The following is a 115,816-nucleotide window of genomic DNA, read 5'->3' as shown; positions in this document are numbered from 1 at the left end:
CCCCTAAATTCTTACCTAACGCACACTGCTTTAGATCTGTATAGATCATGCATTTTTCAATGCAGGGTGCATAAAGTGAGAAACTTGGTCCTGTTCTTTAATACTTCTATTTTCTTGAGCCCTTATATCTTCTGATCTAATTCCTACAGTAAAAATTTTTGATTAATTGCTCCCTGATCCTGGCTAAAATATAGTAGGAGCAGAAAATAAATAAATGAAGACACACACACACACACACACACACACACACACACACACAAGAAACCATAGAAAGGAAAGGAAAGGAGCACATAGAAGGGAAAGGAATAAAGGTGAGAACGGAAGAGAGAAAACGAAAAGAGGCAAGAAAAGGAGGTCTGCCTTTCTGCCTTTTTCTTATTGTTTTTGCTGGTTCATGTATTTCTTTCTTTATTTTTTAAATGTACTTTAAAATGTTTTATTTATTGATTGATTGTAGAGGGAGAGAGAGATGGATTTGTTGTTCCACTTATGTATGCATTCATTGGTTGATTCTTATATGTGCCCTAACCAGAGATCAAACCCACTTGGTGTATCTACTCAAGCCACAGAGTTACTCCTCCCTTGTTGACACTTGCTAAAAATCTCTATTCTCCTGGAAATCTGACCACTGATAAACTACCATAAAGACCTGCTTTCTGCCCTGACCGGTTTGGCTCAGCGGTTAGAGTGTATCAGGAGGACATTCTAACCCACTGAGCTACCCAGCCAGGGCTACTGGTTTAGTTATTTATTGTGGAGCTTGTTTTAAAAAGGATTTAAGGTGAAAAACATTGCAGGCAAATTCCAGCACACCCTAGGGAAGGGGAGAGGGGAACAACAAATCAACATTTGCTAAACTCCTACTATCAGGCCCTGGGCCCTGTGCTTTGTCCACATTCTCTTATTTTATTAGTACTACTATCCTTGAGGTCAGACTTATTAAACCATTTTTCAGACTAGGAAACACTAGGAAGATTAAGTAAGTTGTCCACACACAAAAATGAAGAGCTGAAACTGACCACCATGTCTTTCAGGCCCCTTCCGCCAAAACACACTGCTTAGGGAGAGTTGTGGTACATCAGAGGGTTTCTGGGCCCTATATTCTACAAGAAGTGCTAGATTTAGCAGTGTGATTTAGTTGCGTTAACAATGTGGAGGAAGAAACTGGAATAGTTGGACAGAACTGTAGGTCTCTCTCTCTCTTTTTTAATCCTCACCCGAGGATATTTTTCCATTTATTTTCAGACAGAGTGGGAGGGAGACAGAGAGGGGCAGGAGGGGAGAGAAACATTGATGTGAGAAAGACACATCTACTGGTTGCCTCCCACACAAACCTGACCAGGACTGGGGACCAGACTGCGACTGAGGTACATGCCCTTGACTGGAATCAAACCCATGACTCCTTGGTCTGTGGGCCAACACTCTAACCGCTGAGCCAAATGGGTCAAGGCAGAAAGCAGATCTTTATGGTAGTTTATCAGTGGTCAGATTTCTAGGAGAATAGAGATTTTTAGCAAGTGTCATCAAGGGAGGAGTAACTCTGTGGCTTGAATAGAAGGTGGCCAACTGGAATAAAGGCAAAAAGTGTGTGTGGCAGGCCTGCAGCACAGAGATCCTATCCTGGTGGAAGGTGGCTGATGCCTGTCTCACCTGTGGTTTGAGTTGACCTAGACTTCATACTCTAATAAACGTTACTCAGGACCAAGTCAGGGGCTCATTAGGTCTTGGCAGGCACCTATGCATGCTCAGGTACAGAGTACATAATGAGTACCTTGAACAACCATTTTTCTTAACAACACTTTACCCATGCATAGACTCTAGTCAGACCATGCAGTAGCATCTCCAGGCTCTTCCTGTAATGGCCAATTCCAATAGTCTATTGGGACAACTATGCTTACTATTAGGGCACCCTGAGCAGGAAGATCCAATCAATTAGACAAATGTACACCAAGAGTGGGCAAGTGTTTCTTCTTCACTTCTGCTCTTCCAGAAGGAATTAACCTCCAGAATTCAGAGGCAAGACATTATGCCTAGGAGAAGAGGTAGAAGTCTCACTCTGGGGGGCTGGGGAGGGGGGGCAACATTGTTCATCAAGGGAAGAAATTATAATTATTAAGCACCTATTATGTAACTGTTCATATACATCATTTTATTTAATCCTCACAACAACCCTGGGAGGTGGCTACTGTGATCCCCATGTGTCAGATCAAAAAAAAAGAGGCTCAAGTATCTTGCTTAAAGGAAAAGGTAATAAAATGCATGCCTAGAATTCCAACCAAAGTCAGTCTAATAGAAACTGTTTCACTCTACCACACTGCCTTTCTCATGAAGTAGATGCTTTCTAAGGGTCCTTCCAATGCCTACTGTCTAGTTCTGTAAATATCAGGGAATAATAACCATTCCTCACATTTATATAGTGTTACATAGTTCACAAAGCACTTTCATAATACTTCACCTTATTTGATCTTCAAAACAACCCTGTGAAATAGGCAAGGTTTATCTTAGCCCTATGATTAGTAGGTGTGTTTGTACTTTAACCCCTGTCTTTTTGTTTGATGTTTTTATCAATTTTTTAGAGAGAGGAAGAAAGAGGGAGAGATAGAAACATTGATGTGAGAGAGAAACATCAATCAGCTGCTTCCTGCATGCCTCCTACTAGTGATGGAGCCCACAACCCAGGTATGTGCCCTAATGGGAAATCGAACCAGGACCTCTCAGTCCATGAGACTGACGCTCAATCCACTGAGCCACACCAGCTGGGCTTAATTTCAGTCTTCTGATCTAAATGCAGAGTTCTTCCCACTAAATGCGTCAGGGAACACTACAACATTGAGGCAAGAAAAAATGACTGGAAAAGCCCAGAAGAGCAGAATCCCACAACCTAACAAGCAGGAAACAAAACTAAACCAACTGGTGCTTTTATTGGCATTGGCAGTAATTTTCATAATGGGTCTTCAAAAGCACTCCCAAACTGCATTCTAATAACCAAAGAAAATTTTACTTTTATTTAATTAATTAATTTATTTAGTTAATTCTCACCGAGGATAGTTTTCCATTTTTACCTCCATATAAAGCAGGAGGGAGAGAGGGAAGGGGAGAGAGAGAGAAAGAGAGAGAGAGATCAATGTGAGAAAGACACATCGATTGGTTGCCTCCCTCTCCCTCATGACCCCAACTGGGGCCAGGGATGAACCCCAACCAAGGTACATGCCCTTGGCCAGAATTGAACCTGGGACTCTTTGGTCCGCAGGCTGACGCTCTAACTGCTGAGCCAAACTGGCCAGGGCTCCATTGATTTTTAAAAAGAGTGGAAAGGGCGGGGGGGGGGGGGCGGGAGGGAGAGAAACAACAATGGTTGCCTCCCACACGTGCCACAATTGGGGCTGGGGATCAAATCTGTGACCCTTCTGTGTGCAGACCAGTGCTCTAACCACTGAGCGGTGCCGGGCAGGGCTATATATTTTTTTAATTAAATTTATTGGGGTGACATTTGTTAATAGGATCATATAGGTTTCAGGTATGGATTTCAATGTTACAAATCTGTATGTTGCACTGTGTGCCCACCACCCAAAGTCAAATCATCTTCTGTCACCATATACTTTTTAGAAACTAATATTATTTGCATCCCAAGTTGAAAATTAGCCATTTGTACCTGGTGCACATAACCCCATTATCCACACATTTCCATCCGCTCCTCCCAGCTCTCCAAATTTTACACCTGCTTTAGTATAGTTCAGCAATTTTCAACCTTTTTCATCTCATGGCACACATAAATTATTAAAATTCTGAGGCACACCAAAAAATATATTCCATTTTTTGCCAACCTGAAAAAAAAATAGGTATAATTTTTATTGATTTACCAAAAAAAAAAAAAAAGGTAATTATGCACCCATTTTGCTCCAGACTGACTTTTTAAAAAATAGGTGCTGCCCTGGCAGGTTTGGCTCAGCGGTTAGAGTGTCAGCCTACAGATCAAAGAGTCACAGGTTCGATTCTGGCCAAGGGCACGTACCTCAGCTGTGCTTTGTCCTCAGGCCTAGTTGGGGTTGTGAGGGAAGCAACCAGTCGATGTGTCTCTCTCACATCGATGTTTCTCTCTCACTCTTTCTCTCTCTCTCTCTTCCTCCTGCTCTCTCCCGCTCTATCTGAAGATAAACAGAAAAATATCCTGGGGTGAGGATTAAAAAAAAAAAAAAAAATAGGTGCTGTCTTGGCCAGGTGGCTCAGTTGGTTGAAGTGTTTCTGGGTTTAATTCCTGGTCAGGACACCTGGGTTTTGAGTTCAATCCCTGGTCGGAGTGCATGAAGAGGCAACTGATTGATGTTTCTCTCTCACATTCATGTTTCTCTCTCTCTCTTCCTCTCTCTAAATATGTCCTTAGGTAAGGATTAAAAAAAAAAAAAAAAATCAGGTGCCTGTACTCGTATGTAAGGATTTCTGGTACCAAAAATTAGCCAATCAGATGTAACCTTATTATACAACATGACCAATCAAATGCAACTCTATTTATTATATGACCTATAAGTTTATGGTTCAAGATGGGGCATTCACACCAGATGGTTATTGTTGCATTGGCTGTTGTCTTTTTTTTTTTTTTATGGCAAAATTTTATGGTTTTATTAACACAAATACAATATGTACACAATCTGTCTATTCATTTTCTTCACTGTGCAGCCTGGCATTGGGATTTGTGACTCTGATGGCCAGCTGGGCTGCTCTTTCCAAAGTGGCTTTGTGGTTCTTTGAGATGTTGTGAGCAATCTCAGTACAGTAGGACGTTGTGGACCAGAAACTTATGAAAGCCACTGGGTAGAATGTGTTTTGTTTTGTTTCCCATCATAACCAATGTTGGGCGTCAAGATCTGGCTCTTGAATCTTCTCCGCACCCTATTGTCAATACTTCTGGGTTTCTGCCAGTTCTGCTTAATTTTGATATATTGGTCTGACTGGTGCCAGATGAACTTCTTGGTCTTCTTTGTGACAATCTTGGGTTTCACAAGGGGTCTGAGGGCAGCCATGGTGCCAAGTAGGAGATTGCTGCCAACTCTGTAGGCAGCACCGAGGAAGAGAGGCTGTTGTCATTTTTTTATTTGACAATATAAGGGAAAAGAAGTCAGTGCCCCTGACTAAATAGTCACACATTGCATGTTCTAAAAGTTCTTGTAGCACACTGGTTGAAAATCACTGGTCTTGTTCTTTCCTCTGTGAAATACATTCCAAGGTTAGTCTACAGTAAGACGTTACTTTATTCAATAAGTTCAGAGTGCACACTGTGTTAGGTACTGAGCAAGGGGTGAGGAAAAGACATGTAAACTAATAATTGTCAATAAGAGATCAAATGAAAATGCTATGTGAATTCAAATACAGAATTCACTCCTTGGACTTCCGGTCAAGATGGCGGGGGTGGTAAACACGGTATCACGTACTCCCACAACCACATCAGAGTTACAACTAAACTACAGAACAACCATCATTCAAAACCTCCTGAAATCACGCTGAATGGAAGTCCTACAACTACGGAATTAAAGAAGCAGCCACATGGAGACTGGTAGGAGGAGCGGAGGCAGACCGGCTGGTCCCACACCCACGTGTGGCAGATAAGAATCAGGAGGGCACCTCAGCTACGAGGGTCCTCCCTGAGGACTGAGGGGTCCCCGTCACACACCAGACGCCCTGCTCAGGGTTCCAGTACCAGGAAGAGAAGTCCCCATAACTTCTGGCTGGAAAAACCAGCAGGAACTGAGGGTCAGGGGGGGCTGACGTGGCTGGAGCCCCAGGCAGCTCCATAAAGGGCCCGCACATGGACTTATCGGACTCTATCCCTCTAAGCTTGGAGGGAAGGCAGCTTGAGGGGCGCCAGAGACATACAGGGAAGAACTGAGCTGTTTGGCACTGGAGCTAGGGCTGGAGAGGGGGCTTTCTCCGGGACAGGGGTGCTGTCAGAGGCCTTTGTTCCTTTGGTGAGCCCTTCCCTGGGGCGGCAGCCGCCATATCTGGGACTCCAGCAACTTGGCTCACACTGGTAGCCCCGCCCTGGTGACTCCCTGAGGTCCCGGCCCACCCAACTTTCAGGCCCACCCAAGCTGTTGGCATTTGCTTAACCATAGGATTGCCTGTCTTGGATCCTGCTTCAGGTTTTCCTAAATTCTTTCAAACAAGCAGCATCTGGTCTCAGATAGCCCCATACCTCTCGTTAAGTAATACACAGAAACAAACACAGGGAGGCAGCCAAAATGAGGAGACAAAGAAGCAGGTCCCAAATGAAAGAACAGAACAAAACCCCAAGAAAAGAACTAGGCGAAATGGAGATAAGCAACCTAACAGATGATGAGTTCAAAATACTGCTTATAAGGATGCTTAATGAACTCAGTGAGGGCCTCAAGAGCATAAAAAAAGACCAGTCAGAAATGATGGATGTACAGTCAGAAATAAAGGAGGCATTAACTGAAATAAAGAATAATTTACAAAGATTCAATAGTAGAGTACATAAATCCAAGAAGCAAACCATTGATTTGGAATATAAGGAAGCAAAAAACACCCAATCAGAACAGCAAAAAGAAAAAAGAATCCAAAAAATGAGGATAGTGTAAGGAGCCTCTGGGACAACTTCAAGCGTGCCAACATTCGCATCTTGGGGGTGCCAGAAGGAGAAGACCGAGAACAAGAAATCGAAAACCTGTTTGAAACAATAATGGCAGAAAACTTTCCTAACTTGGTGAAGGAAACACACATACAAATCCGGGAAGCACAGAGAGTCCCAAACAAGATGAACCCCAAGGGGCCCACACCAAGACACATCATCATCAAAATGCAAAAAGGTTCAAGACAGAGAGAATCTTAAAAGCAGCAAGAGAAAAGCAGTTAGTTACCTACAAGGGAGTTCCCATAAGGCTGTCAGCTGATTTCTCAAAAGAAACTTTGCAGGCCAGAAGGAAGTGGCAAGAAATATTCAGAGTGATGAAAAGCAAGAACCTACAACCAAGATTACTCTATCCTGCAAAGCTGTCAGTTAGAATCAATGGTCATATAAAGAGTTTCCCAGACAAGAAAAAGTTAAAGGAGTTCATCACCACCAAACTGTTATTATATGAAATGAAGGGTCTTTTTGAAGAAAAAGATAAAATATATGAACAAACAAAATGGCAATGAATACATATCTATCGACAATGGAATCTACAAACAAAATGAACAGGCAGAGCAGAAACATTCTCATAGATACAGAGAACATTTTGTTAGTTGCCAGATGGGAGGGGGGTTGGGGAATGGGTGAAAAAGGTGAGGGGATTAAGAAGTACAAATTCATTGCTAGATTGACAAACCTCAAAGGGAAAGGGGTTGGGGGATGGGAAGAAATAAACCAAAGAATTTATATGCATAACCAATGGACACAGACAATAGTGTGGGAAAAGACGGGAGGGGGGCGGGAGTGGGGAGGAGGGGGTCAATGGGGTAAAAATGAGGAAGATCTGTAATACATTCAACAATAAAGATTTTTTAAAATAGTAATTAAATGAGTTTCACCATGAAAAAAAAGGACTTACTCCTTGAAGGAACCAGAAGGCTCCAGAATTACCATATCAATTAGGTCTGGAAGAATAAATACTAAAGGAAAAGAAAAGGGAACATTTTAAGCAAAGAAAACTGGGAAAACATGAAACCAACACGGGGATTCATAAGAGGTTCTGTTGACTAAGTGGTGAGGGTATTGGGACATAATGCAGGAGTGCTGCATTGAGACCATACTTTGGAAACCTCTAAAAGAGATTAAGAAATTTTGGTTATTCAAAAAATAATAGCACATAATAAGAACTTATGATGATGATGATTCAGAGCTGTGCTCTTGGCATACTCACTAGCACATAGGGATGCAGGAAGAAGAATGAATAGGAGGTAGAAGGCAAAGAGTTAAATTTGAGACACAATGACTTGGATATGATAATCAGGACATCTAGAGGAAGAGATTTTGCAGCTAGAAAGTACTGCCAGTACCTAACAGTGACTGACTACATACCTAATGTTATTAGAACAAAAGAATGACTATAACTCTGGAGAGGGCAGAGATCTGCAATTAGAGATCTGGGCATCATCCATCCAGAAACAATAAAGTCAAGTGGGTAAGAGTAAAGGGGTCCTGACCAGTGTGGCTCACTTTTTTGGAGCCTTGTCCTGTACACCAAGGTCGCAGGTCTGATTCCTAGTCAGGGTACATACCTAGATGCAAGTTCAGCCCCCGGTTGGGGCACATATGAGAGACAACCAATCAATGTTTCTCTCTCTCTTTAAAAATCAATAACATATCCTTGGGTGATATGTATGTGTGTGTGTGTGTGTGTGTGTATGTGTATATATATATATATATATATATATATATATATATATATGGAAAAAGACACACATCTTTCATGCAGTATTTACTGTCACTTTTAGGTGTGAAAAGATCTTTAGTTCACAGATCTTTTTCACTTAAAAATTTTTTTTTCTTTATTGATTTTAGAGAGAAAGGAAGGGAGAGGGATAGATAGAAACATCAATGAGAGTGAACATCAATTGGCCGCCTCCTGCATGCCCCCCACTGGAGATCAGGCCCACAACCTGGGCATGTACCCTGACCAGGAATTGAACCAGTGACCTCTTCGTGCATGGGTCGACGCTCAACCACTGCGCCACACCAGATGGGCTTCACTTCTATTTTTAACTCACCTGTTACATACTATTAAATATTGTGCTCATTAGTTCACATTTGTATCATGTTTCACCTAGATTGCACATTCCCTATATGCAGGGATGCTTAACAATTCTTTTGGATACCATAATATAATACAGTACTGCCCTCTTTGTCTGCAGTTTCACTTTCTGTGGTTTCAGTTACCGACATTCAATCACAGTTCAAAAATATTAAATGGAAAATTTCAGAAATAAATAATCCAGAAATTTAAATTGCACACCGTTCTGAGTAGTATGATGAAATCTCGCAGAGACCATATTCACATAACTTTAATTACAATATAGTTATAATTATTTTATTTTTTTGTTGCGAATCTTTCTGTGCCTAATTTATAAATTAAACTTTATCATAGGTTACATGTATATAGGAAAAACATAGTCTATATAGGGTTTAGCACTAGCTGCGGCTTCAGGCATCCACTGGGATCTTGGAATGTATCCCCCTCAGATAAGGGTGACTACTATATAAGACACATAACTGACACTGTTAACAATGAATGATAAACATGAATATACAACCAAAAGCACACTCCATCACCCAAGCTGGATAAATGAGAATGGACCATTTTAAAGTTGGAGAGATTAGCCCTGGCCAGTTTGGCTCAGCAGTTAGAGTGTTGGCCTGCAGTTCAGAGACCCAGGTTCGGTTCCCGCTAAAGTATGTACCTTGGTTGCAGTTTGTCCCCAGCCCTGGTTGGGTTGTGCAGGTGGCAGCCACTTGATGTGTCCCTTTCACGTCAATGTTTCTCTCTCTCTCTCTCTCCCTCCCATTCGATCTGAACAAAAAATGGAAAAATGTCCTCAAGTGAGGATAAAAAAAAAAAGGTGAAGAGATTAAATGTACGGTCCATGAAAGTTCCTGCCAATCAGTTACAGGGTGGCATTATGACTTAAGTTCCTTACACCCAGTCCACTTGTCTATGGCAACTACCAGGTTTTCCACCTATCTCCTATTGTCTAAAGCCACTCAAGCAATGCACCATTCACACTGTTAAATCCCAAACACAAGGCACAGGGTGGACAGGGCAGTTATAACTTTATTGAGGTTCTTTTTCATTAAAACGCTTCAGAGTAGAGACCACAGCCTGCAGGGAAAGCAGCCTCCTAAATGTTTCCTCCCAACAACCCATAGATTGAAGTAGAATTTGGTTATTTCCCATATCCTTCGGTCTCGGTAGCTATGGGATAATGGATGAAAATGGAGAGAATGACCAAGAGGCAAAGATGAGGCTGTCTTTTTAAAAAAAAGTCCTGAAGGGCTTCAACTCAAACTAGCTGAAGTTTTACAGCTTGTTCTTCACCCAGTTCCAGCCAACCAGGAATATGTTAAATACAGTTTTGCCACCTCAGCTGATGACAATAATAGCAGCTTTCCAGAACTTGGGCTTAGTTTGCAATAGCTGCCAACATCACAGCTGCCAAAATTACCAAAGGAAATTTTAGAACAGCTGCTCTACCCTTTCACTCCTCTCAATGGAAGTACTAGTGAGCCAGGCTTCACACCAGAGATCAGTCCACCAGGAAGGCTTCATTTACGCTTCTTTTCCTGTGTGCTGGTGAACCAAGAGTCTAGGAGCTTCTTGCTGTAGTATAACTGCCAGGCATGCACTTGAACCGCCAGCACCAATACCAGGTACATGACGGAGACGGCAGAAAAACCAAAGAGGAAGCGGTAGGCTTTGCCATGACGATAGAGCTGTTGTGCAGCAGGGAACATCTCCATGCTGCCATATATGAGGGGAGCGATGGAAAAGAGCCCCATGCTGATCATGGAGAGCACCAAGTAGCTAATGTTGTTGCGGGGGAAGGAGAGGAGGCCCAAGAGAGAGGGCACAATGCTCAGCAAATACGGGTACTCCCACTGATAGGGCATGGCCACCTGATCATGTGACAAGAGCCTCAGGTGTCCCACACTCATCTTGGCAACCAGCAGCAGCCACATGACCAGATGCACGTAGATCAGCTTCTTGATTTCATACTTGAGCGTCACACTGTGGGGCAGAGCAGAGGGAGAATTTCCTTTCATTCAAAATTTTCTGACCAATCATGTCAGGCAAGTATACTGGACAATGGGATACAAATGTGAATAAAATCTGGTTCCTGTCCAGAGGTTGGGCACAAGAAACAGAAGAAGAAAAATTAATAGAAAACAAACTGGAAGAGCTCTAGTAAATATATGTTGCAAGATACAGGGGATCATAGAAAGCAGTAGTCAATTCTGTTTGGGATGGGATGTCTGAGAAGGCTATTTAGAGAAGGGTGACATCTGAGCTAGGCTCTGAGAGGTGAAAAGAGATGGGCATTCCAAGCAGAGGTAATTGCATGCAGGCAAAAATCAAAACAAAACAAACACAGGCATTTGTGTTCCAGGAAAGCCAGTGATTGGGTATGGCAGGACTACACCATAGAGGGGAAAAGAGTAGCAGGATATGAAGTTGCAATGACTATGAATAGTCCATTTAAAGGCAGAAGGGTAACTCAGAGCTGTGTTTTGAAAGATGACTTTGACTGCACCCTAGGGGTGTAGCACAGAGGAAGGAGGTATTGGCAGTGAGAAAAATGGCTCAGGCTGCTCTTCAGCTACAACAGACTGTTCCATCTAAAGGAAATACATTATTTTTCATTCCTCTAACTCTTTCAGGTACTAAATGTATCCTCTTCACATGCTGGAAGAGAGTTTCCGCTCTGGGAAAGCATGAAAATGCTTAGATTGTAAGGTGTCCATGGGCAGGGAGGGGACTTAAGGATAAGAATTTGATAAAAATGAAGTCAGGGTCCATTCTTTAAAACTCTGGAGAGAGTCTGGCGGGTGTGGCTCAGTGGTTGAGTGTCGACCCATGCACCAAGAGGTCGCCAGTTTGATTCCCAGCCAGGACACATGCCCAGGTGTGGGCCCGATCCCCAGTGGGGGGCATGCAGGAGGCAGCCAATTGATGTTCTCTCTCTTCAATGTTTCTATCTCTCTCTCCCTCTCACTTCCTCTCTCTAAAATCAATAATTTATTTTTAACTCTGGAGAGAAAGATGCAAAAAGTATGCTGGAAGAATTAAATGGATTTAAGGGGGGGAACTCTTTAAATTTTTTATTTAAAAAATATTTATTATAGAAAGTGTGAAAAGGTAGGTAAGTCAGTCATCTCTAGACTTCAACATTCATGAAGACAGGAACCGTTTTTGTTTGTTTGTTTTATTAATAAGTTTTTTTTATTGAGGTTATAACATGCATACAAAGACCAGGTCTACTTTTGCTCACTATTATATCCTCAGTGCCTAGCACAAAATGCCTAGTAGATAGAAACTCAATAAATATTTGTTGAAGGGGTAATGTAAAAATACCCCTTACGTGGGGGTGTTTATAAAATTCATTTTAGGCAGGGAAAGGCTAGCCTTTACTGTCCACATTCCCCAAAGGTCCCTAAAAGTAACAGCTATCATGTATTGGGCAGACTCGTATTTTGTGCTAGATCTTATACTATATCTTTCATACGAATTATTAGCTCATTAATTCTTCACCCAAACCTAAAAGCTCTATTACTATTTTCCTCTTGCAGGTAAGGAAACTGAGGCTCAATTAGAACTAAGGTTCTCGAGGTCACACAGTGGGGCCAGCATCACCAGGACTGGAGCCCGGGCGGGTTGCAGCCCCTCAAGGCACAGGGCGGATCAAGGGGTGGACCCAAGGGTGCGACTGGGCTTTCTAGGATGGGGACAGGCCCTGGGCCGTCACCGGAGGAGGGGGCTTGGCAGGTAAGCGTGGACAGACTGGGGAATAAGAGCCTGCCCCGGCACTACAGGGACGGCCGGGGAGAGGGCCTCGGAGCTCCTCGCCTCACTTCATACCTCATCTGGTAGTGCCTGGCGACGCGTTCCCGGTGCTGAAAGTCGCTGCCGTCTGTGCCGGCAGCTCGCGGGCCTGCTCGAGACGCCATTGGCACTGCCCAGAACGCCGGAGTCCTTCACGCAGAAGCCCAGCCACAGACCCTGTTCGCGCCGCCTCAACTCTTGAACCCCAGCTGTCTCACGGTTCTGTGAGAACAACTTCCGGCCTCTCTGTCGCAGGAGGACCGACTCTGTGGTCGCTCTCCTCTCGCGCCTGCGCACGCTAACGCGCACGCGGTCTCTCCAGGCCCCGCCCTGGCCGCCTCGCCAGCCGAGTGAGCAAGAAATTACTCGCTCTGTTAACCCGCAGCAATGTCATCTTTTTGCCTTCTGTCTGAAGCAGAGTACTTTGAGCACTTTCACTTTCTTAAACTCTCATATGAGTTTAAGAGGTCGCTGCCTCCACTTCACAGATGGGGAAACTGATGCTTGGAAGGGTTCTGTAACTTTCCCAAGAGCATACATCTCAGTCTCGAAATATCTACCCATGGATTACACATAATCGTTGCAAAGAGAAACCGGTCGGTAACTTTGGAGAGAACTTGGGTGTATTCTTTTAACCAAGTAATCAAAGTTAATTTGACAACTAACGACACCTGTACTTTCAGATACACAGCCTCAGTTCTGTGATATTTCTGCCAAAGGTACTTAACCTGTATCTAATCAGGAAGAGACGACAGATAAACTCAAGGCCATAAAAGAAAAAGAAATTATGTAGAGGAAGAAAGTTGAATGGTGGTTGCCAGGGGATAGGGGAGGAGAGAATGAGGAATTGTTTAAAGGGTACAGAAATGAGCCCAGCTGATGTCGCTCAATGGATTGAGTGTCACCCATGGACTGAGAGGTCCCGGTTGGATTCCGATTCCGTGTCAGGGCACATGCCTGGGTTGCCCACTCCATCCCCAGTGGCAGGCGTGCAGGAGGCAGCCGATTGATGTTTCTCTCTCACATGGATGTTTCTATCTCTCTCTCCCTTCCTCTCTTTCTCTCTAAAAAAAATCAATAAAAACATATTTTACAAAAATAAAGGGTACAAAAATGAAAAGGAAGATAAAAGACTTCTGGAGATGAATGTGGTGATGGTTGCACAATAATGTGAAAATACTTAATTTCACTGAACTGTACACTTAAAATGGTTAATTTTATGTTGGGAAAATAAATACATAAAATAAGAAAATTTTAATTATGTTATCTGAAAAAAATATAGACATCTCTTTATATGTTTAAGGGTCATTTGTATTTCATTTCCCTGAACTGTGTTCATATTCTTTGCCCATTTTTCTACTATGTTGTTGGTCTTCCTTTTTTTGGTCTTCCTTTTTTTAATACCCACCCAAGGATATTTTTCCATTTATCTTCAGATAGAGTTGAGAGAGAGAAACACCAATTGGTTGCCAGGGACAAACCACAACCGAGATATGTGCCCTTGACCGTAATCGAACCCGAGACTCCCCGGTCTGTGGGCTGATGCTCTAACAGCTGAGCCAAACTGGCCAGGGCGGTCTTCTTTTCTTTTTTTAATCCTCAGCCGAGATCATTTTTTCATTTTTTTGTTCAGATAGAGTGGGAGGGAGAGAGAGAAAGAGAGAGAGAAACATCGACGTGAAAGGTACACATTGAGTGGCTGCCACCCGCACGACCAACCAGGGCCGGGGACAAACTGCAACCGATGTACATGCCCTCAGCGGGAACCGAACCCGGGTCTCTCTGGACCACAGGCCAATGCTCTAATCGCTGAGCCAAATTGGCCAGGGCTAGTGCCGTCTTCTTAATTTATATATAGATAAAAGAGGGAGGAGAGAGAGAGAGAGACAGAGTAGTCTCTTGTTTGTAATACTAGTTGCAATGTATTTTTTATATTCATTGTACATCTTTAATTTTACTCATGATATTACAAGTTTAACATGCAGAATATTTTAATGTAGTTGAATGTATAACTTTTTAAAAATACGTTTTAATTGATTTTTTAGAAAGAGGGAGAGAGAAACATCCATCGGCTGCCTCCTGCACGCCCCCTACTGGGGATCAAGCTCACAACCTGGGCATGTGCCCTGACTGGGAATCAAACTGGTACCTCTCAGTCCATGGAAGGATGCTCAATCCACTGAGCCACACCTGCTGGGTTGATTTTTTTTATTATTATTTGTTAGAGAGAGAGGAATAGAGAAGGAGAGAAGGAAAGAGAGAGAGAGAAAGAGAGAGAGAGAGAAAGAGAGAGAGAGAGAGAGAGAGAGAGAGAGAGACTCCTGCGCTCCCTCTACCAGGGATTTAGCCCACAACCCAGGTACAGACCCTGACCAGAAATCGAACCATTAACTTTTTGTGCACAGGATGATACCCAACCAACTGAGCCACATTGGCCAGAGCAAATGTATAATTTATTTTATATTCATTTTATATTCATTTATATTAATATAATTTATTTCATATTAATTTATAATTTAATTTATTCTCAATTTTGAGTCATAGCTAGACCTTCTCGACTCCAGGGTGTCTCATATGAGTTTACACACTTCATAATTTGAGAACCATGCTCAGACATTTGCCTCACCCGTTAGAATGTGATCTCTTCAAAAAGAGGAATAGGAGTTGAATCATCTGTGTCCCCAGCAGCCCACTATGCCTAGCACAGTGTAGAAGCTCAAGAAATGCTGTTGAATAAATAAATTCAACTGAACCAAAATCATCCTCTTCTCCTAAGTACTGTGAAGAATTCTCAGGTTCATGGAGCCATTCTCCCATTTCTTCCCTCCACCCCTACCCACAACCTCCCACCCCCACCCTCTGGCAGATATTCTCTATCTTTGGCTTTTCGTTATCTTTGTCTTTATTGTGTACATGGTCCATGATGCACCAGGTGTACCTCAGGGCTAGACTGCTTCTGAGTCATCCATTCATCATGGGACACCAAGCACACGTTGTTCAATAAATGTTTTAGGTGTGACTGTACAAGGGAGGGACCGCAACTCTTACCCCAGAACTTTCTCCCTAAAGTATGTTTATGCTTCTCTTCTGGTGTTTGGTCTGCCTTCTTAAAGTTTAGTAATTTGTGTTCCTGTCTCCTCATCCTGCTCATTCCCTTCTCAAATTCTTCGCGTTGATGTTTCCTTTGCCTCCCCCAGGACTTCAAAAGATGCTTCCAGGCCCAGGCAGAATACCATAGACTGAATGTTTGTGCCTCCCCATCCACCTCTCATTCTTATGTTGAAACCTAATCTCCAATGTGATGGAATTTGGAGGTGGGGTTTTGGGGAGATGGGAGTAGTGTCCTTATAAAAGAGATTCTCTTGCTCCTCCACCATGGGAGGACACAGAGAGAAGAGGGCTGTTTATGAACCAGGAAGCAAGTTCTCACCAGACCCTAAATCTACCGGCGCCTTAATCTTGGACTTGCCAGGCTCCAGAATTATGAGAAATAAATTTCTGTTGTCTATAAGCCACTAGTATATAGTATTCTTTTATAGCAGCCCGAATGGACTAAGACATTCCAGGGCTTCAAAAGACTGGCTTCTCACGAGTCAGGATTTAGCTGAAAGTCACCTCCCCTCAGACTTTCCTAAGCCCAAGGCTAACCCAGCTCTCCAGCCATTTGTTGTCAAATCATCTTGTTTTTGTTTTCTTCCCAGAACATCATTATCTGAAATTACTTTGTTTATTTGCATATTTGTTTATAATCAGAGTTCTCCCCCCTCCTCCAGTAATGTTAGCTCCTTGAAGTGTGGGACAAGGCTGCCTTGTTTCCTGGTATATTCTCATCCCCAAGGAAGGCTGACACATAGTAAGTGACTAATAAATAGTTGTTGAATGAATGAATGATGGTTGCCTATGAGCTCTTCCAGGGAAGGATTTAGATCTAAATAATGATGATGAAAATAATTATAATAGCTATTTATTGAACCTGACAAATGTACTAAACTTTACAGCTAGTACATTTCATAATTATCTCATTTAATCTTCATGACAACCCAGTGGAGTAGGAGTTATTTTTAATCCCCATTTGCCAGAGGAGTTTCATCACACAGCTAGTGCTAGACTGCTGATTTTCAAAGTGTTGTACCTAAGGAGCCATAGCTTCACCATTACCTAGGAATCTGTTTAAAATACACTTTCTTAGGCCCCACCCCAGACATACTGAATCAGAAATTCTGGGGTGGAGCATAGCAATCTGAATTTTAACAAACCCTCTAGGTAACTCTGATGCACTAGTGTGAAACCCTGTGGTAAAAGAAAGATGAAGCTCTGGCCAGTTTGGATCAGCAGTTAGAGCATCGGCCCAAAGATCAAAGGATCACGGGTTTGATTCCATCAAGGGCACATACCTGGGTTGCTGGTTCCATCACCAGTTGGGGTCATATGGGGAGCAACCAATCGATGTGTCTCTCTCCCATCAGTGTTTCTCTCTCTCTACCCCTTCCCTTCCTTCCACTCGCTCTAAAAAAAAAAAAAAAATCAATGGAAAAAATACCCTCAAGTGAGGATTAAAAGAAAAATGAGCTCAGACTTTTTTTTTTTAATTCAAGAAGATTTAATTAACATTAAGCATCTTTACTGACCATAATGGTATGAAATCAATGACAAGAAAACAACTGCAAACTACACAAACACATGGAAGCTAAATAACATGTTACTAAACAATGAATGAATTAACAATGAAATCAAAGAAAAAATCAAAAGATACCTTGAAACAAATGAAAATGAGAACAACTCAAAGTCTATGGGACACAGCAAACACAGTCCATTGTGATGGTTAATTCTGCATGTCAGCCCTGGCCGGTTTGGTTCAGCGGTTAGAGCGTCGGCCTGCGGTCCTGAGAGACCTGGGTTTGGTTCCCGCTAGGGGCACGTACCTCGGTTGCAGTTTGTCCCCGGCCCTGGTCGGTTGTGCGGGTGGCAGCCACTCGATGTGTCCCTTTCACGTCGATGTTTCTCTCTCTCTCTCTCTTCCTCTCTCTCCCTCCCACTCTATCTGTACAAAAAAATGGAAAAACGTCCTCCGGTGAGGATGAAAAAAAAAAAAAAATTCTGCATGTCAATTTGACTGAGCTAATGGATGCTCAGATAGCTGGACATATGCCCACACCTGGGCCTGATCCCCAGTGCAGGGCATGCAGGAGGCAGCCAATCGATGTTCTCACTCATCGATGTTTCTATCTCTCTCTCCCTCTTACTTCCTCTCTCTCTAAAATAAATAAAAGAAAAAAAATTTTTTTTTAAAGTGAGAGTTGAGGCTCTGGTGTTGAATCAACACAGGAACTCACAGTCAGAGACAACTTGAAGAAGTGTAAGCTCCACCCATCCTCACCTCATTATCTTCTGAAATGTTGAGTTGCTATGGCAGAGGTTTCATGGGATATTATTTAAATATTCAGAGGCCCATAGATTCCAGCAAACAAGAAGGCTTAAGAACACCCAAACGGTAACTTCTTCAGTTGAAAGCTTTGTTTGTTTGCTTACTTTGGGAGACAAGTAAAGGCTAAGAAGACAGGCTCTAGATGAGTAATACTGCCTGGGGTTTACTACTGCCTCCACTGGTTACTACCTGTATGACTTTGGGTAAGTTATTTTAAATCTCAAAGCCTCAGTTTCCTCATCTATAAAATGGGAATAATAATAGTACCTATTTAATAAGATTATTGTGAGATAATGAACATGAACAATTAGTACAGTGATTGGCAAATAGTTAGCAATCATTTGCTGAATATAAAACATAAGAAGCTAGCTGGGTAAAGGTGCAAAATTCTTGGAATGACTTGAAGTTCTCCAACCTGCTGCTTCATGCCCTCATGCTTTTATTGCTCTTGCTATTCTCTTGGTTTGGAATATCCCTTCTCTATTTCAAGTTTCTAACCATCAGGCCTTCTGTTCAGCTCAGGTGTCACTATAGCAGACAGAAGTACTCATATCTATCCTTTCTATTACTCTTATGTCTATGATTTCTACAAAAACTGTTCTTGTTTTTACTTGAAACTTGATTGTTGCTTGTTGTTAAATTCCCCCAGTTTACTCCGTTTCTATAGCTGCTTTCATTGCTGGTATGTACAAAACTAGGTTGTCGTGTGTTTACTCTTCACAGCGCATTGAGGTCTTCTGAGGAGTTAGGAGCAATAGAACTCTAAGAACTAAGGAAACTAAAGTAACTAAAGAAAAATCAAATACTATCAGGCTGCTGCTGTCACTGAGATGGCCACAGCCCTCTCCTGCCCTCTTTAAAATTCTTTAAAACTGCCCAAACATATAACCTTTGCTTTTCCATCAATAATCAAGCCGTTTTGTTGTTCTCCTTTTTGGATAAATAAAGCAATCATTTCCCACCTCCTTCTCCAACTTCTACCCCAGGCGCAAGTTCCCAGAAAGTGTGTTCAGGGGTCAGTATATAAACATCATAGCTACACACTCAAAATTTTCTCTTCCAGCTGACATCCATCCAGGAGCTGGTTTTACTAGTGCACCCATGTCTCTGTCCTTTGGGTGAGCTTCCTGCAGCCAACTGCCAAGGAGCTTCCTACTTACCTGAATATACATCGTTCTAGGTGCTCTTCATTCCATACTGAAGATCCCAGCTCCCATTTGGCTTCATTTTTCCTTCAGCCTAAAGAACTTCCTTTAGTATTTCTTCTAGTGCAGATCCGCTGGTCTTGTAGTTCAGGTCTTTGTTTTCTTTTTTCTGAAAATGTTTTTATTTCACCTTCACTCTAGAATATTAGGTTTTTCTGGATACTGAATTCTGGGTTGACAGTGTTGTGTTTTTCTTCTTTCAGCACTTTAAAAATATTGCTCCACTGTTTTCTGGCCTCCATTGTTTCTTGGACTCCAGCAGAGGGAGGGTGGACAGGACTGGAACTGTGTGGGGATACTTGGGATTTGGAGGGTGCTCAGAGCTCTTGCTGAGTTTCAGCCACACAGGATGGTGGTCACCTTACTCCTTCCCAGGGCTCTGGGGAGAGTCAGCGGCCGCTCCCTGGGAGATTCAACCCCATCCAGGTGGGACGGACTCTTTTTAAAAAAAACTGCATTATTGAAATATAATTCACATACCATACAATTTTCTCACTCAAATATACAATTCATTGTTTTTTACTATATTTATAGGGTTGTGCAACCATTGTCAAAATGAATTGTGATTAGATTAATGGACTAGAACATGTTTGTCTCCCCTGAAAGAAACCCCATACCCATTAACAGTCATTCCCATTCCCCTTTCATTCCCCAGCCCAGCCTTAAACAACCACCAATATATTTTCTGCCTTTATAGTTTTGCATATCCTGGATATTTCATTAAAGTGGAATCATAAAAACATATATGTGCCCTAGCCGTTTTGGCTCAGCGGTTAGAGCGTCAGCCTGTGGTCCAGAGAGACCCAGGTTCAGTTCCTGCTAAGGGCATGTACTTCGGTTGCAGTTTGTCCCTGGCCCTGGTTGGGTCATGCGGGTGGCAGCCATTCGATGTGTTCCTTTCACGTCGATGTTTCTCTCTCTCTCTCTTCCTCTCTCTCCCTCCTGCTCTGTCTGAATAAAAAATGGAAAAATGTCCTCGGGTAAGGATAAAAAAAAAATACACACACACACACACATATGATCTGTTGTGAATGGCTTCTTTCACTTTGCATATGTTTTCAAAGTTCATCCATGTAATAGCATCTATTGTTTTTATTGACAAATAATATTTTATATGGATATACCACATTGTTTTATCTATTCATCAATTGATGAACATTTGGGTTGTTTCTAACTTTTGGCTATTATGAATAATGCTATGAATACTCATGTATAAGTTTTTGTATGGGCATACGTTTTTATGTCTCTTGAAGAATATATATATATATACATATTTTTTTTTATCTTCACCGGAAGACATTCTTTCATTTTTTGTTCAGATAGAGTGGGAAGGAGAGAGAGAGAGAGAAACATTGATATGAAAGGGACATATCAAGTGGCTGCCACCCACATGACCCAACCGGGGCCAGGGACAAACTGCAACCGAGGTACATGCCCTCAATGGGAACCGAACCCAGGTCTCTCCAGACCGCAGGTCAACACTCCAACCGCTGAGCCAAACCGGCCAGGGCTATTTATACACACACACACACACACACACATATATATGTATATATATATAAACACACACACACATATATATACACATATATAAATAAATTTTTATATATTTATAAATTTATGTATTTATAATATATGTTTCTTATTAATAACACCAAAATTCTCTTCTATCTATTAAATGTCTTTGTTGCAAAGCCTTTACTCGTATTACCACAAATCCTCACTCAATCCTCTTTCCCAGGAATCATTATTCTCTGCTGTACAGAGAGAGAAATTGGAGCTCATAGACATAAGGCAACTTGTCTACACTCCATCAGTTAACATGGGTGGCACTGGAGCCACAACCCACATAGCATATAGGCTGTTCTCCGTGCCCTCTGTGCCTGCTATCATGTCCTGGGCCTGACTCTGTCCCAGAGCTCTCGTAACATGCCTCCTCCCCTCCTTTGGGGCATTTTTGGGAAGTTAGGCTGGCCTGAAATCCCAAGGGTGAGAGCTGTACACTTGATCCCCATGCTCTTTTCCCCAGCTGGCACTGGAGGCCAGGGGAGGGGCTCCCCCCGGGAGCTGGAAATAAAATGAAGGAAGGGCTGGGCTGAGCAGGGCAGTACTATACGAAGGTTAGGACACTGTGAGGGGGAGGTAAGGAGTTTTTTGCTTTGGGGTGTTTTGTTTTTGGCTCTTGGAGAGCAGGTGAGGTGGAGCTTGGCGGAGCTTTGCTGTGGATAGGGAGTGGGAGTGAGGAGTGAGGCCAGGACAAGCAGACGGGTAGTGCAAAGTGGGGGAGAGGGCTTTCACAGGCACGGCAGGCCTGAGGAGGCCCCTTCCCCAAGTTGTTAGAAGGAAAGAGTGATTTAACCTGACTGGGAAGGGGGCTTTTCTTCCATGACCACTCCTTGAGCCCCCTGCTCTGTTCCAGGCCCTCTCTGTGCTGGGAGTTAGGACTAGGGAGAACATCTCAGGGTCAGGCACCCAGGGCGAAGGCAGAAACAGACACTTGGCTAAAGTGTAGGAAGGGCAGTTTGAAGAAGAAATTTTGTGAGCCGTGTAAGAAGGCTTTCCAAGGAGTGGAAAGCAATGCAACTGGGGCTTCAAAGCTACAAACATTTAGCCCTGGGCCAGAGGAAGGCAATGCAAGTGGAGGGGACTACCTGTGCAAAAGCTGGAGCACAGGGGGCTAGGTGATAAAGTGGGGCAGGTGAGCCCAAGGCTATCAGCTAGAGCTGTGTTGTCCAGCATGGTTGCCAATAGCCATAGACACAGTGGCTATTTAAATTTAAATCAGTTAGCATTAAATAAAATTTTAAAAAAATCCAGCTCCTTACTAGCGTACTAGCAACATATCAAGTGCTCAATAGCCACATGAGGCTAATAGCTCTGGAAACAGAGAATAGATACAGAATGTCTCCATCATCGAAGAAAGGAAAATCCATTTAGTCAGTGGGAAGCCTCAGGAGGGTTTGGATTGCTCAAGGACCTACAGGAGAGCAGGCTTAGACTGGGCTGCCTGGCCTGTGTGGGCCTGACCTGTGATGTCTCTGGACTACAGTTGAGGGAACAGTCCCCAACAGTGTGAGGTGGTGTGACTCACCTCCTGCCAGCATGAAGTGGACTCTGCCCCCAGGGACAGGGATTAACCAGGCTGGGCCTCTAGCTCCAACTTGGGATCCCTGATCAATGTGATCAGAGCCAGAGTCAGAGAAACATGGAGTGAGTGGTACTAGGGAGGGAGGAGCTGCTGCTGAGTGGGGCTGAGCGTGGGAACTGAGGGGGTCTCCAGTTGGTGTGCATGGGGTTGGACAGGAGAAGGGGTGGGGAAGGTGTCTATGAGTTGAGAGGGGAGACCAGAGTGGAAGCTTGCTGGATAGGGGTTGAGTTGTACTTTATTAAATGATGAGAGAGAGGAAGCCCTCCCAGTCCACCGTAATGAGCTGTTTCTGCTTCCTTCCCAGGTCCAATGCAGTCCAGCTGACAAGGATGGAATATGCCATGAAGTCCCTCAGCCTTCTCAACCCCAAGTCCCTATCCAGGTGAGGAGAGCCAAGGGTAGAAGGGAAGGGGAGCTACCTGTGAGCTGTAGGGCAGAGCTTCTCAAATTTCAGTGCCACATAAGTCACTTGGGTATCTTGATAAAATGCAGATTCTGAATCCGGAGGTCTGGAGTAGGACCCAAGATTTTGCACTTCCAACAAGCCCTCAGGTGGCGTTAATGCTTGGTTCACAGCCCCAACCAGCACCACACTGTGCTTGGTGCTTCATTCTGGATCTCATTTAAACCTCACCACAGTTTAGGGAAGTGAGAATTATTATACCGAATTAATAGAGGAGGAAACTGGGACACAGGGTGGATGCTCTCAGTCACCTAGCAAATAGGTTGTGGGGCCAGGATTCCCTGCCTGACTCCAAAACCCAGGTTTCCTCCACAACTTTGATTCTACATTGTGTATGTCAGAGTTCATGCCCTGGCCGGTTTGGTTCAGCGGTTGGAGCATCGGCTCGCGGTCTGGAGAGACCCGGGTTTGGTTCCCGCTAAGGGCACATACCTCATACCTCCCTTGCAGTTTGTCCCCGGCCCCGGTTGGGGTTGTGTGGGTGGCAACCACTCGAGGTGTCTCTCTCGCATTGATCTTTCTCTCTCTCTTCCTCCCTCTCTCCCTCTCACTCTATGAATGCAAAAAGTGTCCTCGGGTGAGGATTAAAAACAAAACAAAAATACCTTACACTGATGTCAGCTTTGCCAATTCATCTCACTTTACAGGTGAGAAGAGTGAGGCCAAGAGAGGAAAGTGGAATTGGGAGAACGTGGGGTGGGTCTGCTCTCACTTTGTTCCTCCTCATGGCCGGAGAACCAGCAGAGTCAGTATCACTTAGGAACTTATTAGACATACAGAATCTCAGAGCCCACCCAGACCTACTGAATCAGAATCTGCATTTCACCAAGATCCCCAGAGGACATATGCCCATTAAAGTCTGCGATGCACTGAGGTAGCTGACTTTTGAGTAAGGCTATCGCAGGGTTGGCAGGTAGTAAGAAAGGAGGAATATGGTGAGCTCAGCCTAGAGGGATTGGGAAGTGAGTTACCCTGCTATGGGGTGAGAGCTGGGAAGAAGCGGACAGCTTATTCTAATGCCCAAAACCACCCCTAGGTATGTGGCAGTGAGCACCTCAGTGGTGACCCAGCAGCTGCTGTCAGAGCCCAGCCCAGAGGCCCTCAGAGTCCGGCCCTGCAAAGTGAGCACCCAGGACCGGAGTGTGCGGAAAGGCATCATGGCGCACAGTCTGGAGGACCTCCTCCGCAAGGTGAGGGGTGGGCCTGACCTCTGCACAGCCCCAGCACTGAGACCTTGGCTCAGAGTTGGCCCTGCCTGCTGCCTCTGTCCTCCAGGTCATGAGCTGGGAGTTCAGCAAGAATGAAGTTCATGGCTCACATGGTAAAAAGATTTTCTTTCTCAGGCCAGGTCAAATGGGTTGGTAGTGCCTGCCTGGAGTGCTGTCCAGTTGATTAGTGATGTCTGTCTGTTGACAGGGGAGGGTTAGAATAGTGTCTTCCTAGTGGTATTTTCAAAGCATATTTTCTTTCTGGAAAGATCCTTAGGTTGCCTTTTCTAATTGTTCTTAAACTTGTAGAAGTGCCTGGAAGTTGGGGAAATGGGCAAGATTTTAGACTTTCCCTTCCCCATCTCCTCCCTTCAGCCAGGGCAGTTCTCAGTCTGCCTCCTACGTTGGCCTTCCATGCAAGCCCTTTTCTCTAGCAGTGGAAGACTTTCTTCAAACTGTTAATCAGGCAAACTTTCAGTGGAGGAAACCAAGGATATACAGTGCTTGTAGATGGAGTCACAGCAGGCAAGAATGACACCCTTCCCCATTTCCAGGCTCCCTCTCCACAGGTTGGGGGAATCTTCTCCTACTGCCCAGCTGACAGCTTCACCTATTCTGGCTCCAGGTTAGTCATGCGCTTCACTGCCCCTGAGCATATCAGCTCCAGTGGGCGGGACCCTGTTTATCCGCAAGTCCAGAGGCCTGACATAGTTCACAGTTCAAATGTTTGAATTAGGCTTCCAATTACTAGTCTGTTTAACATATAGAAATCATAGCCAACCTAACCCTCTATTGTAGGTACTCTCTCCCATTTCTCTGAATTAGGTCCATTCTTCCTGGAAGCCAATTTCCCCTCCCCTGTGAGGCTTCTGGTTGTTCCAGACTACATTTCTTGTGCCTTGAATCAAAAGGGCTCTTTCACACTTGAGTCTAGACTCTGCACTATTTTTCACCCTGAGGTTTGGGGACCACCTTATGCATTAAAATGACCTTGTTAACACATGGCTTCCCAGACTTCTTCCCCTGAGACTGACTAGGTCAAGAGTGAGACATAGGAATTGCAATTTTTAGCAGGTTCTTCGGGAAACTCTTACAACCACTGAGTTTGGGAATTCCTAGTCAGAGCCCTAACTCCAGAGGATATAAGGAACAGCAGTGAGGGTCCAGCTTTCTAAGATGGACCACAGGTCAGAAGTAAAAGTTACCAATAGAGCAGGGAGGACATCCTTCTATCTAGACTGCCTTTCCAAATTTGGCAACAGAAAGAAAGGAGCAGAGAGAGTGAGGGAAGAGAGTAAGGAGATATGGTTGGCAGAGACCAAGGTATGAAGTCCCTTATTGGCGATGGCAGAAAACAGTTGTGTTTCATGTTAAAAGCTAATACTAAGCTATTGGAGGATTAAAAAAACAAAAAAACAAAAAACTAATTTTGAAACAATTTCAAACTAACAAAAGTTGCAAGGACAATATGAGACTTCCTGAAACCCTTGAGAGTAAGTTGTCAACCTGATGCCTATCATTCTTGGATACTTTAATACAACCATTAAAATCAAGGAAAATACAATATTATGTAACTACCATTTGACCTTGAGACTCCATTGAAGTGTTTCCAATTATTCCAATAATGTGCTTTATACCAAAAGGACTCAGGTTGAGGTCAAGTGTTCTATTTAATTATGACCCTCTTTTTAAATGTATTGATTGATTGATTGATTGATTGATTGATTGATTGATTTGACAGAGAGAGAGACAAAGAGAGAGATGAAGGGAGGGAGAGAGAGAAACAGACAGAGAGACATCGATTGGTTGAGGTAATGGGGATAATGCTGTAAATAACTGAGCTGTCTGGCCAGGGAATTGTGCATCTCTTTAGCCTCCTTCAATCTGAAATAGTTCTTTAGTTTCCTTGACTTTCATGGCCTTGACTGTTGTGAAGATTATAAACCAGTTGTTTTGTTTACTCTCCTTTAGTTTAGAATTATTTAATTGCATACAATTTTGTTTTGTCACATTACTGTTTAACTTTGAATATTTGAATGAAAAGGTATAGTCAGGGCCCTGACTGGGTAGCTCAGTTGGTTAGAGCATCGTCTCAATATACTAGGTTTGGGAGTTTGATCCCTAGTCAGGACACATACAAGAATCAACCAATGAATGCATAAATAAGTGGAACAAAATATCTGTTTCTCTCTTTCTCTAAAATATAAGTAAAAGAAAATTTAAAAGGTACAGTCAGGCTTCTCTATATAAAGTTATTACTTTTCCCTTTGTGTTAATTATTTTCTAGGGAAGTACTTTGTACTAAGTAAAAGCTCATTCTGCATCTAAATTTTCAAGTTACTCATTTACTTATATCAAAAAGGACTCAAGTATCCCCATTTAAATGGGATATAACGATGGTAACAGATTATTTATTGATGCTCAAATTGTCCCAGATTTGGCCAGTGGGACTGACTCCCTTTAGCCCCATTTCTCTGTTGTGCTTTCTGACTTTCTGGAGCAACAAGATATTTCAGGCTCATCTTGTACTTTCCCTGACCTAGCCCTTGAGTTCATTATTTTTTTCTAAGGAGGTCTGCTTCATTTCAGTGCAGAATAGTATTCAGAAACCAAGGTCTAGGAGCTAGGTGTATTCATTGCTGTTGGTGTGTTGCTCATCCCAAGCCTATACTAAAGGACTGTAAGCAGAAAAACATGTTTGCGCTCTGGCCGCTTTGGCTCAGCAGTTAGAGCCTCGGCCTGCGGACCAATGAGTTGCGGGTTTGATTCTGGCCAAGGGCACGTACCTCGGTTGCGGTTCATCCCCAACCCTGGTTGGGGTCATGCGGAAGGCAACCAGTCGATGTGTCTCTCTCACATCAATGTTTCTCTCCCTTTCCCTTTCTCCCTCTCTCTCTTTCCACTCTATCTGAACAAAAATGGAAAAAATATCCTCGGGTGAGGATTAAAAGAAAAAAGAGAAAAATATGTTTTCTAGTGAATCCAAGTAAGAAAAATGAAAATTCTGCTATTCTGAGATAACTAATGGTGTGACTGTGAATGTCCTAAATATTCTATCCTTATATATAATTTACTTAAATGGGGTTATGTAGTATGGAGCCTGACTTTTCATCCTATGACATGTCATGGGTCTCTTTCCATTTTAATTAGTATAGTATAAAATTTAGTCAATACACATTATGGAGTATGTACTTTGCCAAATGACTTATATATAGCATTTTTTATCATCATAACCTTGAGGTAGTTATTCCCATTTTCTAGGAGCAGAGGCTAAGTTTATTCACTGGGATTTAAACCCAGACTATCAACTCATACACTTTTGCATTTCATCATTGTGAAGGTTCTAAGACTGTACTTGCCTTAACTCTTTAGATGATGAAACTAGTTTAGAGAAATGAGGTGACTTGACTAAGTTTAGAACAATGAAGTAGGGAAACTAGAATTCAAACCTAGGTCTGTTCATCTCTAGAGTTGCACTATCCAAGGCAGTAGCTACTTCTTACATGTGGTGACTGAATTCTTAAAACATATGTAGCTGAAATTGAGATGTGCTTAATAGAAAGTACACATAAGATTTTGAAGACAATATGAAAAAATGTAAAATCATAAATTTTTATCTTATATATATTTTAGAGTGAATTAAATATATTACAAATAATTTCACCTGTTTTTATTTTTTGTTTTTAATATTTTTTATTGATTTTTAAGAGAGAGAGATAGAAACATTGATGTGAGAAACATCGATTGGCTGCCTCCTGCATGCTCTCCACCAGGGATCAAGCCCAAAACTCGGGCATGTACCCTGACCATGAATTGAACCAGAACCTCTCAGTTCATGGGACAATACTCAATCCACTGAGCCACACCGGCCAGGCACCTGTTTTTATTTTAATGTGGCTATGAGAAATTTTAAAATTACATATGTGAAATAAAGAGCATCAGTGCAAAATTGGCAGTTAACGTTATATTTAGTGGCGGAATTCTGAAAGCTTTCCCCTAAAGTCAGGAATAAGATAAGAATCTACTCTTGCCACTTCTATTCAACATTATACTGGAAGTTCTAGCTAGGGTAATTTGGCTAGATTATTTAAAAAGGCATCTAATTGGAAAAGAAGAAGTGAAACTATCTCTATTTGCAGATGATAATCTTGTATATTGAAAACTCTTAGGAATCCAGACACACATGTGCACACACACATACACTCACACACACACACACACACACACACAATTAGAGCTAATAAATGAGTTCAGCAAGGTTGTAAGATATAAGATCAATATATAAAAATCAGTTGTAATTTCATACACTGGCAATAAACAATCTAAAATAAAATTAAGAAAACAATTTATAATAATATCAATAAAAATAAAATATTTAAGAATAAAATTAATAAAAATATAAGACTTACAGATTGAATATTAACATTGTTGAAATAAATTAAACTGAAGAACTAAAGAAGATCTAAATAATGAAAAGACAGATGTGCTCAGGGATTGGAAGATTAGTGTTAAAATGGCAATATTCCCCAACTTGGTCTGCAGATTCCGTACAATCCCCATCAAAATCCCAGCTTCACCCTGGCCAGTGTTGCTAAATGGTTAGAGCACCAGCCCATGCACCAAAGGGTTGTGGGTTTGATTCCCAGTCAAGGGCACATACCTGGGTTGTAGGTTCAATCCTTGACCCCGGTCAGGACCTATGATAGGAGGCAATCAGTCAATGTGTCTCTTACCTCTCTCTCTCTCATTCTTTCTCCCTCTTCCTCCCTTCCACTCTCTCTAAAAAAATCAATGGAAAAAAATATCTTTGAGTGAGGATTAACAATAACAACAAATTCCAGCTTCTCTTTTTGTAGATATTGACAAACTGATTCTAAAATTCATATAGAAATACAGCCTGGCTGGTGTGGCTCAGTGGATTGAGCGTTGTCCCATGGACTGAGAGGTCCTGTTTCGATTCCTGGTCAGGGCATATGCCCGGCTTGTGGGCTTGATGCCCAGGAGTGTGCAGGGGGCAGTTGATTGATGTTTGTCTCTCACATCGATATTTCTATCTCTCTTCCTTCCTCTCTCTCTAAAAAAAATCAATAAAAACATATTTAAAAAAAATAGAAACTTACATATGTGGCTTCCATTATATTTTTACTGGACAGAACTCTTCTAGAATATTAACCATGATGATGCCAAGTACCAAGAGATACCATCTCACAGAAAGAACCTGAGTTCCAGTCCCAATCCATAGACCCTGGCCCACTTGTTCTTTCCCTGTGAGCTGAGGGGGTGATATGGGCCTTCGCCATACCAGCTCTGTGGTTGCATGGGGATGGCAGAAGCATAACTAACCTTATTCCCCAGGTCCGGGACATTCTGAAACTGGCAGACAAGCCTTTCTTCCTAGTGCTGGAGGAAGATGGCACAGCAGTAGAGACAGAAGATTATTTCCAAACCCTGGCAGACGACACAGTGTTTATGGTCCTCCAGAAGGGGCAGAAATGGCAGCCCCCATCAGAGCAGGTGAGGTACCACCTGTGGAGCGAGGACACTGGGAGTCAGAAGTCCTTGAGAAGTGCCAACCTTGTGCTTGTCTTGATGCAGGGCTCTAGGTACCAACTCTCCCTCTCCCATAAGCCTGCCAAGAAGATCGATGTGGCTCGTGTAACTTTCGACTTGTACAAGATGAACCCACAGGACTTCATTGGCTGCCTGAACATAAAGGCTACTCTCTATGGCACATACTCCCTTTCCTACAATCTTCACTGCTATGGGGCCAAGCGCGTCATGAAGTGAGTGAATTAGAATTAGCTGGGGACAGGGTGGGTTTGCAGCAATGGGAGAACCTCTCTCTGCTCACATGGATCTCAGCTTTTTAGAGCCTGGAACTGGTATTGATGCTGACAAAGCATGACAGTTAGCATTTGCTAGATCTTATGGCTGAACTGATGCTTTAGATTTCACTAGTGTATGCCAAAGGGGTACACATACTCCTCCAAGTAGAGTCAGGATATATTTAGTTTTTATAATTATCTTCCACTATAACAATTATTTTTTTCACTTAAAATAGTAAGTTTTCCTACATAGTCTTCTAATCAGCTGTTAAAAATGAACGCATGTCAGAGATTTTATTGAACTCATTGTGAGAAAACCAGCAAGAAGTTACAATCAGTTCAAATGAGAGTTAAAAACCTCACCTATGTACAGGTCCATCAGGAATACTAAAATAGCCCTGGCCGGTTTGGCTCAGTGGTTAGAGTGTCAGCCTGCAGTCCAGAGAGACTTGGGTTCGGTTTCCACGTACTTTGGTTGCAGTTTGTCCCCGGCCGTGTGGGTGGCAGCCACTTGATGTGTCCCTTCCATGTCGATGTTTCTCTCGCTCTCTCTCTCTCTCCTCCTCTCTCTCCCTCCTACTCTATCTAAACAAAAAATGGAAAAATGTCCTCGGGTGAGGAAAGAAAAAAAAAAAAAAGAATGCTAAACTAAATTTATAAATACAAAATTGGATTTTTCCATGGTGGTGGGAACTGTGAAATAATTTTCCTCCATAGAACAGAATTAATTTGCATATTTATGGGCAATAGCCATTTGTATTATTTAATGAACTTTTAAAACTTTTTATTTTACTTTTGAAAAAAAATTTTTCTTTTTTAATTTATTGATTGATAGAGAAAGAAAGAGAAACATTGATTTGTTGTTCCACTTATTTATGCATGCACTGGTTGCTTCTTATATGTGCCCTGACAAGGGATAGAACACACAACTTTGGCATAGGGGGACAATGCTTTAACCAACTGAGTTATCTGGCTAGAGCTATTTTACTTTTGAAAGTCCTAATCAAGCCCTGGCCAGGTAGGGGGTGGGGGTCAGTTGGTTAGAGCATCATCTTGATATCCTAAGGTTAAGGTTTGATCCCCAGTCAGGGCACATATAAGAATCACCCAATGAATGCATAAAAACAAGTAGAACAACAAACCGATGTCTCTCCCTCCCTCCCTTACACTCTCTCTAAAATCAATTAATAAGATTTTTTTAAATTCTTAAAAAATAAAAAGAAAGCCCTAATGAAATATCACAAGAGACCTACTAAATCATAAGACGAGGAATGTTCAGGTAGTGTGTCCCAAACTCAGCTGCTCCAGCAGTGCTCTCGAGCAATTTTACCCCATTAGGTGGATGTAGCCACTGACCAGAGGCCATCCAGTCAGTCCAGCGTCACAAAGCTAAGGAGTACCAGAAAGTGATATCCTGCCTGTTTCTACTGATAGATTCTACTCTTCTCCAATTGCTTCATTTAGTGTTTACTCAGTACCCACTGTGCACCTGGCCCTATGCTGTAAGCTAAAGAACAAGATGTCAGAACAAACTCCACTAGGGCAAGAATTTCTGTTCCCTCCAGTACCTTGATGAATGCTGGCAGAGAGCAGTAATTCAAATGACTGTAGAATGAATGAAGATGCATATGATCCTTGTTTTCAGGGGGGCTTCTGAGAAATCCTTCTCAGCGTCTCCAGAGTTCTGCCAAAACCTATGTAGCTGGCGCATAACAGACTTTGGCTTTCTGACTTTATTCTCTGCAGACTGAGTATGCAGATGAGGGGGCCTGAGGCTTCGTGGTTCTGCTTGCCAGAGATGACACTCACTGGCAGACTTGAGCCTCATTCTATAACTAGAATTCCATTTTCTTCCTTTACCATATCAGGCCCTCTTTTGTTTTGATCCTGCTGCCAGTAGTTTGCAGATTTCAATATACAGAGCAAGAAGTTTCAGTCCACTTGGGGGAAGTGGGACTCTCAGACCTAAACCTGGGAGACATCTTGGTATCAAAAAACAATTGCACCCAGCTGGTGTGGCTCAGTGGATTGAGAGTCATACCATGAACTGAGAAGTCCCTGTTCAATTCCTGGTCAGGGTACATGCCCGGGTTGCAGGCTCGATCCCCAGTGGCAGGTTTGCAGGGGACAACCGATCGATGTTTCTCTCTCACACTGATGTTTCTATATCTCTCTCTCTTCCTAAAAAATCAATGAAAACATTAAAAAAAAAATTCAGCCCTGAATAGCTCAGTTGGTTAGAGCATCATCCCCATACAACAAGGTTGTGGGTTCAATCCCTGATCAGGGCACATACAAGAATACATAAAATGCCCTGACTGGTTTGGCTCAGCAGTTATTAGAGCATTGGCCCGAGGACCCAAGAGTCTCAGGTTCAATTCCCAGTCAAGGGCACATACCTGAGTTGCAGATTCAAACAACAGACCTGGTCAGGGTCTTTCGGAAGGTAACCAATCAATGTGGGCACATCGATGTTTCTCTCTCTCTCTCTCTCTCTCTCTCTCTCTCGCCCCCCCTCCCTCCCTTCCTTCCACTCTATCTAAAAAAAATCAATGGAAAAATATCCTTGGGTAAGAATTAACAGGAAAAAAAAAAAAGAATGCATACATGAGTGGAACAACAAATCCATGTTTCTCTCCCTTCCTCTCTCTCTGTAAAATCAATCAGTACATTTTTTTTTTTAATTGCAAGCTGCAGTGTAGTGACGTGGTGTTGGCTAGTGGTTAGTTGTTTTCTTTTTAATCCTCACCCAAGGATATTTTCCTATTTAATTTTCAGACAGAGTGTGAGGAAGGGAGGGAAAGAGAGAGAGAGAGAGAAACATTAATTGGTTGCCTCCTGCACAACCCCAACCAGGGCTGGGGACTGAACCACAACCGAAGTACGTGCCCTTGACCAGAATCAAACCCGAGACTCTTTGGTCCACAGGCTGACACGCTAACTGCTGAGCCAAACTGGCCAGGGCTGTTGTTGATTTTGTAATTGTGCTAAAATATACATCACATAAAATTTACCATTTTAACTACTTTTAGGTGTACAATTCAGTGATATTCACAATGTTGTGCAACCATCACCACTATCCATTTCCAGAACATTTTCATCATCCCAAACTGAAACTCTGTACCCATTAAACACTATCTCTCCCCTCCTCCTCCCCCTAGACCCTGGTAACCTCTGTTCTACTTTCTATCTTTGTTAATTTGCCTATTCTAGGGCTCTCATACAAGTGGAATCATATAAGATTGTGCTTTTGTGTCTGGCTTATTTCACTTAGCACAATGTTTTCAAGTTTCATCCATGTTGTAACATATGTTAGAATTTCATTCCTATTTAGCTGGTTTTAAGGCTGGATTCTCTAACTTAAGAAATGATTATACATCTCAAGTATAACCTTTACTTTAAAAATATATGTATATATATATACATACATATATATATATATATTAATCCTCACCCAAGGATATTTTTCCATTTTTGCTCAGATAGAGTGGGAGGGAGAGAGAGGAAGTGAAAGAGAGAGAGAAACATCACCACAAAAGGGACACATCGAGTGGCTGCCTCCCACACAACCCCAAACAGGGCCAGGAACAAACTGCAACCAAGGTACGTGCCTTAGCAGGAACTGAACCCAAGTCTCTGTGGACTGCGGGCTGATGCTCTAACCGCTGAGCCAAACCGGCCAGGGCCATTTTAAAATATTTTTATGTGTAGATGTTTTTGGTTCTAATTGTCTTTCTGCCCCACCCCACCTCCACCAGAATTTATTTTTTACTTTATTTATTTATATTTTTTAGAGAGAGGAACATTGATTTGTTGTTCCACTTATTTATGCATTCATTGGTTGCTTCTTGTATGTGGCCTGACCAGGGATCAAACCAACAATCTTGGCGTATGGGGACAATGCTCTAACCAACTAAGCTACCTGGCCAGGGCCTCCACCAGAATTTATTGAATGAAGGTTAATAGAAGACAAGTTTATGTTTTGTTTTTTTTAAGATCTTACTGATTTTTAGAGAGAGAGGAAGAGAGAGGGAGAGATAGGAGCATCCATGTGAGAGTGAAACATCCACCAGCTGCCTCTCACACCTCCCTGGGCATGGCCTCGACCAGTAATTGAACCGGCAATCCTTCAGTGCATGGGACAGCGCCTAACCAACTGAGCCACACTGGCCAGGGCTAGAAGACAAGTTTTAATATCAGTCAGGAAGTATTTATTTTCCTTTTGTTTTCCCATCTCCGATCCCCCCTAGGACTGACACCCCTAGTGACTCACCTATCTCTTTTAAACAGATCTGGCTAAGAACTTGGTTAAAGTAGTCAGGCATTCAACCAGCTACTCTGCCCTTCTACACATCAGGCCCCATGTAAAGTGATTTATATTATTTCAACCTCCTAACCCTGTGTGGGATCAAAATGGTATTTTCAGCCCAGCTGGTGTGGCTCAGTGGTTGAACATCGTCCCACACACCAAGAGCTCAGTTCAATTCTGGGTCAGGGAACATGCCTGGGTTTCTGGCTTGATCCCCAGTGAGGGGCATGCAGGAGGCAGCCGATTGATGTTTTTCTGTCGTCGATGTTTCTATCCCTCTCTCCCTCTCCCTCTCTCTCTAAAAATAATCAATTTTTAAAAATGGCATTTTCATGCCCAACACTCTGAAAATTAGCTTGACTACAAATGACTTGAAAAGGCCTCAAAGTCTAGAAGAGATGTTGTGAAGGGCAGAGTTATGATCTTCGTGTTATGTAGATCAATATGGCTGTTCCAAGAGATATTAAAAAAAAAAAAAAAGACCTTGTTAAATAAGTTTGAATTTTGGACCTCTCAATTAAGGTACAATGTCAGGTGATGCCTGTAGACCTCCTATTTGCTGGAGGAAAGCAGCATCTGTTCCTGTTTTCTTTGTGTTTTGACTCTATTGCCTTCTCATTCCACCCAGGGAAGCTCTTCGCTGGGCCCTCTTCAGCATGCAGGCCACAGGTCACATGCTGCTTGGCACCTCCTGTTACATGCAGCAGCTTCTGGATGCCACAGAGGAAGGGCAGCCTCCCAAGGTCAAGGCCCCATCTCTCATCCCAACCTGTCTGAAGATACTGCAATGAAGGCCCAAGTCCTTGGGGCCTTCCCCAGCTAAGGACTAGACTGGGAACCCCATGCTCACCTAATAGCACCCACAAGCCTGACAGTTAGAGAGCTTCTTACCTTCCTACATTGCCCTTACCCCCACAGGACTATGGATGTGGAAGCAGGGGGAAGGGCTGGAAATCTGGGATGGGATGGATGGCCAAAGGAAACTGAGGGTTTTTGACCTGGCCCAGCTCCCTCCTGTCCAAGGTAGCTTAGCTGACCAAGACTGGTTACCAGCAGGCTAGGCACGAAGTCTGCCCCTCAGCTGCCTGTCTTCACATGCTGTATTTTCACCACACTCCCTACCTTCTGGCCCACATCCCTAATGCTCTTGAGTGAATAGTCAGGTCCATTAGTGTACAGCATTAGAGAGTTGGCAATAAATGATTTCTGCTGATACATATCTTTGTCTGTATTCTTTGGGGATGAGGGTGGGGTTCTATCTGGAAGGTTGGAAAGGTCAAAGGGAAAAGAGGAATATATTGTCAAATCATTCTCCAAAATGTGGGGTTATAGGAAACAGCACTTTTTCTGCCCCAAACAATTTTTTTTACAGTTGATTCTGGAACTAATGTCTATTTAATCAGAGACTCGAGCTAACCATATAATCCATATACTAAATGACAATTTACAAAATAAATTTGCCTATCAGAAGAGTTTTGCTTGGTAGGGTGGGATTAAGGCATTCTTCTAATTTCTCACTGTTGCATTTTATTATAACCTTCTTTTTAAAAATAATTTTCTTTTAATTTTTTCTTTATTTATAGTAGAAAGAGAAGAAGAGAGAGGTAGAGAGAGATGGAAACATTGACGAGTGAGAACATCAATTGGCTGCCTCCTGCATGCCCCCCCCCACACACACACACAGACACTGGGGGTTGGGCCCACAACCTGGGCATGTGCCCTGACCAGGAATCAAACTGGTGACCTCTTGGTGATTGTCGATGCTCAACTACTGAGCCACACCAGCCGGGCTTATTACAACCTTGTAAGTGTTTAGGTGGTAAAGCATTAACCAAACTATAACAGCTCTCAGTCAGTGCCTTCCCTAGCTTACCAGACAGTTCAGAACTTTCAGCCTTAGGACTTCAAAATGAGCTGTTAGATAACCACAAAGAATATTAATTTCTCATCAGTGTGAGCTGGCATTTTTCAATATAGGGCAACTCAAACAAAACAAGCAAGAAAGGCTAAGTTTGCAGGTGACTGTGGTTTAGTCTGTAACTCTCAGATTACAAAATGTGTCATTTCTGACCTGGCTTGGCTCAGCGGTTACAGCATCAGCCCACGAACCAAAGGATCACGGGTTCAATTATGATCACGAGCATGTACCTCCATTGCAGTTTGTCCCCACCCCTGGTCAGAGTCATGCGGGAGGTAACCCTCACATGTCGATGTATCCCTCACATGTCGATGTTTCTCTCTCTCTTCCTTTCTCTCCCTCTCTCCCCCTCCCTCTCTGTCTGAAGATAAATGGAAAATATCCTTGGGTGAGGATTTAAAAAAACAAGTGTCATTTCTGACCGTTATGTAAAGTCTGTTTGGGTTTATTAAGAACAAAGACTAAGGCCTGGGTTACCAAACCTAGAGTTGGAGAGTTAATACTGGCAGCTGACCCATACCCTGTCGCCATGTATGGGAGGAGCTGGCAGAGCAGAAGAACACTTTCTATTCTAGGCTTTCCTGCTCTTACAGTTATGGCTGGAGGTCTGGCTCAGTGCCATCCTGGCTCCGAGGGGTGGGCCTTCTCACATGGAGGCACAATGTTTATATCAGCACAGAAGCTATTCCTGGTCATCCTTTGCTGAGGCTGTAGCCCACCTGTTCCTCCTGTAAAGTTTGTCATACACTGAGTTGGGATGGGGGTAGCAGAAGCTTGGAATTTGTTCCCACTCCCCTTCTCCTGAGACTCTCCAGAGTTTTCACAAATGAATCTGAGTGATTGCCTCTTGGCACTGACTGAGCCCTCCAGCACAGGAAAACGTAGGTTATTCCTTTTCTTCAAGGAGCGTGGAGACTAATGGAGCCACACCAACAGTGGGCAATGAATAGGAAAGGGCTGGCTTTGACGAGGCTGGGGCGTGTGGAGGGAAAATTTCAGAGTGTGGGAGCTCAAGCCTCAATAGCGCCAGAAGCCAGTCCAAGTAGGGGAATGGCCACTCCTGGGCCGACACAGGGCCAGTGGAGGAGAGGTCTGCTGCGGTTCAGGCAGGCTGTGTCCCAGCCACTCGGCCTTAGTCTTTCCATCTTGCTCAAGCTGGTACTTACAAATGCACAGGAGATTCTAAAACACTGTGGGGCCTACCCAACCGGTGTGGCTCAGTGGTTGAGCGTCGACCCATGCACCAAGAGGTAGCCAGTTCCATTCCCGGTCAGGGCACATGCCCAGGTTGTGGGCCTGATCCCCACTGGGGGACATACAGGAGGTAGCCAATCAATGTTCTCTCTCATCAAAGTTACTATCTCTCTCTCCTTCTTCCTTCCTTTCTCTCTAAAATCAATAAAGAAAAAAATTAATAAAAAATTATGGCCCTGGCCGGTTTGGCTCAGCGGTTAGAGCGTCAGCCTGCAGTCTGGAGAGACCCGGGTTTGGTTCCTGCTAAGGGCATGTACCTCGGTTGCAGTTTGTCCCCGGCCCTGATTGGGTCGTGTGGGTGGCGACCACTCGATGTGTCCCTTCCACGTCGATGTTTCTCTCCCCCCACCCCCAACTCTCTCTGAACAAAAAATGGAAAAATGTCCTCGGGTGAAGATAAAAAAAAAAAAAATTATGTACAGTACATAACTACCATTTCCAGCTTGCCAAAAAGCTCCCTTATGCCCCCGTCTAGTCAATCAATCCTCATCCCTCCTACTCACCCCAAATCCCTGGCATTCACTGGGTTTTCTGCCAATAGTTTGCTTTCTAAAATGTCATGTAAATAGAACTGTATAGTCTTTTTAAAAATTTAGTTATACCTATTTTTTTTTTAATTTAAACTATTTTAGGGCCCTGGCCGGTTTGGCTCAGCGGTTAGAGCATCAGCCTGTGGTCCAGAGAGACCCAGGTTCAGTTCCATTTGAGGGCACGTACCTCAGTTACAGTTTGTCCCGGCCCTGGTTGTGTCGTGCAGGAGGCAGCCACTCAATGTGTCCCTTTAACGTCGATGTTTCTCGCTTGCTCTCTCTTCCTTTCTCTCCCTCCCACTCTGAACAAAAAATGGAAAAATGTCCTCGGGTGAGGATAAAAAAAATAATAATAAAATAAAATATTTTAGGAATCTTAACCTTTTATCCCTGACTTAGCTTTTTAAACTAAGGGTGTGTGTGTGTGTGTGTGTGTGTGTGTGTGTGTGTGTAAAAGAAGTAAGTCAGTAAGATAAACTTAAGCAGTTCCACCCGGCTGGTGTAGCCAGCTCAATTCCCAGTAGGGGGCATGCAGGAAGCAACCAATCAATCTTTCTTTCTTTCTTTCTCTTTCTTTCTTTCTTTCTTTCTTTCTTTCTTTCTTTCTTTCTTTCTTTCTTTCTTTCTTTCTTTCTTTCTCTCTCTCTCTCTCTTTCTTCTTTCTTTCTTTCTTCCTTTCTTCTTTCTTTCTTTCTTTCTTTCTTTCTCTCTCTCTCTTCTTTCTTCTTTCTTTCTTTCTTTCTTTCTTTCTTTCTTCTTTCTTCCTTTCTTTCTTCTTTCTTTCTTTTCTTTCTTTCTTTCTTTCTTTCTCTCTCTCTCTCTCTCTCTCTTCTTTCTTCTTCTTTCTCTCTCTCTCTCTTCTCTTTCTTTCTTTCTTTCTTTCTTTCTTTCTTTCTTTCTTTCTTTCTTTCATCCTCACCAGAGAATATTTTTCCATTTATCTTCAGATAGAGTCGGAGGGTAGGGGAAAGAGAGAGAACTATGTGAGAGGGCCACATCGATTGGTTGCCTCCCGCACAGCCCCAACCAGGGCTAGGGACTGAACCACAACCCAGGTATGTGCTCTTGACCAGAATCAAATCGAGACTCTTTGGTCCTCAGTCCTACACTCTAACTGCCAAGCCAAACCAGCCAGGGCTCTCATCGATGTTTCTATCGCTCTCTCCTTCTCCGTTCCTTTGTCTAAAATCAATAAAAACATATTAAAAAAAACAAAAAAACAAAAAAAAAACCTTGCTTTTCTATCCCTTTCTGGCATCCAAGATGTGGAAACAAGGATATGGTGGAACCTCTGGGGCGAAATTCCGGATTTCCCTTGGTCTTTCAGTAAGAGCTGTGATCAACTGTGCTGACAACACAGGAGCCAAAAATCTGTATATCGTCTCTGTGAAGGGGATCAAGGGACGACTGAACAGACTTCCTGCTGCTGTTGTGGGTGACATGGTAATGGCCACAGTCAAAAAAGGCAAACCAGAGTTCAGAAAGAAGGTACATCCAGCAGTGGTAATTCGACAACAAAAAGATGGCGTGTTTCTTTATTTTGAAGATAATGCAGGGGTCATAGTAAACAATAAAGGCAAGATGAAAGGTTCTGCCATCACAGGACCAGTTGCAAAGGAGTGTGCAGATTTGTGGCCCAGGATTGCATCAAATGCTGGCAGTATTGCATGGGTCTCCAGTGTATTTGTAAAGAAAAAAAAAAACATTAAAAATTATTTCTCTCCCTCCCAAAAAAACAAGCAGTTCCAAAGGATAAAAATATTTATTCATCTTCTCACCTCTGATTCTTTCTCCAGAAGCAACCACCATCTTGTTTTTGTGTGTCCTTTCAGAAATAAAGGAGTATATAAATATAATAAAAATACATAAATGTCACACACATATACAGTCATGCACCCCATAATGACGGGGATAGTTCTGAGAAATGCATCGTTAGACAATTTCATTGTTGTGCAAACATCATAGAGTGCGCTTACACAAACTTAAATGGTATAGCCTACTATAACACCTAGACTATATGGTATAACGTATTGCTCCTAGGCTACAAGCCTGTATAGCATGATACTGTACAAAACAACATGAGATAAAATCAAACACAAGAGAAAATGATGCAGTTAAGAGATGCAGTAAGTACGAGATGTATGTCGCTGGTGCTGGCATAACACAACATACTGTTTTATAGCAAACTTTTTTAATAAGTAGAAAGAATACACTAAGTAATGATAAAAAGTATAGTATAGTGAATATATAAACCAGTCACATAGTTATTTATTATCATTTTCAAGTATTATGTACTGCACAATTATAATTGTATGTGCTACCCTTTTCTACAAAAGGCACTGCAGTAGGTCTGTTTACACCAGCATTACCACAAACATGGGAGTAATGCATCGTACTATGACATTATGACAGCTACGATGTCACTAGGCAATGGTAATATTTTAGCTCCATTATAATCTTAAAAACAATTTTTTAATTAATTTTGTTTAGGGAGAGAGAGAGAAACATCTAAGTGAGAATGGTTTTTTAAAAATATTTTTCTTGCCCTGGCCGGTTTGGCTCAGCGGTTAGAGCATCGACCTGCGGTCCTGAGAGGCCTAGGTTCGGTTCCCGCTAAGGGCGCGTACCTCGGTTGCAGTTTGTCCCCGGCCCTGGTCGGTCGTGCGGGTGGCAGCCACTCGATGTGTTCCTTTCACATCGATGTTTCTCTCTCTCTCTCTGTTCCTCTCTCTCCCTCCCACTCTACCTGAACAAAAAAATGGGAAAATGTCCTTTTTTCTTTATTTAGTTTAGAGAGAGAGGAAGGGAGAGGGAGAGAGAGCTAGAAATATCGATGAGAGAGAACATCAATTGGCTGCCTCCTGCAAGTCCTGCACTGGGTATTGGGCCCACAACTTGGGCATGTGCCCTGACCAGGAATTGAACCAGCAACTTCTTATTGTATGTGTCGATGCTCAACTACTGAGCCACACTGGTTGGGGGAGTGTTTTGTTTTTTTCTTTTTTAATTTTTTAATGCTGTTTAGAGAGAGAGGAAGAGAGAAACATCGATGTGAGAGAAAGACATCGATTGATTGACTGTCTCCTGCACACCCCCTGCCAGTGATCAAGCCCACAACCTGGGCGCATGTCCTGACCGGGAATCAAACCTGCAACCTTTTGGTGAATGAGATGACACTCAACCACTGAGCCACACCGGCCAAGGCTCCATTATAATCTTATGCGACCACCATCACATGTGGTCAGTAATTGACTGAAATGTCCTTATGGGGCACATGACTGTATATACACAGTGTATGTATATTCTAGTCACACTATCTTTCACTTCGCTTTTTTGACTTCATATTTTCTGGAGATTGAATCATACCAGCACATATAGACCTATACATTCCTTAATGGCTGCATGGTCTGGATGTGCTACAATTGATTTAGCCATCCCTCTGTTGATGGACTTGGGTTTATTTGAAGTTTTTTTGCTAATGCAAATGATCAATTAGAAGTTATAGTGCTCTATTTACAATAGCTAAGATCTGGAAACAGCCCAAGTGTCCATCAGTAGAGAAATGGATAAAAAAGTTGTGGTACATATACACAATGGAGTACTATGCAGCTGTAAGAAAGAAAGACTCTCATCCTTTGAGATGACATGGAGGGACCTGGAGAGTATTATCCTAAGCGAAACAAGCCAAGCAGCGATAGACAAATATCACATGATCTCACTTATTTGTGGAATATAATGAACATAACAGTCTGAGGAACAGGGTAGACCCAGATGTGGAAGTAGGGTACAGACTGACAACCCTCAGAAGAGGGGGTGGGGGGAGGGAAGAGATAAACCACAGAACTTATATGCATGTATGCATAACCAATGGACATGGACAACAAAGGTGGAGGGGGGGGGATGGGGAGGAAGGTGTCAATGGGGAAAAAAAGGAGAAACACCTGTAACAAAAATAAATCAATAAATCAAAAACAAGAAGTTATAGTGCTCTTAGTAAATAAATGAAACAATACATAAGTTGCATGCAACTTTTCTATAGTTGTAATTACAGGACAGAATCCACTTTGATCCCCGCCCCCCTTAGCTCATTTCTATTTTTTCCTCCCTCTGCCTCCTGGTGAATTTCTATTAAGTCCTTCACAACCTGTCCATATTGTGCATAACCCATGCTTGCACACCTTTACTGATTTCACCTAGCTCTTCACTCTCTCTCTAAATCTGCACAGGGTTTAGCAAGGTGTGTTACAATGCTGTGATCTGAACTGTGTCCACTTGGTTGAACTTCTTGTGGGTAGTTCCTGGGTCTTGTTGATGTGTTTCCAGTTTACAGATGCCAGGGCCTGGAATAGAGTTAGCATTCCAAAAATGTTGAAAAGGTGATGTATTCGATTTATTTCTCTTATAGAGCTAATCACAGGACAATTTATGTTTTCAGTTTTAAGACTTGTTTTTGCTTTGATAAGTAATGCTTTAGTGAATCTCCTTCTGTCTCTGGACTTTTTCTACTTTTGGATTATGCACCAGGCTGTTCTTCCAAGCAGGTTTACTGGACCAAGCCGTGTGGATTCCCGCTCTCCGCCTCCCCCGCCCGCGCCAATTTGCCTTAAGATATTGTGCATAACAGTGGCTTTTTGAAGTTAGAAGGTTCCTAAGAATTGAATGGTTATCCAAAAACCTTAACCTTTCGGCCCACTTTTGTCCTGAGACAGCTTCTCTGACCCTGATAAATTTCTTCTCCGCCGCTCAGGTTCCCAAGAGCACAGGCGAGAATTGACGCATTTCCTTCAGGAAGGCAAAGTCCCGCCTTCTCACAGCTCTAAAGCTCCTCCTTCCTGCTATTCCGATTGACAGTCAATCTGACCAATCAATGCGCTGTGGGCGAGCGTGGGGGCGTGGGCTGCTCTATAGATACATGCGCATTGATTTCGTACGGGACATGGGTGGCTACCGTATATTGGGCAACGTCTGGGATGGCTGGTGGCGGGGGCCAGCGGTCTGCTCAGTTCACAAGGTCATAGGCTTTGGCACTGAGGCCAGGTGATTGTACCCCCGTATTTCCAGTGAGAGGGAGGGTGGGGCTGGGGGAAGGTGTGTACGGGCTCTGGAGGTAGGAAGATATGGGTTCTAATGCTGGTTTTGCTCTGTGGTGGCACATTAGTCTATAGTCCTCTCTGAGCCTTAGTTTTCTCCTCTGTAAAGTGGGGCCACTCGAACCTGAATTTTCGGAGACCTCAGCTCAGGCATTCTGAGGCATTAATTAGGATTTGGGAAGATGTATGTGGAGTTAAGAATGGGCAGCACCTCGGGAAAGGACTGATTCTCCTGTTGCTTACCCCACCTTTTCTAGGCGTCAGCTGCAACCTCGAGGCTCCAGCAAACGATCAGGGTCCCTGGGAAACCAGCCCTTCCCAGGGCTGCTGCAGCCAGAGAACCTCAGTCGGGAGGAGCTGGTGGATGTGCTGAGGGCATCTGTGGTGGATCAGAAAGGTGAGGATGAGAAAGACAGCTGCACAGAGACTGGGAGAGGAGCCTGCTTCTCTGAGCCTTCTAGGGGACTGACTGGACTCCCTACTAAAAGCCTCTGGGGGTCAAATCCTGGTCTACCTCCTATTAGAGGCATGAGCAGGGCTGAGCCACATAATCTCTCTGAGCCGCAGCATTATGGGAATGGGGTGTGGGTTGGGAGGGTGTAGAGAATCAGACAGTCTTGAACACAGAAGGCACTTCGATATAGGAATTGCTATAATAAATTGCTTATTGATGGACAAAACACAGACTTTGGAGTCAAATCTGAGTTCTGTAATCAGCTTGTGTGGCTTTAGGAAAATAACAATTTGATCCTCAGCCTTCATTCAGCGGTTTAATAATTTTCTCAATTATTTATTGAGCATAGGCTATGTACCAGGCATAACTATATAAGATAAACATGGTTCCTGTTCTCAGGGAGCCAACATTTTAATGGGAGAAATGGATTAAACAGGAAATAAGTGAACAAGGTACTTACTAGTGATCAGTGCTATGAATAAAACAGTGATATTATGGTGAGGAACTGTAGGAGTGGGCAGACATTAGACTGCAGAATTAGGCCTCTCTGGTGATGAGCCAGGATGATATGAAGGAGCCAGACATGTGAAAATCTGGGACAGGAAACAGCAAATGCAAAGGCTCTGAGATGGCAGTGAGCTTTGCATATGTGAGGGACAAGAAGAAGTTCATTTTGGGTGTGGCTGATAACTGATGTCTGAGAGTTATAGTGGGGCCTAATGATAAGATGAATTGAGTCAGGGAAGGAGGGGTGGGAGCTGGATGGAGGAGGGGAAATGTAGACATCTGTAATAGTGTCAACAATAAAAATAAATTAAAAAAAAAAAGATGAATTGAGAAAGTGCTTTGTAAACTCTAACTGCTGCTTTTGCTGTCAATGATGTTCCTGTAATGTATGTTTCAGGACCACTGGTGACGTTGAACAAACCACAGGGTCTTCCAGTGACAGGTATGAGCAGGGGAAGGAGATGCATTGAGACAGGGTTTGATGTCTCTGAGGGAGTGAATAGTGAAGAGAAGAGATGGTGGGATAGAGTTGCCTCTGGGAGCAACTTGTATTTTTTCTTTTTTTTTTCCAGGAAAACCAGGAGAACTGACATTGCTTTCAGTGCTGCCAGAGCTGAGCCAGTCCCTGGGGCTTGGGGAGCAGGAGCTCCAGATTGTCCGAGCAGCTGGAAAGTAAGTGGTGGGGGTGAAAGGAAGGTAGGAGAACAGGCCTCTGTCTAAGATTGGGGAACAGTTGCTTGAAAATAATCCGAGACATTTCCATGGCTGGTTTGGGATCAGAGAGATTAAAAAAATGAGGTACAGCCCTGTCCAGTTTGGCTCAGCGGTTAGAGCATCAGCCTGCGGTCCAGAGAGACCCTGGTTCGGTTCCCGCTAAGGGCGCGTACCTTGGTTGCAGTTTGTCCCCGACCCTGGTTGGTCGTGCGGGTGGCAGCCACTCGATGTGTCCCTTTCGATGTTTCTCTCTCTCTCCCTCCCTCCCACTCTATCTGAACAATAAAATGGAAAAATGTCCTCGGGTGAGGATAAAGAAAAAAAAAAAATTAAAAAAAAAAAAATGAGGTACAGGAGGGAGCAGACAGATCTGGATTCAAATCCTCATGCACAAACTGTGATCTTAGGCAAAGCATGAAACCTCATTGAGCCTCATTTTCCTTAATCATAAGACAGAGCTAATACTGCCAATGCTCAGTATGCAGCCACTTTTCTAAGTCCATACTCATGGCAGGCATTGGGAGTTGATCACTGATATTCTTTCCTCTAACTGCCATCAATAAGAGTACTTGAGAGGAAATATTTTTGCAATTTCACAAACTCCTTGGCTTGTATAGTGCCTGGCACATGGGAGATACTCTGCAATTGGTGGTAATTGTTATGACATTTGACTTTGAGATCCCTGGGGGCCAGGGCAAAATGAGAGACGCATTGATCTACATAGCCTCATCAAACAGGAGGAAGCCTTGTTTCTCAGGAGGTCTGGGTTATAGTCTGTTATTACTGTTTGGCCTTAAGCAAGTCAGTGTTTCTCCCTTTTTTGTTAGTGAGCCCAAGGGACTTTAACTTTCATGATTTGTCCCCTTCCTTCCCAGGGAGACCTCTGGGGTTGTACTCCTCTCCAGTTGTCCCCAGACAGCAAGCCGCCTCCAGAATTTCTTCGCCCACTCACAAAGAGCCCAGAGACCCACAGCCACCTACTGGTAAGAGGTGCTGGGAGGCTCCCATGGCAGTGGGGAGGTCCTGGCAAGCCACTCTGTGACCTCCTCCTGCCTCTGTCTCAGGGCTGTCACTGATGGCATCCCAGCTACTTCTGAGGGGAAGATCCAAGCAGCTCTGAAACTGGAACATGTTGATGGTGTTGGTCTTGTGAGTCAGGGTCTGGGTGGGAACAGGAAGGGACTCTCCAGACATATTACCCTTACAGAGGAGTTAAGGGTATAGATTTGGGGTAGCTGGCTCTCCTATCCTCTAAAACAGGCAAGTGACCACTGCCTATATTGCTTGTCCTGAGTCTGTTGGGAGCAGGGAGGGTCTGGGTATATCCCCCAGGTGTGTGTGAAGCTTGTTCATACTTGGGGGCTGATACCACAGGTAGTTCCAGTGAAGTCTCCATCCCGAAAGGACATCCTAAAAGGTGTCAAGAGGACCCTAAGCCACTTTCGTGTGGTGGCCATGGGCTCCGGTTGTGCCCTGGTCCAGCTGCAACCACTAACAGGTGGGTCTAGAGCCCCAGCCAGACTTTAGAACTGTATTTGGCTGGGAAGGCGAAGGAGTGGGAAGAAGGTGGTGGTGTTAGGAGCAGCCTGGGGAACATCTGATGGGCCCCAAAGATGTAGACCAGGCCCAGCTGGAGGAGGTAGTGCTTCGCTTGTCAGTCTAATGGTCATTCCTTTGTAGTTCATCAACTTTTTCTCTTAGCTATTGATCTCAGGGTCTTCTCTGTCTTTGGTGTTCTGTAGTTTCCCTATGATAAATCTAGGTGTGGGGGTTTAGTACTATTTATCTTGCTTGGGATTCGCTGTGCTTCCTGAATCTAAAGATTAATATATTTCATCAATCCTAGAACATTCTCTTTTCAAACGTTGTGCCTCTTGTAGTCTTTCTATTCTCTTCCTTTTTAATGCCTAATAGACATGCCTGACCTCATTCTACTCACTGTCTATTAACTTTTCTTTCATATTTTTTTCACTTTTTTATCTCTGCTGCATTCTGGGTAATTTCTTTATTTTTAATTGATTTAGAGAGAGAGGGGAAGGAAGGGAGAAAGAAAGAAACACTGATGTGTTGCTCCACTTATTTATGTTTTCATTGGCTGATTCTTGTTATGTGTCTTATGATTAAGCCCACAACCTTGCATATCAGGACAACTCTAACCAGCTGAGCTACCCACCCATGGCCTGGGTAATTTCTTTAGATCTATCTTCCAGTTGAGTAGTTTTCTCTTTAATTAGATCTAATCTGTCCTGCTAGTGTGGCTCAGTGGTTGAGCATCGACCCATGCACCAAGAGGTCGTCGGTTCGATTCCCGGTCATGACTCATGCCCAGGTTGTGGGCCAAATCCCTAGTGGGAGGCATGCAGGGGGCGGCCAGTTGATGTTCTCTCTCATTGATGTTTCTATCTCTCTCTCCCTCTCACTTCCTCTCTCTCTAAAATCAATAAAGGGGGGGAAAAATGCCACCTCATCGTCTCCACTAAGGGCACTTTTGAAAAAAAAAAATTAGATCTAATCTGCTAATTTAACCTATCCATTGACTATATTTTTTACTTTTAGAAGTTCTGTTTGGTTCTTTTATAAGTACAAATGGCCTTTTAAAAAATATGGCATGTTCGCCCTGGCTGGTTTGGTTCAACGGTTAGAGCATCAGCCTACAGACTGAAGGGTCTTGGGTTTGATTCCCAGTCAGTGCTTGGGTTGCAGGTTCCATCCCTGACCCTGGTTAGGGTTATGAGGGAGGCAACCAATCGATATCTCTCTCTCTCTCCCCCTCCCTCCTTTTCAGTCTATCTCTAAAAATCAATGGAAAAATGTTTCTCTCTGTCTCTCCCTCCCTCCCATTCTCTCTCTCTAAAAAAAAAATACACACACACACACACACACACACACACACACACATAGGCATGCTTTTTTTCTTCATATTATATGTTCTTTGTGTGTGTGTGTGTGTGTGTGTGTGTATGTGTCTTCAATCATTTTAAACAATTGTATTTCTAGAATTCCACTGTCTAAAATTCTTAAGGGTCTAATCCTATTGTGTTTCCTGCTCTCACACTTGGTGGGTTGTTTTCTTTCTTTCTTTTAAAAAATTTTTTCCTTTATTGATTTTAGAGAGAGGAAGGGAGAGGGAGAGATAGTAATGTCGATGAGAGAGAACATTGATTGGCCACCTCCTGCATGCCCCCTACTGGGGGTTGGGCCTACAACCTGGGCATGTGTCCTGACCAGGAATTGAACCAGTGACCTCTTGGTGTATGGGTCGACGCTCAACCACTGAGCCACACCAGCCAAGCGGGTTGTTTTCTTGTTGCTCTGTGATTCGAGATTGTGAATTCAGGTTCAGTTGGGTCCTTATCTGTGGAAATCCTTTATTGCCTCAATGGAGGTGGGACCTTTGGGAGAGGTTCCATCTTTGCTTCTGCTGAATGCCTTAGCGATATCACTCCTTCAGAACCTCCCTAAATATTAGTCTCATTTGGAAGTTCACAGATCATTCAAGAAGTATTAGAGCCTTAAACCTGTGTAAGAGCAGGCTCATGGCTGTGAATTCTCAGGAGAAAACTTGTTCATTCCTCTTACCTGGTTCTAAGGTAATCACCTGCCTTCCTTGGTGGCTGGCTCTTTCTCCTGGTCCACCCTTTCACTGAAGATATAGCCCTTCTAGGGTTTCATTTGGGCAGCAAGGCCTCATCCCTGGCCCCTAGGGTAGCTACTTAAACCCAGACTCCATGGATATCAAGATTGGCAGCACTCCTAGAATAGGTGAAATGTTGGCTCTTATGTGTTCTGGATTTGTTTTCCTTTTTGTGTTTTGGTCTTAAGGACCTTACTATCCTGTGTGTCCAGCTGTGTATTTAAAAGGATGATTGTTATGTTTTCCCAGTGTTTCTAGGTGATTTATTATAGCAAGAGGGTTTTTAGATTATTACCAGACATGGAAGCAGAGTACAGCTCCTGGGTTTAAATCCCAGTTTATGGTGGTAGGCAAATCACTTCCTTTTTTTTTGGTACATGCCCCTAACAGGAACCAAAGCCAGGACACTCTGGTCCGCAGGCCGACGCTCCAACTGCTAAGCCAGACCGGCCAGGGTGCAAGTCACTTCTTTTTGAGCTTTGGTTTTCCAAAATGATGGTATGACCTACCTTACAGTGTTGTCATGACGATGAAATAAATTTACATATGTGAAACATTTTGTACCATGTGTAGCACATAGCTCCCCATTTCTGTATTTGTCAAGGTACTTTTGGTTGTAAGTTTCCCAAAAGCCAGTTCAAATTGGTATAAGCGGGGGAAAAAAAAAAAGAATTTATTGGCTCACATAATTTGGCTGGACCAGAGGTTCAGAGAATGTCATCAGGCAGCTATTTCTCCATTTCTTCTTGCCTCCTGTATGTTGGCTTCTTCCTCCCACCGGTGCTCCCCTGGTGAAGGCAGAGATGGCCAGGGGCTCCAGCAGCTCCAGGCTTACATTCCACCAATTTAGCATCCCAGCAGGAAAGAGCATTCTTCATACCCAGTAGCTTCGACAATAAGTTCAGGGTTGCCTCTCTTCCTGGGTGAATCCCACAGGCCAGGTGGATTGACAGCTATGACTATCCTGACCTAGTCATGTGCCCTGCTCTGGAGGCTACGGCAATAGCATCTACCTCGCTAAAACCACCTGGTCTGAGAAAGGGGTGGTGTTTCCCCAGAGCAGTTGGTAATCATCTGTTCTCTCTCCTGTCTCCCAGTGTTCCCCAGTCAGCTACAGGTACACATGGTGCTCCAGCTCTGCCCTGTGCTCGGGGACCACAGGTATTCTGCCCGCGTGGGCACTGTCCTGGGTCAGCGCTTTCTGCTGCCAGCTGAGAACACCAAACCCCAAAAACAGGTACCCAAGCCCACCTATCTTCTGCCTTCTGGGGGTAGTTTGGGGGACAAGGGTGAGCAGCATCTCCAGACATTACCTATGCAGCTTGGGATTGGGAGGCAGTCCTCTTGTCTTCCAGAGCCATCTGTAGCCTGTCTTGCTGTATGGCCCTGAGCCATCTGTTCCTTAAGGGAGTTGAACTACCTGATTTCTGAAGGCCTTTCTAAGGCTGCTGTTCTTTGAATCTCTTTAGTATAAGGGGTAAAAGAGGTTGTGTATATTAGGGTCACTATCAGCTTTAACAGTAGTCTCAAAGTATTAGAGCCTTGCCCTGGCCAGTTTGGCTCAGCGGTTGGAGCATCGGCCTGCGGACCAGAGAGTCCCGGGTTCGGTTCCCACTAGGGGCACATACCAAAAAAAAAAAAAAAAGTATTAGAGCCTTAACACATTAATTTCCCTCCATGTTAAGTCCAATTAATGGGGTTAGGGTAGAGGTGGGCTTTGCTTCAAGCAGTCACTACGGGACCCAGGCCGTTGCTATCTAGCCATCAGATAAGCAGGCACAGTACAGGTTCATGTGGAAGAGTTCCATGGGCCAGGTCTGGAAGCGGCAAACAGCTGTACACCCCCATTCCATTGGCTGGAACTCAATCACATGTCCTCACCAAACTGCAAGAGGGTCTGGGAAATGTTCAGCTGTAAGCCCAGGCAGAAATTGATTTGGTGAACCCCTAGCCAGTGCCTGCCATTGTGAGTGTGTGTGAGTGTGTACACGTATGAGTGTAGAAGGGGAATGAATAACCATGGACATGGAAGGGAGGAAGTACTTGCTTCACTCCCATTTTGGTTCAGGCTGGTTGGAACTGACCTGGCTGAGTGCTCACATGCCTCTCCCACCCCAGGTCTTGGATGAAGCCCTCCTCAGACGCCTTCACCTGACGCCTTCCCAGGCTGGCCAGCTGCCCTTGCACCTCCACCTGCGTTGTCTCCACCTCCCAGGCACCAGGCCCAGGGACACCCCCATAGAGCTTTTGGCACCCTTGCCCCCTTATTTCTCTAGGACGCTACAGTGCCTGGGGCTCCGCCAACAATAGTCCTCCTTCTATTCCTCTTGGAAAGTGGTGGGAGTCGAAGGACTGCAGGCCCAAGGAGAATGAGTTCAGGGTGCAACATGCAGTAAGGTCATGGTTTAAGACCCTGGGCTCTGCAATTGGACTAACCTAAGATCAAATCCTGGCTAGGCACTTGCCATGTGGTGTTGGACAAATAACTTCACCTCTCTGGACTTGAGATAATAAATGTACATAACTCATAGTATTGTTTTTGAGGATTTGCTGACAAAGTAAATGTTTATCATGGATCATGCTTTCTGTTGAGTTCAATGTGTGGCCTTTTATTTGGCCGTTTCTGCCCCAATTCTAGCTGGGAAGAAATGTTAGATTTTTAATAGTGGTGCAGCACACCTTGCAAGATTTACCACCTTAACCATTGTAGGTGTGCAGTTCAGGGACATTAAGCACATTCACAGTGTTTTGCAGCCATCACCATCATCATCTCCAGAACTCTTTTCACTTTGCAGAACCTAACCTCTGTCCCCATTAAACCCGGCGTCTCCATTCCCCTCCCAGCCCCTACTAGCCACCATTCTCTGTCTCTATGAATTTGACTACTCCAGGCAATCTCACATAAGCGAAGATGTGAGATTTTTTTTTTTACTTTAAGAAAATGTGAAACATATTAAACATACAGAGTGCATGAAACATCTCTGTGATTTAAAGAATAATTATAAGGTGACATATAACCATCATTCAGGGCATGAAATAGAAACATTCTCTCTCTCTTTTTTTTTTATTCTCACCCAAGAACATTTTTCCATTTTTTGTTCAGATAGAGTGGGGGGGGGGGGGGACATCAACATGAAAGGGAAGCTGGGGACAAACTGCAACCAAAGTACGTGCCCTTAGTGGAAACCGAACCCGGGACTCTCTGGTCCGTGGGCCGACGCTCTAACTACTGAGCCAAACCAGCCAAGGCGAAGCATCCTCTCTTATAGGGCAGCAGTTCTCAATCCTAACCCACATCAGAACCCCCTACATACCCTCTCAGAAAGCTTTTAAAAATCCCCATGATGCCTGGCTGGTGTGGTTGAGTATGGACCCATGTACCAAGGGGTTGCCAGTTTGATTCCCGGTCAGGGCCCATGCCCAGGTTGTGGGCCTGATCCCCAGTGGGGGGCATGCAGGAGGCAGCCAATCGATGTCCTCTCTCATCGATGTTTTTATCTCTCCCTCTCCCTTCTTCTCTCTCTAAAATCAATAAAGAATTTTTTTTTTAATCCCCATAATTATACACCCCAAAGATACTGGTTTGACCAGTCTGGGGTGGAGACCCCTAGCATCAACCTCTTAAAAGCTCCCTAAGAGGTTCGGTACAGGCTGGAACCACTCCCCTGACAGGAGAATTCTTTCCTTGCTTCTTTTAAGTTTTACCACATATGTATGCATTCTTAAATGATATATTTCATTTTGCCTATTTCCCAAATTTCTGCAAATGGAATCACACTGTGTATATTCTTTTGTAATTTGCTCTTTCTCCACACTGGGAAATGAATCTGTTGTATGGCGTGGAATTTGAATTCCGGTGCTTGAATATACCAGTTTATCCATCTGTTAGTGGACAGGTAGGTCATTTGGCTTTTACCCCAATGCTGCTGTGAACCTGCTTGTAAGCATTTCCTGGTTGTTATGCAAGAATATCTGGATCATCATTTGCCTAGTGTATTAGTTTCCTAGGGCTGCCATAGCAAATTACAACCACCCGAGTGATTTAAAACAACAGTAATTGATTCTCTCACAGTTCTGGAAGCCAGAAGTCTGAGGTCAAGGTATTGACAAGGCTGTGCTCTCTCTGAAGGCTCTGGGGGAGAATCCTTCCTGGCCTCTTCCAGCTTTTGGTGGCTCCAAGCTTTCCTCGGCTTGTAGCTGCATCACACCAGCCTCTGCGTCCATCTTTACATGGCCTCCTCGTGTTTGTCTTTTCTTGACTCTTATAAGAACACTTATCATTGGATTTAGGGCTCACCTGGATAATCCAGGATGATCTCATCTCAAGATCATTACAAGGTATTACATCTACAAAGACCCTTTTTCTTATCAAATAAAGTCATATTAACAGGTTCTAGGTAGACATATCTTTGAAGGGAGGAGTACCATTCAACCCGTTACAACTATGAAATACCTAACTTTTCAGATGGGTATGGCTTGTTGAGTATTTTGTTTAGGTGAACTTGGCCCCTTGCTGAGGAAGGGACAGACCTACTTTCTCTGGAAAAGGGCGGGGTTCAGGCAAGGTCCACCCTTCCCTCTGTGTCTCATGCAGTATATCTTGTGCCCATTAGATGTCAGCCCAGCTCCTCCTTTGGCCTTGGGAATCTGGGGGACTCCCAGTGGTTAGTCATTCTGGCACTGTGTCCTAGACTTTTGCCCATTGCCCATGACCTTGGGAGCCATGTCTCTTCATTCATACACAGCTTCCTTTTCTGTTAAGTAAGGCGTACCCCCCACACACACACCCAAAGATCAGAGAGTGTTTCTGAACAGGAAGCCCCGTGTTTGCCGCTGTGGGAATTCTGGGCCTTGCTTCCTGGAGGAGTTGCTGATGGCCTCTAACTCTTGTTCTGGACTTTGCGGTACAGAGCCCCACTCTACCTTCTCTTCACCCTCCAAAAGAAACAGAGCCAAGACTTCCGGTCAAGATGGCGGCGTAGGTAAACACGGTATCGCATCCTCCCACAACCACATCACAGTTACAACTAACCTACAGAACAACCATCATTCAAAACCGCCTGAAATCAAGCTGAATGGAAGTCCTACAACTACGGAATTAAAGCAGCAGCCACATCCAGACTGGTAGGAGGGGCGGAGGCGCGAGGGGCGGCGGCGGCGGTGGCGGCGCCGTGATGGGCTGGTCCCACACCCACGTGTGGCAGATAAAAATCAGGAGGCTACCTTGGCAGGGAAGGTCCTCCCTGAGGACTGAGGGGTCCCCGTCCCACATCAGGTGTCCCACTCAGGGTTCCAGTGCCAGGAAGAGAAGTCCCCATAACTTCTGGCTGGAAAAACCAGCGGGAACTGAGGCTCAGGGAAGCTGAGGCGGCTGGAGCCCCAGGCAGCTCCTTAAAGGGCCCGCGCACGAACTTATCGGACTCTCTCCCTCTAAGCTTGGAGGGGAGGCAGCTCGAGGGGCACCAGAGACATACAGGGAAGAACTGAGCTGTTTGGCACTGGAGCTAGGGCTGGAGAGGGGGCTTTCTCCGGGACAAACGTGCTGTCAGAGGCCTTTATTCCTTTGGTGAGCCCTTCCCTGGGGTGGCAGACAGAAGCCATATCTGGGACTCCAGCAACCTGGCTCACACTGGTAGCCCCGCCCTGGTGACTCCCTGAGGCCCCGCCCCACTCAACTTTCAGGCCCACCCAAGCTGTTGCCACTTGCTTAACCATAGGATTGGCCTGTCTTGGATCCTGCTTCAGGTTTTTCCAAAATTCTTTCAAATGAACAGCATCTGGTCTCAGCTAGCCCCATACCTCTCGTTAAGTAATACACTGAAACAAACACAGGGAGGCAGCCAAAATGAGGAGACAAAGAAGCAGGTCCCAAATGAAAGAACAGAACAAAACCCCAAGAAAAGAACTAAGCGAAATGGAGATAAGCAACCTAACAGATGCTCAGTTCAAAATACTGCTTATAAGGATGCTCAGTGAACTTAGAACCTCAGTGAACTTAGTGAGGGCCTCAAGAGCATAAAAAAGGACCAGTCAGAAATCATGGATGCACAGTTAGAATTGAAGGAGGCACTAACTGAAATAAAGAATAATTTACACAGCTTCAATAATAGAGTACGTAAATCCAAGGAGCAAACCATAGATTTGGAATATAAGGAAGCAAAAAATGCCCAATCAGAACAGCAAAAAGAAAAAAGAATCCAAAAAAATGAGGACAGTGTAAGGAGCCTCTGGGACAACTTCAAGCATGCCAACATTCGCATCTTGGGGGTGCCAGAAGGAGAAGAGAGAAAACAAGAAATCAAAAACCTGTTTGAAACAATAATGGCAGAAAACTTTCCTAACTTGGTGAAGGAAACACACATACAAGTCCAGGAAGCACAGAGAGTCCCAAACAAGATGAACCCCAAGAGGCCCACACCAAGACACATCATCATCAAAATGCAAAAGGTTCAAGACAAAGAGGGAATCTTAAAAGCAGCAAGAGAAAGGCAATTAGTTACCGACAAGGGAGTTCCCATAAGGCTGTCAGCTGATTTCTCAAAAGAAACTTTGCAGGCCAGAAGGGAGTGGCAAGAAATATTCAGAGTGATGGAAAGCAAGAACCTACAACCAAGATTACTCTATCCTGCAAAGCTGTCATTTAGAATCAATGGTCATATAAAGAGTTTCTCAGACAAGAAAAAGTTAAAGGAGTTCATCACCACCAAACCGTTATATGAAATGTTGAAGGGTATTTTTGAAGAAAAGGATAAAATATATGAACAAACAAAATGATAATGAATACATATCTATCGACAATTGAATCTACAAACAAAATGAACAGGCAGAACAGAAACATTCTCATAGATACAGAGAACATTTTGTTGGTTGCCAGATGGGAGGAGGTTTGGGGGAATGGGTGAAAAAGGTGAAGGAATTAAGAAGTACAAATTCATTGCTAGACTTACAAACCTCAAAGGGAAAGGGGTTGGGGGGTTGGGGGTGGGAAGAAATAAACCAAAGAACTTATATCCATAACCATTGGACACAGACAATAGTGTGGGAAAAGGCGGGAGGGGGGTGGGAGTGGGGGGCAGGGGGTCAATGGGGGAAAAATGTGGAACATCTGTAATACATTTTACATTCAATAATAAAGATTTAAAAAAAAAAAAAGAAAGAAAGAAAGAAAGAAAAAGAAACAGAGCCAAGCCAAGAATACTTTACTTGCTCCTTTTTATTTGGTGCTACATCCGGGATGAGGGCAGTGAGGCCTAAAGCAAAGGCTTCTCTAGCCTCGCATCCCCCATGCCCCCTAATTGCTGATGTGCATTGATAAGGGGCAGGGGTCCCTGAAGGCTCAGCATCTTCACTGGGCATGCGTCAGCCTTGGGTCTGTCACAGAGTCTGGCCTTGAACTCGCCTTTGGCCTTGATGTTCCTATGTGTGCTAGGAAGATTTCCAACTTCAAAGGGTAGAGGCCACAAGGCATCTCCAGGATAGGAACCACGAAGGCGCTTGGGAGCAACAGCCTCGGTGTGAAAGGAGGGAAGAAGGGGAAGAGATGATCAAGAATTTGTCCAGGAAGGGAATTCCGAGGGAAACAGCCCTCCCCTTTGGGCTCCAGCCAGCCTGGGAGCTGCCCTCTACCTGTGCCCTCAGCCCTGACCCCAGTACTTGGCATTGCCTGCCAGGTGTGAGTCATAATTTGAGGCCCACCTTTCTTGGTTTCAGGATGGCGGATGCCTGCTTGAGCTCAGGGCTAGGTGGGAGGGAAATCAAAACCTTGGCAGTAGGTAGCATCATCAAGGCCTTGCCTGTGGTCAACAGAGCCTTAGAGCCCACCAGCTTGCTGTGCTGCAGTCTGAGGACCTGCCCCTGAGATCGGAGCACGTGGAGAGAAGGCATCCGGGCCTTGGTGTGGAGGCTGGGGAAGTGGTAAGGGGCTGTGGGAGCAAGAGGTGCTGTGAAGGCCTGGGGAGGGCCCCAGGCTGACCAGCTACTCCTCAAGGTGTGTAGGGTTGGAGGCCGGGGAGATGAAGGCTGGGGCATATGATGGCAGATGGAGCCCTCCCAGTTCCTCCTCCAGAGGCCATGGGAAGAACACAAGGTTTGGAGTCCAACAGACCTGAGTCTGCATCCCATCTCTGCCCCTTCTGAACTGTGCAACCTCGAGCATCTTCCTTAAATTTCCTGATACCTCGGCTGGAAAATGGGGATAATAGCACCTACCTCGCTAGGTTGTGAGGACTAAAGGAGCTAATTATATAGCAAACACAGTGTAAACTGTTAAGTGCTGTGCAAATATTAGTTCCTTTCCCCCAGAGGCAACTTTGCAGAGGCAAAGGCAGAAAGAATACCAAGACAGGAAAAACTTGGGCTCTGGTATCTTTGAAGTTCTGGCATCTTTGAAATAACTGCCTCACAGGGTGACTCTTTTGGAGGGGAAAATACTCACTTGGTTATGTATTTTTTTTAAATACTTTGTGCTCCCTGGCCAGTGTGGCTCAGTGGTTGAGCATCGACCCATTCACCAAGAGGTCACCGGTTCAGTTCCTGGTCAGGGTACATGCCCAGGTTGTGAGCCCGATCCCCAGTGGGGGGCATGCAGGAGGCAGCCAATCGTTCTCTCTCATCGATGTTTCTACCTCTCTCTCTCTCCCTTCCTTTCTCTCTAAAATCAATAAAGAAAAAAAAAATTAAATACTTTGTGCCAGTGTGGCTAAGTGGTTAGAGTATTGTCCCATGCACTAAAAGGTCATGGGTTCGACTCCTAGTCAAGGGCATGTACCTGGGTTGCAGGTTCGATCTCTGGCCCCAGTCAGGGTCACGTGGGAGGCAACCAATCGATGTCTTTCTCTCACATCGATGTTTCTCTGTCTCTGTCTTTCTCTCTCCTCCCTTCCCTTCATCCCTTCCACTCTCTCTAAAAATCAATGGAAAAAATATCCTCAGATGAGGATTAACAAAAAAAAAAAAAAAACTTTGTAAGTGGTGGCTTTTACTTGCTATTTGTGGCTCTTTGGTGGGGCTCTGGGTAGGGGCAAATTCAGTTGGTTAGCAGGGGCTTGAACAAGAACTTGTCTTGGGACCCTGAGGTATTTGGGGGCAGTGCTCTTCCCCAGCAATTTGTTCAAGGAGTGGGGTTGCCTTTTCCCACTAGCAAAGGTCATGGTGCAAATGCAGCCCATCCTTGTTCTGGGGTGGGGTCCCACTTCTGGGTATCAGGGCAGACCAGAGCTGTAGCAATTTTTGCCTTGCCTTTCTTCCCCTTTCCAGCAGCCGATGTGGTGGCAGTGGAGTCTGGCTTCTCGGTGTGCCCCGGGCTCCTGGCCCCAGGAACTTTCCTAGGAGCTGCCATGTGGATAAGTGTCCCCGAGTCCTTGCCTTCCCCAGAGCCTCGCTGGGTCAGCAGGTGAGGGAACACTGTGCGGATCCCTGTCCGCCGGTTACACGTCGCCATGGGTTTCTTGATGGTGGAGCCCTCTACTAGGAGCTGGATACCCACATACTGGGGCACCTCTACAGCAGGCTATGAGGAAGAAGAGGGGATAAGACCTGCTCAGACAGTGCTTCTGGAGTCCTAGGCCCAGAAGGACTCAGGGCAGAAATAGATGGAATTAGTTTCTAGGGTACCTACCCAGGAGGTATTTCTGGGCTGAGAAACGGGAAGCCTACCTCTGTCCTCTAAAGGGTCTGGCCCTGGAGACCTGAATCAGTCCTTAGAGAGTCAGTGAGGCCCTGGGACTAGTAACCCAGAGGAGTGGCAGAGTCTCAGCCATGCCTCTTCTCCACCTCCTTGCCCTCCTAAGCTGCCCTGGCTCCTGCTGGAATATGTGTGGCTCTACTCCACAGGCTACTGCCGATGGATTCTCAGCAGAGAGAATTGAGTTGTGACACCCAGACAGATACGAGGCTTAAATCTACTCAGAGCCTCACATGAATCCAAGTTACGTGGAAGCAGAAACTAAGAGCTTTAAAGAAGACATACTGTGGAGGGGATGAAATAGCAAATATGCAGAGGAGGCGGAGAAACTGCTTCTGTGCAATTTCAGTTCCTATAAAGCCAAGCTGTACTTCCTGCAGCTTGGCTCTAGGAGAGCTCTCTGTGTCTTGCAAAGAACCCTTCTTTTAACTAGTTTGTGGTGTTCTCTGTGTCATCAAAAGATCCCGATTAGACTCTATTTGAACAGGGTCATTTGGAGCTTGTTAAAAATCCAGGTTATCAGAGCTCCCAGAAAACCCCGTTGATGAGGAAAAGCTCATCTTTACAGAAGAATGTCAGCTAATAAATGTAGAAGGAAAAAATTAGAAACTTACCATTTTGTAACGAATACAAAAGGCAAGAATTAAAACTGGATATCAAAATGAGCAGGTGAGAAGGATGACAGGAAAATGTGTCATTTGCACAGGGCCACAGTGTCACTTTACAAAGTAACTGATCATTACAAAGGGGAGGATACAGCTTACAATGGAGAGATCTGGTAGCCACCACCTTAACCCCATGGTCAGACTTAGCATCACTAATTGCAAGACATTCTGACAGTGTGTGCCTTGTGACACTGTATGAGGTACCCAAAATGACCTCTCAGGTGGTCTTGCCAAAAATAACCTGAACCTCATCAAGCTGTTTGACCTAACTTCTAGTTTATAGGACATTCAGATAACAGAAGAACAGTTAAAAACCACCCTAAAGAAACAATCAGATAAACCCAGAATCTGGGACAGTTCACAAAGCAATCAGCCTGGTCCCTTCAAAAGATCCAAACTAAACTATGGGGGGCAAAGGGAGAAGCAGTGGAGCTGTTCTAGATTTAAAAGAGATTAAAGAGCATCAAAAAGAATACCTAGCAATAAATTTAACCAAGAAGGTGAAAGACCTGTACACTGAAAATTGATGAAAGAAATTGAAGACACAAATAAATGGAAAGATATTTTGTGTTTGGAAAATATTTTGTGATTGGAAGAATTAATATTGTTAAAGTGTCCATACTACACAAAGTAATCTACAGATACAATGCAATCCCTATCAAGATACCAATGGCATTTTTTACTGAAATAAAAAAAAAACAATCCTGAATTGTATGGAACCACAAAAGATTCCAAATAGCCAAAACAATCTTGATAAAGAACAAAGCTGCAAGCATCATGAGTCCTGATTTTAAACTATATTACAAAGCTGTAATAATCAAAACAGTATGTTATTGGCATAAAAATGGACACAGATCAGTGGAACTGAAAAAAAAGCCCAGAAATAACCCCATGCAATTAATTTATGACAAGAATGTACAGGTATAAGAATATATAATGGGGCCCAGCTGGTGTGGCTCAGTGATTGAGTGAGCATCAACTCATGCACCAAGAGGTCGCCGGTTCAATTCCAGGTCAGGGCACATGTCCAGGTTGTGGGCCCAATCCCCAGTGGGGGGCATGCAGGAGGCAGCCAATCGATATTTCTCACAATGATGTTTGTATCTCTCTCCCCCTTCCTCTCTCTCTAAAAAATCAATAAAAACATATTTTTAAAAAATAGAAGTTAATATCCAAAATATATAAAGAACTCATACAACTCATTAGCAAAAACAAACGATCCAATTAAGACATGGAAAGAGGACCTAAACAGACATTTTTCAAAAAAAGACATACAGGTACATGAAAAGATGCTCAACATCACTAATCATCAGGGAAATGCAAGTCAAAACCACAAAGAGATACCACCTCACACTTGTTAGAATGACTATTATAAAAAAGACAAGAAATAACAAGTGTTGGCGAGAATATGGAGAAAAGGAGGATGTCATATATAATGAAATATACAAGGAAATCTTGCCATTTGCGACAATATGGATGGACCTTGAGGGCATTATACTATGTGAGATAAGTCGGAGAAAGACAAATACCCTATGATCTCATATGTGGAATCTTAAAAACAAAACTAAAATCAAACAGAACAACTGAACTCAGATACAGAGAACACATTAGCGGTTGCCAGAGGCAGAAGGATGAGGGGTGAGTGAAATGGGTGAATGTGGTCAAACTTGCAGTTGCAAAATAAATAAGTCATAGGGATATAATATACAGCATGGTGACTATAGTTAATAATACTGTGTTGTATATTTGAAAGGTACTAGGACAATAGATCTTAAAAGCTCTCATCGCAAGAAAAAAACTTGTTAACTACATGTGGTGATGGATGTTAACTAGACTTAATGTGGTGATCCTTTCACAATATATACAAATATCGTCATTATGTTGTACTCCTGAAATTAATATAATGTTATATGTAAATTACATCTCAATTTTTTTAAAGCCACAACAAAATTTCAGAGATCTAAGTCATGCCTATAGGCCCTTTAAAGTAGCTACAATTCTTTTAAGCATCCCAAGGGCATAGCTGTAGGTCTTATGTTTCATTCTCTAAAACAATTTGAGTTAGCAGAGGTCTGCGAACAGCAGGGCTTCTATAATTTTGAGGGCTGTTGTGCTACAGCAGTCTCACAGAAGAGAGAAGAGCTCTTAGATTTGTGGACATGGCTTTTGTGTAATAGAATGGATTATAAATTGATACATAAGAAACACATGGCCCTGGTCAGGTACTCGGTTGGTTAGAGCATTGTCCTGCTACGCCAAGGTTACAGGTTTGATCTCTGGACCAAGGCACATCCAAGACTCAACCAGTGAATCAATAAATTAATACTTCATTCTCTCTCTCTCATATCAATAAATAAAAATTAAGAAAAAAAGAAAAGAAACAAGGCTTTTAAAAACATCAACTTGGCCTAGAAGAGACAAATGTAATATGAAATGAAAAGGCTTTTGTACCCCCAAATTTCTATGAGTAGGTAACAGACTAGAAACTATTGAGAATGTTCATGGAAAAGGAAGGATGATTCAGGGCTGAACTGAGATCCCAATGGATGGAAGCAAGAGCCATGGAGAACTCTTAGGAAGTAACAGTGGGTCCTAAGAGCAAAACTAGAAATATATGCTAAGGCTGAATTTTGGAATTTCTATGGACCAGTAATTCCTGTGTACTTCCCACCCTGCCTCTCTTTTTGGGCAAGAGTGACTATAATAGCAGCAGCAGCAGCAGCAGCAGCAGCTTCCACTAACTGACTCTCACAATAGATCCAGGCACTTTACAGGTGATGCCATGCATCATGAAATGCCTAACAACCTTATTAGGTAACAACAGTTAAAACCTCTGTAGCATTTACCATGTACCAGGCACTATTCTAACGTGCTTTCAACTCATTTAATTCTTACAACCTTATGAGGTAGGTACTCTTTTCATTCATGCTTTACAAATGGGGAAACTGAGAAAACCCCACCCCCACCCCCTAGAGTTGTTCAAAGTCACCCAGCTTGTAGTTATTGAGCAGAGATTTGAACCCAGGGAGGTTCAGGGGTACGTCTCTCTAGAAATATTACCCACACAAATTAACTCATTTCATCCTCCCAAACCCAAAGAGAAAGATGGTAGTAGCATCTCCATCTTATAGATGAGAAAACAGATGTACTAAGTCACTGTGGCAGGACCAGGACTTGAACTGGGTCTGATTGCAGTGCCCTGTGCTTCACTATGGGGCTGCTTAGAAAGGGTGAAGACTCCCTGGGGTCCTACCTGGCCCAGCCACCTCACCTGCTTGTAGATGAGCTCAAAGGCTCCTGTGTCACAGTTTCGGTCCAGCCGACGGTCAATCACCACGCGCAGGGTATCGGCTTGCACACCGGCACAGAGCCGGGCGGTGACAGAAGTGGAAGGCGCCATGGTGGGGCTGGCATTGATCTCGATCAACCAGGGCTGGAAGTTTTCACCAAACACAAAGTCAGCACCATAGAGCTCAAAGCTAGCCTTCCGACACTGCACAGTGTCCTGGGAGGTCTGCAGAGCATGGATCACTGCGGCCTTCATGCCAGGCACAATGACAGTGGACCAAGCATCTGGGGCCCCCATCTCCTGCAGGTGGGCCTGGAACTTCTGGCTCGACCACATGTTGTCTGAAGGCAGCATCGGGTGCCGATGACACGAATTCTCCAGGTGCTTCTGGATGGAGTTGTTGCACAGGTGCACTGAACTGGGACAGAGAGCAGAAAGCTGAGGTCTGGGCCCTGTTGCCCCTCCCACTCAAACCTATGGAGGGCCAGCAAACCCTGGACCCAACCCTGAGCCACTGTAGACCATTCATCTTGCTGGGGAGGACAAAGACAAAGGCCTGGGGGCCCATAATATTCTTCTAGGGCCAGAAGCAGTCTTATCTCTCAGGATCTCTTCTAAGGGCACTCTGGAGAACACAGTATTAAGTGCTTTGAGCATAGTATCAGTTAACCATCCCAGTGCCTGAAAGATAAGGTGGGTAAGAGTATTGCCCTGGCTGGTTTTGCTCAGCGGTTAGAGCGTCGGCCTGCAGACCAGAGAAACCCAGGTTTGGTTCCCACTAAGGGCACGTACCTCGGTTGCAGTTTGTCCCCGGCCCCGGTTGATGTTGTATGGGTGGCAATCACTCGATGTGTCTCTCTCAAATTGATGTTTCTCTCTCCTCCTCCCCCTCTGCCTCCCTCTCTATCTGAAGAGAAATGCAAAAATATCCTCGGGTGAGGATTTTTTTAAAAAAAAGTATGGGCCCTGTAGTCACTTCGACATGGTCAAGTCCTGTCCACCAACTAGTTGTGAGACCTTAGGCAAGTCATTCAATTCAAATGCTCCTTTCACGTCCCTGGGTTTTCATGAATGACTAACATGCATGCTGTGCTTAGCACCAGTCACATACAGAGCACTCCATAGTTGACAGCTGTAATGATGAGTTTCATATTACTTGCTTCCATTCTTCAGATGTGGAAACTGAAACTTAAGTAGGTTTTCACTTGATCAAAGTCACACAGCTCAGAAGCTGCAGAGATGGAATTTGCACCCAGGACTCCCTCAGGTTTCCTCTCACCCAACAAGCTAATGATGCCACTTGCCTCTCTCCTCTCGGATTTCTCCTGATCTCCCTTTACCCAGCTCTCCATTCTTTTTTATTTTTCATATTGCCTATTAGATGATTTTATTTATTATGTTCATTGCTTGTCTGTTCCTCCCTGCTAGACTGTGAACTCATGAGAGCTGAGCTCTTGTTTTGTTTACCGCTGTGTCCCAAGTGCCTGGAACAGAGAATGGCACTGGGTACACACTCATAGGTATCTGATGGATGGAAGGATGGAGGGATGGATGGAGGGCCTGCCTGCCTGCAGTCTGTGTTTGGAGCCCAGCATTGTACTGGAATCGCCGGTTCCTTGCCAGCTTCCTAAATAGACTGGGAGGGAGCTCATGGGAGGTGAGTGGTGGGACTCACTTGTCCAGGTTCTTCAGGGAGAAGGGCTGTGTGGAAAAGCGGATGTAGCTGTCACGGTAGAACCACACAGTAAGTGGGTTCCAGTCGGTCACCAGGAACCACTGTCTCAGGTCAAACTTGGTGCCAAATATAAGCAGGGGCCGCTCGATATACTTCTGCACAACCCACTTGCCATCTTTCATCATCATGGGGTTACCATCCACCAGTTTCAGCATCTCCTCCAGATGGTCCATGCACATGATGCCTAAGGGGGGAAATGGAGTGGTCAGGGACCAGGGCAGGCTCAAGCTAGGAGAAGAGCTGGAGGCAATGGATAGTTCATCATAAGCTCTCATCCCCACAGAAATGATAGGGCCAAGCAGGTAAGGCTGCCTGCCTCGTTCAGAACCCTGTTGCCGTTGGGAAAGTTGAAAATGTGCTAATGATTTAAATAGTTTTGTAACATTTTATTTTTTAAAAATATGTTTTCATTGATTTCTTTTAGAGAGATTGGAAGGGAGAGATAGAAACATTGATGTGAGAGAGAAACATAGATCGGTTGCCTCCTGCAGGCCTCCCAATGGGAATTGAACCTTAAACACGTTAAGGATTTAGAATAGTGCTTGCCACATGGTGAGCATTCAGTAAATGTTAACTCATGCCATTATTACTAGTCACCTGTAGAATAAATTTCTAGCTATGAATCTGCTGGCTCCAAAGTATGTATATTTTTCCATTTTATAGTGCCAAAGATGTTACACCAATCTGCACTCCCAGCAACAGTATATGAGATTTATGAGACTGTGTTTGTCTGCATCCTACCCAACACTGTTAATTATTTATTTTTTGCCATTCTCCTGGGTAGAAAATGGTATCTTATTTAAATTGTATCTCTTCTAAAATTAGTGAAGTATCTTAGTTTATAAGGCATCATTTTAATGTCGATAAATATAAAAATTGCAAACCACACACACACACACACACTCACAAATCAATCTCATTCCTTCATTGTTTGGCCCCCAAACAGCCTGATCTCCTGCCAATGACACAAAATAATTTATGGCCAGTTCCCAAGTAGATCCTTTCTCAAATGGCTAGAAGGATCACCAAGCTTCCCCAAAACACAATACCTTGAGTAAAAAAGATTGAGATTATTTATGCCCTTTTGACCCAGTAATTTAATTTCTAGGAATTTATCCTAAGGAAATAGGTGGAAAGGTCGCACAGGATATTCATTAGTGTTGTTTATACTAGCAATCAATCAATAGGGGGAAAGCTGGTAGCCATCTAAATATGATCAGAAAAGGATTAGGTACGTCCGTGACAACACATCTAAACATGATTAGACTATGCAGCTGTAAAGCAGAGGGAGGTAAGAGTACATACTATATACTTTTATATAAAATTCACAAACAGGCAACACTAATCTATAGTATTATAAATCAGAATAGAGATCACCATTGAGGGGAGGTAGAGACTGGGAGGAGCCCTCTTGGGCGCAGGTAATGTTTTTTAAAGCTCGCTCTCTTTCTTTCTTTCTTTCTTTCTTTCTTTCTTTCTTTCAGAGACAGGAAGAAAGAAAGAAAAACACTGATTTTTTATTATACTTATTTATACATTTATAGGTTGATTTTTTTTTCTTTTAGTGCAACATGGGTGGATTTACTTTTTTTTTTTTTTTTATCCTCTCCCGAGGACCTTTTTCCATTTTCTGTTCAGGTAGAGTGGGAGGAAGAGAGAGGAACAGAGAGAGAGAGAAACATCGATGTGAAAGGAACACATCGAGTGGCTGCCACCCGCATGACCGACCAGGGCCGGGGACAAACTGCAACTGAGGTACATGCCCTTAGCGGGAACTGAACCCGGGTCTCTCTGGATCGCAGGCCGACACTCTAACCGCTGAGCCAAACCGGCCAGGGCTGGATTCACTTTTTAATTTATCTTTATTGTTGAAAGTATTACAGATGTCTCCCTTTTCTCCCCCATTGTCCCCCTCCACCTCTCTTTGGCCCCCTAACCCCCAGGTCCATTGGTTGATTCTTGTATGTGCCCTGACCAGGGGATCAAACTTGCAACTTTGGCATATAGGGACAATGCTCTAACCAACTGAGCTACGCAGCAAGGCCAGGTAATGTTTTATTTCATGACCTGGGTGCTGTTTCCTCAATTGTGACAATTCATTGACTTGTATTTTCACAATGTAAACCCTTTTCAATGAGATATATTATATATACATTTCAACTAAGTTTTTCTAAAAATGGAGAGAAAATTTTTAAATTTTGTGCTAGGTACATGGGGATTCATTGTATTATTCTTGCTAGTGTGTGTATTTTCATTTTATTTTTTTATTACTATTTTTTTAAAAAGATCTAAATGGATGAAGATCACTCTTTTTTTTTTTCCTTTATTGATTTTAGAGAGAGAGAGGGAGAGAGAGAGAGAAACATCGACATGAAAGAGACACATCAAGTGGTTGCCACCCTCACGACCAACCAGTGCCGTGGACTAACTGCAACCGAGGTACGAACCCGGGTCTCTCTGGACCGCAGTCCGATGCTCTAACAGCTGAGCCAAACCAGCAAGGGCATAGTGTGTGTATTTTTAAAGTGTCCATAACAATAAACTAAAAACAAAAAGAAAAAAATGCAGATTTTGATGTAATGAGATAGGGATATTTCCAAAATCTATTGTTAAGAAAAAAGAAATAGCCCTGGCCAGTTTGGCTCAGCGGTTAGAGCATCGACCTGCGGTCCGGAGAGACCCGGGTTCGGTTCCCGCTAAGGGCACGTACTTCGGTTGCAGTTTGTCCCCAGCCCTGGTTGGTCGTGCGGGTGGCAGCCACTCGATGTGACCCTTCACGTCGATGTTTCTCTCTCTCTCTCCCTTCCTCTCTCTCCCTCTCACTCTATCTGTACAAAAAATGGAAAAATATCCTCGGGTGAGGATAAAAAAAAAGAAAAAAGAAATAGCCCTGGCCAGTTTTGCTCAGTGGTTAGAGCATCAGCCTGTGGACCGGAGAGGCCCGGGTTTGGTTCCCGCTAAGGGCATCTACCTCGGTTACAGTTTGTCCCCGGCCCCCACTGGGGTCATGTGGGTGGCAACCACTCGATGTGTCTCTCTTGCATTGATGTTTCTCTCTCTCTCTTCCCTCTCTTCCTCCCACTCTATCTCAAGATAAATGGAAAAATGTCCTCGGGTGAAGATAAAAAAAAAAAAAAGAAAGAAATATACAAAGAATAAATGAATACTAATTGACATTGAAAGATATGAAAAAATAAAGCTACAGAATAGTATGTTTTTGTTTAAAATAAAATTTAAATGTAAATCTCCCTCTCTCAGAATGCACAGAAGGAAGTATAGAAAGAAAAACACCAAAAGGTAAACAGTGAGTTATCTCAGTGTAATCAGGGTGGCTTTTGCTTTCGTCTTTCTACTTTTCTGTATTGTCCAATTTTTAAAAAAATATATAATAAACATGTATTTTCATACTTGGAAAAAACCAACAAAACTATTTCCAAGGTAGGAAAAAGAGACCACAATGTTGGATTTGAAATGACATTCCCAAGAGAGTGTCCCGCAGTGTCCGGAGCTATAACAGCTTCACTTGGACATGAACAAATTCATCCAAGGGCAGTATTTAGAGGGATCTGCCAAAAGTCTGTTTTCTACATCTCAGAAGTCCTTAACCAGCTTTTGAAGACTGGGCTAAGGCACCACCCCAGCTTGCTGGCTCTCCTGTTCAGATTCCATTCACATTGAACTGAGCAGCCAGAATAAGAGCTAAAAATAATAGCACTTACAAAGCAGTTACTATGTAAAAGCACAGGATCTAAGTACTTTACATATATTATATTCATCTAATCCTCTTGGGTAGCTATTATTGACTTCATTTTACCAATGATGAAAATGAGTCATGAGAGATTAACTAACCTGACCAGTTTTACAAATAGTAGGAGGCAGAGCTTGGGTTTGAACCCAGAAAGTCTGGCTCCCAGCATCCATACCCTTAACCACTCTGCTATATACTTCACAAGGATGCACTGGCCAAATCCTTGAGCCCTTAGATGACAAGCACCTGCACATGAGTATCACCAGACTTACCTAAAGCATCAACCCAACTCTGAGGGCAGGAGAAGAGAAGCTGGCATCGTCACAGCAGCCAACGTTTATGGGATGATTACTCTGTGCCAGGCACCATGCTGAGCTTTAGATACTCTACCTCTTGTAATCCTCACCTCATAGGAAGTATTATCATCTCTCATAGATGAGGGAACTCAGGTTCAGAGAGTGATATACTTGATTAAGGTCACACAGCATACTGATCACAGAGTTGATAATAAAATCCACGCAGTTTGGTTCCAATAGAGTCTGCACTATTGACAGCCTTGGCCTCTGTCTGGGCGGTAGGCTGCAGGGTGTTGGTGCAAAAAGCAGGGGCTGATACCCACCTCGGCCACGGGACTTAGCTCCTGGCTTCACGATCCAGATGTTGCGATCTCCTTCCATGTCCATCTGGGGCACCACGGCCCGCAGCTGCTGCAGGATGTCCTCACAGCGCGGGACCTGAGCATCCAGGTGCCTCAGTTTTGCTCCCTCACTGTGGGGAGATGACGGGTCTTGGGCAGGGCTGGGCCTGGGGGCAGCCTGGTGGACAATGCAAAGGGAGACACAAGCCACCCTGCCCATGGTCCTACCGGCCTTGGTCATGCCCTCCCCTCCCTAAAGATCCAGGTAGGTCTCTTCCAAACCTCCATACCCACCTTCAAGCTGCCCCCAACATTCTAATATGCCCAGGTGCCATCCCAGACTGCTGTAATGGGAGAGGATGGGAAAATGCCACTTATTACACTCTACACCCACTCCAACACTCCATTTTCTGCCACCTCCCTTTCCATAATATTAAAATTGCCTTTGGCAGAATTTAATCATACCACATCTAATGGTGAGGAACCACTATGTGCCAGGCTCTGTGCCAAGGGCTTTACATATATTATCACTAATCCTCTCAGTGGTCTTGCCAGGAAGGTATTACTGGCCCCATTTTAGAGCAGTGTAAACTGAAGCTTGGAGTGTTAAGAGACTTGCCCAAGGCCACAAATTAAGTAAATGGCTGAGCCAGGACACAAACTCCATCTGACCTGATACCTCCACCCACAGGTGCTTTTGGGGCTTCATTCCCCTTCTCATCCGGACCTAACATTGGTTAATAGGTGAATCCCTTCCTGATCTAATTCTTTCCTTTTTTTTTTTTTTTTTTTTGGTACATGCCCCTAGCGGGAACCTAACCCGGGACTCTCTAGTCCTCAGGCCGATGATCCAACCGCTGAGCCAAACTGGCCAGGACTCTTTTCAAGCATGTCTATAACATATATCTCCTTGCTTTATTTCTCTGCTCTTCCTATCGCCTACCACCTGACATCTATGCTTATTTGGTTACATCTGTCTCCCCTCACTGGAATGTAAGCTCCATAAGAGCAGGAACATTTCTGTAACTGTTATTCTCATGTTCCCATCCCCAAGCAGTATATCTGACACTTATTCAGTGATCCCTAAAAGTTTGTTAAATGAATGAATGGTTGCATAAGCAAGTACTTTGGCAGGAGCTTGCCTCCGCAACTGGTTTGCACAGACTGGGGTTCATGGACAAAGACAGACCCTGTTCCCTACAGGATACAAAATGTCCTGAATTAAACCAAGTCACAAAATACTCCAGATGGCTGCCTCATCCAAACTCTCCCATTTCTTCTCTTCTGACTGAATAGGAAGGAAACCTCCACTAGATGCTAACCTCCCTTTAATATCTTAGCCTCTTGAATGTCTCCAGCCATGGAGAACTTATCTCTCTTTTAATTAGGAGGCAGCAGCAACCACTGGGGCAGTGCCAGGAACAGGGACAGCCAGATGGAAGGAATGTAGCAGTCCTCTTATTCACACTTAAGTCCTGATGCTTCTGTTTCCAGTTTTACTAGAAACTTTTCCATGGGCCATAGAACAAAGATTCTACTCAGTTAATCTGTCATTTGGCCCAGAAACGTGTCACCTGAGGGTGGCAGGGCCATGTGTAATTTGAAAATGTATGTTCAACATGACAATATAATTTTATATTTAGCAAAAAGGAAAAACAACCAGTATGTTTGTGGAAAGTCAACCTTGATCAAAGCCTGGCTGCTGGGTCATGGATTTGTTTTAAAAAGTTGAGAAACGCAGACAACAGCATGGTGATTACTAGAGGGGAAGAGGAGTGGGGGAGGTAGAAGAGGGTATGGGGGGGAATTGAGATGCATAGCAATAAATATTTTAATGAATGCTAACTATCTATACTGAACAACTCAATACTATATGTTTCTTTTTTGGGGGAAGCCGCACACAAAACATTTATTTGGAGAGGGACAGGGAGATTGCCCAACAGACTACTTCAGTTGAAGGCTGAGAGACCCTCTCCACTTCCAGAAAGCTTTTCAGCTCAAGCTGAATCAACCAGAGGATCTAGCTGGGAATCTAGCTGAGGGTGAGTGGGGGATGGGTGGGGGTGTTTGGGGTAGATGGGGGCAGGGGGACTCTTCAAGGAACTTCATTGGCCACTTGGTGTCAACACTATATATGTTATATGATGCAATAATTTATGAAATTCTGACATTTTTTTTTTTTTTTAATTCTCACCCGAGGACATTTTTCCATTTTTTGTTCAGACAGAGTGGGAGGTAGAGAGAGAGAGAGAAACATCGACGTGAAAGGGACACATCGAGTGGTTGCCACCCGCACGACCCAACCAGGGCTGGGGACAAACTGCAACCATGTTACATGCCCTTAGCGGGAACTGAACCCGAGTCTCTCCGGACCGCAGGCTAACGCTCTAACCGCTGAGCCAAACCGGCCAGGGCTGAAATTCTGACTTTTGAGAGGTTCCTACAGCCCTCTAGAACTTGCCCTATACCCGGAAATAAATATGACATGTTCTTTTCACATAATATTCTAACTCAGTCTCGATAATTCTTGGTTTAAGAAGAGTGACTTTAGCCCTGGCCTGTTTGGCTCAGCGGTTGGAACATCGGCCTATGGCCCAGAGAGACCCGGGTTCGGTTCCCCCTAAGGGCACATACCTCGATTGCAGTTTGTCCCTGGCCCTGGTTGGGTTGTGCAGGTGGCAGCCACTCGATGTGTCCCTTTCACATCAATGTTTCTCTCTCTCTCCTTCTCCCTCCCTCCCACTCTATCTGAACAAAAAGTGGAAAAAATGTCCTCAGGTGAGGATAAAAAAAAAAGAAGAAGGGTGACTTTACATATTCTGGTAGCTAAGGTGAAAGTATAGGGTCATTTTCATTTTCTGACATTTAAAAAAGATACAAATGAATTATTTATCAATGATGTGAGTTTTCTCAGTATGTCATTCATTCAAAGTTCATTTATTAGTTCTTCAGTTTCCCCTATTAAATCATCGAGTCTGTCCCATCCTCTTAACCCCACCCCAGCTGAGGCCCTCATCACTCCCACCTGGATTGCTGCAAGTCTCCCCACTTGAGCTTTGTGTCCCTTGAGGGCAGAGACTACGTGTCATTTCTGGAGCCTGGCACAATGCTTGGCACACAAGCTGAGTATTCTCCTGCCTTCAGGACATGTCTCCTTCCAGCCTCTCCTGCACACCTCTGCTGAATGGAATCTCCCTGCAACAGCTCCAGTCTCATCTTGACACTCCTTTCCTCTGCTCAAGAACCCTTTCCCAAAGCAGGTTCTGAAAACATACTCTCGCCCTGGCCGGTTTGGCTCAGCGGTTGGAGCGTTGACCTGCGGTCCAGAGAGACCCGGGTTCGGTTCCCACTAAGGGCACGTACCTCGGTTGCGGTTTGTCCCTGGCCTTGGTTGGTCGTGTGGGTGGCAGCCACTCAATGTGTCCCTTTCACGTCGATGTTTCTCTCTCTCTCTCCCTTCTACTCTATCTGAACAAAATATCAAAAAATGTCCTGTGTGAGGATAAAAAAAAAAGAAAGAAAGAAAAAAACACAATCCCTCAGGATGCTCAAGGGGGCTAGGGTCACATAAGTACAAGACATACAGTAAGTCCTCACTTAACCTTGTCAATAGGTTCTGCAACTAAGTGAAATGACATATAACAAAACCAATTTTACCACAGGCTAATTGAAATAAATAGAAGTTAAGTTTCTACAGCATCTCATCAACGTTATAACAAACAACATAATTTGTATACTCTCTCTCTGAGGTATATACCAATAGGTTCTGAAAAGCCCTGCACCAAGGAAACCTGTTTTTTTTTTTTCCTCACCCGAGGATATTTTTCCATTTTTTGTACAGATAGAGTGGGAGGGAGAGAGAGGAAGGGAGAGAGAGAGAGAAACATCGACGTGAAGGGACACATCGAGTGGCTGCCACCCACACGACCAACCAGGGCCGGGGACAAACTGCAACCAAAGTACGTGCCCTTAGCGGGAACCGAACCTGGGTCTCTCCAGACCGCAGGCCGACGCTCTAACCACTGAGCCAAACTGGCCATGGCAAGGAAACCTGTTTTAATTCACTTTGTTTAACCTAATGTTTTCTAAATATGATTGACCACAAAAGCCCTTTATTTTTTTATTTTTTTATTTTTCACAAAATCTATTTACATCCTATAGAATTATCATCCTATATAACACACTTTGGGAAACACTGGCCTCTAGGATAAAATCTAAATGACTTAATAGATTTTATTTTGTGAGTGAATACTGAGTCTATGCTCAGCACATAATACAAATGATCCTGTCTAATCCTACCTTTGAGGAAGACATTATTTTAAAGTTTATTTTGCATTTGAGAAAAGTAAAACTCAAAAAGATTAGTGACATTCCCAAGGTCACAGAGCTTGAAAGTTGCAAAGCCAGGACTTAAATTGAGGTCTACCTGACAGCACAAGCCATGATCTTTGTGACTATGCTTCACCAAGATCCAGGAAGAATGGTTTGCACCCTATCATGAAGGCAGTGGGAGCCCTTGAGAGTTCTTGAGCAGGAGAGTAACAGGGTGAACAAACGGGGGAGGCTTAGGGAGGAGGTGGGGGTCTGTACTAGAAAGAGAGGGTTTGTCTCTGATTGAGCATTAGTTCAGAACATGGAAGCCCCCTAGAGCAAGGGGCACCTGCCCATGCCCCACACCATGGCTGCAGAGTTACTCACTGGACCACTTGGTAGTAGCGCCGGAGAAAGAGGGACCAGCCCTCAGGGCTGAGGGACAATGGAGCCTCCAGGTCCCGGTCAATGTCCAGATGGGCTAGGTTGCTGAGATGCTCCTCACAGGCACACAGAGCTTCATCCACAAACTCTGGGGACACCATCACCAGCTTTTTCTCCTGTTTCTTGGGCTGCTTGTCTCCTGCGGAGGTAGGGAGGGGCCTGTCACTATCTGACAGGTAATCTGATACATGCCATGGCACCCACAGCTCCAAGGCCTGTCACTTACCTGAGAACTCATCCTAAATACACCTGAGGCCCAGAACACACCTGCATCTCTTACTGTCCTGGAACCTGTCACTTACCTGAGGCTTTCTTCTAAATTCACCTGAGACCCTAGTACTCATCCTTGGCCCCCACTGTCCCAGGATCTGTCACTCACTTGCGTGTCCATCCAAACTGTCCCCAGGACCTCTCAGCACCTATAGCCCCAAACACACCTGCAGTCTCTCTGCTCCTGGGACCTCTGACACACGTGTGACCCTTGTGCCCCTGATCCTGGCATACAGCAGTCTTCTTTGCACCTGACATACCCAGAGAATAACAATGGGGAGGTTTCCCTCTGGAAGAGAAAGGGTTTTCCCACCTCCCAGTAGAGCTGCCCCTTATGTCACTGAATCCCTGGCTGATAGGTCCTGGATTATAGTATGGGGACTTTGAGATAGGAGCCAACTCCAGAGAGGGAGAGGGCAAACAATAGGTTGGGCCAACATGGAGTGTGGCATTCTCTGTGTCCCCCTCCACAAGGCACAAGGAATCCTTTGACCACGTGAAACTACACTGTTTCCTCCTCCCTAGAGACCTGAGCTCCCCCCAGACAGGACTTAGTCTGTCCTCTTAGTCTGTCCTGACTAGAGAGCTTGGCCACATGCCAGGCCCATGGGAGGACTGAATGAGGCAGTGGATCAATTAATAAATGGATAGGAAGATAGGTAGGTCGTTGGTACAGAAGAATAGATGAGTGATGGACTGGAGGATAGATAGGTGGTGGATAGTAGGATGGGAAAGCAAGTGGATAGATGGGCAGATGGGTCTGTGGAAGGATAGGTAAGAAGGTAGAGGAATAGAGAGATAGATAGAATGTGTTTTGCTAAAAAAAAAACGTCCTGCCCTGGCCAGTTTGGCTCAGCAGTTAGAGCGTTGACCCGCAGACCAGAGAGATCCGGGTTCAGTTCCCGCTAAGGGCATATACCTTGGTTGCAGTTTGTCCCTTCGCCCAATTGGGGTTGTGTGCGTGGCAACCAGTCAATGTGTCTCTCTCACATCGATGTTTCTCTCTCTCTCTTCACCCCTCTCTCCCTCCCGCTCTATCTGAAGATAAATGCAAAAAATGTCCTCAGGTGAGGATAAAAAAAAAAGTCCTGGCCCATATGGCTTCACAGAGGAGTTTTACCTAACATTCAAAGAACTAACACCAATTCTTCTCAAATTATTTCAAAAAAGTCAAGAAGAAGGAAGACTGCCAAGCTCTTTTTATGAGGCCAGCATAATCCTAATTCCAAAACCAAATAAAGACACTACAAAAGAAAGAAAATTACAGGCCAATATCTGTGATGAACATAGATACCAAAATTCTCAACAAAATATTAGCAAATCGGGCCTGACCAGTATGGCTCAGTAGATGAGCATCGACCCACACACCAAGAGTTTGCCTGTTTGATTCCCGGTCAGAGCACATGCCCAGGTCGGGGCATGCAGGAGGCAGCCAATCATTGTCCTCTCTCATCGATGTTTCTATCTCTCTCTCCCTCTCCCTTCTTTTCTCTCTAAAATCAATTTTAAAAAATTTAAATCAATAAAGAAAAAAAAAGTTCTTAAAAATTAGCAAATCAGATCCAGCAATACATTAAAAATTATTCACCACAACCAAAGGGATTTATCCCAGGGATGCAAGGCTGGTACAATATTTGTAAATGTGATACACCACATAAACAAAATAAAAGATAAAAATCATATGATCATATCAACAGATGCTGAAAAAGCATTTGACAAAATCCAGCACCCATTTTTGATAAAAACACTCAGCAAAGCAGGAATAGAGGGATCATATCTCAATGTAATAAAGGCCATATATGAAAAACCTACATCCAACATCATACTCAATGGGCAAAAACTAAAAGCATTTCCCTTAAGAACAGGAACAAGACAGGGATGTCCACTTTTGCCACTCTTACTCAACATAGTACTAGAAGTCTTAGCCACAGTGATCAGACAAGAAGAAAAAATAAAAGGCATCAAAATTGGAAAGGAGGAAGTGAAACTCATTATTTGCAGATGACATGATACTGTACATAGAAAACCCTAAGACTCCATCAAAAAACTACTAGCTTTAATAAATTAATTCAGAAAAATAGCAGGATACAAAATTAACATCCAGAAATCAATGGCATCCTTATATACCAATAATGAACACTTACTCAGAAAGGGAAACTAAAGAAACCATCCCATTTACCATTGCAACAAAAAAATTAAGATAGCTAGAAATAAATTTAACCAAGGAGGCAAAGATATGTTCTCAGAAAACTACAGGACATTGAGAAAAGAAATAGAGGAAGATATAAAAAGTGGAAGCATTTACCATGTTTATGGTCTGGAAGAATCAACATCATTAAAATGTCCATAGTACTCCAAACAATCTACAGATTCAATGCAATCCCTATTAAAGTACCAACTATGTATTCCACAGATCTAGAACAAAGACTCCAAAAGTTTATATGGAACTAAAAAAGATCCCAATAGCCACAGCAATCTTGAAAAAGAAGAACGAAGTTAAAGGGATCCAACAAGACCAGATATCAAGTTATACTACAAAGCCATCGTAACCAAAACAGCATGGTACTGGCACTAGAACAGGCATATAAATCAATGGAACAGAACAGAGAACCCAGAATTCAACCCAAGACATTATGCACAATTAATATTTGACAAAGGAGGCCAGAGCATACAATGGAGAAAAGACAGTCTCTTCAATAAATGGTGTTGGGAAAATTGGACAAGTACATGCAGAAAATATGGAACTAGACCACCAACTTCTACCATACACAAGAATAAACTCAAAATAGATAAAAGACTTAAATATAAGTCCTGAAACCATAAAAATCTTAGAAGAAAACATAGGCAGCAAAATCTCAGACATCACATGGAGCAGAATTTCCACCAATACATCACCTAGGGCAAGAGAAAAAATTAATAAACGGGACTATGTCAAACTAAAAAGCTCCTGCACAGCAAAAGAAACCAGCATCAAAATGAAAAGGAAACCCACTTGTGTGGGAGAACATATATGCCAATAATACAGCAGATAATGGGTTAATTTCCAAAATATATAGTATCATACAGCTCAACAAAAGAAAGACAAACAATCCAATTAAAAAATGGGCAGAGGACCTACATAGATGCTTCTCCAAACAGGACATACAAATGGCCAAGAGACACATAAAAAAATGCTGAGTTACTAATCATCAGAGAGATGCTAATTAAAACAACTGAGGTAACACCTCACACCTGCCAGAATTGCTGCCATCAACGAATCATCAAACAAGTGCTGGCAAGGATGTGGAGAAAAGGGTACTTCGGTACACTGCTGGTGGGAATGCAGACTGGTGCAGTCACTATGGAAAACAATATGGTGTTTCTCCCCAAAATTAAAAATAGAACTGCCATTTGACCCACTTCTTCTTTTTTTTTTTTTAATCCTTACCCGAGGACATTTTTCTATTTTTTTTGTTCAGATAGAGTGGGAGGGAGAGGGAGGAAGAAAGAGAGAGAAACATTGACGTGAAAGGGACACATCAAGTGGTTGCCATCCACACGACCAACCAGGGCGGGAGACAAACCGCAACCGAGGTACGTGCCCTTAGTGGGAACCAAACCTGGGTCTCTCTGGACTGCAGGCTGACGCTCTAACTGCTGAGCCAAACCGGCCAGGGCAATCCCACTTTTTGGACTATATCCTAAGAAACCTGAAACACCAATCAGAAAGAATATATGCACCCCTATGTTCATAGCAGTGCTATTTACAACAGCTAAGGTCTGGAAACAGCCCAAGTGCCCATCAGTAGATGAGTGGATAAAAAAGCTGTGGTACATTTACACAATGGAACACTATGCAGCTATAAGAAAGAAAGGTCTCTTACCCTTTGAGATGACATGGAGAGTATTATGTTAAGTTAAATAAGCCAGTCAGAGAAGACAAGTACCACATGATCTCACTTATTTATGGAATATAATGAACAAAATAAGCTGACGATCAAAATAGATCCAGAGACATGGAAGTAAGGAACAGACTGACAAACCTCAGAGGAAAAAGGAGTAGGGATGAGATGGAGAGAGATAAACCAAAGAACTTATATGCATATATGCATAACCAATGGACACAGATAATAGTGTGGGGAAGGCAGGAGGTGGGTCGGACTGGGTCAATGGGGGAAAAAAGGAGTAACGTTGAAAATAACAATTTTTTGAAAAAGTGTGTTGCTGAGAGAAGGTAGGTGAATGAGTAGATCAACAATGTGGGGACAGGTGGATAGATGGATGAATGGACGCATGAATAGGTGAATGTGAGATCGGTGGGAAGGTGTGTGAGTAGGTAGGTAGATGGACAGATGAGTAGATGGATGGAAGGACAGGGAGTGGGTAGATATATGGATGGGTTGGTGGGAATGGGTGGTGGATGGGCAGATGGATGTGGATAATACATAGATAAATGTGTGGATGAATAATGAATAGATGGGTGGGTGTGTTGGAGGACAAATGGGTGGGGGAGTGGAGGGAACCACACAGTACTTACCTGTGGCCTCTTCCTCTTTTGCCTGGATAGAATATGACTTCCATTCGGACTTGACCACAAGCTTGAGAACGTTGCGGGCAGCTGTCAACCAGAAGTCCTCTGCTCCCGGGACAGGGGACACTCTGCTCAGCCCCTAGGCTCCCGGCCTGTTCTGGTTCCGGAACCTGATCATGACCTGCTCCATTCTGGATCCAGAACCTGACTACCTTCTGACTCTAGAACCTGGTAGAGCCTGGCTCCTATTTCAACTGTAGAACCAGACCAGAATCTGACCCAATTTGGCTCATATATTCTACCTTCAGAATCTCACCTAGACCTGTTGTCTGATTTCTCTTTGTTCCTGATAGACTTGATACTTATTCTAGCCTGAACACCAAACCTTGGCCCAAAACCTATTTCAAATTTGGAGACTAATTTAAACCTAGCTTCTACTCTGGACCCAAATTCTGACCCAAATTTAGAATCAGTTCTGGAGTTGGAAACTATTCTGCCTTAGAAGTCCAAAGTATAGAGCCCTTTCTAGATTAGGAACCTAATCTAGCCAGTTGGAATTTGCCACAGGCCTGGAACCCGTTCTGAATTCCAAACAGCCCATTGACCAACTTTTAGAACCAGCTCCAGAATATAAGCTAAGTTACCTAAGATTTTCTGGAGGTCTGGGTTGACCAAACTAGGAGGCTCATTAAGGGAGGCACATTAGGAAAAGATAAGGATTAGGGATGGAGAAGGAATTTTGTTGGCGTGGACAAGGACATGAGGAGAGAAGCCCTTTGCTTTCCAACATGAGCCAGGACTTGAACCTTTATCCTTCAGCTGGAGGGTTGCAGGTACAGGGTTGGGCATCTCCTTACCTATGAAGGCCTTTTTGTCATCCTCAGCCCCCAGGCGGTAGCAGCGTGGAAAGAAGGAGTCAGCATCAGCCTCATCAAACCATGGCAAATTCCGGAGATTGAGACATAGACCCACCTATGGAGTTAGCTGCTGAGGGGGCAGTGTGGGACTTGCCCAGAGAAACTTTCAGGGGCTCCCCACTCATCACATACCCAGACAGCTCAGGGAGACACTGCCTGGACATTCTCAGAGCCTCTGCGCACTTGACTTGCTCATATCCATCTCCGTATGTTTGCCCACTCAGTCTCTCTGCCAAGAATGCCGCATATTCCTCCTACCCACCTTTTCACATTCTTAAAGACCTGCTTCCTCTAGGAATCCTTCCCAGTCTACACCAAAAAATACACTAGCAGGTCCCAATAATAAAGACTTCATTCTTGCCACAATCATAGAAGATAGTTTTACTGGTATTCTCATTTAAAGATGGGGAAACTGAGGCTCAGAGAGGTGAAATCACTTGTTAATACACCCAAGTAAGATAGAATGGATCCATCAGGCCCTGGCCGGTTTAGCTCAGCAGTTAGAACATCAGCCCGAGTCCCGGGTTTGGTTCCCACTAAGGGCATGCACCTCAGTTGCAGTTTGTTCCCGGCCCGGGTTGGGGTCCTGTGGGTGGCAGCCAGTCGATGTGTCTCTCTCACATCAATGTTTCTCTCTCTTCCTCCCTCTCTCCCTCCCGCTCTATCCGAAGATAAATGCAAAAAATGTCCTTGGGTGAGGATAAAAAAAAAAAAAAAGAATGGATCGATCAGCCATCAGCCTGATAGCCCCTCCTTAGGAGGTAAGGGCCTTCTTGCTCAGTCATTGGACTTGGTGTTTATTCTGGCTCCAGATCCCATTTGGATCCTGGAGTCTATTTTATTATTATTTTTTTAATCCTCATCCGAGGACATTTTTCCATTTTTTTGTACAGACAGAGTGGGAGGGAGAGAGAGGAAGAGAGAGAGAGGGAAACATCGATGTGAAAGGGACACATCGAGTGGCTGCCGCCCGCTCGACCAACCAGAGCCGGGGACAAACTGCAACCGAGGTACATGCCCTTAGCGGGAACCGAACCCGGGCCTCTCCGGACCGCAGGCGGACGCTCTAACTGCTGAGCCAAACCGGCCAGGGCCTGGAGTCTATTTTAGTCATGGTCTACATGTTCCAGACATGCTGCAGGGGTTGGATTTGAACCCAACTGTCCGACTCCAAATCCTGCTGACTTACATACCAAACCCCTCCTGAGAAGTCTCTGTTATGGACAAGGATAGTAGGGAACTGGGTTGCTGGCCCAAGGGCTCAGGGGTTGGAAGCTGTCATGCCCACTCCCCTGAGGAGCCCACCTTTGTGGTAAAGGAGCCAGCCCGGGCATAGTGGTTTATCATTTGCTCCTTGGAGAGGAAGCGACAGTCCAGCACATCCCGCCGAGTGGTCCAGATGAAGTAGGGGATCTCATTCCGAACCATGCGGGACTAGGGAGAGGAAACAGGGGAGGCTGGTGTGGGTAGCACAAGGTTGGAGGCTCCTTCCCACCCTGCTGAGCAGGGTGAGTGAATGGAAAGAGAGGATGCTTTCAAGGTGGCCTCTAGCCCACACACCATCTTTGTGTAAAATAAAAAAAGACAGCTCTTCCTACAGGGCATACACTTGGTGAGCAGGGAACAGATGGGCTTGCAGCCTCCTGTGGCCAAGTGCCCCTAGGCAATGACTAAGCCATACAGCTGAATACTGCAACTCGTTCTAGCCCATGGCCATCAATGACTTGCTCAGCAGCAGAACAGTGCTTGCAAGCTGATGAGCACATAGCATGTGACAAAGATTCTATATCTCTCTTTCCTACAACTCTGGGGGGTAGGATTATTAATAAGCAACACCACCATGTACTAGACCATGTTCAACTCATTTAACCCTCACCACACCCCTATGAGGCAGATGCCACTGTTATCCTCTTTTCACAAACGAGGAAACTGAGGCACAGGGAGGGTAAGTGACTTCTAACATGGTTTTGGGCCATATGAAACTGCCAATACTCAACCTTTCCTGGCATACAAAATGGCAATTTAGTATAGTTTAACTTAGTAACTGGTGGTGGCAAAACTTGAAGCCAAGTATCCTCACCTTAACACACGTATCCTCCACACCATCATATCAGCTTCTTTCAGAGCTTCATAAGCCCTTCCTTCCAGCCTTTGCTTGCCAAGAGCAGAGGAAGATGAACTATATGGTTTTTATTTGGAAGGGGGAATTTCCAGGCATGAAATTTGTGCCAGCTTCTGATACCACCTAGCTGAGTTGACCCCAGGCCAGCCTTGTCTGAGCCCCAGTGTGTCCTTCATCACTCTGCTGGCCCATCCAGGCTTTAGAGAAGCAATCGGTTTTTACTGCAGATGAGGAAACTGAGGCTCAGAGAAGGAAAGGACTTGTCTGCAGTCATCCAGCTGGACTTTAGTGCTCTCCCTCCAAATAAGCAGACCCCTGGCCATCCCTTGGGCCCTCACCATCAGAGCATGTGTCCCATCTAGGTCATCATATTCCAGTACATCATCAGAGTCGAACAGTTGTGGTGGCTGGAACTCCTCATCCTCATCTTGATCTTCTGCAAATGCAGAGCCCAGGCCTGGTGAGGCCCCTGTCCCTGCCCCATAGGCCCATACCAAAGTCTCAACCCTGGGACAGTGAGAACCAAAGGAAAGGGACTCGGGAGAGGCAGCTTGTGGAAACGGAGGGAACTGCTCACCATCCTCAGTGGTTTCACTATCACCCATTACTGAGATATCCAGATGCTTCTGGGGTGGCGGTATAGTAGTGCCCGAGGAATGGACCATCTTCTTCTCCACCCAGCCCCTCTTGCGCAAGAGACACCGGATTACCGGGTAGCGGCCTTGGATCATAAAGATTTTCTTCTGCTGTAAGGTGAGAGAAGGATATTTGTTCAGTAAGTACCACCTAAGTGCCAGACATAGGGGATTGTGAACCAGACAGTATGGGCTCTGCCTTCAGGAAATTTTGATAGTAGAGGAGACAGATTATAAACAAGCAGATAAATAAATATGCACAGTCAAAATTATGATGGTAATAGTTGGTATTTATTGAACAGCTACTATGTACTAAGCATTTATATATATTATTGAATATATATATATATATATATATATATATATATTTTTTTTTAATCCTCACCTGAGAACATTCTTGCATTTATCTTCAGACAGAGCGGGAGGGAGAGAGGTAGGAAGAGAGAGAGAGAAATACCCATGTGACAGAGACACATCAAGTGGTTGTCACCCACACAATCCCAACCGGGGCTGGGGACAAACTGCAACCAAGGTACGTGCCCTTAGCAGAAACCGAACCCAGACTCTCTGGTCCACGGGCCAATACTAACCGCTGAGCCAAACCAGCCAGGGCAATAACACATTTTTAACAGATGCTATTGTCCCCATTTAACTGGTTATGAAACAGAGCACAGAGGGGTTGAGTAGTTTGGCCACACAGTGGTTAAGTGAAAAAGATTTAAATCCAGGCTGGCTGGCTCCAAAAACTGGATACTTAATGGGGATCCAGAGGAACTAGAAATACATATACAGTCGGTGAAGGTGAAGAAGGAGCCATGAATTAACAGAGCTGGGTAAATGGTAGTTCGGGCAAAGGGAATAGCATGTGCAAAGGTCTTGAGGTTGGAGAGAAGTTGAAGGAACTGGAAGGAGGCCAGGATGAGGGTGGAAATGAGGGGAGAGCTCTTGAAGAGATAGGTCATGGTTAGACTGTGGAAGGCCCTGCAGGCTTTAGAAATAGTCTTGAATTTTATATCAACAGCATTGTGAAGCACTAAAGGCTAAGTGAGGGAGTGCCGTGACTGAAGGCTTTACAAGTTTAGCTTGTTGCTGTCTGGAAACTAGATAGAGGACACAAGAAAGGAAGTAGGGAGGTCAATTAGAAAGTGGTTGTAGTTTGTGTAGGAGAGAAATCATGGTAGCTAGAATGAGGGTGGCTACCGTGGAGAAGGGGAGAAGGTAATAGAGTTGAGACTTGTTCTGGAAACAGAGATGACTGGTTTTGCTAATGGGAGTAGATGTATGGGTGAATGAACAGAAAGATCAAATTTCTGCTTGAGCAACTAGGAGATGGGGAAGACCAGAGACTAGTGATGGCAGGTTGAGGCAGGATAATCAAGAATATGGTTTGGGCCCTGGCTGGTGTGGCTCAGTTGGTTGGGCATCATCCTGTGCACCAGTAGGTTGCTGGTTCAATTCCCGGTCAGGGCACATGCCCAGGTTATGGGCTCAATCCCTGGCAGGGGGTGTGCAGGAGGCAGCTGATTGATGTTATAGTCTCACATCAATGTTTCTCTCTCTCTCTCTCTCTCTCTCTCTCTCTCTCCCTCACCCTCTCCCTCCCTAAAAAATCACTGTAAGTTATTTGGATGGAGATGTCAAGAAGGCGGCTGGATCTACCAAGTGCAGAGTTAGAGCACAGACTGTGCAAGAAAGGGCATGTAGGAGGCACAGCACTGTCTGGACTCACAGCCAAGGAGACAGGTGTGGGGAGGGATCCAGGGAACCACTAAAGTCCCAGGCACCTTCAAAGACAACTGAAAAGCAGCAGCCAGGGAGAAAGGAAAACTAGAGGTGAACGGACAGCCAAGAGGAAAGGGTGTGAAGGGCAGCGGTACACAATGACACAGGGTGCCCAACCAAGATTATGACAGAAAAGGGCCTGCTCCTGGGGGGTCCCTAGTGACCTTGACGGGAGTGGTTCTGAAGGAAGTGGGAAAGGGTACAGAAGCAGAGTGGTGGGAGCTAAGAAGTGAATCCCAAGGTAAAGAAGTAGACAAGTCTGCCCTGGCCAGTGTGGTTCAGTGGATAGAGTGTCAGCCCAGGCACTTTGATTCCTCATCAAAGGCATCTATCTGCTGGATTGCAAGTTCAATCCCCTCCCAATCGGGGCCCTTACAGGAGGCAACCAATCTGATGTGTCTATGGATGTCTGTCTGTCTCTCTCTCCCCCCTTCCCTCCCTCTCTTCCACTCCCTCTAAAAAAATCAATGGAAAAAATCCTAGGGTGAGGATTAACAAACAAAAAAACAAACAAACAAAGTAGACAAGTCTCCTAAGTGAAAAGTCTAAGTGAAGGGATATCAACAATAGGAAGGTATTTGAAGATGGGTGTGGGATCAAGGGGTTTTTTGTTTGTTTTATCAAGGATGGAATAAATTAGTTCAAGGAGACAGGTTGAGCCACTCTAGAACAACCTCCACCACCTCCACACTGCCCAGCCCCCTCTGACCTTGACAGCTCTCTCCACATAGATCTTGGCGTTTCTGAGCCGGCCCATGTGATGAGACGCCTTGGACACTCCTGGCCAGAAGACAAGGGAACCTGCGGGAAAATGTGTAGTGGGGACTCAACCCAGCGTCTCTCCTGCCCCCCAATGCCCACGCTCATTCTCTTTCTCCACCCTTCATCCGAATGCCCACCCTCTATCACTCTTCCCCCGACCCCCATTCCCTTCACCCCAAGTCTGCCAGTCCTCGCCTCCACCGCCTCAGGCCAAGATAGCCGACCGCAGTGGGCCTCACCGTCCTGTAGCTGGGCATCATCAAGGGCCGGGGTGTGCGGGGCCCCGAGGGGGCGTTGATCCGCGGCACCCTGGGCGGGAGTGCCATGGGCAAGCGACTCCAAGACTCGGCGCGCTGAGGCAGGGCTGCCGGCCAGGCGTTTGCAACCAGCACGAGCCCCGCTGGGACCGGCGGAGGCGGGCCCGGGCCACAGCTGCGTCTCTGGAGGCCGGAACTCCAAGTGGCGTGCCCAGGGCCATGGGATGGGGGAACTGGTGCGTGGCTCAGGCGGCTGCGGCTTCCGCGGCCAGCTGCATACCAGGCCGCCCTCCTGGCGGTACGAGGTGGCGGAGCACCGGCTTGTGACTCTCAGCTCCCCCGCGCTCAGGATCAGTGCCGCGCGGGGTCCCTGCATGCGCTCCTCGTCGCGCGCAACCTCCCCCGCCCGCCTCTCGCGGGAGGGCCCTGAGAAGCCGGAGCTGGGCTCTCGGTTCCCAGGCTCTGCCCTCTGTTTATTGTCGCCTTGGAAACCATTCCTCGCCACAATCAGGCCGCTGTTGGCTAGTTCCGAGGCTCTCTCCAACCGGTGAACTATGAGCCTCACCTGCTCCTGCCTTGATGAGCAGAGCACTGATGGTGGAAGCGCACAGCACCGGGTTGCCAGTTACTATCAGTGCCATGGTTCCTCATCGAGCACTTCCTGGGGCTTCAGTCATTCCACAGTATTTATAAAGGGCCACGTGCTAGGCAATGGGCTAGGTGGTCCCTGACTTCATGGAGTTTACAACCCAGTGAAAACAAAAAGTAAGCAGCAAAGGTATAAAACAACTTAAGTATGGTAAGGACAATGAACTAAAACCAGGAAGGAACATATTTTGCATAAGGCAGTCAAGGATGTTCTCTGAAGAGGTGACATTTAAGCCAAAGCCTTACAGAATGCAAAGGCAGTCAGGAGTTCACCAGGGAAGAGGGCAAGAATAGCATTCTAGGGAGAGGCAAGTCTTAGCAACAGCCCTGAGGAAGGTAAGAACCTTTCTGGGGAACTAAAAGGCAGCCAATGTGGCTGTAGCCTGGTGAGGTGGGATCGCATCTGCAGGTCTTGACAGATGGGGCTAGGAGCAGGTCCTTGGGCACAGATTTGAGACAGTATATGCAGGAAACAATAATCAAGAGCAGGGCAAACTTCCCCCAACCCTGATCCGGCAATAACTTGGAAATACAAAAACAGAAAATCATTTGAGTCAACTGCAGAAAAAAATATAACGGAAGCTATGCACAGCCCTCAAGACTAAGCAACCTTTTTGGAGGTAGTGGTAATGTAGTATCCTCATAAGTCACAAGTGAGACTCCAAGATGTTAATTTGCCTCATCACACAGTACCGCCAGCATTGGAACCCAGAGCTGACTCCAAGGCCCCGCTCTTAAACATAAGTCCATGTTATTATTCTAGATTGTTTATTGGTCATGGAAATATGGGCAGTTGGAGAGGCAAACTCTAACAGTGCCCATTTAAGAGTGAAGGGAAGAAAGTATCCATCCTTGTGTTGTCACTGGCTAGATCTGCCCATTCAGTGAAGGTGGGCCCTCCACCTAGCTGTCCAGCCAAACCCAACCACTCAGGTCATCCTTCCCAACCATTCCCCATTGGCTGTTGACTACACTTCCCAAAAGGTATGCCACCAGGAGAGGGCCAGCTGATTGGAAACCATCCTATCTGTTCTCACTAGGGGGCAAATTGGTTTTAGGGGCTCCAGATGCTGGGAGATGGATCCATGAGTTTCAGCTTGCTCACCCAGGCAATGCTGTCCTGTGAGGGCTAAGCAGCTGTCCTGCTCTATAGTGGACATCAACTTCCCTGTTAGCACCTTTAACATTCACTGTGACCTCTTCCCTCATTCTATAAGGAAGGAGGAAAGAGGTCACAGAAATAAGTCATAAAGGGGACAATAGCATCCAACTTGCCCCCAGCCCCTCCTCCCTTTAACATCACCTTATCCATTTCGAGACCCTTTGGCCATGTGGAAGAAACTCTTTTGAAAGCTCAGCTCAAAGGCCAACCCCTCTGAAACTTCCTCGCACCCTCTCCCATAAATATGTGCCCTGTGGGCTCCCAGACTTTGTGAATGTGAGGCACTTCAGCACACTTATTTACACACCTAGCTTTTACTAGTCCCCCAGATCTCTCCAAGACAGGGATGTCATCCCCTGTATCTAGCTTGATGAAGGTTATTAGCTTGGATAGTGGGCTGGTGAAAAGATCTATTGTTTACTTAGTATCCGCATTGCAGGTACCATGTCAAATTGTTTACGTTATCCCCACTTTATAGATTAAGAAACTGAGGCACAGAATATAAACTAACTTGCTCAAATTCAGCGGCAAAAGTTGGGACTCAATTACAAGTTTTTGTTTACTTCAAGATTTCACCAAGTCTAGCACTGTCCAACAAAGCTTTCTGTGATGATGGAAATGTTCTACATATGTACCATCTGATATGGTAGGCATTAGTTACCGGTAGCTACTGAGCACTTGAAATGTTGCTGGTGGGCCTGAGGAAGTGAATTTTAGAGCTCATTTAGTTTGAATAATTTAAATGTAGCCATACATGGCTACTGATTACTGTCTTAGCATTGGCAGAGGCAGAAGTCTTAAATTTGAAATTTACCTTCTTGCTCACTGGCTAGATTTAGGGCAAGCTGCTACATCTCATGGAACCTCAGTTTCTTTAGCCATAAAATGGGACCATTCTCTCTCTGAGGTTGGCTTTTAGCCGCAATGAGGTTAGTAGATGAAAAGGACAAAAGCTCTTTATAGGCAGAGAGAGCAGTTTTAGAAATAGTTGGTGCCTAGACTGCAATGGAGATCTCTGGATTGTGGCCCTGGCAGGGATAATGACAGGGACCACCATAAGACTGCCTCTGGTGGTAACCCTAGGCCCAAGTACCAGCCACATGGTCTTACCAAAAAAAAAAAAGCCCCACCTCCCCTCTTCACATACATACACAGAGCACAGACCTCATGCAGCCCCAAAGGGGCAAAAAGAGACTTTAATTAGGGGAGAGAGGATCCACAAGAATAAGAAAAGGTAACAGTGAGCATGGGAGCAGAGGAGCAAGAGCGGGTGGGAGGGCCCCAGCCAGGAATCTGATAGGACTCGCCTCTCCACCTCTAGCACAGGCACTGCACTGACTGACAAGGCTAAACAGTGGCCCCTCTCAGCTGGGAGGGTTTGAAGTAGCCCCTGTGGCCAGGGGTTGCCTGGCTTTCTGGCTCCAACTCCTAGGCATGGCTGGTGGCCACTGGTTCAGCCCTTGACCCCAACCAGTGCTGGGTAGCCATTTTTAGGCAGAGCTCAGGAAGCTGGCCACCGCTTCTACTGGGCCCAAGGAGGCTTGAGAATAAGAGGGCAAGGGAGAGGAACTAGAGTCTGAAACCTCTCTCCCTTCCCACATCGGGTGGCTTGGGGGAGGAACAGTAGCCGCCTTCTGGCTCCAGGCCCGCCCAGACCCATAGCGACCAATAAGGTACAATCACTGGGACCAGTCACAGCCACTGGAGGTGGAGGTTGTTTGTTTAAAAAAAAAGAGAGAGAGAGACAAAAAGGTTACAGTCTCCTACAAGCACAGAGTTTTAAGTTTCAAGACGTTAAAAAAAATCTGTCCCGGCCCAGGGGACTGAACATCAGAAGCCAGCCTGACCAGGCACATGTGGCCTTGGGGCAAGTCCACTGCTGCTTTATTGCCAGCTAGCAAGCTCGCCACCCCCCTCCCGCATCTAATGCCCACCCAACCCAGTTCCCCTCCTCTGCTTCCGCTGACACTCCAAGAAGTAACTCCAGGACGCCTTCGCAGAGACACAGGAGATTCTGAGGGAGAAGGCCACGAGATCCAGTCAGATGTTTAAAACTGTCAAGAGAACCAAGAGGTGGTGAATGATGGTTATTGCTGTATTCCAGTAGGCCAGCTTGGAGGGAGGGGCGGGGCTGATCTGAGAGCTGCCACTGTGCTCAGACCTCTGAGGGGCAGGATTGGGTCCCAGGACACCCCTGTGGGGATGCTCTTTCTAATTCAGCAGTGACCTTTGGGGCACTGGCCCTAAACCTAACACTAGACAAGGCAGAGAAATTAAAGGTGGTATGGGCTTTTCCACAGCTCCTCTTGGCCATGTCACGGAGGTTGCTATAAAGCACTGTCACAGCACCTTGCTTAGTAAACAGAGACTGCCTTTTTTATTTTTATTCATTTATTTTTTTATCCTCACCCAAGGACATTTTTACACTTATCTTCAGGTAGAGCGGAAGGGAAAGGAGGAGGAAGAGAGAGAGAAACATCGATGCGAGAGAGACACATCAAGTGGTTGCCACCCCCACGACCCCAACCAGGGCTGGGGACAAAGTGAAACCAAGGTACGTGCCCTTAGTGGGAACCGAACCCGGGACTCTCTGGTCCGCGGGCCAACACTATAATCACTGAGCCAAACCAGCCAGGGCAAGAGAGAGATTGCCTTTTTTTAAAAATATGTTTTTATTGAGTTTTGGGAGAGATAGAAACACTGATATGAGAGAGAAACACCAATCATCTGCCTCCTGCACACCCACCAGAGATCAAGCCTGCAACCAGGGCATGTGTTCTAACCGGGAACTGAACCAGGACCTCGCAGTCCATGGGACAACGCTCAATCCACTGAGCCACACCAGCCGGGTGAGGTTGCCTTCTTTAGAGGTACAAGGGCTCGGGGACTAAGGGGGCTGAGTACTTCTGTCAAGTTCTGTGTGGTCCCCCAACCAGGGAAAGGCCTTGGAAACATTTTCTGCTATGGTGCCAAGAACAGCCCTGGACATTTTACAGACCAGAGGTTGTAGACCAATGAATTGCCCAGTCCAAAAATGAGCACTCCTGCCCTGGCTGGTGTTGCTAAGTGGTTAGGAGTGTCAGCCTGTGCATCAAAGGGTCTCAGGTTTGATTCCCTGTCAAGGGCACATACTGGGGTTGTAAGTTTGATCCCTGGTCCTGGTGGGGTCCCGGTGGGGTCCTGGTGGGAGCCATGCAGGAGGCAACCAAACAATGTATCTCTTTCACATCTCTCTCTCTCTCTCTCTCTCTCTCTCTCACCCTTCCTCCCTCCCTCCTTTCCACTCTTTCTAAAAATCAAAGGAGAAAATACTGAGTGAGGATTAACCAAGAAAAAAAAAAGATACAAATTCAGACTTTGGGCTTCTTTTGAAAAGCTATAAGATAAAGTTGTGTGGTGGTGATCCTCTTCAGATGAGGCATGTGCTTACTAGGTCCTTATACAACCCACTTCACTCATGTATATTACCTGCCAAAACCCTGCATGTACCTGTGTGTGTGACCCCTGCCAGACACTGAAGTACAATTTTAAATCTTTTGAGTCTGAAACCTAGCCCCAAGTCCCAGTTCTCCCCCTTACTGGCTGAGGTACTTTGAGCATATGATTTAACCTCCAGAGCCCCAGTGTACTCATCCGTAAAATGGGGATTAACAACCGCCTCAAAGATTATTTATTATTTGTTTCTTTTCTTAATATGCTTAGAGAGGGGAAGAAAGAGAGAGAAAATGAAAACATCGATGTGAGACACATCAACTGGTCGCCTTCCATATGCTCCCCTTCTGGGGATCAAACCCAAAATCCAAGTATGGCTCTGCCTGGTTTGGCTCAGTGGTTAGAGTGTCAGCCTGAGGACCAAAGAGTTTTGGGTTTGATTCCAGGTCAAGGGCATGTACCTCAGTTGCGGGTTTGATTCCCAGCCCTGGTTGGGATAGTGCAATTGATGTGTCTCTCTCACATCGATGTTTTTCTCTCTCTCTCCCTCCCTCACCTCCCTTCCACTCTATTTGAAAAAAAAAATATATATATATATATATATATATCAATTCAATGGGAAAATATCCTCAATTTATTTAAAAAAAAAAAAACCTTGGGGATTAAAAAAAAAAACAAAGAAAAAACGAGATATGGCCCTGACCAGTTTGGGTCATTGGTTAGAGCCGTGGGTTTGATTGTGGTCAAGGGCACGTACCTCAGTTGCAGTTAGTCCCTGGCCCTGGTCAGTCGGGGTCATGTGGGAGGCAACCAATCGATGTGTCTGTCTGTCTCTCTCCCTCTCTCCCATTCTATCTGAAGATAAATAGAAAAAAAAAAAAAAACAGGTATGTGCCCTTACTGGGAATTGAACTGGCAATTTTTTTTTTTTATCCTCACCTGAGGACATTTTTCCATTTTTTGTTCAGATAGAGCGGGAGGGAGAGAGAGGAAGAGAGAGAGAGAGAAACACCGACGTGAAGGGACACATCGAGTGGCTGCCACCCGCACGACCAACCAGGGCCGGGGACAAACTGCAACCGAGGTACGTGCCCTTAGCGGGAACCGAACCCAGGTCTCTCTGAACCGCAGGCCAACGCTCCAACCGCTGAGCCAAACCGGCCAGGGCTGAACTGGCAATTTTTGGTGCACAGGACGACACTTAACCGAGCCACTCCAACTGGGGAAAGACTGTTTAAGGTATTAAAAGAGACATGTGAATGTGTTATTTTTTTTAATTAAATTTTTTTTTCTTTCTTTCTTTTTAGAAAGAGAGGAAGGGAGAGGGAGAGAAACATCGATGAGAGAGAACATCAACTGGCTGCCTCCTGCATGCCCCCGCACTGGGGATCAGGCCCACAACCTGGGCATGTGCCCTGACCGGGAATTGAACCAGTGACCTCCTGGTGCATGGGTCAATGCTCAACCACTGAGCCACACCGGCAGGCGTAAATGTGTTTTCAGCTGTATAACTATAAAAGTGTAATTACCATAAAAATGATTGATAAATGAATGAGTTAAATATTAAATTGGTGCAAGAACTATTTTTCTTTTTTTTTATCCTCACCCAAGGACATTTTTCCATTTTTTGTTCAGAAAGAGTAGGAGGGAGAGAGAGGAAGAGAGAGAGAAACATCGATGTGAAAGGAACACATCAAGTGGTTGCCACCTGCACGACCCATCCAGGGCCGGGGACAAACTGCAACCAAGGTGCGTGCCCTTAGCAGGAACCAAACCCGGGTCTCTCTGGACCGCAGGCTGACGCTCTAACCGCTGAGCCAAACTGGCCAGGGCAAACTATTTTTCTTCACAGTAGAGTCCAAAGGCCTCCTAGTGCCCTGGCCATAAAACTTTGATACTACAATACATAGAACGCTTACTATGTGCCAAATGATATGCCTTACATACATTTCCTCATTGTTCAACCACACTGAAAGGTTCATATTAATTACTCAGTCTCCTCATTTCACTGCTGAAAAAACAGACTTAGTTGAGAGGTTCGGTCCCATGTCCAAGCAGGCAGTGGAGCCTGGACTCACACCCAGGTGGTCTGACTCCATAGCCTGTGTGATCTGAACAAGCACGCTACCTTGTGTGCACAGTACAGCTACTTTGTACACTGGCTGCCCTCAGTATAATTAAAGCCCAGGGGAAGTGGTTGTAATTTCCATTTTTAGGAATCTGAGCTCCTTCTGGGCTAAGTCTGTATGTACTGGTAGGAATAAACACTAAATCTACCATCTAAGGATCACAGTCATTTCTGAGTGGAACATGTCAACAAACCAAAGATTGTTTGGAAAAAGAAGAAAAATAAGAAGGCATGTGCTGAATATCTAAACAAGAACAACTGTGTCATCAGTTCATTGATGTTTACAATTCCTCCTCTTAAGACTGCAGTCCTTTCAGTTATGAAGACACAAATAATTGAATAGGGTTCCAGAGGCCTTAGGCCAGAAAAGTGATGAAAAACAGGTTGAAGAAATCATGGCTCTAAGCCTGAGAAACAGACAGTGAAGGAAAATATTTAAGTCTGTTTTAGAAGTGGAATTACACTATGCTCAACTGTCCTATATTCCTAGAAAATTCGCATGTGGATCTAACTTGTCTCACTTGGGGTTTGAACTAGATACAGGGGAGGACTCTGTACATTTTGAGATGTAGAAATTAGCATCTAAGTCCCAATAAAAGACTAAGAGAGAAGCATCCCCCAGACACCCAGTTATGGAAAATGCCCTGCAGCTCTCCAAAATGAACCTCAGGTCCTCCAGACCCAAGGCACCTAGCTCATTTGGCACCCACCAGAGATCCTAGAGGCCTCAGGAAATATTCACACATTGGCCACACTTTCCTGCCAGATGCTAAGTTCTCAACAGGACTCATGGCTCCTTCTGCCTCTGGAAGGAAATCAGGAAAGCCCCTACTTACATTCTTGAGGAACTCCTCAGCCACGATGCGGGCACGGGCATTGACCGACAGCTTCATCTCACTGATCTCTTTGTCGATCTCCTCCATGAAGTGGATCACAAAGTCCACCAACTTGTGTTTATACATCTGCTCTGTGTGGAAGTTGGTGATCAAAAAACTGATGTCATACCCCTAGGGAAGGAAGACAGCAGGGAGGAAGAGAACAGGAAAATATTAGCGTCTCGGGGAGAACTTAGCTGGCCATGTCCTCTGCATTCACTCAGTCACATGCTTCCAGCTGCTTGTGATCTTCTCTCAAGCTACACACCTTTCTGTCAGCAGCCCACCTGCTCTGGTGGGGTCTCTATGTTGGATCCAAGGAACTGAACCCAGTTGAGGATTTTGTGTCTATCAGACATCTCAGGAAGACTATCTGTGGCACAAATATTTACATTCAGAACGAGTCAAGGGAGAGAGAAGAGACTTGACATCTTGTTATAGAAGAATCTAATGAAACAGGGAACACGTAGTCTGGAGAGAAGAGATGCTGTGGGAGAGGGATGGGATCGAATCTTTAACTATCAGCTACACTGTGTGTAGTAGAGTAATTTTACTTACTCTGTGTGACCTCAGAGGTTAGGCCTAGGACCAGAGGAAAGATTTTTAGCTCAGAATGAGGACGAGCTTGTCCAACATGTCTTATGTATCGAATGATGGTGCATGCTGCTGTGTGGGTGTTGCTCAGTCACTGGGGATATTTTAAGTCAATCTGACAGGGAGTCTGTGGAAAGGACTCAAGTACAAAGTCAGCAACAACTGACCCAATGTCAGCTGTATCCTTCAGAGACATGAAATCAGCTGGTGGCAGAGCTGAGAAATGACATGACTCATTGCGTCATTTCTGTTGCTAGACTATAGTTTCTGGGAAGGTGAGCAATGTATCTGCTCCTTTTTTGTTTTTTCCATGACTGAAGCTGACTCAACTTCTCCTAAGCTGATCCCCCTTACTCCCACTCTAGCTGAGATGAAGGCTGACTGTCAAGTTAAGCAGAGGGTGGATGCCCTACAGCTGGAGAAGTAGCAATCCTGGTTCTACAAACAATCCCATGCCAGTGATAGTGAACTCAGTGATTGAATCCTGGATATTATGAACATTTGAATCACACGGTCTCACCTCCACTGGTTTCCTTCGAAGGATAAAGAAATTCTCTGCTCGCATCATCATGAAGCGCATGAACTTGTGGCATAAAATCTTCTCAATCTCATCAGCCTATTGAAAGCAAAGCAGAAACGTTGTTTCCCTAAAGTTGACACCATAGACCAACAGAAACCTGTAGCATGGTCTTCTGACCCAATTTCCCCCAAGCTCACTAGAGGCAGTGGTTTTGGCACTGGGAGCAATCACTGCCTGAACTTTGAATCATGGAGCACTTAGTTGCCAATTAAAAGGAGAAGGGTCGCCCTGGCCAGTTTGGCTCAGCGGTTAGAGCATCGGCCTGCGGTCCAGAGAGACCCGGATTCGGTTCCCGCCAAGGGTGCATACCTCGGTTGCAGTCTGTCCCTGGCCCTGGTTGGGTCGTGTGGGTGGCAACCACTCGATGTGTCCCTTTCACGTCGATGTTTCTCTCTCTCTCTCTCTCTCTCTTTCTCCCCCTCTCACTCTATCTGAACAAAATATGGAAAAGTGTCCTCGGGTGAGGATTAAAAAAAAAAGGAGAAGGGTCTAGATTAGAGCCTCTCCAACAGGGCATTATCATGATCTCATCTTTGCCCATTTCAGAGAGGTAATTCTGATGATCTTGAGTCTTCTATCTGCTCCTTCCACAGCCCTCACTTATATGCAAAGATGCCTTTCTCATTCTCATTACACTAGTGCTACATTTTCCAGTCTGTGATATACTTCACCTGGGGTATCAGAGATAATCTTAGGTGGTCTCCGCTTTAATAGCATTGAATATCAAGAATCCCCCATTTCTCCCTGCTGTACTCTCAATATTTATAAAGGAGGCATTTTGCAGCTGTGTAATATTATGCCCTGAATAGTCCCCAACATTTGGTAATATCTTTTAACAAAGAGAGCAGGCCCCAGAGGTAGGGCTTCATGCAGGCAAGAAAATCACTGTTTCATTGTTTATGTTTTAGTTTCCTCCATTTGGCAAATGATATTCTTTTTCCACTTATAGTTTCTTTTAAAGAAACTAAATCAATTTAAAGAAGCCTATTAAATACATATTATGGGGGTGATGGGAATGTCAGACATTTGTAAAACATCTGAGGAAACATAAGCCATCCAGTGTGGCTCAGTGGACTGAACGTCCTCCCATGAACTGAGAGGTCCCAGTTTGATCCCCAGGCAGGGCACATGCCTAGGTTTTGGGCTCAATCACCAGTGGGGGGTGTGCAGAAGGCAGCCAGTCCATGTTTTTCTCTCACATCGATGTTTCTGTCTCTCTCTCCCTTCCTCTCTCTCTAAAAAAAAAAAAAATTAATAAAACATATTTTAAAAAAAAGAAACATAAGTAATTGCACTTTCTTTTTTACCCTCTTCTTTCAGAGTTTATGACTATCAAATTATTACTGGTACTATTTATTTTTCTGAACTGGACTTATTCTTCATTCCTTAGGAATGGTTCTATGAGCTAACACCAAACTGGCCATGGCCTTGGCTGCTACATTTCCTGACTTCTAATCCAGAGTAAGGCCTAGAGGATGGAGTTGTTCGCTCTACTGACCTGCTGAGCCTGGCAAATCATTTCCGGTGTACAGTCAAGGAAGTACAGCCTGGGTTTCCATCCACCCAGATCTCTCAGATGGGGATCCCTGGCCTCTTGGAGAGGCAGGGGCTCCATGGTGAGCTCACCTGTTTCACAGCAATGCTGACCCGGACCGAGTTGATGGAGCCCTCAATCAGAACCTTTTCCTTCTCATTCCTGCTGATGGTCACAGGTTGTAACAGGAGCTCTTTGCTACTCCTGAAAACACAATGTCACAAAGGCCTCTGTACTAGAGAGGAACAGAATGCTCAAGGAGACCCCCACAAATTCTGGAATCACTGCCTGAGACCAGAATCCAGGGAATACAAGACTCACAAACAGGGGTGCTCCAAGATGGGGGCCAGTGAGCATATTCTCCAATGGAAATAGTACTGGTGTGGCTCAGTGGTTAAAGCATCAGCCCATTGACCGAAGGGTCATGGGTTCATTTCCCGGTCAAGGGCATGTATCTAGGTTTCAGGTTCAATCCCCAGCCCCCAGTTGAGAGGCAATCAATGTCTGTCTCTCACATGGATGTTAGTTTCTCCCCCCCCCCCACCCAACTCTCTTTCTCCCTCCCTTCCACGCTATCTAAAAATCAATGGAAAAATATCCTCAGGTGAGGATTAACAACAACAAAAAAAGAGCACAGGCTCTGGAGTCAGGGAAAAGAGTTATGCAATCCAGCCTCCTGTTATTTTCCTTGGACAAGTTACCCTATTGGAATCTCTATTTTCTCATCTGTAAATGACTGATTCCTATTTCACTCAAGAGGACTGAGAGAGATAAAAAAAGGGTCAAGTGTCCAGTAGCATGCCTGGCACATGGTCAGGTAGAAACTTTACAAATGACAGCTCTTATTTTAATATAGGCAAACTCACATACCATTTTAAGGAATGAGAACAGAGAGACTACCTTAGAGAAAAGAACAAGCTAACACAGTTTGGTATATTTTAATTATCAATCCCTAATGATTCACTTATTCAGCATTCAGACTCCTCTCAGCTCAGTTCCCATTTTGATGCCTCTGCATCCCTAGATCTATGTAATGATAATCAGCTGTGGTTGTGGTATCTGTGAGCTAATAGTCATATAAAATGACTATTAGAAACCATATGTGTTAAGTAACATAAATGGCACATGCTAACATCTTGTTAATTTAAAAAAATTCAAATCATATCAACATTGTGTGATAACACCATGTATCTCAGTTATATCAGTGTCCCAAAAAAATGTATACATGGTGTTTGTAGATTCTATTATACTTTGAAAATGCAATGTACAGTCGGCCCTCATTTATTGCGGTTAATCAGTTCCAGACTCTACCACGATAAATGAATTTCCACGAAGTAGACTCTTTACTTATACAAGTCGTCCCTCGCCACTTCAGGCTTCAACTTTCGCAGCTTCACTCTATCGCAGTTTTTTCCAATTTGAAAAAACCGTGATAGAGTGAAGCTGCAGAAGTCATCGAAGCAGTAAGTGGTGAGGGACGACTGTATTTTAATAAACACTGGCTTTATAATTATTCAAAGTTGTGCATACCTTTTTTGGGGACACCCTATATATGTCCCAGATTAAACTTTAAAGAGTAAAAAGAACAACTTATTTACAACATATAAACTAGATAATAGAATACAGCCCAAAACGCAGAATATTTGGAGTAGGAGATGATACAGATACGTCCAGGTTGGTTGGGGAAAAATAATCACCCTTGATCTTTAAATTAGAAAAGAATAGAGATAGCATCTCAGATAACAATTCTCCATCCTCTCCTTAAATTGCCAGTGGGGTCAATAATATCACAGGAGTTACTTCATGAACAGCTCTATTCTAAGAAATCATACCTATGTCAAGCCATCTTTGCTCTAGACTATGTCCTCCCCTGGGTTGTGTCCCTTAGAATGCCTTCCATTCTAAGTTCCTGAGCAGGCCAACCCACTGACCCTGTTTTCTAACATCCAAATTAGGAACTATTGTTCATCTGACCGCAAGACAATATGCGCACTGCTGGCCTGACAATTCCAGAATGGAAATTCACGACACATTCAAGACAACAGCCATCTCTGAGGCTGCACTCATCACCTCCACCATGACCCTTTCCTTCCCTACCTGACTTCCACCTCCGGCTTGTTGTGTCGTTCCACAACCTGGGAGGAGAAATTCTCCAGGCAGAGGGCAGCCTGCAGGGTGGCCCGCACGGCACTCAGGTAGGGGCGGAGAGTGGCAGTCTGTAGGAAAAACCCCAAGGGAAGATCAGAATCTGTTTCACCAAGCGCACTGGCCCCCTGCTTTAGCTACCCAGGATCCAGACAGTACCGAGAATGCTGTGCTCTCAGGCACCAAAGTAAACAGAACAGACCAGGCCTTCAAGATGCCTTCCATTCTAAGTTCCTGAGCAGTAGTTCTCAACAGGGGACCATTTTTGCCTGCCGGGGGCACTCAGCAATGTTGAGACATTTTTCACTGACACTTCTTGGGATGGGAGCACTACCAGCATTAAGAAAACAGAGGCCACTGGTATGGCTCACTGGTTGGGCATCAACCCATGCACCAAGAGGTTGCCGGTTCGATTCCTGGTCAAGGCACATGCCCAGGTTGTGGGCCAGATCCCCAGAGGGGGGCATGCAGGAGGCGACCAATCTATGTTCTCTCTCATTGATGTTTCTATCTCTCTCACCCTCTAACTTCCTCTCTCTCTAAAATCAATAAAGAAAAAAAATTTTTTTTAAAGAAAATAGAGGCCAGGCATATCACTAAACATTCTACAATGAACAACAAAGAATTATTCAGCCCCATTCAGTGCTGAGATTGAGAAACTCCAGTCTAGAGGAATACATATGAATGACTGTCCTCAATCTATCTTTCAAACCAACAAATGGTTGGTCCCAGGCACTGAGCTAGATGCTTGAAATTCAAAGATGATTAAGACCATGTCTACCCTTAAATAGCTCAATGGGGGAGGGAAAACTATGATATAAAGAATACCTCTGACACAGCTAATTTATAAGTTATATTTGTAGAAGAAATTGGCTTTGATTTAAAGATGGAAAAGAATTAGAATTTTACAATGAGAAAGAGAAAAATAAGGGCATTCCCATTGGAAGGATAAACTTCTAGCTCTATTGGCTTATCTTCAATTTCTTACATTAGCCAAGTTAATTTCTCACCTCAGGGTTAATTTCTCACCTCAGGGTTTCACATATGCTGAACCATTTATCTACAGGTTTTTCTCCCCTCGCTTTGCCTGTCACTCTTCAGATGTTAGCTTACTCGGGGAAGGCCTCTTCCTTCCTCAGAGAAGTCTTTCTTGACTTCCCCTTTATAGCATTTCTTACAATTTACAATGACACATTCTTCATACATCTTTAGTAAAGTGATCTTTCCTTCACTAGACTATAAGCCCATGGTCAATAGACCATGTCTATTTTATTCAAATCACATACCCCACACCTTGCTTAGTTAGTACCTAACATACAGGGTTGGACAAAAGTAGTCTTACTGTTTTGAGTATGCAAAAGTTTGCTCTTATATTGTTATTATTTTTCATATAAACTGTAAACCTACTTTTGCCCACCCTGTATATAGTGCCTTATTCATTTTCTGTACAATGAATGAATGGAAGAAATGGAGGGAGGGAGGGAAGGAGGGAGGGAGGGAGGAAGGGAGGGAGAGAGAGAGAGAGAGAGAGAGAGAGAGAGAGAAAGAAAGAGAGAAAGGGAATTTAAGCAAGAGTAGGATAACACAACAGGGCATTAAGAGTTCCAGAACTAGTAATGAGCATAATGCTGCTATGTGGAAAATATTTTAGATTCAGTAGATGAGGCTGCAATGGTAACCTGGAGATTCATGGAGAATCTCAAGTGCCAGCCTACTGAGTTTAACTTTACTTTTTGGTGGTAAGGAACTGCTGGGGCCTTCTGAGGGGGAAGTTACATGACTACAGCTTCAAGGAGGCTCTGTGGAGAGAATGGATTGGAGAGGGAAGTGAGACATAAGGCTGAGAGAGTTATTCAAAGAGTGCTGAGAGCCGGGACTGGGGCTGTAGATGAGGATAAGCAGAGAGTATCACAGGGGCTAGAGTGACACAAGGTGTAGAAGGTTGTGGAATACAAACACGTCCCAACAAACTATGGTCCTTCAACACAATGAAATATTATATTCAGCAATAAAAAGGAATAGCTACTAATACACACAACGTGGATAAATCTCAAATGTATTATGGTAAGAAGCCACATTAAAAAGCCTACATACTGAAAAATTCCATTTACATGACAATCTGAAGAAGGCACAACTATGGGGGGGGGGATCAGTGGTCGCCTGGAGTAGTGGGGGAGAGGACTGATTACAAAGGGACTTGAAGGAATATTTTGAGGTGATAGAAATGTTCTGTATCTTGATTTTAGTAGTGGTTACAAGACTGTGTCAAAATTCATAGATGGTAAAGCTGAAAAGGCTGAATTTTAGGTGACCAGCCCCATGATGCCTGCCCTTTCACAATTAAAACAGACACAGCCTGGCCGGTGTGGCTCAGTGGTTGAGCGTGGACCCCATGTACCCATGACCAGGAGGTCCCCGGTTCAGGTCCCAGTTGGGGCACATGCCCAGGCTGTGGACCTGATCACCAGTGGGGATGTAAAGGAGTGGGCCAATTGATGTCCTCTCTCATCGATGTCTCTCTCTCTCTCTTGCACTCCCCTCCTCTCTAATATCAATAAAGAAAAAAATTTTTTTAAACATAGTCTCATGTAATAAATACCTCAATAAAATTGACCATTTAAAAATCGAGAGGTATACCCTGGCCAGTTTGCTCAATGGTTAGAGCATCAGCCCCTGGACCAAAGGGTTAAGGGTTCAATTCCGGTCAAGGGCACTTACCTAAGTCGAAGGTTTGATCCCTGGCCCCAGTCGAGGTCGAGCAAGAGGCAACCAATCAATGTGTGTCTTCTCACATCGACATTTCTTTCTCTCTCTCCTTCTCTCCCTTTTCCCCTTCTACTCTAAAAATAAATAGAAAAATATCCTCAGGTGAGAATTAACCCCACCCCACCCCCCAAAAAAATCGAGAGGTACGCCCTGGATGGTTGCTCAATGGTTAGAGCATTGGTCTGAGGACCAAAGGGTTGGGTGTTTTGATTCTTGTTCAAGGGTGCGTACTGGGGCTGCAGGTTTCATACTCACCCCAGGCTGGGCATAGGGTGGGCATGTGCGGGAGGCAACCAATCGATGTGTCCCTCTTACATCGACATTTCTCTCTTGCTCTTTCCCCTATTCCCTTCCATTCTCTATAAAAAAAAAATTTTTTTAAATTAATGGAAAAAATACCCTCCAATGAGGATTAACAACAACAACAACAAAGAGGTATGGCCAGTGTAAGAAACAAAGGAGGACAAGCAAGTTTAGGAGTGAAGTGGTTTTGCTCTGGAGGCCTAAAGTCGAGGTGTCTTCAAGATATCCAAGTAAACCTTAAAAGAGTAAGCTAGGAAGGCAGATTCAGGAGTCACCGGAATACGCAAGGTTATCAAAGCCCAGAGACTAGATATGTATCACTTCACTCCCAGAAACACTTTTATCAAACGGGTGGATTTCCAGGGAGGAAGGGGACAGCAGTATCAGATCTTACATACTACAGAAAGGGATACACAGTTGAGTTGACCGGGAACGGGCTTGGGTGGAGGCGGCATAAGAGATCCTTCAGTATGGTAAAAACAAGGCAGGGGTTAAGGAGAAGAGTGGGATACAGAAGTGTAGACGCTTCCCTTGGGAAACTGTACGGTCAAGAGGCAGGAGAACAGAGCACGGTATTTAGTCCAGTTCTATTCTGGGTGGGGAGGTGGTCCTATTACGTGCCTCAGCCCCTACGAGCTCTGAGGCCTACTATGTGCTTTGGAGGCTCTACCCGAGCCTAGGAGGTACCACTTCTGGCTTCCTCCGAGCATCTGAAGTATTCCCTACTTGTCCCAAGAGCCAGACCATGAAGCCACCAGGCCTGCTTCTTACCAGGGTGTCACTCGCTTGCCCCTTCCTCACTTCGGCCCCTACCCCGCCCTCTTTCTCCCAGCCTCATTGTGCCCCCAACCCTCCAGCATCCCTCGGCCCCGGGCCTCTCCGCTGCAGAGCCATATCTCCCCCAGATCTACAGCGCTGAGGCAGAACAGGGGCGAGGCGGGGATATGGAGGGGTCCCTGGCCCGGGGCCCGGCACTCTCACCATCGCGGGCGCTGGCTGGGCCGGAAAGCGGAAGTGCGGAAGTGGCCAGGCTCGCGACGCCTGCCCTTTCGCGAGATGCGCAGCCGCAGTCTCCGTCCGGACTTCCGGACGTACCATCTGTGCTCCGAGAGGGGGAAGAGGAGCCTCGGAACACTTGGTCCTTTGGAAGTTTTCCTGCTGGTCCTGCCTTGACTTTTTTATACTCTTGCAGTTTCCATAGGTACTCAAGCTTCTCCTGTTATCCATGAAGCTGTCACTTTCGACTTTGACCTTCTTGTTCTGTTTGCCGCTTTCCCCCCCCATAGTTATGCAATGGTGCAGCCCGGCCGCAGGTTAGGCACCATATTTGGACAAGGCGAGGCGGAGGAGACCTTCGTTCTTTCCGGTTCTGCGCCCCCATCCTTTCTCCGGGCCCCTCCTACCGCCAGCCCCTGGGGCTCGGCGGGACTAACCGCTTGACCGAAAACCCGGCTGCCGAGCCCCGCCCTCCAGCCCCGGCTGTTCCCTAGGGTACACCCGAAGCGTACCCCACACCCCACCTGCAGTAGGCTAGCAGAAGGCCAGCAAACCCTCCCCCGCAAACCACTGAGGGTTCGCTCTTTCGTTTCTTCGCCCTCGCGTCAACTGCAGGGGCCCAGCTCAGAGCCAGTTCCGGGTGGTTGATACACCAACCGGAACTCCCCGCCCCCTCTCGTGGCCCAGTGGTCGTAGATGGCCGGAGTGAGGAGGTAGAGGGGGCGGGGGCCTCGTTAGGGGGTGCCCAGAGGACGGGGACCCTGAAGGCGGGGCATTGGGTCGACCCACGGGTGGGACCAGCCATTAAGCAGTCCCACTTCTGTGCCAGTCACTGAACTGGGCTCTTGACGAGCATCATCTCAATCCTCAGAACATCCAGGGGAGGTAGGTACTATTGTTATCCCCATTTTACAGATTCAGACTTCTTATGAGGAAACAGACCCAGACTTCTTTTGTCCCCATTTTACAGATGGAAAAATCGAGACTCAAGAAGGTTAAATAACATTATCAGAGTCACATAAGTAGAGAATGGTAAAGCCTGGGCTTGGACCAGCCACATTCTTAACCATTATCAGGGGCAAAAGGGGGAAGGGGTGAGACAAGATGAGGCTGGGAGGCAAAATGAACATTAACATTGTAAGAATGGGATGCGTGGAACTCCGAGGCTTAGCAGAAGCCCGGAGTAGTAGAACAAAAGGCAAGAGCCTCAGGAAGGGCATAGCATATCATGGTGGTGAGGGGCCACAGGCGTATAACTACCTGCATTCAAATTGCATTTTGGTAAGCTTGAGTATGTACCCACCCTTACAGAGTCTCAGTTTCCTTATTTGTAAAATGGAGATCACCATGGCCCCTGCTTACAGGGTTGGTGAGAAAATCAGTGAGAAACTCGTAAAGTGTCTGCACTGTGCTTGTTGCACAGTCAGTGCTCTGTGAGTATAAGCTGTGCCATCAAACTTGTCAATAGGGTACTGAAGCTTGGTTTTCTCCTTGATGCTTTCCCAAGATGGAGGGAGCCCTTGGGCTTTTCTTGTGCCATTTTATCTACCATCAATGGCTCTCACCTCTCCAGGTCCACAGGGTCCTGTATCCTGGGCCATGAGTGAGTTGAAGGACTGCCCCTTGCAGTTCCACGACTTCAAGTCTGTGGACCACCTGAAAGTTTGTCCACGCTACACGGCAGTGCTGGCCCGCTCTGAGGATGATGGCATCGGCATTGAAGAGCTGGACACTCTGCAACTGGAGCTTGAAACCCTGCTTTCCTCTGCCAGTCGACGCTTGCGAGTGTTGGAGGCTGAAACCCAGGTGATACCCTACAAAGGACATCACCAGCGATGGACTATGACAAGTTATAGATTGGTCGTTGAGTTAGCCCCATCTGCTAAGGCCTGGGGTATAGGAGATTAGAGGGGGAGAGAGAGACCCAAATTGGGCTTGTGTGATATGCAGGAATGTGTATGATCCTCATATTGCAAGATTTTAAATTCATTAAGCATGTATTGACCCCACCACTATCCTCCATTATGTTGTGGGTACTGTGCAAATCATTAGAGGTAATTAGGACAATTCTGGATTTTAGGGAGTTTGCCAACTAAAAGGAGGGGGAAGGTCAGACAGGTATCAGATGATGTGTTATGGTTAGGGGTACTAGGGGAACTGGAATGAGGAATCCTGGCCTAAGAATTTAGTACTTTTGCTGTTTCCTAGCTATGTGACTTTGGGAAAGTTACATTCTATTTCTGAGCATCAGTTCTCTATCTGCAAACTGGGCTGAAAAATAGAACCTACCTCAGAGCTTTTGTGAGAATTAAGAGAGATTATTTTTTTGCAAAGGTTCAGCCCAATGTCTGACACTAAGTCAGCATTTCAAATGTCAGTTATTGGTATTATTCTGATTATTTCTATTCACTGCATAAACATCCCGAGACCTGTGTGCCAGGTCCTGTGCCAGATTTGGGGAACAGAGATGGTTAAGATGAGCTTCCTGGTGTTTAGTAGCCTAAAATCTAGTTGAAAAGAAAAAGTATGCTGTTCATTTTAGTATGATCATACAACACAATTGGGCCTACAGTGTAGGCATGAAGTGCCAAAAATTCGTAGAGGAAGAAGATGCCATTTCAGCTGGACCTCGAAGGATGAATAGAGTCAACCTGTGGGCTCTGGGAATTCACTGACACTTTTCGAGTAGGGCTGTGGCACAATCCATTGCATTTTAGCATCTAAGAAAGTGGGTAACTGATGCAGAGGAGGCCAGTGAAGTGAAGGTTTGCTGGGAGGCTTGCTTGTCTTCACCAAAAAGTTACCACCAGCATATTTTCCCAGAGCTAGCATGTACTGAGGTCATTTGGTCTTTCTGCTAAATTCCACAGAGGTACATCAGAGTATAGACAAATGAATGGAAAGATGAGAAGTAAATGAATAAAGTCTTGTGAGATAGGCACAGAAAAGGAGCTGAGTTTGAAGGATGAGTAGGAGTTTGCTAAATAAAAAGGGGATGGGGAGCCCTGGCCAGTGTGGCTCAGTTGGTTGAGCGTCATCCATGCACCAAAAGGTCACAGGTTCGGTTTCTGGTCAGGGCTCATGCCTGGGTTGCAGGATTGATCCCCAGTGAGTGGGCATGCAGGAGGCAGCCAATCAGTGTTTCTCCTCTCCCTCTCAAATCAATAAAAACATTTTTTTAAGGTGGGGCATGGGGAAAGGCCTTGGCACCTCCACAAGTTCTAGACCCTAATTCTTCACTGGGGAAAGAGTTGTCCTGTGTCTTTCCTTCTCCCCTTCAGATAATCTCTGAATTTCAGATCCTCACTGACTGGCAGGATAAGAAAGGTGATCGACGATTCCTGAAGCTGGGTCGAGACCATGAGCTTGGGGCTCCTCCAAAACATGGGAAACCCAAGAAGCAGAAACTGGAAGGGAAGGCAGGACATGGACCAGGCCCTGGCCCTGGGCGACCCAAATCCAAAAACCTTCAGCCCAAGATCCAAGAATATGAATTCACTGATGACCCAATTGACGTGCCACGGATCCCCAAAAATGATGCCCCCAACAGGTTCTGGGACATTGGGACAGAGGGACATTGGGATTTGGGAAGTGGAGATGTGGAGACTGGGCTGAGGCTGGTGGGGCATGGGGTACCTACTTAGGATCTGCTTCTTCCTGCAGGTTCTGGGCTTCAGTAGAGCCCTACTGTGCTGATATCACTAGTGAGGAGGTGCGCACACTAGAAGAACTACTGAAACCCCCAGAAGATGAGGCTGAACATTATAAGGTAGAAACCCTGAGTCTCAGCAAACATGGTAGACAACAAGAGGGCTCACAGGTGCCTCAGAATCAAATATCCCAAAGCCATATATCATTTTTTTCCTCTACCCTGTCCAATCTCCTGTCTGCCCCATTAACCCACCCAGACACCCAGTCTCTCAACTTTCTCCTTGCATTGTCTCCTTTCTACCAGATGGTTACTCTTATGCTAAGGTATCAACTTCATGAGGCTCTCCCATGTCCCCACATCTCTATCCCTTTTGCCTTGATGCAAGACTTCCATCAGCTTTCACCCAAACAGGTTCTTAATATTTCCTGCCTGCAGAGGGGCCTTTCTTTAATATGTAAAAGTTTATTTTTTTAATGATGAAAATAAAACAGGTTCCATTTTAAAAAGTATAGAAAATAGAGAAAAGTATTGGGTGTGAACTCTCCCATAGGTTCACTGTCATACTCAGATGTACACAGCCCTACACTCGATCTTCTCCTGGCTCACATTACCCATAGGATCAAATCCAAGTGTCTCAGTCTTTGGTGGCATAGCTCCAGTGCCCCTCTTCAGTCCTTCACCATGCCCTCTTTTCACTGCTGCATTTACCAGCCCCACCAAGAACCTTACCCTAACTCCAGACCTACACAGGATCCTTGCTGGGCTCTGGACCTCTGTACATGCTCTTCTCCCCTTGGCAAACTGATTCACCTTTCAAACCCTGATCTCGTGTTTACCTTCAACAAAATGCTTTGCAGATTCCCCAGCAGAAAGTTGGTCTCTTTTTGGGCTGCCACAAGACCTTGCTCTACGTCTGTCACTTCACTTGTCCGAATTTTTTTAAAATGTATTTGTAAAAGTAATCCATGTAGGCAGTAATAAATTCAAGCAATACAGAAGAGAATTTTCTCTCCTAAGGCCTTTAAGAGACAAGAGCTGTGACCCGAAATGTTCTATGTACACACACTGTTCTTTATCTTATATCTTGGAAATTGCTCCATGTTGGCTTCTGTGTGTGTTTTAGTTCTTTTTTTTTTTTTTTTTTTTTATCCTCACCCGAGGACATTTTTCCAATTTTTGTACAGATAGAGTGAGAGGGAGAGAGAGAGAGAGAGAGAAGCATCGACGTGAAGGGACACATCGAGTGGCTGCCACCCGCACGACCAACCAGGGCCGGGGACAAACTGCAACCGAAGTACGTGCCCTTAGCGGGAACCGAACCCGGGTCTCTCCGGACCGCAGGCCGACGCTCTAACCGCTGAGCCAAACCGGCCAGGGCTGTTTTAGTTCTTTATATACCCATCTTCCTTACTAGACTGAAGGTGGAGATTTTTATCTCCTTTGTTTCTTCTCACCTATACCAGGCACAGGCCTTCGCCCTGAGCTAGGTACTTGGGAGGCATATGAGTGAAGAAATGAATGAAGAGCCTGTGTTTACCCCTGTGAGCCTGTGAGATTTCTCCTACAGATCCCGCCCCTAGGAAAGCACTACTCCCAACGCTGGGCACAGGAGGACCTGCTGGAGGAGCAGAAGGATGGAGCCCGGGCAGCAGCTGTGGCTGACAAGAAGAAGGGCCTCATGGGGCCACTGACTGAACTGGACACTAAAGGTAGGCCCCTCACCTCACTGCCTACCCCTGGCCAGGACTTGAGTTCCCAGAACTTCAGCCCAGTTTCCCACCACTTCTCTACTTGCTTCAGATGTGGATGCCCTACTGAAGAAGTCTGAGGCCCAGCACGAGCAGCCAGAAGATGGGTGCCCATTTGGCGCCCTGACGCAGCGCCTCTTGCAGGCCTTAGTGGAGGTAAGCACCCCAACCAAAAGCAGCAACCATATTTACTCTGTGTTTTAATGTTGTATTTATTTATTTTTTAATCCTCACCAGAGGATATTTTTCTATTTATCTTCAGACAGAGAGGGAGGGAGGGAGGGAGGGAGAGAAACATTGATGTGAGAGGGACACATCAACAGGTTGCCTCCCACATGATCCCAACCAGGGCCTGGGCTGAACCACAATCGAGATATGTGCCCTTGGCCAGAATCTAACCCACAAGTCATTGGTCCATGGGCCAACGCTCTAACCACTGAGCGAAACTGGCCAGGCCAGTGTTTTCTTTCTTTCTTTTTTTTTTTTAATCTCAGAGAGAGGAAGGAAGGAGAAAGAGAAACATTGATTAGTTGTCTCCTGCACATACCCCAAATGGGGACCAAACCTGCAACCTGGGCATGTGCCCTGACTGGGAATCAAACTTACCACCTCCTGGTATATGGGTTGATGCTCCAATTAACTTAGCCACACCAGCCAGGGCTTATTTAATTTTTTTTTTCCTTTATTGATTTTAGAGAGAGAGGAAATGAGACTAAGAGCGAGATAGAAACATCGATGAGCAAGAACATTGCTTGGCTGCCTCCTACATGCCCCCAACTGGGGATTTGGCCCACAACCTGGGCATGTGTCCTGACCGGGAATCAAACCAATGACCTCTTGGTGCCTGGGTCGATGCTTAACCACTGAGCCACACCAGCCAGACTTATTTTAACTTTTTATTTTTATTAAAGTATTTATGCATTTAGAAAAGTACATAGGTCATAAATGTATAGCTTGGTAACTTCACAAATGAGCACACTTGTATAATAAAACATTTCCAGTATCCTAGAAGCCCCTCTCATGTTTCTCCCAATCTCTAACCTCCCCCAAAGGTAGCCACTGCTTCACAGTTACGTCTGCTGAGTGTTGACTAAGGGCTGAGCCCTGTGCAAATGGCTTTCCACACACCCTGTCATTGGAGGCAAGGACAGTGGTTAGCCTCATGTTACATACAAGAAGATTGAGGCTCAAAAAAAGGGAACTGTTTGCTTGAGATCACACAGCTAATACATAGAAGCAGGACTCTCAGGGACCCTTTTCTTTATGCTCTCTGTCTGACTTTGGGCACATCCCTTTACCTCATTGAGCCTCGGTTTCCTCTCTGGCCCATGCACAATAGTGTATTTCTCTCTCATGTAACAGTGTGGGGCATGTGCTTCAGTTTGGCTGAGGTAGGGTGAGGGGTCTCTGCCCCATACCATCGGACGAGGACACCAACTATGGTGGCTTTGAAATCTTAAACATGCACATTACACAAGGTCACTCGGTGTGATTGCCACTTGAAGCCCACAGAAAAAGAGCTAGGAGGAATGTATGAAGGAAGACTAATGGGCCATAACTAGCTGTGGTTTTTGTCTCTTCTGATCACTTTCCACTGGCAAGAATTTGTCATATGACTACACCTTACTGTAAGGGAGGCTGGGAAGTGTAATTTATATGAGCAGCAGTAAACCCAGCTGCTATAGGAGAAAGGCAAGAATGGCTTTTGGACAGCCAGCAACCTCTGCCATAATGTACTTAGTTAGCACAGTGCCTGGTGCATTGCAAACATTTAACAAACCTTAGCTATTCTCATTACTGTTATTGAGTACTATCTTTGTTCTTCTGTGCTTTCTTCTTTTGGAATCAATACAAAAATAGGAATTTCTAAAAGAAAGCTTTTTGGAGCCTGGAAAGGCTTTCTGGACTGGATGGGATGGGAAAGATAAAAGGATATTTCTGGTCTGCAAAGACTATCCATGTAGGTTAGAGGGGAGCAAGAAAATGGAAATACAGCTCTTTCTCTTTCCACTCCATTGATACGGTCTTCTAGGAAAATATTATTTCCCCTATGGAGGACTCCCCTATTCCTGACATGTCTGGGAAAGAATCAGGGGCCGACGGGGCAAGCACCTCTCCCCGAAATCAGAACAAGCCTTTCAGGTGAGTGGCATCCTATCCACACCCCACAGTCTGGCCCCTGCTTCTGATGACTTCTGTTCATCCTGACATGGGGAGGTCTTAATTAATACAGAGGCTGAGGACAGTTTGAGAAAGCCCAATAAAAGTTTCACATTTGCATGGCCCAGCATTTCTGCATGCACAGACTTAGTACAGGGCTGTTCATCAGAGCACCGTTCATACTATAAACAACGTAAACGTCCAACTGAAGGTTTGTGGTTCACTAAATTGTCATAACTCTATGATAAAATAACTTGCAATTATTAGTTGTATTAGAGAAAGATAGTTAATTGACATGAAAAGACATAAACAGTACAGACTGTGTGGTCCTTTTTTTGTTAATCCTCACCCAAGGATATTTTTCCATTGATTTTTAGATAGAGTGGGAGGGAGGGAGGGAGAGAGAGCAAGTGAAACATCGATATGAGAGACACACATTGATTGGTTGCCTCCCGCACAACCCTCACTGGGACCAGGGATCAAACCTGCAACCCAGATACAGGCCCTTGACTGGGAATTGAACCCTCGATCCTTTGGTCCTCAGGCCGACGCTCTTTCTGAGCCAAACCAGCCAGGGTCACTGTGATCCTTTTTAATTTAAGATATTTTTTAATGTGTGTACATAGGGAAAAACACCAGTGATCTATAATAAAAGACTAGAAACAGTACATAACAAAATCTGGAATATACATAGTACAGCAGTCCCCCCCTTCAACGAGTTTTGCTTTCCACAGTATGAATTACCCGCTATCAACTGTGGTCTAAAAATACTAAATGGAAAATTCCAGAAATAAACAATTTGTAAATGTTAAATTGTGTGCTGTCCTGAATAGCATGATAAAATCTCATGCTATCTGAAGTTTCATGCCATTCACTCCATCCATCTGGGATGTGAGTCATCCCTTTGTCCAGCATATCCACACTATATCCTCCTCCTGCCCATTAGTCATTTAATTTCCATCTCAGTTATCAATTGGTTATCAGAGAGAGACCACACTCACATAACTTTTATTGTAGTACATTGATATAAATGTTTTATTTCATTATTAGTTATTGTTGTTCATATCTTACTGTGCCTGATTTATAAATTAAACATTATCATAAGTATGTGTGTTTGTATGTATAGGAAAAACAGTAAATACAGGGTTTTGTACTATCCATGGTTTCAGGCAGCCACTGGGGGTCTTAGAATGTATTCCTTTCTGCTAAGGGAGGATTGTGTGTGTGTGTATGTGTGTAAATAACAAAATATATATATTATATATAACATGCACAATAATGTTAATATAACAAAATAGTGGTTCTCTTTGGGTTGTTAGCATTATAAGTTTTTTAAATATTTTTGACAGTAGATATACGTTGCTTGTGTTTGAAACAAGACCAGATTTGTTTGTCTCTGTATTTTTATATCTGTATAATATAGAGGGGGTGCTCAAAGAGAAGGAAGGTGTTCACTAACCTTGGAAGCCTCTGAGGGATCTCCCCTCCAAGCTGGCCCTTGAGCTGAGAGCTGCCTTTCCCTGCAGTGTGCCACATACCAAGTCTCTGGAGAGCCGCATCAAGGAGGAGTTGATTGCCCAGGGCCTGCTGGAGTCTGAAGACCGCCCTGCAGAAGACTCAGAGGATGAGGTCCTGGCAGAGCTGCGCAAACGGCAGGCTGAGCTGAAGGCACTCAGTGCCCACAACCGCACCAAGAAGCATGACCTGCTGAGGTGAGTGTGGACGGGAGGCATGGGCCAGGGGTTGGCCATTTCTTGTTACCTTGTGGAGGCTTTATGACAGGCTTCCAAACCTGGCAGGGCCTCTAAATCACCTGGAGAGCCTTGAAAAAATGGCTAATGCCAGGCCCCAACCCACAGATTATGTCTCAGATAGATTCTAATCCCGTAGACTGGGGCTCAGGCTTCCGTGATTTATTCATTTACTTATAATTGTGGTGAAAAACATGTAATATAAAATTGACCCTCTGAACCATTTTAAAGTGTACAGTTCAAGTGGTATTAACTATATTGACATTGTTGTGTGATTTATTTTTAATCCTTTTATGCTTATTTTTTTCTCCCCCAAAGTTTTTTTATGAAAAATTTCATACACACAGAAAATCTGGGAGAATAATACAGTGAACACCAATATATTCTCCACCTAGATTTATCAAGTGGTAACACTTTCTTCTACCAACATCTGTTGATTATTGCCCTTCACCTGAAATTACCCAGTGTTTTAGAACCGGTTCTTTAAGGAATTGGTTGCAATGTCATTCAGTTTTCATTGACTTTCATCCTTTGCCCTGCATTAGTCACAACAAGGGTTTAGGTGACATCTGGAAGGAGACCATGGTAGTCACTGCCCTTTTATTGGGGAAATAGAGAAGCAGCTCAACTAAGTCTCTTTGCTTCTCACAATGCCCCAACAGGGCAGGGCACATTCATTCATTTGGCCAATTCAGCCTCTCTCAGACGTGTGTTTGGGCTAGCAAGAGAGGCAGAGCAAAGGGCTTGCAGTCTCCAAGTGGATAATTGGTAAAGATGTGCATCATTAGAGGAGAGGTAGTTGCTGACAAGCTGCTAGAGTGTTTAAGGGTAGGGTATCATGAGTGTCAACTATGTACCAGAGGTTTTATGTACAACCTTCTATTTAATCTTGACTATAGCTCAGGGGCAAGTGGTATTTTCCTTGTTTACCAAATGAGGAAATAAAGACCTAGTGAGTTCCCTGCTGAAGGTTACATAGCCCATAAACAGCCAACCTATGACTTGAGCCCAAGGCTGAATCCAAAGCCTCTTTCTAGTTCCCTCTCAAGGGCAAGAAGAGACAAATAACAGATGAAAGAGATACTGAGGAAGGGAGAGGGAGGAGAGAGAGAAGCAGAGAGGTGCTAATACAGAAGTAATGGGCAGTGAAGGAACTAGCTTGGGGCTGTCAGAAGGTCAGAATGCAGCCCTCAGCCCTCCCTTGGACCAGCTGCAGGACCTTAAGGCATCTCCTGTGCTGAGCAGCAACTCCCCTTCTGGAAAATTACCAGATTGGAGTAGATCAGATCTCCAAGCAACCTTCCAGCTCCACCATTAATGGGATTCATGAGTTGGATTCCATTCAGAGGGGTTGGTTTGGCATCTCCCTTGCCTCCTTAGACCTTAGGCTGCCTAGAATTTGGATGCGGAAGTAAGCAGGTCTTCTGCTGGCACCAGAAAACCTTTAAAAGACTGTTTGGAGCCTGCATGCCTTGATTCAGATTTCCTACTTACCCTTCTTGAGCCTCAGTTTCATCACTGGTAACATAGGAAATAATGGTACCTACCTCACAGGGTTATTGTGGAGACTAACTGAGCTAATATGTTGAAGAGTTTAAGATAGTATCTAGCACGTAGCACCTTATAAGTGTGATTCAGTAATATTGTTTTCTGGTCTGAAACAGTCCATAGTAGTGCCAGTCTGGGGTGGTGGGTGGACTCAGTCTGGAAGAGGGAGGGGCCCAACTCTGGAGGTGGGCTTCCCATGACACCTGGCTGGCTGGTCCCCACAGGCTAGCAAAGGAGGAGGTGAGCCGGCAGGAGCTGAGGCAGCGGGTCCGTATGGCAGACAATGAAGTCATGGATGCCTTCCGCAAGATCATGGCTGCCCGGCAAAAGAAGCGGACCCCCACCAAGAAGGAGAAGGACCAGGCCTGGAAGACTCTGAAGGAGCGGGAGAGCATCCTAAAGCTACTGGATGGGTAGCCCTCACCCTGCCTCAGGCTGCCTCCCCCTGACCTGTGGGAGGAAGAGAATGGAAGCCCACTTCCTTCTTTGGGCTGCTGGAAGCCTCAGCCTGTGGCTGACTGTCAAAAGTCATATGGTAACAGTCTCTAGAGGACTGTGGCCTTTCCCTGAAGTCTTTTGGCCTAGCTCTGTACGGCCAGGATATGGGAGGTCCTGCTGGGCTGACCTGGGGCCCAGTCTCTGCTTGGTCCCAAGATGAGGGAGAGCATTTCTAGGCCTTCCTCTTCCCCCTCTTTACCACCCCCCAATCCCCCACCCTTACCACTCTCTCCCTCAAGGACTTCTCCTTTGTGGTTTTGTAAAGTGCAAACTTAAGAGTAAAGTGACTGCTGTGGTTTTTTAAAAAGCATCCAGAATCTTTGAAGGTCTGTTATTGTGGGATAGAAAGCTACTGGTGTAGGGGGCAAAGGTTTAAGAGGGCATGCTTGGTGGCTCTTGCCCATGGGCCACTTTCCCATGAATGCATTCAGGAAGTACATTCTGAGGATACTTGTGGCTGCAGGTAACAATACTCCAAGATCCAAGTAGATTAACAAGGAAATGTATTTGGCTACGGGCTTGATAATTCTGGGGCAGGGTGGCCTCCAGGGCTGGCCAGTCCAGCAATTCAACAGGGCCATCAAGAGTCCAGGTGTCAAAAAAAAAAAAAAAAAAGAGTACAGGTGTCTCTACACTGTCTACCCAGGTGTCAGCTTTCACCTAAAGTATGTTCCCCTCCAGCTGTTTGGTGGCAACCAGTAGCAGTCAATGGAGGCCAAATACTTCCTCCTTTACAGTCAGCACAAGAGAGGGCAGGAAGGAGCTGGCTGGCTTCCATGGCCCACTCAAAGGAGCAAGAAGCCTTTCCCAGACACCCTATGTCTTGCCCAAACTGTCTCACATACCCATTCCTGAACCAACCACTGTGGCAAGGGATGACTCTAATGGGTTTAAACTAGTGAGTATCTGCTTTTCCTCTAAACCCAAGGCAATGGGGAGAGAGGGTGGAATCCAAAGATCTGAATAGGAAGGGGAAATGGGTGTTGGTTAGGCCACCAACAGTGTCTCTTCCACAGCCCAGGCAGGAAGCTAAACCTGGGGAGTACAGATGAATAAATAGGCTCTTGCCCCTGCCTCTAATTGAGATAATTTGCAGTTTACTGTGGGGAGGTTAAGATCTATGTGGGGGAGAAGGAGGGAAGGTTCCCTGAGAAAATGACATATGAACTGAGCCATAAAAATAAGGATGGTGAGGACAGCCAGCATACATGTATACTCAGTACCTCCTATATACTCAGCCATTCCATGTGGCTCTTGCAGGACTGTCAAATTAGGGTGAACACATGACACCAGCTTGGCCAGTCACAGTACCCCATCCCTTTAGCCACAGTGATTGGTCCAAAGAATGGGTATGTGACCCAAGCTGGACCAATCAAAAGCTTTCCATAAAATTGCTCTATGGATACTTAGAGAAGAGGATTTCTCTTCCTTTGTATCAAAAACCATAGAATATAAGGTTGGACCACCTGGTCACTCACTTTCCTGCCACATGGGAGAACCTGCCTGAGAATAAAGCCAACTCAGAGAAGCACAGCCAAGAGATGGAGAAGGAGACGGCCCTCATGATGTAGCTAGAGCCCTGGATCCTCCAATTACACCGGCCCACATATGCTTCTTTTAACTCAAGGCAGTTTGCTTTGGAGTTTTGTCATTTGTCAACTAAAAAAGCCCTGACTAATAAAAGTTAATTTTGACAAAGAGAAGGATGGAGTGGGGTCCTAAGAGAGAGAGGACAGCATGATTCCCTGCCTCCCACTTCTTACAAGGCCTAGCAGCTGCAATTTTTCAGTGACTCATTGTTCACGTGTTGTTTATAGCCTCAGAGAGACAAGAAAGTGCTCAGTGAATGTTAGCTCTGTAACAGACACTATTCTAAGCTCATCATACTACTGAATCTTCTCAACTATCCCATATGGTAGGTACTAACAACATCCATTCATAGATGAGGAAACTGTTTTAGGAAGTTATATACCTTGCTTGGTCAAACAATTGATAAGTGGTTGAGGCAAGATTCAAACTCAGTCCACCTGACTTGGCAGACAGGCTCATTGTTACACAATTCATTGGGACCCCACTTCCCTACAGCCTATTTGAATGGGGTACTCCTAGGCTCGGGCAGTGCACAATCTGTGCAGCCATACATGGCAGCCCTGCTTGCAGAACCCCTGTTCTTAATTAACCACCCTCTTCCATGTTTATTAGGCCAGATCATAATAATGGTAGACAGCATTGGTAGAGAGTTCCAGGACCAGATAGTGAAGGAGGCAGGATGGAACCTGAGGCCCCCAAATTAGGTAAAAAGGGGAAGGTAAATATTATAACTATAGTCATATACTGCATAATGATGTTTCTGTCAACAAAGTACTGCATATGACAGTGGTCCCATAAGAAGAACCCCCAAGAAAATGCACAGTGAAGAGTTTAGCAGAAGCTTTTTCAGACCTCAGTAAGTTCCTTAAAAACTTGAAAACATGGCCCTGGCTGGTTTGGCTCAGCGATTAGAGTGTCAACCCTCAGACCAAAGGGTTGTAGGTTCGATTCCTGGTCAGGGGCACATACCTGGATTGCAGGTTTGATCCCTGGCCCTGGTTGGCCTCATGCAGGAGGCAACCAATTGATGTGCCTCTCTCATCAATTTCTCTCTCTCCCTCCCTTTCCTCTACCCACTCTATCTAAAAATCAGTGGAAAAATATCTTTGTGTGAGGATTTAAATAAATAAATACAATTTTTTAAAATTTGAAAACATGGACCCCCGCCAAACACCAAAAGCTTATCATTAACAGAGAAGAATGTTCATGGTGCATTATCAGCTTACAAGCAAATCTATGATGAAAAAGAAAGAAAGAAAAACCCTGGCTGGGTAGCTTAGTGGGTTAGAGCATTGTCCTGATACACCAAAGTTTCGAGTTCGATCTCCATTGGGTACATACAAGACTCGACTGATGGCCCTGGCCGGTTTGGCTCAGCAGTCAGAGCATTAGCCTGCGGACCACAAAGTCCTGGGTTCAGTTCCTGCTAAGGGCACATACCTCAGTTGCACTTTGTCCCCGGCCCCAGTTGGGGTTGTGTGGGTGACAACCACTCAATGTGTCTCTCTCACATTGATCTTTCTCCTTCTCTCCCCACCCCTCCTCCTGCGCTATCTGAAGATAAATGCAAACATGTCCTCAGGTGAGGATTTTTTAAAAAAGACTTAACCAATGAATGCACAAATACATGAATAACAAATGGATATTTCTCTCTCTCTCTCCCCCCCCCCTTCCTCCTCTCACTATAAAATCAATAAATAAAAATTTAAGACATGAAACCAAGTAAACC

At 44.8% G+C, this 115,816-nt stretch overlaps 7 protein-coding genes across 10 annotated transcripts; 4 read left to right on the top strand and 3 right to left on the bottom strand.

Annotated features, from left to right (window-relative positions):
* Nucleotides 1-9,754: 9,754 nt before the first annotated feature.
* On the bottom strand, nt 9,755-12,725 carry JAGN1 (jagunal homolog 1). The gene is made up of 2 exons (XM_036267171.1): nt 12,564-12,725; nt 9,755-10,715 (listed from the first exon to the last, which is right to left on the bottom strand). Exons 1-2 carry the CDS (start codon nt 12,650-12,652, stop codon nt 10,253-10,255), a joined length of 552 nt encoding a protein of 183 aa, XP_036123064.1. The 5' UTR covers nt 12,653-12,725; the 3' UTR covers nt 9,755-10,252.
* Nucleotides 12,726-21,236: 8,511 nt separating this feature from the next.
* On the top strand, nt 21,237-35,329 carry CIDEC (cell death inducing DFFA like effector c). 3 transcript variants are annotated; one of them, XM_036266874.1, is made up of 6 exons: nt 21,237-21,299; nt 22,610-22,687; nt 23,805-23,958; nt 29,332-29,490; nt 29,572-29,759; nt 34,739-35,329. In XM_036266874.1, exons 2-6 carry the CDS (start codon nt 22,635-22,637, stop codon nt 34,899-34,901), a joined length of 717 nt encoding a protein of 238 aa, XP_036122767.1. In that variant the 5' UTR covers nt 21,237-21,299; nt 22,610-22,634; the 3' UTR covers nt 34,902-35,329. The 3 variants fall into 3 exon arrangements, with proteins under 3 accessions (XP_036122767.1, XP_036122768.1, XP_036122766.1); XM_036266875.1 differs by lacking the exon at nt 21,237-21,299 and adding an exon at nt 21,330-21,350; XM_036266873.1 differs by lacking the exon at nt 21,237-21,299 and adding an exon at nt 22,300-22,367.
* A 3,746-nt stretch (nt 35,330-39,075) lies between these two features.
* LOC118633535 (60S ribosomal protein L23-like) lies at nt 39,076-42,586 on the top strand. Its single transcript, XM_036267457.1, has 2 exons — nt 39,076-39,498; nt 42,560-42,586. The coding sequence occupies exons 1-2, from the start codon at nt 39,076-39,078 to the stop codon at nt 42,584-42,586; spliced, it is 450 nt and encodes a 149-aa protein (XP_036123350.1).
* A 162-nt stretch (nt 42,587-42,748) lies between these two features.
* On the top strand, nt 42,749-50,809 carry RPUSD3 (RNA pseudouridine synthase D3). Its single transcript, XM_036266880.1, has 9 exons — nt 42,749-42,849; nt 43,160-43,299; nt 44,261-44,305; nt 44,436-44,535; nt 45,453-45,560; nt 45,642-45,726; nt 45,952-46,075; nt 49,309-49,448; nt 50,330-50,809. Exons 1-9 carry the CDS (start codon nt 42,749-42,751, stop codon nt 50,519-50,521), a joined length of 1,035 nt encoding a protein of 344 aa, XP_036122773.1. The 3' UTR covers nt 50,522-50,809.
* A 6,547-nt stretch (nt 50,810-57,356) lies between these two features.
* Nucleotides 57,357-83,757, bottom strand: TTLL3 (tubulin tyrosine ligase like 3). Its single transcript, XM_036267456.1, has 12 exons — nt 83,668-83,757; nt 81,119-81,287; nt 80,880-80,977; nt 79,725-79,853; nt 78,360-78,474; nt 77,509-77,607; nt 73,160-73,243; nt 72,666-72,861; nt 67,950-68,098; nt 63,523-63,766; nt 61,830-62,265; nt 57,357-57,719 (listed from the first exon to the last, which is right to left on the bottom strand). Exons 1-12 carry the CDS (start codon nt 83,713-83,715, stop codon nt 57,357-57,359), a joined length of 2,130 nt encoding a protein of 709 aa, XP_036123349.1. The 5' UTR covers nt 83,716-83,757.
* A 3,190-nt stretch (nt 83,758-86,947) lies between these two features.
* Nucleotides 86,948-101,208, bottom strand: ARPC4 (actin related protein 2/3 complex subunit 4). Of its 2 annotated transcripts, XM_036266448.1 has the most exons (6): nt 101,126-101,208; nt 97,028-97,146; nt 95,023-95,134; nt 93,337-93,432; nt 92,184-92,354; nt 86,948-87,841 (listed from the first exon to the last, which is right to left on the bottom strand). In XM_036266448.1, the coding sequence occupies exons 1-6, from the start codon at nt 101,126-101,128 to the stop codon at nt 87,836-87,838; spliced, it is 507 nt and encodes a 168-aa protein (XP_036122341.1). In that variant the 5' UTR covers nt 101,129-101,208; the 3' UTR covers nt 86,948-87,835. The 2 variants fall into 2 exon arrangements, with proteins under 2 accessions (XP_036122341.1, XP_036122340.1); XM_036266447.1 differs by lacking the exon at nt 97,028-97,146 and having other exon boundaries at nt 86,953-87,841; nt 101,126-101,200.
* Nucleotides 101,209-101,532: 324 nt separating this feature from the next.
* On the top strand, nt 101,533-112,798 carry TADA3 (transcriptional adaptor 3). The gene is made up of 9 exons (XM_036267159.1): nt 101,533-102,025; nt 102,714-102,946; nt 104,440-104,690; nt 104,804-104,909; nt 106,360-106,501; nt 106,593-106,696; nt 108,573-108,682; nt 110,227-110,412; nt 112,224-112,798. Exons 2-9 carry the CDS (start codon nt 102,740-102,742, stop codon nt 112,414-112,416), a joined length of 1,299 nt encoding a protein of 432 aa, XP_036123052.1. The 5' UTR covers nt 101,533-102,025; nt 102,714-102,739; the 3' UTR covers nt 112,417-112,798.
* Nucleotides 112,799-115,816: the final 3,018 nt, after the last annotated feature.

This window comes from Molossus molossus, unplaced genomic scaffold (genome assembly GCF_014108415.1).
Source record: "Molossus molossus isolate mMolMol1 unplaced genomic scaffold, mMolMol1.p scaffold_m16_p_18, whole genome shotgun sequence".
Classification (NCBI taxonomy): domain Eukaryota; kingdom Metazoa; phylum Chordata; class Mammalia; order Chiroptera; family Molossidae; genus Molossus; species Molossus molossus.
Note: the sequence above shows the minus strand (reverse complement) of the source record. Positions and strands in the feature narration are given on the sequence as shown.

Coding starts and splice junctions, on each gene's coding strand:
- JAGN1 (XM_036267171.1), bottom strand. CDS start 12,652: ATGGCGTCTCGAGCAGGCCCGCGAGCTGCCGGCACAGACGGCAGCGAC. Junction 10,716..12,563: donor GCCAGGCACTACCAGATGAG/GTATGAAGTGAG, acceptor TCTGCCCCACAG/TGTGACGCTCAAGTATGAAA.
- CIDEC (XM_036266873.1), top strand. Junction 22,688..23,804: donor AACCCCAAGTCCCTATCCAG/GTGAGGAGAGCC, acceptor AACCACCCCTAG/GTATGTGGCAGTGAGCACCT. Junction 29,491..29,571: donor GGCAGCCCCCATCAGAGCAG/GTGAGGTACCAC, acceptor GTCTTGATGCAG/GGCTCTAGGTACCAACTCTC.
- LOC118633535 (XM_036267457.1), top strand. CDS start 39,076: ATGTGGAAACAAGGATATGGTGGAACCTCTGGGGCGAAATTCCGGATT. Junction 39,499..42,559: donor CATGGGTCTCCAGTGTATTT/GTAAAGAAAAAA, acceptor TCCGCCGCTCAG/GTTCCCAAGAGCACAGGCGA.
- RPUSD3 (XM_036266880.1), top strand. CDS start 42,749: ATGGGTGGCTACCGTATATTGGGCAACGTCTGGGATGGCTGGTGGCGG. Junction 43,300..44,260: donor ATCTGTGGTGGATCAGAAAG/GTGAGGATGAGA, acceptor TGTATGTTTCAG/GACCACTGGTGACGTTGAAC. Junction 45,727..45,951: donor ATGTTGATGGTGTTGGTCTT/GTGAGTCAGGGT, acceptor CTGATACCACAG/GTAGTTCCAGTGAAGTCTCC.
- TTLL3 (XM_036267456.1), bottom strand. CDS start 83,715: ATGGGCCGGCTCAGAAACGCCAAGATCTATGTGGAGAGAGCTGTCAAG. Junction 80,978..81,118: donor TAGTGAAACCACTGAGGATG/GTGAGCAGTTCC, acceptor CTGCATTTGCAG/AAGATCAAGATGAGGATGAG. Junction 68,099..72,665: donor CGCTACTACCAAGTGGTCCA/GTGAGTAACTCT, acceptor ATCTCCCCACAG/TGAGGGAGCAAAACTGAGGC.
- ARPC4 (XM_036266448.1), bottom strand. Junction 93,433..95,022: donor TCAGCATTGCTGTGAAACAG/GTGAGCTCACCA, acceptor TGCTTTCAATAG/GCTGATGAGATTGAGAAGAT. Junction 92,355..93,336: donor TTCGAAGGAAACCAGTGGAG/GTGAGACCGTGT, acceptor TTCCTTCCCTAG/GGGTATGACATCAGTTTTTT.
- TADA3 (XM_036267159.1), top strand. CDS start 102,740: ATGAGTGAGTTGAAGGACTGCCCCTTGCAGTTCCACGACTTCAAGTCT. Junction 102,947..104,439: donor TGTTGGAGGCTGAAACCCAG/GTGATACCCTAC, acceptor TCTGAATTTCAG/ATCCTCACTGACTGGCAGGA. Junction 104,910..106,359: donor ATGAGGCTGAACATTATAAG/GTAGAAACCCTG, acceptor TTTCTCCTACAG/ATCCCGCCCCTAGGAAAGCA.